This window comes from Camellia sinensis, chromosome 6, assembly GCF_055761805.1.
Source record: "Camellia sinensis isolate YWXY chromosome 6, ASM5576180v1, whole genome shotgun sequence".
NCBI lineage: Eukaryota > Viridiplantae > Streptophyta > Magnoliopsida > Ericales > Theaceae > Camellia > Camellia sinensis.
The window spans coordinates 198,133,242-198,277,420 of NC_138966.1; the positions used below are offsets into that span (position 1 = coordinate 198,133,242).

At 38.0% G+C, this 144,179-nt stretch overlaps 9 protein-coding genes and 1 non-coding gene across 12 annotated transcripts; 8 read left to right on the plus strand and 2 right to left on the minus strand.

Annotated features, from left to right (window-relative positions):
• Window positions 1–6,185: 6,185 nt before the first annotated feature.
• Window positions 6,186–15,216, plus strand: PRL1 (pleiotropic regulatory locus 1). Its single transcript, XM_028236705.2, has 17 exons — window positions 6,186–6,446; window positions 6,590–6,614; window positions 6,889–7,000; window positions 8,195–8,270; window positions 8,665–8,727; window positions 9,387–9,471; window positions 10,393–10,485; window positions 11,331–11,394; window positions 11,509–11,594; window positions 11,690–11,791; window positions 11,932–12,015; window positions 13,277–13,337; window positions 13,432–13,498; window positions 13,623–13,700; window positions 14,126–14,190; window positions 14,513–14,590; window positions 14,683–15,216. The coding sequence occupies exons 1-17, from the start codon at window positions 6,313–6,315 to the stop codon at window positions 14,853–14,855; spliced, it is 1,446 nt and encodes a 481-aa protein (XP_028092506.1). The 5' UTR covers window positions 6,186–6,312; the 3' UTR covers window positions 14,856–15,216.
• A 2,111-nt stretch (window positions 15,217–17,327) lies between these two features.
• On the plus strand, window positions 17,328–23,000 carry LOC145793983 (uncharacterized). The gene is made up of 2 exons (XM_082876900.1): window positions 17,328–20,070; window positions 20,149–23,000. The coding sequence occupies exons 1-2, from the start codon at window positions 17,328–17,330 to the stop codon at window positions 22,998–23,000; spliced, it is 5,595 nt and encodes a 1,864-aa protein (XP_082733026.1).
• Window positions 23,001–23,618: 618 nt separating this feature from the next.
• LOC145792201 (uncharacterized) lies at window positions 23,619–26,162 on the minus strand. The gene is made up of 3 exons (XM_082872939.1): window positions 25,386–26,162; window positions 24,573–25,291; window positions 23,619–24,498 (listed from the first exon to the last, which is right to left on the minus strand). Exons 1-3 carry the CDS (start codon window positions 25,984–25,986, stop codon window positions 23,917–23,919), a joined length of 1,902 nt encoding a protein of 633 aa, XP_082729065.1. The 5' UTR covers window positions 25,987–26,162; the 3' UTR covers window positions 23,619–23,916.
• Window positions 26,163–31,609: 5,447 nt separating this feature from the next.
• Window positions 31,610–41,268, plus strand: LOC114292694 (UDP-glucuronic acid decarboxylase 4). The gene is made up of 8 exons (XM_028236715.2): window positions 31,610–34,252; window positions 35,672–35,970; window positions 38,088–38,235; window positions 38,375–38,454; window positions 39,181–39,264; window positions 39,389–39,463; window positions 40,124–40,216; window positions 40,829–41,268. Exons 1-8 carry the CDS (start codon window positions 33,949–33,951, stop codon window positions 41,051–41,053), a joined length of 1,308 nt encoding a protein of 435 aa, XP_028092516.2. The 5' UTR covers window positions 31,610–33,948; the 3' UTR covers window positions 41,054–41,268.
• An 838-nt stretch (window positions 41,269–42,106) lies between these two features.
• Window positions 42,107–79,436, plus strand: LOC114292699 (UDP-glucuronic acid decarboxylase 4). Of its 3 annotated transcripts, none has more exons than XM_082872944.1 (5): window positions 42,107–42,547; window positions 58,585–58,691; window positions 58,816–58,890; window positions 60,256–60,348; window positions 77,712–79,436. In XM_082872944.1, exons 2-5 carry the CDS (start codon window positions 58,647–58,649, stop codon window positions 77,943–77,945), a joined length of 447 nt encoding a protein of 148 aa, XP_082729070.1. In that variant the 5' UTR covers window positions 42,107–42,547; window positions 58,585–58,646; the 3' UTR covers window positions 77,946–79,436. The 3 variants fall into 3 exon arrangements, with proteins under 3 accessions (XP_082729070.1, XP_082729069.1, XP_082729068.1); XM_082872943.1 differs by having other exon boundaries at window positions 42,113–48,529; window positions 51,151–58,691; XM_082872942.1 differs by having other exon boundaries at window positions 42,113–58,691.
• On the plus strand, window positions 67,204–69,984 carry LOC145792552 (uncharacterized). Its single transcript, XM_082873215.1, has 3 exons — window positions 67,204–68,957; window positions 69,039–69,874; window positions 69,978–69,984. The coding sequence occupies exons 1-3, from the start codon at window positions 68,478–68,480 to the stop codon at window positions 69,982–69,984; spliced, it is 1,323 nt and encodes a 440-aa protein (XP_082729341.1). The 5' UTR covers window positions 67,204–68,477.
• Window positions 79,437–87,540: 8,104 nt separating the features above from the next.
• LOC145792202 (uncharacterized) lies at window positions 87,541–103,420 on the plus strand. Its single transcript, XM_082872941.1, has 3 exons — window positions 87,541–92,524; window positions 92,632–102,648; window positions 102,726–103,420. Exons 2-3 carry the CDS (start codon window positions 102,463–102,465, stop codon window positions 103,212–103,214), a joined length of 675 nt encoding a protein of 224 aa, XP_082729067.1. The 5' UTR covers window positions 87,541–92,524; window positions 92,632–102,462; the 3' UTR covers window positions 103,215–103,420.
• Window positions 103,421–126,624: 23,204 nt separating this feature from the next.
• On the plus strand, window positions 126,625–126,697 carry TRNAK-CUU (transfer RNA lysine (anticodon CUU)). The gene has a single exon. It is a non-coding gene; the product is annotated as a tRNA-Lys (tRNA).
• Window positions 126,634–132,590, plus strand: LOC114292714 (eukaryotic translation initiation factor 2 subunit alpha homolog). Its single transcript, XM_028236740.2, has 7 exons — window positions 126,634–127,308; window positions 130,523–130,579; window positions 130,687–130,773; window positions 130,855–131,001; window positions 131,141–131,245; window positions 131,643–131,741; window positions 132,285–132,590. The coding sequence occupies exons 1-7, from the start codon at window positions 126,919–126,921 to the stop codon at window positions 132,432–132,434; spliced, it is 1,035 nt and encodes a 344-aa protein (XP_028092541.1). The 5' UTR covers window positions 126,634–126,918; the 3' UTR covers window positions 132,435–132,590.
• A 6,162-nt stretch (window positions 132,591–138,752) lies between these two features.
• LOC114292724 (uncharacterized) lies at window positions 138,753–140,550 on the minus strand. Its single transcript, XM_082872945.1, has one exon. The coding sequence runs from the start codon at window positions 140,221–140,223 to the stop codon at window positions 139,036–139,038; it is 1,188 nt and encodes a 395-aa protein (XP_082729071.1). The 5' UTR covers window positions 140,224–140,550; the 3' UTR covers window positions 138,753–139,035.
• Window positions 140,551–144,179: the final 3,629 nt, after the last annotated feature.

Below are 144,179 nucleotides of genomic sequence, written 5' to 3' on the forward strand. Positions count from 1 at the left end.
TAAAAAAGTGCGCCCAAAAAAAAAAAAATGCACATTTAGAATGAACTTTGACAGCACCTTAATTTGTTTATGTAATTTTTTTTTTCTTTTCATGTCTCATTATTGCTTCGAGATTTATGTATATAGAATTACCTGTCTTTTTTTTAATTTTATTTATTTATTTATTTATTTTTTGTGTGTGTGTGTTTGTGTAAATATTAAGAGCACCTTAATGTACCTTAATGTACTATTTTAAGAATTTATATAGTAACATCTCCTCTCTAGTTAAGCCTAAACTAGGTCTCATTAGTCAGTTTAAACCTATTCCTCCCTTTTAATATTTTAATTGAACATTAGTCAGTTTAAACTTTCTGATTCATCTTACTTAGTTTAAACTAATCTCATTAGTCAGTGAACATTAAACTCTGTCCATTTAATATCCTTTTTAGTTTAAACTAATCTCTTAGTTTTTCAAAAAGAGCATGGATTTGAAAAGCATATTTTGAATGATTTTTTATTGGTTATTGGCAGTTTATTTGATAATCTTTTGGCCATGGATCCGCCAAGTGAAGAAACTTTTTTTGTGAGTCCTAATGTTGAGCCCGAATCATCTTCTATTGACCCCTTTACCCAATCTAATGCTCCCCTTCGTAGACCACCCTTGGCCAAAACTAGTAGTAGTGGGAGAACAACATCAAAGGCTTGGGATCATTTTGAAAAGATTAAGGGCATTGATGGGAAAGATAGGGCTATGTACAAGTATTGTAAGAAATAATATATGGCAGGCTCCAAGAGTCATGGAACAAGTAATTTGTTAAGTCATTTGAAAAATTGTACAAAGTGTCCATATAGGGATACTCATGGGCAACAATCATTGGGATTTAAACCTAGAGAAGTTGGTGGGGAGGATGTTGTTGATGTTGTGGCTACATCATTTTTCTGTAGAAGTTGCTAGAAGGCATCTTGCGGAGATGATAGTAATAGATGAATTGCCCTTTAGATTTGTGGATGGGGTTGGTTTTAAGAGGTTTTGTAATGTCATACAACCCAAGTTCAAGATTCCATCTCGATATACCGTTGCTAGGGACATTCTAGACATATACACCAATGAAAGGGAGAGGTTGAAGAAAATTGTGAAGGGGCGTAGAATTTGTTTTACCACGGATACATGGACTTCCATACAAAATTTGTGTTATATGTGTCTAACTGTACATTTCATTGATGATGATTGGAAGTTACAAAAGAGGATTATAAATTTTTGTCAAGTTGAAGACCACAAAGGAGAAACTCGTGGTAAAAAAATTGAGGCACTTTTAAAGGAGTGGGACATTGATGGCCTTTTTACCTTAACTGTGGATAATGCGAGTTCCAATAATCTAACCATTAGATTCTTGAAACGAACAACAAAATTGTGGAAGGGAACTATCTTGGGCCATGAATTTTTACACATGTATTGTTGTGCGCATATTCTAAATCTTATTGTTAGTGATGGATTGAAGGATCTTGAGTCTTGTATAGCGAATGTGAGGCATGCAGTGAGGTATGTGAGGTCTTTTCCAAACCGCCTTGACACTTTTAAAAAGTATGTGGAAATTTTGAAAATTGAGAGTAAGAGTCTCTTGTGCCTAGATGTGCCAACACGGTGGAATTCAACATATCTTATGTTTGAGGCAACAGAAAAATTTGAGAGTGCTTTTCAAAGAATGGGTGAAGAGGACTACAATTACAAACACTACTTTTTGGATAATGAGGGGGGTGAGAAGAGACAGATGCCTACAGCCGAGGATTGGAATAATTGTAGGGTGTTTTTGAAATTTCTTAGAATGTTCTACAATGCCACAAAGAGATTTTCTGGGTCTTTATTTGTTACTTCAAACACATTCTACACTGAAATTTTTGTCATTGAAAATATGATTGGACAATTAATCAAAGACAATGATCCTATTTTGTCTTCAATAGCAAAGAAAATGAAAGAGAAGTTTGACAAGTATTGGAGAAATAGGGATAAAATCAATCTACTTTTGTATGTTGCGGTTGTGTTTGATCCTAGAAGAAAAATGACATACTTGCAATTTTGTTTTGCAACAATTTTTGGTGGAAATATCGTGAAAGTGAAAGAAATGTTAAACAAAGTCAAAAATTGTTTGGGCAAATTTTATGATCATTATGCCACACTTGAGCCAACAAATGTGCATGCCTCCAATGTAAATGAAAGAGTAGATATGGTGATAGATGAAAATGACCAACACTCTATTGTGAACTCCCAATTTAACTCATTTTTGGAGGGGCAATTTTCTAGTAGTGGGAGTATGTCGGAATTGGACAAGTACTTGGGTGATATTGAGAAAGGTGGGAATAATTCTCAATTTGATATCTTGGAGTGGTGGAAGGTTAATGCAACAAAGTATAGAGTATTTTCACTTATAGCACGAGATATGTTGGCGATGCCTATTTCCACTATTGCTTCTGAGTCGGCTTTTAGTACAGGAGGTCGAATACTTGATCCATTTCGTAGTTCACTTGCTCCAAAGATGGTGGAGGTTCTTGTTTGTGCACAAAATTGGCTTTGAAGTAACATTCCAATGTGCCTTAGACAAGCAATGGAGGATGTTGAGCAATTTGAACAACAATATGATTCGAGTAATATATACAATGATTTATTTAATTTTTTATCCATTTCATTCATTTTGTATTATTCAAAATTCATTATCTTTACTTTACATATTTTGTTGTGTTATGTTTTTTGTGTAGTTGTTTCGGAGTCAAGCTAATGTTCAAGCCCAAGTTCGGAGACTAATTTTATTGAAGTTTAATATTATTGGTAAAATATTTCTCCTTGGTTAAATGTTGTTAACATATGTTTACTTGTTTTAAGTTTAAAATTTTTTAGTGTTTTCTTTATAAATAATTTCATTTTTTTGTTGTGCAGGTTTACATGGCTCATGATTTGGTGAAAAGAACTGAATGGTTTTTTTGCTACTTTTTGGATGACTGTAACTTATTTTTTTTGGATGCACAATATTTGTTGGATGACTGCAACTTATTTTTTTTTGATGCATAATGTTTGTTGGACGACTGTAACTTTTTTATTTTTGGAACTCTTGGATGACTGTTACTTGGATGGATGCACAATGTTTTCCTTATATTTTATGTGTAAGATGATTTATACATATTGGATGCACAATGTTTTGGGTGATATTGAATTATGGCCATTGGAACCAATATTGAATTATGCCCATTACAATCCAAGTTGCACTAGCAGCGGGTTTATAGATGTTTTCCAAGTTTCATAGATGTTTTCCATGTTTTCCAGGTTGCACTAGCAGCAACAAGTTTCATAGATGTTGAATTATGCACAATGTTTTCCATGTTTCATAGATGTGAATGAATAAATGATTTTGAATTATGACGTGAATGTTTTCCATGAATAAATGATTTTGAATTTTGAATTATGCCCAGGTTGCATTGCCCATTGTAATGAATAAATAGATGTTGAATTGTGCGCAATGTTTTCCATGTTTCATAGATGTGAATGAATAAATGATTTTGAACAAATGATGTGAATGTTTTCCATGAATAAATGATTTTGAATTTTGAATTATGTCCAGGTTGCATTGCCCATTGTAATGAATAAATAGATGTTGAATTATGCACAAATTTTTTTTTTTTGTATGTTGAAAATTTGTAAAATTTCAAATCGCCAAACCGATTCGCATCCATCCGCCAATCCGCCAAATCCGCATCCGCTGGATTGACGGACGGATGCTGATTGATTTTCTCCAATCCGCCAATTTGGCGGAGGGATGGCGGATTAGAGGTTTCGTGGCCGCAACCGATCCGCGCCTACTCCTACCTGTAAGGCTTTGGTGTTAAAGCAGGTAACGAAACTACGCAGCGACTTCCCCTTTGTCTGACAGATATTGAGGAATTGGGTTGCTGGACGTCGCTGGCGCTGGGCTCTAATGAAATGGTTGATGAAGGAGTCACTGAGGTGCTGGAAAGTGGAGACAGAGTCTGCTGGCAGTTGACTAAACCAAAGTCGAGCCGACCCCTTGAGTGTTACGGGGAAAGCCCGACACATGATTTCGTCGGGGAATGCATGGAGGATCATGAGGGTTCTGTAGGTCTCCAAGTGATCGACTGGGTTCGTTGTACCGTCGAAAGAGTCGATGGTGGGCATTTTGAACTTGGGGGGTAGAGGTTTGTCCCGGATGGAGGCAACGAACGACGAGTTAGCCGTGGTGGATGGTTTATGCTGTATGTTCTGGCGCTTCATGGCTCGGAGTTCTGCATCCCAGAGAGAAATGTTGTCACCACCAGAGGGGAGTGGGGGCTGGACACTACTGGCCTCTCCCTCGGGGGTTGGGACCGGGACCGATGGATGTGGGGCCTGGGGTGGCATGTTTATATCCAGGAGGGGAGCTCACAAGCCTTCCAAGTTGGGTGGGTTAGGCTGCAGGATAGTATGGCTCGGGGCTCGTTCTTGGTTCGGTGGAATATCTGGAGGTGGTAGATGAGGCATAGGAATGTTTCTTTGGAGTAGAGCATTAATCAGGGCTTGGTTTTGCTCAGCCAAGCGGTTAATGCTGTTGGTGAGCTCGGTGAAATACTATGGTGGGTTATTTGGATTGAGAGGGTCGACTTGATGATCGGGAACATTGGGGTGAGAAGCCACGGATCTAGTTATGGCCATCCACCTTCACAGGTGGTAGGAGGGGGTTATCGGGAGAGGGTCTCCAGCGACAATGAGCAACTGGCGCGCGGAACAAAAATCTTTCCCACAGACGGCGCCAACTGATGGAACAACGGGTTCCAGATGGAACGGGTCGGACTGATCCACGCTTCTCAAGCCTATGTCCAAATGACCAAGCCCACCAGAGGATCTGCACAAGAGTTCAACGGGGAACGAGGAGTCCCCTAGCGAACCCTCCGACGAGCAAGTTAGAGAGAGAAGTGGAACGTGTAGATAGATTAGAGATAGAAAAGCTTAACCTTCTTCTTGTCTTCGACGTCTGCTTATATCCTCTGGTAATCATTTCGTTGTCCCTTCCGACCTGTCACCTTGGCCGAAAGTCTATGCTCTAGCTTACCTTGTTCATGGAGAAGGCGTTCTGTCTCGACGGAGAGGGGTTATCGCAATAAATGTTGTAAGGGGTTTCATTAATGGCGATGTGCCGTGGCAATAACTTTGCAGATCTTTATCTGCTTATGTGGCTTACCCTTCTCTTGACGTGTGTCTTGATGTCATTGATTCTTATTGCTACGCGGGGCTTTGGCAGTGCTGGGCCTTAGTATTTGAGTTGTGTATTGGGCCTTAAATGGTGGGCTATAATCTTTATGGGCTTACTTATGCCATAATTAATTAATTTTCTTTTAAACCCTAAATCGATGGAACCGAGTTGATTGATCGAAACAACTAAAATTTTAATTTTCGGTCAATTTTTCATAACATATGATCTATTTCGTTCTAAAAAATTTCATACCAATTCAAACCAAACTGGTCGAATATTATATTTAAATACTTTTATGTTATAATTTCTTAAACATTATATGACCAATCATATGATAAGTAATTAATATAATACACTTTTGTGATAAAAAATTAGGAAGAAAATTATTCATAAAGCAATTTCCACACACTTTTTTCATTTATTTTCAATATAAAATTCTATAATCTATTATAAAATTTTTTAAAACCCATGCGAAATTTTATTTTATATCAAATCAATAAAATTGAGCCGTATCGGATGATTTGTATCGATTTTTCAACTATAGAAATCAAAAGAATGATTCAATACTAAAGCTTGTTTTGAGAAGTTGGCTTTTAGTTACTTTTTTTTGGTTTATAGCAAAAGTTAAAAGTTGATTTTTTTGATTTTTTTTTTATTTGGAAAGTTGGTTTTTAGCCAAGGGTGAAATTATAATTTTACCCCTCATGAGTCAAAATGTGCTATATGGATGAAGTTGTAAACATTTTAAACTAAATAGGAGTAGTTTAGTTATTTTATTATGATTTGATATCATAAATAAATATTAATAAAAAAAGTTAAAAGCAACTTTTTACCCACTTTTTAAATTATTTGTCTAAAAAAATCAAAAGCTTAGACCCAAAAAATTACTTTTACCGTCTTCTCAAAATAGGTCTAAATATGCCTTCAACGATGACCGAACCGAACCTTTTGTCGTTTGCCTGACCCGGCAGACTTGTGGTCTGGGTTTAGTCCGCCAACCTATTAGAAAGGCCATGGGCTTAATCCGCCGACCTGTTAAAACAGTGATAAATAAATCCATTCTCTCTAGGGGTCTCCTCTCTCTCTCACCGAAAAAGAGAAGATGCCAGGACCAACAATGGAGATGGAGCCAGTGGAGCCACAGTCACTGAAGAAGCTCAGTTTCAAATCCCTAAAGCGCGCTCTCGATCTCTTCTCTCCTCTCCATTCTCACTTTCCTCCTCCTGACCCCGAGAGGTGATCTCTCTCTCTCTCTCTCTCGTCTTTTGTAAACCCTAATTTTCAATTCCAACACTTTTAATACTCTCAATTTTATCTACTAACTGATTTTTTTTTTTCCTTTGTGTGTGTGTTTATTTTTTGGTTTTTGTTTGATGCAGTAAGAAGATAAGGACGAGCCATAAGGTTAGTGATTATAATTTAATCTATGAATATAATATTTTGGTTTTTGGGATATGTGTTGGCTTAGTTTGATGAGTTCTTATGCTTTTGGTGGAGTAAATTGTTATGTTTTTTTTGTAAATTAAACTAGCACACTATTTGGGAATGAAGCCATTTGATGTTCATTCTTCAACTTATCAAATTTATGGTGTTCCTATTCCTATTTGATTTGGTCTTTTTTTTTATATGAGAGAATGGACTTATGGGTTCTAATGTTAAGTGCATTTCAATGGTGTAGTTTAATGCTGAGTATGGAGGGCTAAAGAGCCCAAGTAGTCAGCCTCCCAGTCATGGCAAGTCAGATGAATCCCAACAAGCTTCCGGTCCTTCAAATGCTCTAGCCCTTCCAGGTATTTGAGCTTTTCTGGATTCTTTGAGTTTGACACTCAGGTCCTTTGATTTACGAGAGAAAATGTACTGCATGGTTGGTCAGATTTTTTTATGCTTTTTACCCATTTGTCTCCTTTTTACACCTTCTTTTGTCTAGCAAAGAGCCGACTATAGCATAGAAGGCAAAAAGTAATAATGGGATTTGTAAATGAGTTGGTTCAGATGACATAGGGTTTTTGATACGTTGTCATTTTGTTTCTTATTGCTGAAAAAAAAGTACCATGTCTAAGGGAATGTGGTAGAGCAAAGATGGTTGACTTTACGTGTATTTAATTAAAGACGTGTATTTAATTAATCGACACTTTTAGTTCATTGTTTTCTGTAAATTGACCTTGAGAATCTTCAGTCTTGTAATCCATACCAGAGAAGCTGGGTGGAACTAGATTAATTTTGCAGTTGATTATGGTTTAATGTTTGCTTCACTGTCGAAAATCAATTATGAAAGTGCAAACTTCTAGATCTAAATGACTGACACTTTGTGTCGGAGTCACACTGGATTTCATTATCCTATACCAAGATGTTCTTGGTTTTTGGGTTGGTCACAATGCATGCTAGATTCTGGTAAGATCAAGGAGCCAAATTGATCTATAGATTGGTGGTTTATTTATGGGTTAGTTGTTCAGACAGAGTTTCTATGTAATGATGTCAATTGGAAGTATCTATTTTGGTTAGCTGATTATGTTTATTAAGGAACAACAAATCATGGATTGCAAATTGTCAGATCAACTAGTCATTGAGGTGTGATGAGTGTCTTTTTTAAAACACATTTCCCTGTTGTAGTTTAAAAAACATGTAAGGTGGAACTGATAGGAATCTTAACTATTTTTAAGTAATGAACCACTTGGCCAGGTACCTCTGCTGGAGTAGTTCAGATAAACAGTTAAACAAATCCACCAATCAAATTTCTTAGTCCTTTATAGATGCTGGATGTTGGGGAAAGAAGGGTTATTACCATTTCATTGTTCATTGGTTATTCTTTAATGCATGCTTTCTTCTCTACCTAATGACTTGAACTAGATTATGAAAAACTCGTGACAGATTGTCTTAATTGGATGACATCAATATCAATATTACATATTCACACTGTATCCTGCCAAAAAAGTTGTGCTCTTAAGTTTCTTATTTTTTGACTTGGATTTGGCTTTTGTCTGCAGGTCTCGAAAATTCCAAGGATGCACGTAATGGAGGGGCTCAAACTGATTTAATTGTTGGAACAACTGCACAACCAAAGTGCGTAAGCTTTTTATTTTGTGTTGGCTCTAGGTAGTGTCTGCAGGGATAACTGTGGTTGTATCATTTCATATATCCCCTATCAAAATTTTCTGATATAACTCATGTCTTTGTTATCAAATATATTAGCCACCATTTCGGTTACTCTTAGAGGTCAATTCTTTAATTAACCTTTTATATAAACTAGCATTGATATTAAATTACATAACCTAGTGGAAATTTGTGAAATAATCTGCATGACACTAGTTAAATATTGGAACCCAAAGGCAAGGCATATGGAGCCCTTGCCCTTTTTTCAAGTTTTGTATGCCTGGTAGTTAACAGTCGAGCCATAATTGTGTCCGCACTGAACTTTTCTATGGAACTGATTTGGTGCTTATGCATTTTTCAACAGACTTGATGTTGGTTTTTCCGGGAAAAGCACTGCTGTTGTTTCTGCTGGTGGTTCATCTGAAAGGTTCTTGTCTTCCTTCTTTCTGTGCTGTTTCTTCTGCTTTTTAGAGTATTTGAGATGTGGTGATTTTCATGTGTTTAGCTTACTCTTGAGAAAACTACCAGATTGAACATTCATTAACTCTTTTTAATTTGGTCCAGGTGTAGTGGCCATCTAGAAAATTAAAACCGAAGAAAAAAGAGTTTGATTAAACTAAACTTTTAAATCCTATTTTCTTAAATATCCATATTCCTGTTGTTTTGGTTTGTTGAATTTAATCTGCCCTTGGGTCGGTCTCATAATATGAGATGGGTGATGACCTTTTTGACGGGTTGATTTCATATTATTTTTTTGGAAATTTGACATATATGTAACCATTTATGTAGAAAGATTTGAGTTTGGCATTTGTATGCATTATTCAAAGATGCACTTCTCACATGCTAGAGCATAATGGCTGTTGGAAGTGCACTTAACTTGCATTTGTGATAATGACATTCTTTCTAGAGTCTTGTCAATGCGACACCATTAGGAAATTGAAGTTCATCGGAAGTTTTTAAGGCTCTGTGGTTGCACTTAATATGCAGCTTAGATCACCATCAATAGTTATTATGCGGTTGCATTTGAATCTGAATTCCAGGAAATGTGACACACTTGGCAACAACCTTTTTTGTACCGTCTTCCAGGAACCTCTCAACTTCAGCCATTATGGAAAGAATTCCAAGCAGATGGCCACGTCCTGTATGGCATGCACCATGGAAGAACTACAGGGTAACAACATTCTTGTTCTTGGAGTCTTTTCTATTATTGTTCTTGGAAAGGGTGTAAGGGCGTGGCGTGGGGTGGGTTGGGTTGGGTTGGGGTGGGGGGAGCTGGGGAGGAGTTTTGAGTCCCTGTTTTTATTCATCACCTAGTATATGAATTAGTTTATCTTTTTTAATGTCAGAATTGTATTGTACTTGTTGAGAATCAAGGTTACTTTTGACTGATGATCATTTTGAACTCCAGCAGCTAGCAACCACGGAAATTCTGTCATATTTCATTACAAAAAATATGCCAATGTGGTTTAGCTGTGTCATAAACTTCATTTTGAAATTTGCACTCCCGCTATATTGCTATAGGACCATGTGGTTCAGCTGCATCACAAACTTAATCTTCGATGCTGCTGCTAGTAACCAATGTTAGATTTTACCTGCTTGATGCTAATATGTATAGATTAAGTAATACTCTATTTTTCCCCTTATGTTCTGCTGAAGTTTTTGGGTTCAGTATTATTTAGTTAGTACTGAATGTATTTTGTGACACAGTTGAAGTGCATCTTTTCCTCTAGTTTTGCATACAAGACTGGGTTGAGAACTTCCCATTTCATATTTATTTGGATGGTTGTTGTTGCTCTAGTTAATAAGATCATGAATACAACATATGTGCTTCTATCACCTAAATGAATGATATTTCATTGCCATCATTGCAACTATATCATTTTCATGTCCTATCAGTATGTCGATTGAGATGTAGAAAATGGTAATGCATATACATACATAAATACCCAAAAAAAGTTTCTATGAACTTTATTTGCTAGTCATAATTCATATGGTTTCTTATCTTTTGTTTGCTCTTGTCTTAGTTTCTGTATGTAATCTTGCTAATCTATACCATTTGTTCTATGACATTCTAAAATATTAACTTATGTAGGTGATTAGTGGCCATTTGGGTTGGGTGAGATCTATTGCATTTGATCCAAGTAATACATGGTTCTGTACTGGCTCTGCAGATCGCACTATCAAGGTACCTTCTCTTTTGAATTTCCTTTCTGCAGGTGACTACTAGGTTTTTCTCCTTGTGAGTTGAATATATTGAATATATTATCTGTAATGTATGATGTTTAATTTTGTCTGTAACATACAAAGCTGCTATTTTGATAAATAACCACCATGTATATAAGTTATAGCCAAAACACCAAATACAATGTGTACATGCTTTGACTAGAGTTATTTACACCAATATTTATTGGTGCCTTGACTAGCCTAATCTCAAGTTGCTGTATGAGGGAATGAAAATGGAAATCAGATATGGAAATGTACATATTATATGCTGGCTAATGATAGTGAAAAAGTGAGGGAAGCTAATAGTTAGGAAAACAAAATTTAAATGTTTAAAATGTGTTGCCCATGTCATATGAGCTCCACAAGTGTATTTACCCTACCATGAAAAGTAACATCCTTAATGACTTTATTAATACACATTGTGGAATGATAAATATCCTTCAACATTTTTTTATTTAGGAGACTGTCATTACTGTGGCAAAATGGCTGGTCTACAACCCTCTTTCACATATATGGGATTCAACCTATGTTTGAAAAGGAGATGTAAATTACAGGCATTTTGGTTGGGGAAATATTCCCTCCCATTTAAATACTGATGTTGGTAGACGAAAAATCATTTTGAAATTTCTTTATTTAGTGTATATCGACCTCAATCAGTTAATAATAGATTAATGTACATATTGATATTTTCTTTCATTGACCGAATACTTCTCTTAAAACCATTTATCTTTCTCTTCGATGGACTGATATTACCATAGATCAGCTTCTAAGGATTTTTTATTCGCTCACCTTTGTTGTGATGACAAGATATGGGATGTAGGAAGTGGAAGGCTTAAGCTCACACTTACCGGGCACATTGAACAAGTACGAGGTTTGTTCCTTATCTGTGGTGGCATGTACCATTCCGACTGGCTAACTATGCTTTGGATAATAACTATGTAAATCAGGTATTTTGAATGGTATAATTATATCTTTTTCTTTGCAGGGCTTGCCGTCAGCAATAAACACACATATATGTTCTCTGCTGGTGATGACAAACAAGTTAAATGCTGGGACCTTGAGCAGAACAAGGTTGGCAGTGCTGGATTAGAACTTTATATAATGTATACACATATTTATATGTATGTTTGTAATAACAATGCTTAAACTTAAAATTGTTTTTTCAGGTTATCCGTTCTTATCATGGTCATCTAAGTGGAGTTTATTGCTTGGCTGTTCATCCGACTATTGACATTCTGCTCACTGGGGGTCGTGACTCTGTCTGCCGTGTATGATTCATTACCACATATAAGTCACAGCACACAATGTTACTTCTGTAGTATTTCAAGCTCTCCTTGAAGTGCATATAAAATTTGAATTTAATCTAGAAAGATTATTCTCTTACTTGGATGATACATCATGCTTTCAGGTCTGGGATATCCGTAGCAAGATGCAAATTCATGCACTGTCTGGGCATGAGAACACCGTTTGCTCAGTTTTTACTCGACCTACGGTAGGCAAAACCTTTTCTGTGGTGGGAGAGAAATGATGGTTTAAATTAACATAGGCACATTTTCAATTTTTTTTTTTGCTTTGTTTTTTTCCTTGTTTCTTTTGATATTATTTTTGCAGTGTGCAGAGTTATTTTGATTAAATTTAGACCATATAATAGTTTTTAACAGTTTTTACTGGTCTTCTTATCGAAGCTTTCATAAGATATATGTAGGACACTTTCATGGCAATGATTAGTTTGTCAAACACATCAATACCTGTCCGATGTTTACAAAAGGTTTCAGTACTGTTTTCTCGATTGTGATTGTTTACTTTAGGTTTTTTCCAGATGAAAACTTAAAGTTAAACAAAGTTAAATGCATATGGTTGTCATTGCAAATTCATACGTAAGCACACGTTTATTGCTGTCAGCCTGCTACCATTTTGAGACAATATGGACTTGACAAGTATGGTGCCTTGTATCTGTGACATTTTTCTGTCCATGACCACAAATCATATCTTGAAAGTGGGATTCTAGTGATTTGGGCTGAGGATTGTGTATATAGTTATTCTTTATTACGATGATTACAGGGGAAGCATTAATAGTTTGGTAAAATGAAGCTTGCCGCTTATGGTAAATAAACTTTCGGAATGATGGTGGTTGTGAAAAGAGAGTTAACTTGAAGATAATTGCATATGAGCTAAGAAGGTGAAATCATAAAAAATTTAGAAGTATTCTTAGATGCTGTGCCTTGTTGGAATTATGAGGACTCCATTCTATAGGTTGACAACTGTTAGCACGTATGTTGAGCTATTCTAAACATATTAGTTCCTTCTGAAATAAAATTGCATGTGCTGCTTAAAAAGTATTTTGTACCTCTAGACTAAATAAAATTGACAGAACCTTATGGGAGAGAAACTGTATAAAATTTCTGAGTGGCTTCAACATTAGAATATATTTCTTTATCTATTAGATATATTATACTTTTTAGTCATGTCAGAGATGCCAGAAGCGTAGGGTGATTTGATAATTTATGTGAAAGGACACAACACAAAAATATGCATCTTTTGGTGATCAACATGAAAGTGGAGAGAGACTCGGCCCTTTCCTCTAAATCTTGAAAGCATAGAGAGAGAGGCTTGTTCTCCGACAAGGATTTGAGCTCTCTGGTATGACAAAGTAGAAAAAGGTTATGCTGTGTAGTTTGTGCATTATAACATCTATTTATGGCAAGGAAGTCCTTTTCTTGTGAGCAAACCTCATTGTGAAATGTTTGTTCCAGGATCCACAAGTTGTAACTGGTTCTCATGATACAACGATAAAGTTCTGGGATCTTAGATTTGGTAATCAATATTTTGGTTTTTGATTTTGTGCTTTTGTTTGTGTTTCTTTTCTCGTTTAAGTTTCTAATGATAGCAATTGATTTTTGTTTGGCAGGTAAAACGATGACAACCCTTACACACCATAAGAAATCTGTGCGAGCAATGGCTTTACACCCCAAAGAGTATGTATCTATAAATATAATTTGTTCCTTTGTGAGGCCCTCCAGCTATGGTTGATGTAAAATGCTTCAATAATTATGTTTTCTGCTTTGACCTTAAACTTAATTTCTTGCTTTTATGCTCCAGGAATTGTTTTGCATCTGCATCAGCTGACAACATAAAAAAATTCAACCTTCCAAAAGGAGAATTTATGCACAACATGCTGTGAGTATCTTTTATTTTTTTAAAAATATTTATACATATACATCATTTGAATGCTACTGCAAGATGTACAGTTTGTTCTTCCCCATGAATATTTTGGCATTATTATCTTCTTCTTTTTTCCCCCTTCTTTCTTTCTGTCATTTTTATTCTCTTCATTATTATATTTTGGCAATGTTTTGGAAATGGGGAAATTGCTCCAACTCTATGAAGAGATTCAAAAATCTATTCTTCCAGCTAATAAAGCTCCTTGCATTGAATGATCTTTTTGCCACCTATATCAATCATCCCATACACCTCAATTTCAATAGGAGGTTTAAACATTGAGTATTGGTGCTTCTCTCTCTCTCTGAACTTTAATTTATCATATCCATTAATTTCAATACTCAAATATCTGACATTGGTGTTGGTGGCCTTTGTTCATGCAGTTCTCAGCAGAAAACCATCATCAATGCAATGGCAGTCAATGAAGACGGTGTAATGGCTACAGGAGGTGAGAGTCTAATATGTTTCACATAATTTTGATTCAATTCAAGTTAATGATGAGGGGTGCATATATTCTTTACAAAACGTATTATCGAAATCTCTCTTTCTTTCATGGGGGACTTGAAAAAAAAAATGGTTGGCAAAATACTTGTGATTTTAAATGAATATTTTTGTTTAAGTCCTGTGTAACTTAGCAAGTAACACTTGCACCAAAACATAGTAAAGACTCGACTCAAAAAGATTTTCATGAAATTGCAGTTACTTTCTCATTCTTACAGTGATTTGCAAATTGCCCTTCTTTCTGATTAAATTTGTGCTTCTTTTTAAAGGTGACAACGGAAGTTTATGGTTCTGGGACTGGAAGAGTGGTCATAATTTCCAGCAATCCCAAACAATTGTACAGCCTGGTATGTATCTTATGCACCTTAGATTCCATGATGTCCCAGTCATATTTCTTTATCGGAAGGGAAAGGGTGAACATTAATGTGCTTTGTTTCAGGGTCGTTGGATAGCGAAGCTGGTATCTATGCTCTCTCATATGATGTTACTGGTTCAAGGTTAGTCACTTGTGAAGCGGACAAGACCATAAAGATGTGGAAAGAGGATGAAAATGCCACCCCTGAAACTCATCCTCTCCACTTCAAGCCGCCTAAAGATATCCGGAGGTTTTAATAGTCAGTCTCTCCAAACATTCTTTCACTGTATTGTCTTTTTCCTTTTTCAAATAGGCTCCATAAAAAAAAGCTTTAATAACATGTCATAGCAATTGTGTGAGGATTAATTAAAGGTTTGAAAAAGTAGAAATTAAGAACGGATCGGCAAAGATGTAACAGGGAGTGTCTACTAGTAGGCCATATAAGGTGGCATGTGAAATTTAACGTTAAATAGTTTGCTGAAAGTTGTGGTAGCTTTTAGTGCTTTCCTTAGAAACTTAAAACAGAAGTAACTTGTAGTTTTGGATCGAATGTGGGTTGTATTAATGAGGTTATCTATGACCAAACTTCCTCGAATAGGAGTATTTTTTGTGTAGCAAGCGACATGTTTGCCTGCTTATTGGCAGGGTCTTTCATTCCATGGAATTGAAACTTTGGTTAGGGCCGATGGTACATGTGTCAATCGTTTGGACGCACAACACCTTTGCTTCTAAGACAATACATTTTGAGCACTTCCTGTAGTCATTGACCTAATTGCTGTTCTTTTTAGGGAGACATTATTAAAACCAGCCTTGAAGTTTGGTGTGATGTCTGGTTTTTTATGTAAACAAATGGATCATGATGCCAAGTTCTAGTCGAAATCTGAATTAATTATATACTTTGTAATTCTTTTCATGGCAGGTTATGGTGGTTGATATATTCTTCTACTAACTACTATTTTCCCCCCTTTTTGAAGATTCGATTATTATATATTCTTCATCAATGAAAGTTTAGATTTTGAAATGAGGTATATTTTCCGAATATGCTCTTATTTTTCGCCTATAGAGCCTAAGTACTATATGATGAATGGCTGCAATAGTATGTGGAAATTATTATTATTATTTTTTTGGTTCGATTAAAATAGTCTTGTTCAAATTCCCCCCTCACCTGCATACGGCATAGCGAAATTATTGTATGTACTTGGGGCAATGCTTTCACATGACCACATGGGATCCGCCTTAAACGTTCGGTTTCACAATGATCGTTTGCTCCTGAGAATTGTTGAGGCATTGCCTTGGAAGCACGGAAAATCTTCTTATGGAAAAGAGGTTGATAGAAGGTTATAGAAAAATTTGTGAGAATTGTATGCTTGTTTAGCATTATCTTTAATTAGGTTTGTTATAATTTGTGAGGTGAGGAAATATTACAAACTATTTGTGGAAATTAGTTGGTTGTATAGTATTACTATTTTATTAAATATTTTACCTAAATGTACGAACTTGGACCCCAACCCTAGAGTAGAATCTAAAACTATATAATTTTGGAATATTAAATGCATTTGTAGAGCTTTATATGTTAGGTATTTGGGCTACAATTTTGGTTGGGTAGTGCTATTCATATTAATTTGGCTAATCAATGATATATGTTTTCATTGCTAAAATTTAACACACAAATTCCTAGGGTGGGTTCTCAAAAAAAAAAATTCCTAGGGTGAGGCTGCTAATGCCACGAAATTTTTTACCGATTTTTTTATCCTCTTTTACCTTAGGGCATCCACAATGGGATGGCTAAAAAAGTGTATTAAGGTGTGTGTTAGAACATCTCCAACGATTTATCAAAATTTTCATCAAATCTAAGTAAAAAATTAATCAAGTCTTGGTGCTAGGCCCAATGCAATACTCACTCCAAGATGGAGCTAGGTCGGACCTCAGACCTATGGCCAACACTTGCGCCGAAGCAAGACAATCACAGGAGTTCGGCCCAATGTACGAGCATCACTCAAAAGTGGGCCGAGCAACATGGTGGACCTTCTGGATGGACAGAACCACTCCGAAGTGGGTTGAGCAACATGTTGGACCTCCTGGTTGGACAACCGTTCTAGAGTAGACCAACTTAGAGAAGGCCAATTCACTGAAGATCTTTCTTGGGTCCACTAGAGACAAACAACCCTGCTCCTCCCCCTCTGTATGAACAGAACGTGGAGACATGGAGGCGCAGAGGGACAAGGTGCATATATGACAGACCTGCATCTGAATGGCAGGCGGAGTGGTCGTCCTCCTCCAATGAGAGATGTCCGCTAATGAGACAAACAAAACAGACCTGCACCCGAGTGTCAGGCGGAGTGGTCGTCCTCCTCCAATAGGAGACGACCACGAATAAGACACATTGGACAGATGGCGGAGAGAGAAGGACTTGAACGACAAACAACCTTCTCCTATAAAAGGTGAACACTATTCACTCTCAAGGGATCCGAAAAATACACACACTTAACACATATACACCCATTCTCTCTTTTTCCTCTCCCTGAGTCCCTGACTTTACCATCGGAGGGGTTTCCGACCAAACCCCGGTCGGGCAGCCTCACCGTTTGTTACTCTGTGCAGATCTTCAATTCCCAAAGCCTGCTATTCATCCACGAAGTTCAACCCTTCTTCATAGTGCGGAAATCACCCCCGCACAATTGGCGCCGTCTGTGGGAATACCACTGTTTGCTTCGTGACGACCTCCGGCGATGGGAATCGAAGATACACCCCACTCTGGGCTAGCAGAGAGGACTCCAATGACGGAGAGAACCAAAGATAAGGGTCTGGCATTCCCTCCAGCGCACGATGACCTTATGGACCACGATGGTCAGACACCCAATGCGGCGGAGCGACGCCGTGTCATTGCCGCTGAGACGTCTCAACGCCTTTTTGTTGAAAAAGATCACCGTGACCGCATCATTGACTCAATGGGTTTGGAGATCACTGAGCTTCGTACCCAATTGTTGAAGTTCATGGCGACCCCAGCGGAGCCAAGAAAATCCGTTGGTGGACCATCGCAAAGGAGACATACTCCTCCGTCGCTTCACAAGGAGCACTCCAGTCGTGGCCCTGCTCATAGAGGGCGAAGCCGACCGATTTCGGTGCATAGTGAAGGGGCCAGCAGTAGGACGAACAACCTTAAAAATAACCAACGAGGGAATTCTCATAAAAGGCAAAGGACTGTCAGCCGCCTATCTGGAACCTTTCATTGTCGCCATGACGAGCGGCCGCAAGATTTGAGAAGTTGGCTGAACGATAACAGAGGAGAGGCACGACGGCTATGCAGGGAAGGAGAACGTCGAGGAGATAGGGAGGAGGACCGCCGGCTCAGCAGGGAAAGGGACCAGTTAGATCGGTCCATACACCAACAAGAGCGTCGTGCTCTAGACCGGTTGGTGTCCACCCCCTTCTCCCCAGAGGTAGAAGCTGTAGAACCTCCACGGAAGTATAGCCCGCCGAAATTCATTCTCTATGATGGAAAGACGGACCCTCTGACCCACATCAGCCATTACCGTCAGATGATGTCCCTCTGGAACCGTAACGACGCACTCATGTGCAAAGTCTTCCCCTCTAGCCTTGGAGAACTTGGCCTCCGATGGTTTGACAAACTCCCCAATGGCTCGATTTATGACTGGACGCAGCTCTCGGAGGCGTTCTTAGCCCGATTCGTCTCCAACAGCAGAGTCCCAAAGCAGTTAGATACCTTGTTCAATATCCGAAAGGACAGGAAAGAGACCCTACGCCAGTACGCGCGACGGTATTGGGAGGAGTATGGTGACCTGGAGGAAAATGTTTGCAGTGAACAATTGGCCGTGCTATACTTCAAGCAAGGCCTACCTCCTTCGCACAAGCTAAGACAGTCGTTGACAAAACGACCTGCCTCCACCATGAAGGATTTGAGGGCTCGAATAGAGCAACAAGCTCGCGTGGAAGACGACGCTACTTCAGTACATGTTGCGGTTGCTGAAGAAGAAGTCAGACCGCCTCGACCGCCTAAGACTGAGCAGCCAAGGAGGGATGAGCAGCGCAAGAACTATGGCCAAAGGAACCGCTCCACAGTAGAAAATGAGGAGGAAAGGGCCAAGTCTTATGAAGGCATCACCACCGTCTTCAAAGAGCCAATATACAGGCTCGTCGAGAAACTTAAAGGGGAAGCCTTCTTTGTCTGGCCAGCTAAGATGCCTGGAGACCCTGCTCGGCGCAATCAGACACTGCGTTGCACCTATCATCGAGAGAAGGGACACAAGACGCAGAATTGTAGAGCTCTCAAACAACACTTGGAGGACTTAGTTACGGCGGGACACCTCCAACAATGGATAGACGTTGATAAGACGAGGGAAAAGCAGGGACTCGACCAAGCCCCTCCTGAAGAAAACCATGCCCCGAGGTTGGTCATCAACGTTATCCATGGAATGACTGACCCTGAAAGAGAAAACATAATTCGAGGAGAAATCCAACGTGCCACCCACATTCGACAGGTAATGTCGGTAGGACCTCCTCCTAAAAAGTCCAAGACAGAAGCCAGACCTTCCCAGTTTAACGTCGTGTTCACTGAAAAGGACCTAGAGAGAATACAGTACCCCCATACCGATGCCCTCATCGTTACAGTTGGTGTGGCCAACAAGTTCGATGTGAAGCGAGTCTTGATTGACCAAGGAAGTGCCGCAGACATCATGTATTATGAACTTTTCAAGAAGCTCGGCCTCAGTGAGCAACACCTGACACCTGCCACCTCCCCTTTAGTTGGCTTCAACTCGCAAACAGAATGGCCGCTCGGCCGAATAACTCTGCCTGTCATAGCTAAGTCCAAGGTGGTCTCTGTTGACTTCTTGGTGGTAAACACCCCATCTCCCTACAATGCCATCCTCGGCCGACCTTGGATTCACCAGATGGAGGCAGTTCCTTCCACCTATCACCAACTCGTTCGCTTTCCAACCAAGTATGGAGTAGAGGAGATTCGTGGAGACCAAGTGACAGCCAAACACTGCTTCATTGCCGCCATGAAAACCAAACAAGTCTGCGACCAAGTACAGATGGTAGAAGTACCTGACCAGCCGGTTTTGGAAGACGTCGGCGGAGTGCCGACTGAGAAGATGGTGGAGGACCTAGAGACGGTCTTGGTAGAAGAAGGAAACCCAGATAAGTTCTTCCTGCTCGGCACTTCCCTCACTGTTGGAGAGAAAGAGCAATTACTGGCTCTACTCCGTAAAAACATCGAAGTGTTCGCCTGGTCGGCCTATGACACTCCTGGGTTGGACCCCAACTATGCCTGTCATCGACTCAACGTCCAATTAGGAGCGCGGCCAGTTATTCAGAAGAGTAGACGATCATCCGCGCAACACACCGATGCAGTGATCGAAGAGGTGGACAAACTTTTGGCTGCTGGAGTCATTCGAGAAGTGCAATACCCAAAGTGGCTGTCCAACACCGTCGTGGTGAAAAAGAAGAATGGCAAATGGAGAGTCTGCGTTGATTTCACTAGCCTTAACAAAGCTTGCCCCAAAGATAGCTTCCCCCTTCCACGAATAGATCAACTTGTTGACGCAACGGCTGGACATGAGCGCATGAGCTTTCTAGACGCCTATAGTGGCTACCACCAGATCCCTATGTTCGGTCCTGACCAAGAGAAAACGGCTTTCATCAGCCCTAGAGGCATTTACTGTTACAAAGTGATGCCCTTCGGCTTGAAAAACGCTGGTGCGACCTACCAGCGAATGGTCACCAAAATGTTCAAGGACCAGCTTGGTAAAACAATGGAAGCATACATTGATGACATGGTCGTCAAAAGCAAGTTGGCCGCGCACCATCTAAGGGACCTTGAGCAAGTGTTTGGAATTCTGAAGACTCACAAGCTTCGATTGAACGCCTCAAAATGTGCCTTTGGAGTAGGATCAGGGAAGTTTTTGGGGTATATGGTGACTAGGCGGGGCATTGAAGCCAACCCCGACCAAATCAAAGCCCTCCAAGACCTCGAAGCACCTACAAAGGCTAAAGAACTCCAGAAACTCGCTGGTATGGCTGCAGCACTTAACCGTTTCATCAGTCGGTTATCTGATCGGATGAAGCCCTTCTTCCAACTTCTAAGGAAGAAAACCAGTTTTGAGTGGGGAAGTCAGTGCTCCGAAGCGCTAGAAGATTTGAAGAAGTATTTGTCCTCTCCTCCCCTTCTATCAACACCTGTCGCCAACGAAGAGCTTTTCCTTTACTTGGCTGTTTCTGATCATGCTGTCAGTGCAGTGCTAGTCAGAGAGGATGGGAAGGAGCAAAAACCAGTGTATTATGTTAGCAAGACACTCCTTGATGCCGAAACTAGATACTTGCCATTGGAGAAATTGGCATATGCACTATTAATTGCCTCTAGGAAGCTTGTTCATTACTTTCAAGGACATACCATCAACGTCCTCACTGAATTTCCCCTCAAGTCTGTGTTCAGTCGAGCAGATTTCTCAGGCCGAACAGCAAAGTGGGCGGTGGAGCTTGGAGAGTTTGATATCAAGTTCCAACCTCGAACAGCAATCAAAGCTCAAGTCCTGGCAGACTTTGTTGCAGAATTCACCCCGGGACCAGTTGTTCCCTCCGAAGGGAGCTCGGCTTTGGTCACTATGACTGCCCAGCATAAAGGGCAATCCCCAACCGAAGCATGGAAACTTTTTGTTGGAGACGTATGGAAGCTGTTCGTGGACGGTTCTTCTAACCAAAAAGGGTCAGGGGCAGGAGTTGTCCTTATTTCTCCTGAAGGATTCATGTGGGAACAAGCCATTCGATTGGGCTGGAAAGCCTCTAACAATGAAGCAGAGTATGAAGCTCTACTAGCCGGCCTACGAAGTGCCGAACACTTCAATGCGGAGGAGCTACTCGTCTTTAGTGACTCTCAATTAGTGGTCAACCAACTCTCTGGAGTTTACGAGGCTCGCGATGAGCGGATGGCCACTTATGCAGCACAGGCCAAAAATTTGATCAGAAAGTTCCAAGCCATCAAAGTCGAGAAGATTGGCCGAGAGGGAAATGGTCATGCTGACGCTTTAGCTTGCCTGGGTTCCTCGGTCGACTCCAGAGACGGCCGCAAAATATGGGTGGAATATGTACCCCAACCAAGTATTCAACTAGTCGAAATGGTCCTTTGCACTGACTTGGGCCCGAGCTGGATGGACCCACTCTTGGCCTTTTTGAAAAATGGCACCCTTCCTGAGGACAAAAAAGAAGCGCACAAGACAAGGCATAGAGCTTCTCGGTTTTGGCTCTCCCCATCTGGCAAGCTTTACAAGAAGTCCTACATGGGCCCTTATCTACTCTGTGTTCATCCAAGTCTGGTGGAAGATGTGCTTTATGAGATCCATGATGGAATATGTGGGAGTCACACTGGTGGTCGGTCCTTGGCACACCGAGCGCTAACACACGGGTATTGGTGGCCGCGCATGCAAAAGGAGGCCCAACAGTACGTCCGCAAGTGCGACAAGTGCCAAAAGTTTGCTCCTCTCATCCACCAGCCAGCCAAAGCTCTAACCCCTCTCACCAGTCCTTGGCCATTCGCTCAGTGGGGCTTAGACATTGTTGGACCATTAGCTAGGGGAACTGGGAATAAAAGGTTCTTCATTGCTGCAACTGACTACTTCACCAAATGGGTGGAGGTGGAGGCCTTGTGCAAGATCAAAGAAGCAGACACTAAGAGGTTTGTTTGGCGCAATGTTGTGACTCGATTTGGCATTCCCAGAGTCCTTCTCTCTGACAACGGTACACAATTTGATGGCAAGATCTTCAGGAGATTTTGCGCTGACTTGAGGATAGAGTTCCGAAACTCCACTCCGGCCTACCCACAGGGCAATGGCCAAGCTGAAGCGTCCAACAAGACGATTATTGACGGGATAAAAAAGCGTCTTGAAAAAGCCAAGGGCAAATGGGTGGAAGAGATACCGAATGTCCTCTGGGCTTACCGAACTACTCCTCGTCGGTCAACCGGTGAGACACCTTACTCTCTCACCTATGGGATGGAAGCAATCATCCCTTTGGAGGTTGGCCTTCCTACCATCCGTTCTGAGATCTTTGAGCCAACAGACAATGATGAAGCTATTGCCCAAGCTCTGGACATGGCCGAAGAACGTAGGGAAGCTGCCCTCATTCGATTGGCGGCTTACCAGCAGCAACTCACTAAGAGCTTCAACAAGAATGTGCGTCCAAGGCAATTCCTACCAGGTGACCTGGTACTCAGGAAGGTAATGGATCACAAGAAAGTTCCTGGGGAAGGGAAACTCGGTGCAAACTGGGAGGGGCCCTACAAGGTTACCTCAGCACTTGGCAATGGCGCATACTATCTGGCTGACTTATCGGGGAAGGCAATCCCCAGACCATGGAACGTCGCCAACCTAAAGAAGTACTTCCAGTGATATGATTCTTAGGATGAAATACTTACAGTAATGTATTTCTCAGAACATGCCTTGATGTAATCAAAAGTTACGAGTATCAATGAATGAAAATTTGTTTTATAGTTTGTCCTTATTTACTTGCGTTGTACATTTATGCTCGGTGGAGCAAATTGGCCACGGGTCTTAACTCAAGCCAATCCCGGATGCTCAACCCTTTGGTTGGAGCGGGGTGCCAAGTGGTATAACTTGGTGGAATTTGTGCCAAGTATCGTTACTTAAAGCACGGTCCAAATTCACAATTCGCGCTCGAAGACGGGCAGAATTACACTCTACGAAGGGTTAAATCCCGCCAAAACTTGCCCAAGTCAGGTGGCGGCCGACCAACATGATAAAAAACTTTCACAATTTTTTCTCTACGAAGGCATAAAGCATGGTCTGACCGAACAGACAATCTTCCGAGCCACAAAGCTCATGCTCGGCTGGGGGCATCGACAAACTTACTCAATTTTTTCTAAGGCACGAAGCCTGATCAGACCGAACAGACAGCCTGCTAGGCCACAGAGCCTCTGCTCGGCCGGGGGCAAACATGACATATAAGCAAAAATTGAAGATAAGCAGTTCAACACTTGTGAAAATAAAGGAAAATAAAAGAACGAGTGCATTGAAGTGAAACTTCAATTACAAAAAAGAGTTCGGCCTTACAAAAGAAGAGGTCCACCCGACCGAACTCCAAGATAAATAAAAAAGTACAAGTTGCAAATTCAACACTTGGCAAATGTAGAAGGTACTTCATTACAAAAGGGAGCTCGGTTTGTATCATAGCTTATCCAACCGAACGCTAAAGCAAAACTTGAAGATACTTCATTAACTTCCAAGTTTCATTACAAAAGAACTACTAAAGCAGAAGTACAAGCAAAACTCGAGGCAACCTAACAACTTACTCCTCGCGTTGCTCCTCCTCGTAGTGTCCATCCTCGCGGTGCTCCTCTTCTGTAGGATTGACAGTCTGTCTAACCAAGGAAGAGCTCGGCAGAAAAGGAGAAAGGCCAGAAGGATCAACATCCGTAGCTCCACCTTGGCGAGGCCTCCTCATCCTAACCCTTGCAGCAGTCTTCGAAGGGACTGGGATATCGTCAATATCATAAAGAAGAGAATCCTCTTCCACCTTAGCAGCGCGCAGAGCCCCAGTCCAACCCTTAGTAAAGATCTTGTCCCTCAGCTTCAAAATCTCCTCCGAATAGGTCTTTTCGGCCTCGTCATAGCCCCTCTGTTCGGCCTCGTCCACCATCCTTTGATAATTAGCCTTTAAAGACTTCAAAGCAACATCGGCATCTACAGCCCTCTGCTCGGCCATGAACATTAGTGCTTCGGCCTTCTTCTTTGCATCTTCCATCTTCTTTATATCCTCTCCGGCCGCCTTCAAGGACATATCAGCATCAGCCAACATGTTGATCGTCTTAACCTTCTCTTGCTCCTCACGATGCCGCCTTTCATCCATGATGTGCATCCTCTGAATGCACTGCACCAAACCAAAATGTCATATTCTCAACAACCAAATTTAAGTGAATGACAAAGACATAAAAGAAGACTTACTGCGGTTAGCATCTGCACCGAACCCTTGATCAACACGTCGCTTGAAATGTTTTGCTCCGCCATATCCAAAGGTAGCAGCAATGTCTTTGATAAGTCAAAGGCCAAGTCGCTTGAGTAGATTGTGCTGTCCGATGTAGTGATTGCTCGGCCGTTATGCTCCAAGGGAGGCACCCATTCTTCAACTGAGCCCTGCTCATGAGAACCCCCAGCAACTTCTTTACCTTTGGACCTCTTCCTCTTTGAGGCCCTATCAGCGGGAAGAGCAAGAGTAGCAACGGGAGGAGGAGGAACAACAACATCCTTTTTTCCACCCTTAGACCTCTCCATCGGTGGAGAGGAAACTCGTGTGTCGACCGTCGAAACAGCTAGGAGGTCCTCATCATCAGATCCAAAGACTAAGGCATCAAGATTGAGCTTTTGGCGACGAGCCATTTCGCTTGCTAAGTCTGGCGACGGAGAGTAGCCTCTACTGAGTGATCCACTTGATGAACAAACGACAGCGGAAGAGGAAGCTCCAGCAGTTTGGCCAACTTGTTCTTCGGTTTCAATCTCAAGTGAGTCCCTCGAGAAGTTGTTTACTTTGGGTTTCCGTTGGAGGACATGTCTGTAAGTTCGCACATAGTTAAGCAAATGCGAGGCCGACCGATCTTCGTACCTTAGTGCAACTTTGATATCCCTCGGATGCTCTTTCTCTGGCCTCCTTTTTAGCTTCTTTGAACCTGCAAAGTACGAACAATAACACTTTAAAAAAAAAAAAAAAAAAATCACAGGCGATAAGCAAATAGATAAAAGGAAGCTACAATAAAGAATGACCTGGGTGGCCGTTCTCTCGTGGAACCCGCTTCGATCGGCCCACCTCCTCGGCCGCAAACTCCCAATTACCTCCGACTTGAAGGAAGTCAGAGCAATGCTTGTCATTATCAGGAAGTTCAGTAACGAGTTGGAGGTCCAACGACCGAACTTTGACATAATAGTTTTTACCGCCTTTATTACGACACAAGGAGTAGCAATGAAGGATATCCCAAATACCCAAGTCCAAGTCTAAGAGGTCGTTTAAGACCGAGACACCGTTTATCACTCTAAGTGTGTTCATTGATATTTGCATTGGTGTAAGTTCAAAATAAGAAAAGAATCGACGCAACAAAGGGTTCAACGGAAACCTAACACCTCCCTCTACGATGGAGGCAATTGAGAAGGGCATTGTGGTGCTTGTACACGACCGATCCGCGTCAACCGCCGCCAATGTCAATGTGACATCATTGGGAATGTTGTATCTTCGGCGGAACTCATCCATTCCTGCCGGAGTGTCCACTAGGTTCCGAAACTTACCCATTGGAGGTGCGACGTTCCACCAAACAACTACACTAAGGATGAATTGCAAGGTTGGAGGTACAATGGCTGACCAAGCAACCATGTGCTAAACGACTCTCAGCGTTACACTTAACCAAAAAAGTAATGGTGAAGGTGGAAAGGAAATACATGGGTTCTACGACTTACAGTGTCAAAATCAAGGGGAACTTGATGGCGAGCCTCTCCGATGAAGCAGTCCCACTGTGGCAACCAAGAGAAAAATTATGAGTTGCAAAAAAAAAAAAAAAAAAAAAAAAAAAAAAAAAAAAAAAAAAAAAAAAAAAGAAGAAAGATTAAACAAAATATATATATATATATATATATTTATACATGTATTTTTTTTTTTTTTTAAATAAATAAATAATAATAATAATAAAAAACAAAGAGTCAAATGTGGAACCTCATGCAGACAGAAATTATTTCGAATCAGTTTCATACGATAGTGAAGGAGATGGGGAGAGCACTTGATATATTACCTCTGAGCTTGCTTGATCTAACTGCAGACACTAAAGAGCAGATTGAGCTCCTTCATAAGCAAGCGAAAAGAGTCCAATTGTTTGTTGATACAAGGGAGATTCAGAGAAAAGAGGAACTTCTCCAAGTTATGGCTGCAAACCACGAGAGGAACAGCAAAAACAAGGGTCATTGATGCAAGCTCTCAATTTTCTAAGGAGGAGTTTGGAATTTATAGAAAAAGAGCTGGGGGTCAAGTTATCAGATTATTAAATTTCAAAATTGCTTTACAGTTCCAAGAAAAAGAAAGATGTAAGAGCAAAACCAAGGTCAGACTCTTTTTCCGAAAATGGGACCTGTTATTCCTGGAGGCAAAAAGTGAGGCAGCAAGGAAATGGGAAGAATGGGTCTGGAAATCCAAATTTCTAGAGTGAGAAAGTATTAAACAAAGTGGGTTTGCTTGTTTTCATTAACAAATTCTGAAATGGGCTTGCCTTTATGTCATGTTGACAGCCCCCAAACTAGTCAAATGTGGACACGTGATGGCTCGACAGTCGGAGTAAGGACGTTAGTCGGGGCCGAGCTTGAGGTTCGGTGGCAAGGCCAAGATCATGGACGACCGAGCTGCGATGCTCACGGACGGGTCGGCCGAAGTATTTTAGACCGAGCTATAGGGCACTTGAAATAACGATAAGTGCGAAGTTAACCCAGCTCCGAACTTTCCAGGTGAGCCGTGCAAGGAAGTTGAGTGTCCGAAACCTCACTAGGCAACTCTGTCAAACCAGCGAGCAAACAAGTTCAGGAAGTAGTTCCCTAGTACGAAGAAGATAAGCAAACTAAGTCGTAGATGCGCCGACCGATCTGATGACAACGAAGGCAACAGAACAAGAATGAATCGAGCATAAATTGGAGATCACCGAGCAGCGTGAAAGCTGGTGCGAACCAAGCTACGGAGTAACGACAACCGACCGAACTCATTCGTCGATGACAACGAATCAAGCTAGCGACCGAGCTGCGAATTTGGTGGGTTGTTCTTCTAAGGCCGACCAACGGCAAACCCATAGTCGAGCAACAATCCAGCCGGGCTGAAGTGTACGGGACTCATAAATTGGCCCAACGTTTTGATATGAACAATGGGCCAAGCTCGTACCGCGCACGACCTCGGCTGACCGAACAGGCCATGGCAACTTCGAACTACAAACGGAAGTTACACTCTGTGATGATTAAATAACAAAGGCCACGGAAGAAATAATCTGCTGGATATGACAAGGGATGACCACCGAACAAAAAGATAGGATGGAGCATGACCGACCAAGCATTGAGCATCATTTTTTCATTCCTTAAATGGGACCGAGCAGACAAAGAAAACTTCACTTTTTCATTGGAGCATGTTAGACAATTAGTGCAAGAGAGTGATCAGTACGTGGCCTACCAAACATTCCCATAAGCAAACTTGCAAAATTTGATTTGGAGTATCAAGTTTGTAGGGCCCACATCTATCTCACCAAGTGCAAAACAATACCAAGTACCCAGCAAATAATTTTTGCATGTTATTACCATGCATGGCAATGGTATTGTTCGGCCCAGTTGTCCACCTTTAGGAATATATGTATATATATATCCTCAAAAAAAAAAATATATATATAATATATATATATTTATACATGTTTTTTTTTAAAAAAAAAAAAATAATAAAATAAAATAATAATAATAGTAAAAAATAAGAAATAAAAAAAAAAAAATAAATAAATTTCGTGTATACATATATATTTAATAAAAAATAAAAAATAAAAAAAAAATTTGTGGATATATATATGTATATATATTTTTTTTCAAGTCAAGCAGTGACGCTCAGCCGACTGAAGGAGCACCAAGCCAGACAATTACAAGGCTAGTGATGACACATTTGGTTTAGGGGCACAACCGAGCTACAAAACATTGGGCAGACGCATGCGTTAGACCGAACAATAATTTTTAATCCAGCTCATGGAGCTCAAATTAAGTTGTGTTCACCCAAACTTCGAAGTTGGTGACAGAATTGGCTTCCGCTTCGCCAAACGTAAGCGCAAGCCAGGGGGCAAATGAAGTGGGTGAAAATTAATCAAGTCTTGGTGCTAGGCCCAATGCAATACTCACTCCAAGATGGAGCTAGGTCGGACCTCAGACCTATGGCCAACACTTGCGCCGAAGCAAGACAATCACAGGAGTTCGGCCCAATGTACGAGCATCACTCAAAAGTGGGCCGAGCAACATGGTGGACCTTCTGGATGGACAGAACCACTCCGAAGTGGGTTGAGCAACATGTTGGACCTCCTGGTTGGACAACCGTTCTAGAGTAGACCAACTTAGAGAAGGCCAATTCACTGAAGATCTTTCTTGGGTCCACTAGAGACAAACAACCCTGCTCCTCCCCCTCTGTATGAACAGAACGTGGAGACATGGAGGCGCAGAGGGACAAGGTGCATATATGACAGACCTGCATCTGAATGACAGGCGGAGTGGTCGTCCTCCTCCAATGAGAGATGTCCGCTAATGAGACAAACAAAACAGACCTGCACCCGAGTGTCAGGCGGAGTGGTCGTCCTCCTCCAATAGGAGACGACCACGAATAAGACACATTGGACAGATGGCGGAGAGAGAAGGACTTGAACGACAAACAACCTTCTCCTATAAAAGGTGAACACTATTCACTCTCAAGGGATCCGAAAAATACACACACTTAACACATATACACCCATTCTCTCTTTTTCCTCTCCCTGAGTCCCTGACTTTACCATCGGAGGGGTTTCCGACCAAACCCCGGTCGGGCAGCCTCACCGTTTGTTACTCTGTGCAGATCTTCAACTCCCGGAGCACGGTGTTCGTCCACGAAGTTCAACCCTTCTTCATAGTGCGGAAATCACCCCCGCACACTATTCATATTAATTTGGCTAATCAATGATATATGTTTTCATTGCTAAAATTTAACACACAAATTCCTAGGGTGGGTTCTCAAAAAAAAAAATTCCTAGGGTGAGGCTGCTAATGCCACGAAATTTTTTACCGATTTTTTTATCCTCTTTTACCTTAGGGCATCCACAATGGGATGGCTAAAAAAGTGTATTAAGGTGTGTGTTAGAACATCTCCAACGATTTATCAAAATTTTCATCAAATCTAAGTAAAAAAGTAACTTTTTTCTCATTCTGATACGGAGGGCTCCAATGGTTCATCAAATTAAATTTTCATCAAATCTGCGTCGGGACAACCGGTTGGTTGACCGGCCGGTCGATCGGTGAAGGCAATTTTTTTTTTTTGAATTGTTTGAACCTTTTCAGTGAACTGTTTGAATTTTTTTTCGGGACGACCGGTAAGGCAAATTTTTTTTTTTAAATTGTTTGAATTTTTTTTTTTGGAACTGTTTGAACCTTTTAGTGGTCGATCGGCTGGTCGACCGGTTGGTCAATGCCAACGGTCAAGAACAATGATTTGGTGAAATGCTGCACCTGTTTTCATTTTGGTGAAAGGTTTGGTGAATTCTTGATTTGATATCGATTTGGTGAAACCGTTGGAGCTAAAAAAAGTGACTTTTTCACCAAATTTTAAATTTGATGCTAGGTTTGGTGAAGCGTTGAAGATGGTTTACTATGACAAAAAGTAATAAAAGTAGGGCTCAAAAATGTTTGTTAAGATGTGTTAAGAGTTTGTTAATTTTAGAGAATGAGTGGTGGTGCAATGGATGTGTTAAGGGGTGTGTTAAGGTGTGTTTTAAATATATATATATATATATATGTATATAATAAATAAAATAAATAAATAATTTAGTTTAATCAAAAATTTCAAGCCCAAAAGTAAATTTCAAGTCTAAAAAAAAAAATCCCAACGAGTTAAAAAAAAAAAAAAAAAAATTTGCCGTTGACCGGTCAACTGGTAACACAAAAAAAGGCTCCCTTTCCCTAGATAAAACGCTTGCTGCAGATAACAAATAACTTAACAACTGACATTAATACACAGTATTAACACACACGTTAACAGATCTACTGCAGCACCAAACAACAAATGTTGGTAGCTAAAATTTAATAACTGACACTAACATTATCCTTAGCAGCTCCACTGTGGATGCTCTTATCTCCCTCACCTAATCAAAATATTGCAATAACTCAATTTTTTTTTTAAAAAATATTTAATCTAAGGGCAAATTACATATACCCCCTTGAGGTTTGGCTAACTTACAAATACTCTCATGAGGTTTGAGAAATTACAAATTCCTCCCTGAATGCTATATTTGCATAACAAATTAGGGGGTAATTTGTTATGAAATTTAAACCTCAGGGGGTAAATTGTTATAAAAATGCAAACCTTAGGGGGGCGGGATGTAATTTCCGAAACGTCAGGGGGATATCTGTAATTTAGCCAAACCTCAAGGGAGGTATATGTAATTTGCCCTTAATCTAAACATGAAATTAGAAATAAATGGATTAGGAAATATCTAATTAGATGCGTTGTAAACATTATGTCGTTTTACCCAATTTTTCTGAAGGAAAATTCTAGTTATATATATATATATATATATGTATATTCTCATTTTTTATTAAATTTTCTTACTATTTTAGGTATGAGTGAGTCCCACATGCATTTATTAATGTGGGTTTTATTAACTTATGTCTAAGATTGAAAAATTAGAGTAGGAAATGTGATTATTTATAGCGTAAATTTAAGTGGACAGATTTTTGTAGAATGAGAAATGTAAAGAATGGGACGGAAATGTAAGACGGTGTAGGGATTTGCCATTAGTTTCATATCTGCATTCTATTCTATGAAAATTATCTGCGTTCATAACCCAGTTGTTATGTATAGCATTTTCACGTATGGGAGTGGCTATTAGGCTTCGTTTGGGAACCCTTCTTTTTAGTTAAAAAGTCAAAAAATTATAATTAGTTAAAAAGTCAATAATCCATACCAAAAAGTGAAAGATTCTCTTTTTTCTCTATTTTTTGCATATTTTTTCGTAAAAAGTTAAAAAGTCATTCCAAACATACTAATTTTTTTTAGCTCATATTTTAGTCAAATAGTTAAAAAATTATTAAATTAACCTGTTTCCAAACGATAGTTTTACATTTGTATTTTATTTTGTGAAATTTTTTTATGTTAATAACACAACTGTTAATATATATAACATTGCTCTTTGCTAAAACATATTGTTGTTGGGTTACAGGACACACAACATAGCTTAAGGAGGATTTTGGTCCCAAATGAGTTGGCTTCATCTCTGATTCTTATATCTTTATTTTAAATGACGTGTCAACTTCTTAATTAATAGAGCCAAATGCTTATTCCAATCATTGAGTAAAGATGGATGCAGCCAAAGGTTTTATCCAACTATTTGGTCTATCACAGTAAAATAAAAAATGAAAAATCTCCACTCATAATTAATTGTACAAACAGAAAAAAGAAAAAGAAAATGAAAATGATTGTACTAAAATTATTAACTTTGTTTGGTTTTTGTTTTCAGAATTCACTTCTCAAAAAATTTTACTTTTTTGTTTTCACTGAATTTTTAAAAATATTTTAAGTATTTTTTTTTAATTTTTAGACACACCTAATATAAATACACTTAAAAAGTATAATATTTGTGATTTTTTTTTTAAAAAAATTCACTAAATACAAAAAAAAAAATGAAAATTCAATATATTTTTTATATTATACTATTTAGATACATTTAAGTAAAATGCATCTAAAAAAGTAAAAAATTAATTAAAATTTTAAAAATATTTACTAAAATCAAAAAAATATGAAAAAAATAAAAAAATCTAATTTTCAAAATACTAAATTTAGAAAATTGAAATCAAATATACTGATTATTTTTAAGAAATTTCGATTACCCAATGTACTCTACCTTTTCAAATAAGATATTATCTCTTTCTTGTTATAAGGTAAAAACAATGTTCAGATACATGGTAAGAAGAAAGCTATTTTCGTACCTTTGCTCTCTCTCTCTACTATTTGGTCTGATCATTTGACTTGGGAATAGTAATAAAAAATAAACCAGTTTGGAATCTTATTACAAGTAAAGATATGTGCACATATTTTATACTTGAATATACTTACAAAAAACATGTCTTGAATGATTTTGTGTTATTAAGACCTCGTTTGGCAAGAGGCTATTTTAGTCAATTAGCCAAAAAGTTACTAAATTAGTCAAAAAATCAACAACTCATACCAAAAAGTCAAAGATTCTCTTTTCTCTCTACTTTTTGCACATCTTTTTGTAATTAGTCAAAAAATCATCCCAAAGATACAAGTTTTTTTTACCTACCTTTTTAGCCAAATAACCAAAAAGTTACTAAATTAGCCTGTTCCCAAACGAGGCCTAAGATTCAACTCTTAGAAAGCTCACTTCTTGAATAAATCTTTCATATTAAAGTTTCTTGTTTTTTTTTTTAATATTACAAGAAATGCTTGAAATTCATAATTTAAATTTCATAAGTCATTCGGTTGGACTTAATTTCTGAAAATTAAATTTTTGTTTTTTGGAACAAGTGACAAACTAAAAGTTGATGTACAACTTGTTAAATTATTGTAAATAAAATTTTGAAACAAAAATTGTAAGTCTTAATATTTTTCCATAACATTACTAAGAAAAAAATAATTATTCTACAAGCATGAAATTCGAACAATTAAACATAAAAATTTTCACATGATGCGGATTTACACATTTTTTTTATTTAAATTTTTATATTAAAGAATAGGAGACTTAAAATGTTGTACATCTAACACTAAGGTTTCGTTTGGGAAATGGGTTGGCTTTTTGATTTTTTTTTGACTATTTTAGCTTAAGGTTAAAAAGTTTGATTTGGGAAGTGGGTTGACTTTTTTGATTTTTTTTGTGAGAGAAAGAATATAATGATTATAGGTTAGATGTGATGTTTTATCTTATTAAATTAAAAATTTTATTTTATTTTTTGTGACTATGTTAGTCCCAAACCCACCCCAACTATCTTCCCAAACAAAACCTAAGTTGGGATTAAATGTTCACATCATGTGGGGAAATTTGTGTCTTGTGATACGATTATGGGATAAAAGCTATTTTTTTAACTTTTAATTTTTCTATTTTTTTTATACATTTTACTTTCTTCCCATAAACAAAAAGTTCACATTTTGATTTTTTCTTAAATTCTTTTTTAAAACAATATGTAAAAATTGTGAGAAATGATAAAATTTAAAATGAGTTAAAAGTTAAAAAGTGACTATTGATTCATCTCAAAAATCCTATGTCCTATGTGTATTAAAATTATTAAGAAGAAAATGACATGTTTTCGTAATTAAAACCAAACTTTGCTGGTATTCAAGAGAGAGCGAAATGGCTTTAAAACGATGAGGACAACGACGATGATAATAGCATAATAAACAAATCACCAGTCACGCGCCGGAGAGCGATATCGCGGCGAAAATTCATGCAAAAGCCTCTTACTCTGCACCTCCCAACTCTTCCCTTTGAGTCTCTCTCACACCTCTCTCTCTCTCTCTCTCTATTATCTCTCTCTCTCTCTCTATATATATATATATATATATGTGCGTGTATATGTGTGTGTATATATGAATTCTCGAATCGACGAAGGAATGAAAATGGAGACTGAGTTGATCCGTGAAGGCGACGAAGCAAAACGTCGAAATTCGGTCTCCGAAACCAACCGCATTGGCTATATTTTCCGAGACCAGCGGCTCGTCTTCGCTTTGATCGGATTCGCCGCTGCCGCCATCTTCTTCAGCGCCACCGCTTGGCCTGCTTCGCCACCGCATGTGGTGCAGATCGCTGACTCGTTTCGCCAGGACGAGTCCACTCACCTGCCTCGCCGGGTCGCGTACGAAATACACAGCGAGTTGGGACGTGTCAACGCAGGTGACTAAAATTGTGTTTGGTTTGAGTTTTTTATATTAAATTTTTTAAAAATTCAGTTTTTTAATTTTCGTATTTTTTATTTTTAGTGAATATTTTTAAAATTTTAAATATTTTTTTTACTTTTTTAGATGCACCTTATTTAGATGTATCTAAAAAATAAAAAATTTGTGAAAAAATATTTTTAAAAATTAATAAATGCATAAAAATACTAAATTCTCGTTTTTTTTTTTTGTATTTTTGATATTTAGTGAATTTTTAAAAGGTTTCTTTCGCAAATTTTTTACTTTTTAGGTATACTTATGTTACATATGTCTAAAAAGTAAAAAAAATTGATTAAAACATTAAAAAATTCAGTAAAAACAAAAGAACAAAAAAAAAATAAGAAAGTAAAATTTTCTGAAAAGAATTTTTGAAAAACTCTAACCAAACATGTTATTGTCAAATTAATCCCTTAATTTTTTTAAAAATTATTTTAAGTAGAAATTGAAAAGTTAGATTAGTTATATTTTCGTTTGTTAAACAATCGTCATTCATATTGTAAATCCACATTTTGTATATCATACAGAATTTCGATCTAAATTAACCTAAAAGTCGGATTTTGGAAGATATAAAATAATAGATTAGAAATCAGGTCCATCATTTTTTTTACCATAAATGTATACTTTCATTTGAGCTATATTACTTTATTCTTGAAAAATTATACTTCTCCCGTCTCAAAATATTAATCTCTTTCTATTTTTTATTATTCTAAAATATTAGTCACTTTTTTATAATCAATGACTAAAATAACATGAATTTCCTATTTTATCGTTCTTTTAAATTCATTAGCGCTGTATTTAGTTAGAAAATTTGGGAAGAAAAATAAAAAAAAAAGGTAAAATGTGATACTTACATTTCATCTAGGTTCATACACGTTGTTTCTTTTATTTTTTAAATCTCCCAACTAAACACAAGCTAATATTAATATTTTTAAAGTGTGATAATTATACCACAGAAGAGTACTTTTGAAAGGTTAATATTTTTGAAGAGTAATAATAATACTATATAAAAAATTAAATTCTCTAAAAATAACTAATATTTTGAAACAGATAGAGTAATTACTATTTTTTTTGGCAAAACAATTTTTGAAAATTTATTGACATGTATTCCATTGTTACTGATAACTCTATGATAGTAATATGCCTGTCGGTTTGTGTAGAAATTAATTTGTGTTAATAAAATAATTTACGTGATGTATCAATTTAACCGTTATTGAGTTCCATCAATTATGTATTATTATTTTAAAAACAATATAAAAACTATCAATTAATAAATATTATGAATTTTATTTAAATAATTTTTTTTTGGTTCTTGATTATTGTGGGGCATCTTGGAAAAGCAACCATGAACTATTTTGGATATGGAATAATGAATTTTCAGGTGGAAAGATACCATTGGGGTTGAAGAAGAAGAGTTTGAGGATAGTGGTGACGGGTGGGGCCGGGTTTGTGGGAAGCCACCTCGTGGACCGTCTGATGGAGAGGGGGGATAGCGTGATCGTAGTTGATAATTTTTTTACGGGTCGGAAAGAGAACGTGATGCACCACCTAGGGAACCCAAGGTTCGAGCTCATAAGGCACGATGTGGTCGAACCCATCCTGTTGGAGGTGGACCAGATCTACCACCTGGCTTGCCCTGCCTCGCCTGTTCACTACAAGTTCAACCCTGTTAAGACCATTATATCCTTTTTCCTTTCTTCCCTCTCATTTCACTTCTTTCTATTTTTGTTCAACGATATTTGGATTTTAAATAGCTGTTCTTGGGTAGATCAAAATATTTTTTAAAAACATGTTTTTTTGGAATGATGGAAAGATAAGGCCTCTTTTGGAAAAGATATTTTAGTTAACGGTCACTAAAAAAAAATCAATTATTCACTTTATCTTTTTATACCTATTTTCGTAAAAAAATCAATTTTCAAAATAAGTCACTAATAAATTTTTATTTTGGTTCATTCACTTTTTTTAGTTCTAATAATCAACTTTTTACACTTTAAATCACATTGTAATGTCACTCTTTTGTCCATCTAGTGTTAATAAGTTGTAATTGATCATTTCATACATTTTCTCTTCTGATTAGCATGTTTACACATTTATTAAAAGTTATTTTTACCAAAATCTTACTTTGGCCTCTCTTTTAATTTTTGTCAACTTTATTAATGGTTGATTTACAATTTGAGTTCAAAGAACTATTTGAAAGTAAAAGAATAAAATGAGATTTTAAGGTCTCGTTTGTCAACTATACATTTTAGTTAAAGAGTCACTATAAGTTATCGCATCACTCTTTCTACTTTTCTGCACATCTTTTCGTAAAAGTAAAAAAATTACTAAAATAACTTGTTCTCAAACGAGGCCTAAATATAATTAATTCAAAATAAAATGATACTAGTTAATGTTTTTGGACTTTTTATTTTTAATATTAGATGATGCTATTGTTTTGATATTTTATTTGATAATTTTTTGATGAATAAGGGGGAAAAAAAGAAAAAATTAATGAAACATATCTTTCAAACTTTGTGTAATAAGAAAGGTCAAAGATATTTTTTTTATTAGTGGAAGTCTCTTAATGAAATTTTTCTATATTCATATCAGAGAAATTTTAAAATTTCTCTGTGTCGGGACTAAAATTTCTTTGAAACTAAATTTTTTTGAGTTGAATTTTTTCTATGAATATGTTGAGAGATTCTAACTATTATAAAAATATTATATATCTTTTATTTTATAAAATTTTAATATAAAAAATTTAAATAAAAATTCTTTTAAAAAAAAAGAAGAGAAAGTAGTGTCAAGTAATTTCTATTTGTAAGGTTCAAAAACATCTGTCCTTCCACATGGGAATGTCCTGCAAATTAAAAAGTCAATAGGCCCGCCCCCGTACAAATTTAGCAGTGCCTACCCCAGTGAATAATAAAGGTGGTTTTGAGAACGGCCCTGCTGGAGACGCCCAGCAGGAGAGACCCCAGCACCCCTCACCTTCACGTGGGGGGCTGGTAATGGCCGAAAATCAAAAAAAAAAAAAAAAAAAAAAAAAAACAGTTTTTTGGGTCAATAGGAGAAGACCCTCAGCACCCCAGCTGGGGTCTAAGGCATTTTTCTTTTGAGAAATTGGTCAAAGTTAATATTTTAATTTAAAAAAAAATATATATAAAAAAATAGAGAGAGGATGTGAACAAAAATATATTGAAAGTTAAAAAGTTGAATTTTAACCATATTCTCAAAATAGCTCAAAATTTGACATGACCTCTCTTATAATAAGCTTATAAAAGTGTTGAATTTTGGTTAGTGATTAGGCGTTTTTGAGAATTTGTTAAAAAGTTAATTTATTAATTAAAAATAAATTAATAAAAAGTTAATGTTAAATTTTTTTAATTAGTTTATCATATTCATAATTTTTTAGATTTGTTAGAGTATTTCAAACGACTTAATTTTTTTTAACCAAATGAACTTTTTTTAACTATGGTAAATTTACTTATTAATATGCCAAATGAAACCTTAGAATTGTGAAAGTATGAAAATTGAGCTTGGGTATGCATTTTGATTTTTGAAATTCTGTTTCTTGTGTTTCTGCAGAAGTTAAAGTTTAATATTATTACACCAATATTTCCCTATATTCTATGCATACATGTATATAATTGCAAAATTCTAAACTTATTTAATGTAATTTCATGCAAACTAAGAACAAATATAATTAAAAACAAGAAATTTAAAAAAAAAAAAATTTAAATGCAAATAACCATATGATGTTGAGTTGAGACTTTGAGGGTCCTTGATTTTATGAAGTTGGTATTGATGGGGTTTACAAGACAAATGTGGTGGGGACAATGAACATGCTAGGACTAGCAAAGAGGATTGGTGCGCGGTTCTTGCTGACCAGCACCAGCGAGGTGTACGGTGATCCTCTCCAACACCCCCAGGTCGAGACCTACTGGGGCAATGTCAACCCAATCGGTGAGTCAACTCACTCTCCACAACTCGGCGACTGAACTTGTCTGACATCAGGAGGGTATTTTTGGTATTTCAATAATGCGCAGAAAGTAGAATCTGACCCATGTTGTTTTTGTCGGGTTTGGGGTTGGGCTCGGGCCAGGTGTTCGGAGCTGTTATGATGAGGGAAAGCGTACTGCTGAGACTTTGACCATGGACTACCACAGAGGACTTGGCATTGAGGTTTTTGAGTATTGATTTACCTTTTTATTCCTTTCTATAGTTACAAATATGTCCCAAAATGTACCAATTGTAAGATTCTGGCCACATTCTACCATTGAAGTACATTATTAAAAATAAAAAAGACAAGAATTTTATAAAATTCTTGACCAAGGATAAAGTAGCATTGTTATAATTTATATGATTCATTCTAAAGTGATGTAGATCAATATTTAAATTAGGGTCGTTGACAATTGAAAAACGTGATTGCAAATGAGACAAGGGCCACTTCCTTAAAAAAAAGGTGAACTACAATTAGCTTTGGGAGAATGGTTTTAGGGTGGGATCTAAATATTATATTTGTATGTACATTTTACATTAACTACATTATAAAATATTTGCCTTAATTTTATTAGATGAAGAAGGACCCCAAACATGATGTTGTTAGTCCTTTGTAAAACACCAATTCAAATAAATACCCAAATATGATTTTTAGATATAATAATAATAAACAAATATTGAGTACAACAATGATGGGATAGTCTCACTGACTAATAAAACAGTAAATGCAATTCAATAGATATTTTTATCTCCCACTAACCTCATCATGTAGCCTTCTCATTAATTAATAACACCACCACATGTTATATTCAACATTTACTCAATAATAAATTATGCATTGCTTTGACCAAAAGTGTTATCATTACTTTCAATTGATGAAGTTTAGGTATGTTTTGATGGGCTTTGCAGGTGAGGATTGCTAGAATTTTTAACACTTATGGACCACGTATGTGCATCGACGATGGCCGTGTCGTTAGCAATTTCGTCGCCCAGGTGTATTTTTTATATGCCCCTCTTTTACATTTTCCTGATTATTGAACAATACAATGTTTTTAAGATAGTTTCATGTTGTTGTAGTATTTGTGTTCATTGATTTTTAATTGTAATGGACATACAGGCATTAAGAAAGGAGCCATTGACTGTTTATGGGGATGGCAAGCAAACTAGGAGTTTCCAATACGTCTCTGACTTGGTAATTAGTCTTTTTAGGAAATGCTTATGATGTTCTTTTCCCTACCATGTTCTAGTTATTCATGGTCAATATGTTTTGAAAAATGACACTCGCTTTAGTATTTTCTATTTTTTAAAATACTTTCTTAAAAGAGTAGCTATGATGTTTTAAGAAAGGAAAAAACTGTGATTGTTTTGTTGAAATGCTTAATATCATTTCTCCTTTTTGTGGTTGTGGGGTAGGGGGAGGAGGGGAGTGTAAGATGTAGGGGAAGGATGGTGGTTACTTTTTTGTTTTGTTATTGGTAACGAGGGTATCTGAGACTTTGTCGTGATTAATCACTTAGATATATGTAGTTTTTCCGTCTCACACATACTAGTAATTATTGAACACAAGCCTTAGAGTTGAGCATTTCATGAGATTTGAACTTGTGTCCTATATCTTTTGAGGCTTTTATCATGGCTTAATTTCCCAATCGATTAATTCCCAAGGATTGGGTGGTGGTTGGGTTGTGGGGTAACCTTCTAAATATCTTGTCCTCTCATATTATTTTGTCACTAAAATTAATTAGAGGTGTTGGGGTTGTGGGGTAAACTTCTGAATATCCTGTACTAGTATACTCTTCGTTTTATTACTAAAATTAATTAGAGATGTTGTGTCGTGTCTGTACCTGATGAACAGGTGGAGGGCTTGATGCGATTGATGGAAGGGGAACATGTTGGTCCTTTCAATCTTGGCAACCCTGGTGAATTCACCATGCTTGAACTTGCCCAGGTAAATTGGTTCTTGAATTATATATTCACATTCTCATCAATTTCACAAATTTATTCATATATTGTTGGAAGAACAGATATGAAATTTAAATCAGCAGAAAATAATGCAATCTGAACCATGTTGTGGTCACCATGCATTTTTAGGAACTTAATGAAGCATCATTACATTATCATCAAATATTCATAATGAATTGATGTTGTTGAAGCAATCATCACCACCATTCTATTATGGAAAAATCGATTTTTCCAGATTTTTTTACAGATAAAGAATTCATGACCAGAGTGATGGAACAACGAGTGACATTTTCTTAAAATTCAAGCTATTTTGATGACCCTTTTCTGCTGAAGTGATAAAATCAACATTTACCTTTTTTTGTATTGATTTTCTTTACATTTTCTTGGGGGGTATAGCATTACTATTATATTATATATTTGATGAAATTCGATTGGTATTTTCTACATGGATGTTGCCCATATTTTTTGTATTGCATTGAATCAATTTGTAGTACAATGCATGTATGAAGCCTATATCCATTTCCCCATCTATTATTTGATGAACAAATAAAAAAAAGAGGCACAGTGTTTATGAATCATGTTGGACTGGTTGGTGCAGGTGGTACAAGAGACCATTGATTCAAATGCAAAGATAGAGTTCAGGCCGAACACAGAGGATGACCCCCACAAGAGAAAGCCAGACATTTCAAAGGCCAAAGAACTTCTCGGGTGGGAGCCGGTTGTCTCCCTCCGGGACGGCCTTCCTCGCATGGTTTCTGACTTCCGACAACGCATATTTGGTGACGAAAAGGGCAGTGGCGCCACGGGTATGTCCTCAGCATAGATTGACAAAAACCAAAGGGCGCAGTGAGGAAGAAAGTAGAAAGAGGCAAGGGTAGAATATAATAAATGTTTTAAAACAACTATATTTATTGTCTCTCTGTCACTTCCTTTTCACAAATAAATGTCCCAAAACAAAGAGGGAAAAAGAAGAGATGTTTTTGTGGAGTACTATATATATGTTTCTTTCTATAGAGTTGGAGATATTCATTTTTTACATTTGTAGATTGTCTTTCTATTATGTAATTTGTTTTTATCTTTCATTTTCAATATTATAAGATCTGTTATTACTTAACAACGGTGTATTTAATATTATAAGAACTGTTGTTACACAACAACGGTATATTTTAGGATAACAACCGTTGACTGTAAATCATAATTTCATGTTATCTCAAACATTAACATATTTTGATACCACTTTCCATGATTTTTATTGGGGATATATATAGTAGTCTTCCTAGATATGCATCATCTGACTTTTTTTGGATTATTTAGTCTAAAATGACTTGAAGAGACTTCACGCAAGGATTATAGGTTGTTTGGTGCAGTTTATAAATTCTCGTTGTAATTTTTTAAAATGATTTTATTTTATTTTAAGAACTTATGCTAGAATGTTTTATGCAACTTTTACTTGTAATGTATATGATAAAAAATTAGTTAAAAAGAGCTAATTATTTAGAAACTGATGAAAGGGTGAAAATTTTAATTTTTTTCTGATTATATTAATATTAAACATGAGAAAGTTGCATTAAACATACCCAATATACTTTTCCAGTGCTCGCCCTCAATATTTGAATGAATAAAATCAAGTTCAATGGGTAACAAATTTAAATATTAAATTTGGATACTCAAATTTAATCAACAATGTGGCAAAAATAAACACATATCTCCAAATTTCAAAATTTATAATGTCAATGTCATCTTTAAAATTTAATAGTCAAATTTAATCAACAGTATTCCAACACTAAAAACAACCCATCTCCAAATCCAAAAATTATAGAGGGCCGAGCCCATTTCATTTTAACAATCCACAAACTAATGACCCACGGCTACGGCCCACGTAATCACTCTCGACTCGCACGACGTCAGCAGCACTTTATGCATGCGAACCCTAACCCTAAACCTAACCAGGCGGTTGGGTCATTTCAGCGGCGTGTTCTCTCTCTCTCTCTCTCTCTCTCTCTCTCTCTATATATATATATATATTTGGAGTTTCAGTCTGTCACTATCGGCTTGTGGTTGTAGACAAAGCGACCATGAGTCGAGGCGGCGGAGCCGCTGCCGGTGGTGTTGGTGGTGCGAAGGGGAAGAAGAAGAGAGTGATGTTCACTATTGACTGCGCGAAGCCGATGGAAGATAAGATCATGGACGTCGCTTCACTGGAAAAGTTGCTCCAGGAACGCATCAAGGTCGGCGGCAAGGCCTGAGCTCTTCGCGACTCCGTCACCGTCTCTCGTGAAAAGAGCAAGATCACCGTCACCTCCCCCTTCTCTAAGCGGTAAAATTTTCCATTTTTATTATTCTGATTGTCTGCTAAGAAAATGGGGGAAATATTATTGAAAATGTAGGGTTTGGGTTTGGGATCGTTAATGGGGCTGAAGTTTGGCTCTTTGGCTGTTGATATTGTGCCTCTGAGATGAATGCAGCACCCTATATCAATATGGAGAAGGAAAGATAAGAATGGTTGTTCTTGCAAACTAGTTACTTGTTCTTTTTCCTATATTGTCTTAGAAAGTTTCCATCATCACCATAATTATCAGAGAGAGAGAGAGAGAGAGAGGCGAGGTCGAGAGGTGCAGATCTCTAATATTTCACCAGCAGCATCCACCTTTGTGGTCACTTCCACTGCCACTGCAGATTTAAACTCATATCAATCAAGTTAAGGACTAGGTTTCTGATAGCATAAACACAATATAGATGAAACCCCTAACCTGGTATTACAAGGAGGTTGCAGAGGCATCGTTGGATGCATCGCACTGGATGTATTCGATGGGGACGAGGGCTGCGAGCGACGCTGTGGACTTTCCAGGGGCCACTAGAGTGTTGGAGAGAGGGAGGATTGCCGACGATGCCGGTGACGCGCTGATGATCAGGGCTATGCTCTGGTACTTTGAAGGTGCACTGTCGTCCTCAAATTTCAGTGAAGAATGGTTTGGTTTTGGTTTTCTCTGTGATTGAAGTTAGCGTTTCAAGTGTGGGTGAGAGAGAGAGCGGCTGGAGAGAGCGGCCGAAGAGAGAAGATGAGCGAAGAGAGAAAGAGAGAGAGGAAGCGCGACTTGTTTTTTTGTTTTAGGGTTTCAGGATTGTGTAATGATATATATAAAGAAGGGCATGTTAGTCATTTTGTTTGAGCTTGTCTTTTTGGACAAAATATTCTAGCGCTTGAACTTTTGGATAAACAAAAGTACAATTTAGACTTTTGGCCCGAGCACCCATTTTTAATTCTTAAATGTTTATTATTTAATATAAAATTGAATATTTGTTATTTGCCAAGAATTTAAAATTCATGGATTAATGGGTTAGTTGTTGTTAATATGAGATTCTAGGTCTAAAAATGGTTAACCCTACTAGGTTGGTTTGGTTCTCGATTTAGTTTGAGACTAACCCAAACCAACTATATGTATTTTATATATATATATCATATATGATTTCATTCAATAATTATATCCTTAAAGAGTTACAATGGAATTGACCATGACAAATTGGTAATTTCAAAAGATTTTTTCATAACTCTTTTTTTCTTTGAAATTTTGTTTTATAATAAGAATTTATAAAATAAAATAAAAAATAGGTGGAACTACACTTCTAACCTGAGTTTATTTGGGTTAGTTTTCAAACAATGTTTGGTTTGGTTTTGGATCTAAAAATTTGGAATCAATCATTATCACATTGGTTCATTTCTAGGTTTGGCTCTAATCTAAACCAGCTTGACTCACGTCCATCTTTACAATAAACCTTGTCAAATGGGATTTTTTGTGGATCGTGGCCTATTATTACTGATATTTTTTAAGTTGCATTGTTGACATACGTTTACTTTTTGACCAAATTTTTATAACAATAACATGAGATTTCGGAATTATGAGGTAGGAAAACATAATTATTGTTATGTTGTTTATGTCTATTTTGAAATAACATGTTTGGAAGAAATGGATATGAGCTTCTATATTAAAGCAAGAAACATGTTTTCCCCATTCATAATTCCAGAATCCCATATTGTTGTGACCGAGATTTGGCTAATGTAGTCAACAATGTAATCTTACAAAATACTAGTTGTATAATCACGATATATTAATCATAAAAAATAGCTTATTTGTCATTGTTTATTGTCACTAAAACACTAGTTACCAATGATCCATATACTTACACAAATAAAATAAACAATAACTAAAATTATCAATGACAAATAATTGATGAATTTTACATTAGTGGAATAGAAATAATGCAAAATGAAGTTGGTCATTGTATGACCAACTTGATAGAAGTTAAAATTTGTTAATGAGAACGAATAATAATTATAAATTCAAACAAAATGTATAAACAAGGCATTTTAAAAAGTTAAAATGTAGGTACTCAAAAAATATTAAAGAATAAATGCATATATTGATTGTTGTATTTGATTTGGAGAATGATTCTATATATTGAGAGTAAGAATTTCAATGAAAATTTGGAAGAACTAACACTCTACAAGGTATCATAATTTCCTTGTATTCTTTCTTGCCCACTCTCTAATTAAAATTTGGGCACTCAATTCACAAATTCAAATCTCAATTTTGTTTGGCCAAAAGTTTAGGCGCTGAAATACTTTGTCCAAAAGGACAAGTTTAAGTAAAATGACCAAAAAAACCCTTATATATATATATATCATATAACACTGTTTAACTTCAAGTCACACGCTCTCTCTTTCCCTTTTCAAACTCTCTCTCTCTCACTCTCTCTATATATATATCTATCTGTTTGTGTTTTCTCCGTCGTGCTCCTCCGCCCTCCTCTGTTAATGATCTCTTTCCACTCCGACAATTATGAATTTGGCACCACACCTCCCACCTCTATTCCCTCTTTGCCGTCGTTGTGGCACATTGAGTCGGACTGCGAGGGCTTCGTTCTTAAGGTCCTTTCGCTCCAGCTCTGCTCTCCAATCAAGCTTTTGTGATGCACTGATAATCATAGGGCACTCATCGAAGTTGTCTTTGACATTGCTCTCTTACAAAATCCGCCTCTTTTTCTCCTTCTCCCTTCGTCGATCTCATCCACACCGCTGTCATCGTCTTATCATCAACTCAAATCTGCAGCTACGGTAGTGATTTGAGAGAGAGAGAGAGAGGCAAGGTCAAGAGGTGCAGATTTGTAATATTTCACCAGCAACATCCACCTTTGTGGTCACTTCCACTGCCACTGCAGATTTAAACACGTATCAATCAAGTTAAGGACTAGGTTTCTGATAGCGTAAACACAATAGAGATGAAACCCCTAACCTGCTCTTGTTAGCTGAAGTGGGTAAAAATTAATCAAGTCTTGGTGCTAGGCCCAATGCGATCCTCACTTCGAGGTTGAGCTAGGTTGGATCTTGGCCTTATGGCCAACACTTGCTCTGAAGCAAGACAATCATTGGAGCTCGGCCTAATGTACGAATGTCACTCTAAAGTGGGCCGAGCAACATGGTGGACCTCCTGGACGAGCAGCCAACCACTCCGAAGTAGGTTGAGTAACACGTTGAACCTCCTGGATAGACAGACAACCACTCCGAAGTGGGGTGAGCAACATGTTGGACTTCCTGCTTGGACAACCATTCTAGAGTAGGCCAACTCAAAGAAGGCCAATTCACTGAAGATCTTTCTTGGGCCCACAAGAGACAAACAACTCTGCTCCTCTCCTTCTGTATGAACAGAACGTGGAGACATGGAGGTGTAGAGGGACAAGGTGCATAGGTGACAGACCTGCATCTGAATGACAGACGGAGTGGTTGTCCTTTTCCAATGAGAGATGTCCGCTAATGAGACAAACAAAACAGACCTGCACCCGAGTATCAGGCAGAGTGGTCGTCCTCCTCCAATGGGAGACGACCACGAATAAGACACATTGGACATATGGTGGAAAGAGAAGGACTTGAACGACAAACAACCTTCTCCTATAAAAGGTGAACACTATTCACTCTCAAGGGATCCGAAAATCCACACACTTAACATATATACACTCTTTGTATTCTCTCTTTTTGATCTCCCTAAGTCCCTGACTTTACAATCAGAGGGGTTTCCGACCAAATCCTGGTCGGGCAGTCTCACCGTTTGTTACTCTGTGCAGATCTTCAATTCCCAGAGCACGTTGTTCATCCATGAAGTTCAACCCTTTTTCATAGTGCGAAAATCACCCCCGCACAATTGGCGCTGTTTGTGGGAAAACCATTGATTGTTTCGTGACGAACTCCAGCGATGAGAATCGAAGATACACCCCATTCTGGACTAGGAGAGAGGACTCCAATGACGGAGAGAACCAAAGATAACGGTCCAGCATTCTCTAGAAGGCATGAAGACTTTGCAGACCTTAACGAATAGACCACCGATGTAGTAGAGCAACGTCATGTCATCGTCGGCGAGTCACCCCAACATAGCTCCCTTGATAGAGACAACAGCGACCAAAGGGAGAGAGTACCACACTGTTCTATGACAAGCTCTGGTGAGGGGAAAGAAAGAGATACCTTTGTTGCCACTGTGGAGAAGGACTCTGTTGACAGAGAAGACAAAGGATAACAAATTAATACTTTGAAGAGTGCCGGAAAACCAGATATGCACTAATGGATATAGAGAGACCAGATCTGCACTGACAAATGAAGTCCAGACATGGCGTACACCACTATACTATTGTTTAGTCGTTCTAATGCCTCATTTTAGAGGACTCCGATGAAAGAGACGATGATCGATAAAGGACTATATTTTATGAAAGTGTTGGAAGACCAGATCTGCATCGAAGAACAAAGTCCAAATACGATGGAACACCACCGCATCATTGCTACTGACTCGTCTCATCATCTAGATGGAAGGACTCCAATATTGGAGAAGACGAATGATTAAGAACCAATAATCCTAACATTGTCAGAATACTAGATTTGTATCGATGAATGAAGTCTAGATGTGGCAAAGCACCACAGAATCCCTACTATTCAATTGTCCCACCGACTAGACGGAAGAACTCCAATGATGGAGAAGACGAATGACAAAGGATAGATGCTCCTGAGTCTTCTGAAAGATGAGATTTGTATTGCCGAACAAAGTTTAGATGTAGTGAAGCTCCACCATATCCTCGCAATTGAGTTGTTCCACCTATTGGAAGGAAAGACTCCATTGATGGAGAAAACGACAAACAAGGGTATGGTACAACCAAGACATAAGTTTGGGTTAATCCCAACTGACTACATTAGGTCGATCCCAGCTAACCATCTTAGTGTGGGCCTAACAAAGGTCTGGGCTGATCCCAGTCAACCACCTTGACGTGGGCCTAACAAAGGTCTGGATTGATCCCAGTCGACCACCTTAGTGTGGGCCTAACAAAGGTCTGGGCTGATCCCAGTCGACCACCTTGACGTGGGCCTAATAAAGGTTTGGACCGATCCCAGCCGACCACCTTGACGTGGGCCTAACAAAGGTCTAGGTTGATCCTAGTTGACCACTTCGATGTGGGCCGAACAAAGGCCAGTCCGATATAGGCCGAATAGAAGTTAGGTTGAACTTAACTGTCCACCCCGAAGTGCGATGAACAAAGGCCACTCTGAAGTGTGCCAAACAGAAGTTAGATCGAAGCTAGTCCTTCACTACGAGGTGGGTTGAATAGAGGCCACCCAACGTAGGCCAAAAAGAAGATAGGTTCAACCTAGCTGTCTACTTTAAAGTGTGCCGAACAAGAGCTAGGTTAAACCGAGCCCTCTACAATGAAGTCTGAACAGAAGCTAGGTCAAAGCTTGCTCTCCACTCCAAAGTGGGATAAACAGAAGCGTAACCGAGTCAAGTAACGGTCGAACAATGATGATCGATTGGGGGCAAGACAACTAATTCAATTAAGGCCAAACGGGAAATCTTGCAAGGTTTCCCTATTATTGCTCGACTGGAAGAGCAACTCAATTTTTTGAAGGCATAAGGCGAAGTCTAGCCGAACAACGAACAATGTAGGGCTACATCTTTGTTGCTCGGCTGGGGGCAACAACATAAACATTAAGAAATTGAAAGTTCGAGTTACAAGTCCAACACTTGGCAAATTTCGAAGATATTTTATTAACTTAAAGTTTCATTACAAAAGGACCTCAGCCTAATGAAGGTGATACGAAGTGGAAGAGCTACAAAGAGGGATGAACAACAAAGGTTGGTTGGATGCTCAACGTCCACTTCGAAGTGGGCCGAGCAACAAAAGTTAGTCGGACGTCCAATGCTTGGACAGAACAACAGAGGTTGGTTGGATGCCCAATGCCCACTTTGAAGCGTGCCAAGAAATGCAGGTTGGTTGGACTCTGAACGTCCACTTCGAAGTAGGCCAAGCAGCAAATGTTGGTCAAATGCCCAACGTTTGGGCCGAGCAATAGAAGTTGATTGGACGCCCAACACCCATTCCGAAGTGGGCCGAGCAACAGAAGTTGGTTGGACGCCTAATGCTCACTCTGAAGCAGATTGAACAACAAGAGTTGGCTGGACGCCCAATGCTTAGGCTGAGCAACAAATGTTGGTTGGATACCCAACGCCTACTCTGAAGCACGCCCCGAGCAACAGAGGTTGGTTGGACGCTTAACGCCCACTTCGAAGTGGGCCGAGCAATAAAAGTTAGTTGGACATCCAATGCTTGGACAGAACAACAGAGGTTGGTTGGATGTCCAACGCCCACTTTGAAGCGCGCCAAGCAATGGAGGTTGGTTGGACTCTGAACGTCCATTTCGAAGTAGGCTGAGCAGCAAAAGTTGGTCAAACGCCCAACGCTTGGGCCGAGCAATAGAAGTTAGTTAGACGCTTAAAGCTTGGGCCGAGCAACAGAAGTTAATTGGATGCCTAACACTCATTTTGAAATGGGTCGAGCAACGGAAGTTGGTCGGACGCCTAATGCTCATTAAGAAGTAGACCGAGCAACAAAAGTTGGCCGGACGCCCAATGTCTGGGTTGAGCAGTAGAAGTTGGAATGACGTAGACCGAGCAACAAAAGTTGGTCGGACGCCCAATGCCTGGGCCGAGCAATAGAAGTTGGTCAGACGCCCAATGCTTCGACCGAGCAATAGCGGTTGGTTGGATGCCCAATGCCTACTCTTAAGCGCGCCGAGCAATGGATGTTAATTGGACTACCAACACCCATTCCGAAGTGGGTCGAGCAACGAAAGTTGACCGGATACTTAATTCTCACTTTGAAGTGGACCGAGCAACAAAAGTTGGTTGGACGCCCAACGCTTGGGTCGAGCAACAAAAGTTGGTCGGACACCCAACGATTGGGCTGAGCAGCAGAAGTTGGTCAGACAACCAATGCCTAGGCCGAGCAACAAAGGTTGGTTGGACGCCCAACACCCACTCTAAAGCACACTGAGCAATGAAGGTTGATTGGATACCCAATACCCATTCTGATGTAGGCTGAGCAATGAAAGTTGGTCGGACGCTCAATGCTCACTCCGAAGTGGACTAAGCAACAGTGGCTGATTGGACGCCTAACATCCACTCCAAAGTGGACTGAGCAAAGGAAACGGGTCAAAACTAGCTAAGCAAACCAAGTTTCATAGCTCGAGTAAACAACCAAAAGATTGACAACAAACAAAGTTGGAAGTGCAACATTCTACCAAATAAATACACTACAAACAACAAGCAAAGGTTGAAGGAGTGCAGTGCCTGACGAGAGTCAATATTATTGAAGTCGATACCAAGACTATAACGGCTATGTTCTAGACAACTTTCAAGATAAGAGGTACTAAGGTTGATGTAGCTCGGTGGTAGAGAAACCGAATTAAAAATGCAAACTTGCAACGCCAAAGCTGCTAGGGCCAACCAAGCAACTCGTTGTTGAAAAACAAAAACAATGCAAACAAGTTGCTACGGCCGACTAACTAAGTGACGGACAATTCTTAAGTTGAAGGTAAAATGACCGACCAATATATGAAGAAACGAGCTGAACAAATAGACGTGCTAATCATGTCCAAACAAGAAAATGGTGCATGATCCGCATGACCAAGCAATGTTAGCAAGCTATGCTTCGAGATCGGACAGACTGAAGGGGCAGGACTTGGCCAACCAAGCATTGAGACCAACACCAATTTATCTCCTACAAGTAGGACTGAGCAAAAAGATAGCGCATATGTCTTTCAAATTAGAACAAAGCTGTGATAAAGCACACTTGGCCTGCTTTGAAGCGTCGCTGTGTTGCTCGGCCTAGTCGACGAACACTGCAAAAATATATATATATATACTATTTTGCATATATATTTTCAAGTCAAGCAACGACGCTTAGCCGACTGAAAGAGCACCAAGCTAGACAATTACGAGGCTAGTGAAGATACACATTTAGTTTGGGGGCATAACCGAGCTACGAAATATTGGGCAGACGCAAACGTTGGGCCGAACAATAATTTTGAATCCAACTCATGAAGCTCAAATTAAGTTGTGATCAACCAAACTTCGAAGTTTGTGACAGAATTGGCTTTCGCTTCGCCAAACGTAAGTGCAAGCCAGGGGACAAATGAAGTGGGTAAAAATCAATCAAGTCTTGGTGCTAGGCCCAATGCGATGCTCACTCCGAGGTTGAGCTAGGTTGGACCTCGGCCCTATGGCCAAAACTTGCTCCGAAGGAAGACAATCATAGGAGCTTGGCCCAATGTACGAATGTCACTCTAAAGTGGGCCGCGCAACATGGTGGACCTCCTCGACGGGCAACCAATCACTCCGAAGTAGGTTGAGTAACATGTTGAACCTCCTGGATGGACAGACAACCACTCCGAAGTGGGGTGAGCAACATGTTAGACCTCCTGGTTGGACAACCATTCTGGAGTAGGCCAACTCAAAGAAGGCCAATTCACTGAAGATCTTTCTTGGGTCCACAAGAGACAAACAACTCTGCTCCTCTCCTTCTGTATGAACAGAACGTGGAGACATGGAGATGCAGAGGGACAAGGTGCATATGTGACAGATCTGCATCTGAATGACAGGCGGAGTGGTTGTCCTCCTCCAATGAAAGATGTTTGCTAATAATGAGAGAAACAAAACAGACCTGCACCCGAGTGTCAGGCGGAGTGGTCGTCCTCCTCTAATGGAAGACGACCACGAATAAGACACATTGGATAGATGGCGGAGAGAGAAGAACTTGAACGACAAACAACCTTCTCCTATAAAAGGTGAACACTATTCACTCTCAAGGGATCCGAAAATCTACACACTTAACATATATACACTCTTTGTATTCTCTCTTCTTGATCTCCTTGAGTCCCTGACTTTACCATCGGAGGGGTTTCTGACCAAATCCCGGTCGGGCAGCCTCACTGTTTGTTACTCTGTGCAGATCTTCAATTCCTAGAGCACGTTGTTCATCCATGAAGTTCAACCCTTCTTCATAGTGCGGAAATCACCCCCGTACACTAGCCATGTACAAGGAGGTTGCAGAGGCATCGTCAGAGCCCTGGGACTCCCTGTATCACTCAGAATCATGGTGATTCTGAGCCCTCCAAAGGAGGCTTCGGTGGTGCGTCATTGGAGATATCGCACTGGATGTATTCAATGGGGTGGTCGGCGTTACATGGCGGACGAGGGCGGCGAGTGACGTTGTGAACTTTCCAGGGGTCGTTGGGGGTGTCAGAGAGGGGGAGGATGTCGACGAGGTAGTTGCCGACGATGCCGGTGACACCGATGATCAGGGCTATGCTCTGGTACTTTGGAGGTGCATCGTCGTCCCTGAATTGCGGAGAAGAATGGTTTGGTTTTGGTTTTATTTGTGATTGAAGTTAGGGTTTCGAGAGAGAGAGAGAGAGAGAGAGAGAGAGAAAGAGTAGAGGGAAGAGAGAGAGGAAGCGTGACTTGTTTTAGGACCGTGTAATGATATATATAAAGAAGGGTATGGTAGTCATTTTTTTGAGCTTATCTTTTTGGACAAAATATTTCAGCGCCTGGATCTTTGGCCAAATAAAATTACTATTTATACTTTTGGTCGGAGCACCCATTTTTAATTCCTACATGTTTTTATTTAATATAAAATTGCATATTTTTTATTTGCCAAGTATTTAACATACATGGATTAACAGGTTAGTTGTTGTTAACATGAGATTCCAAGTCTAAAAATGGTTTACCATACTAGGTTGGTTTGGTTCTCGAATTAGTTTAAGACTAACCCAAACTAGCCATATATATTATATATATATATATATATCATATACAATTTCATTCAATAATTATATCCTTAGAGAGTTACAGTGGAATTGACCCAGACAAATTGGTAATTTCAAAAGTTTTTTTAATTACTTTTTTTCCTTTAAAATTTTGTTTTATAATAAGTATTTATAAAATAAAATAAAAATAGGTGGAACTACACTTCTAACCTAAGTTTATTTGGGTTAGTTTTCAAACAATGTTTGGTTTGGTTATGGATCTAAAAATTTTGAATCAATCATGATCGCATTGGTTCATTTCTAGGTTAGGCTCTAATCTGAACCAACCTGACTCACGGCCATCTTTACAATAAACCTTCTCAAATGGGTTTATTTTTTTGTGGATCGTGACCCATTATTAGTAATATTTTTAAAGTTGCATTGTTGACATATGTTTACTTTTGACCAAATTTTCATAACAATAACATGAGATTTTGGAATTATGAGCTGGAAAAACATAATTATTGTTATGTAGTTTGTCTATTTTGAAATAATACGAGCTTCTATATTAAAGCAAGAAACATATTTTCCCCATCCATAATTCCAGAATCCCATATTGTTGTGACGGAGATTTGGCTAAATGTAGTCCACAATGTAATCTACAAAATACTAGTTGTATAATCACGATATATTAATCATAAAAAATAGCTTATTTGTCATTGTTTATTGTCACTAAAACACTAGTTACCAATGATACATATACTTAAACAAAATAAACAATAACTAAAATTATCAATGACAAATAATCGATGAATTTTACATTATTGGAATAGAAATAATGCAAAACGAAGTTGGTCATTGTAGGACCAACTTAAACGAAGTTAAAATTTGTTAATGAGAAATAATAATAATTATAAATTCAAACAAAATGTATAAACAAGGCATTTTAAAAGTGAAAATGTAGGAACTCAAAAAATCTTGAAGAATAAATACATGTATTGATTGTTGTATTTGATTTGGAGAATGATTCTATATATTGAGAGTAAGAATTTCAATGAAAATTTGGAAGAACTAACACTGTACAGGGTATCATAATTTCCTTGTATTCGTTCTTGCCTACTCTCCAATTAAAATTTGGGCACTCAATCCATAAAATTGAAATCTCAATTTTGTTTGGCCAAAAGTCTAGGTACTGAAATATTTTGTCCAAAAGGACAAGTTTAAGCAAAATGACCAAAAAAACCCTTATATATATAACACAGTTTAACTTCAAGTCACACACTCTCTCTCTCTCTCTTCAAACTCTCACTCTGTGCGTGCGCGCTTCCTCTATTGCACTCTTCCGCCCTCTTCATTGATGACCTCTTCTCACTCTGACAGATCTAAGTTTGGTGCCGCATCTCCCACTTTTGTTCCCTCTCTATTGCCACTGTGGCACACCGAGTCGGATTGCGAGGGCTTCGTTCTCAAGGTCCTTCCGCTCTAGCTCTGGTCTCCAATCAAGCTCTTGTGATGCACTGATAATCTCAAGGCACTCATCGAAGTTGTCTTTGACATTGTTCTCTCCCACAAACTTCGCCACCTGTACTTAGATCTCTCTCTCTCTCTCTCCCCCTCTCCCTTTGTTGATCTCATCTACACTGTCGCCGCCGTCTCATTATCACCTTAGATCGGCAGCTACAGTGGTGATCCGAGAGATAGATTCCATATATATGTCACCGTCTCTCTTTGTCTCATTTTCACTCTGTTTCATGCTATATTACATTTATATTCGTATATATATATATGTGTGTGTGTGTATATGTGTGTATATCTGTTTGTGAATGGCTTTGAATATGAAACCCTAACCCTATATATATTACATTTTTTTTTTTTTTGTTTTCAATCTGGTTTGGGCCTTTTTTATAGTTTTTAATGGTGTGATTATAGCAGGAGATAGTTAAGATTTGAGTCAAGATTTGTTGTACTTGCAATCTAATGTTGTTTTCATCATTTTAATTTTGGATGGAAGGATAAATCTATGGATTTATTCTTCTGTTGAGCATGTTCATCATGTTCATTGTTGTGTTGAGGGGGGGAGGGGAGGGTGGTTAGTGTTATTGTTATTGTTGTTGATGATGATGATTATGATGATCAAAATCAAACAAATAATTTGAATAGATAAGGCTGAGAGAGATAAAGGGAAAAGAAAGATTTGAATAGATAATAAAATATGTTTAAAATTTAAACAGATAAAAAATTAAATAGATAAAAAAAAATTAAACAGATAAAAAAATTGAACAAATAGTTTTAAACAGATAAGTGAAAAAATTGAATAAATAATCAAATTTGGACAGATATTTGAATAGGTAGGGGAAAATTTTTGAATAGGAAAGGGAAAATTTGAACAGATAGTGAAATTTTTTGAACAGATAGGGAAAATTTTTAAACAAATAGTCAACAAAAGTCAACAGATAAATTAAGAGATAAAATTAGAAATAAAATGTCCTCTAAAATTAATAAAAGGATTTCTTACCAAATTATTTAACAAATGGTATAACTTTTATCAAAAAAAAAATTCATTAGATCTAATGCTTTATACCCTCCATAACTTGGATTTTTTAACAATTATCTCTTAAAATTTCTATCAGTAGTTAGTTCATGCTTGGGGTGGGCGTTATATATACGCAGTTGTTTGTTAAAATTACCAGTCCATCTTTCTCACATTTTTTGACCTCCCATTGAATATTTTTTTTTGGTTCAAAAAATATTAATTTTAGTTGTAATGGTATGCCATGGTTCATATCGAAGTAACCTCTTAGATTGATTTTGCTTTAAATATTTGAAACTGATAGTAAAATAAAAAAGAAGGTTAAGCATGATGAGGTCATACATAGTTGTGGGCTAGTAATCAGAGCCTAAATGTTATATATTTAGCTCTGTTTGTATCTAAAATATTGTAAATAATATATTAATAATATTATTTCGAAACTTGGTGGTGGTTTGCAGCCACCACGCACCGTTTTGTTTGTCCTCCACCGTTTTGTTTTTTTCTTTTTCTTATGGTGCATAGTGAACACCACCGAGCTTTGAGATAATATTATTAATATGTAAGCATATCTATAATATTATAATATACATATATATATATATATATATAAAGGAAATGGGGTATATTTATATATAGAAAGGAAATGGGGTGGGTGGGTTTGTCCCCATTAAGTTTCGAGATAATATTACTAATATATTATTTAGAATATTTTAGATACAAACACTCAAAATATACAAAATTTGGTGGTGAACTTTAGAGCAATATGCAGGAGCCAAACAATCGACCACCGCAATTTTTTTCTTTTTTGATCAGCAACATTTAAATTTGCTTCAGCCTGAGTAATTCTGTGCTTGAGGAGCTTTGTGATGGTTATATTGAGCTGTTACTTTTTAAAAGGTTGCATGAATTCCCTTTAGCTCGCTGACATTATGAAAATATATTTGTTTTAGTGTTAGTGTTGAGCAAAAACAGTTCAATGATGCAAACAAACAGTTTCCTCAACATCATCAACTAGCTCATTGTTCAGACAAACACACGGGATTTTTTTTTTTTGTTTTTCTAAACCTTGGAATTGTAACTTTTTTCTTCATTGACCTGTGCAATAAAATTGGCAATTAAGACATAGGATCTTTTTGTTTTTTTTAATCTTAGAATTGTAACGTATTTCTTCATTTCCCTGTGCTATAAAATTGGCCATTAAGCCTTTCAGCGGATAATACATTGCAGTAGGAATTTTTTCATGGTCAACTTCACCTCTAACAGGCATCGATTTATTGTGTACAGAGCCCACCTGAAAAGACTCAACAAATTTAAGCTTTTGCATTCTGCTTGAGCTCACTCTATGAAATGTGTATTTTTGTTTCTGGATGTTGTTGACTTGATCATATAGAATAAGTTTTATTTTTAATGTTTATGGGAAGTTATTACACTGCTGTTGGCATTTATCCGATGTGGGCATGTACATGTGTGTAATAGTACCTCATTGGATGACCTTCATAGTTCTGTTAAATGAGATCTCATTTGGTAAAGGTTCTATGCCGTAGTTCACTTTAGGCTTGTTGAATTTTGTTTTGCATCCCTGTTGCTTATCTTAAATAGTGGGTTGTATTCAAATATCTGAAGTATCTGACAAAGAAATATCTGAAGAAACACAATGTCTGGGATTGGCTTCGAGTAATTGCATTGAGCAAGGACCGTAACATTTATGAGTTGTGATACTTCAACATTGCTGACAATGAGGGAGAGGATGAAGACTAAATTTCCTGGCAAAGGATTTCCTTTCCATCCCCACATTCCCTTTCTACACTATCTTAGAATTACTTTGTTTAGAGTACTTTTATACTTCAGAACTTGGCATCTTGAGTTTTGTTTTACAGATTACAATAGTTCTGCAATTTGTTAATGCTAGAGTTTGATTTTTTGAATTGCTCTCTTCATTTTGAGCTTCCTATTCTGGTGAACTAGGGTAAGTTTTGGCTAATTTTTTTTTTTTTTTTTGGTTTATATTCTATGTTTTAGTTATTTCACAAGAAATATATGTGACAATATTTATGGAAATGTCACAGGAAATTTAACATTTTACTGTTTTTTTATTTTTATTTTTATTTTTGATAAATATTATATTAATAAAATAACAATAGTATATAAACAAGATCCCAAACAGTCAACCCAACCAAATAACAAAACAAAAAAATAAACAACAAAAAAATAAATCTGCCAAAAAATATTTTATTGATTTTAAAGAGAATTCTATATATATATCTATTAGATACGTTCCTTGCATTTTTTGTCATTTGGTTTTATTCAATCCTAAAAAAATATCAGTTATATCCTCTGGAAAATTATATAAAAATTATAAAATTACTGAAGTTTCTGCATGAATCAATACAAATAGGATTTACTAAAAAATCTATTTATGCGAGATTTGGAAATAGAAAAGGAAAATATATGTGGAATGTGAATAAAATATATCTATATTTTATATAATTTTATATATATATATATATATGTATATGTGTACATATACAGTGTTAACAGACAATCTACCATAAGATTGTGGGGGGCTCACATGTGAGTTCGACTCTCTCTTTTTATGTGATTCCTACTGTGTCTTTTTTTGTGTGATGTGAATGATTTTTATGCAATTTGTGCAATTCAAATGATATAATTAAGGGTTGGTTTGGCATACACTATATAATTCATTTTTTTATCTTTTTATCTTTTTTCCATCACATCACCTCTCTACTTTTCTGCACATCTTTTCGTAAAAAGACAAAAAGTACATTTTTTTAGGACACCCCAAACCAATCTTAAAACTACTTCTGCAAATAATTTTTTGTTTTGTAAAATTTATTAATTTATATAATATTACTCAGACTTTGATGAAGCTAATTTAGGGTTGGTTTGGGATGTTCTAAAAAAGTGCACTTTTTGACTTATTAGCTTATATGGGTCGAGTTTGGGTTGAGTTTGATGTGATGTGTTAGAGAGGTGATATGATTTAAATAAGATGATGTGACTTAAATAGGATAGTGACTTTTTGACTTTTTGTATTATTTAGGTTTTGCCAAACTTGGCCTTAATACCAAATTTTAAGTAGTAGTGTTTTATTCCTTTCTTTAGTTACAAATATGTCCCAAAATTTACCTATTGCAAAGATTCTGGCCACATTCTATCATTGAAGTACATTATTAAAAATAAAAAAGACAACCAAGGATAAAGTAACATTGTTATAATTTATATGGTTCCTTTTAAAGTGATGTAGATCAATGTTTAATTAGGGTCGTTAACAATTAAAAAATGTGTTGGCAAATGAGATGAGGGTGGGATCTAAATATTATATTTGTATTTACATTTTACATAACCTCAACTACATTATAAAATATTTGCCTTAATTTTATTAGATAAAGAAGGACCCCTAACATCATGTTGTTAGTCTTTTGTAAAACACCCATTCAAATAAATACCCAAATATGATTTTTAGATATAATAATAATAAACAAATATTGAGTACAATAATGACGGGATAATCTCACTGGTAAATGCAATTCAATAGATATTTTTATCTCCCACTAACCTCGTCATGTGGCCTTCTCATTAATTAATAACACCACCACATGTTATATTCAACATTTACTCAATAATAAATTATGCATTGCTTTGACCAAAAGTGTTTATCATTACTTTCAAATTCGATGAAGTTTAGGTACGTTTTGATGGGCATTGAAGGTGAGGATTGCTACAATTTTTAACACTTATGGACCACGTATGTGCATCGACGATGGCCTTGTCGTTAGCAATTTCGTCGCCCAGGTGTATTTTTTATATGCCCCTCTTTTACATTTTCCTGATTATTGAACAATACAATGTTTTTAAGATAGTTTCATGTTGTTGTAGTATTTGTGTTCATTGATTTTTAATTGTAATGGACATACAGGCATTAAGAAAGGAGCCATTGACTGTTTATGGGGATGGCAACCAAACTAGGAGTTTCCAATACGTCTCTGACTTGGTAATTAGTCTTTTTAGGAAATGCTTATGATGTTCTTTTCCCTACCATGTTCTAGTTATTCATGGTCAATATGTTTTGAAAATTGACACTTGCTTTAGTATTTTCTATTTTTTAAAATACTTTCTTAAAAGAGCAGCTATGATGTTTTAAAAAAGGAAAAAACTGTGATCGCTAATGACACTTTGAGGAGTTTTGTTGAAATGTTTAATATTAGGGCTGAGCAAGAAATCCGTAAAATCCGTAATCCGATCCAGTCCAGTCCAATCCGATAGGTTTGGATTGGTTTTTCGAATCCGTGGTTCGGTTCCGGATTGAAGAATTAAAAATCCGTAATCTACGGATTGGTTCCGGATTGAACCTCACGGTTCCGGATTGGAACCGATCCGGACCGTATACAAATAGTCTATATTTTTATTATACATCCTCCCCCATAGTATCTTCTCTTATTCTATATAAAATCTAAACTCAAATCTAAATCTCGTATAATATCTTCTTTTATTACTTTTGTTTTTTAGTTTTTAGTTTTAATTTGTAATGGTCTAAATACTTATGATGAAACTAGTTTTTTTATGATTGTTTAAATTCTAGAACATTATGTCGCTATTATAAAAAAACATGTTGCTATTGTAGAACTAATATAGCGCTATGTTTATATTTTTATAAAATTAAAGTATTATATATATATATATATATATATATTTTTGTTATTTAATTATGTGAATCCGTGGTCCTAAACCGATCCAATCCGTGTTGAAATGGATTGGTTCGGATTGGTTCCAAGATTTAAACGGATCAGATTGGTTCCGATTTTTCAGGAACCGTAGATAACGGATTGGTCCTGGTTTTATCCAAATCCGGTCCAATCCGGACCATGCTCACCCCTATTTAATATCATATCTCCTTTTTGTGGCTGTGGGGTAGGAGGAGGAGGGGAGTGCAAGATGTAGGGGAAGGATAGTGGTCGCTTTTTTGTTTTGTTATTGGTAACGAGGGTATCTGAGACTTTGTCCTGATTAATCACTTAGATATATATAGTTTTTCCGTCTCACACATACCAGTAATTATTGAACACAAGCCTTAGAGTTGAGCATTTCATGAGATTTGAACTTGTGTCCTATACCTTTTGAGGCTTTTATCATGGCTTAATTTCCCAATCGACTAATTCCTAAGGACTGGGTGGTGGTTGGGTTGTGGGGTAACCTTCTAAATATCTTGTCCTCTCATATTATTTTGTCACTAAAATTAATTAGAGGTGTTGGGATTGTGGGGTAAACTTTTGAATATCCTGTACTAGTATACTCTTCGTTTTATTACTAAAATTAATTAGAGATGTTGTGTCGTGTCGTGTCTGTACCTGATGAATAGGTGAAGGGCTTGATGCGATTGATGGAAGGGAAACATGTTGGTCCTTTCAATCTTGGCAACCCTGGTGAATTCACCATGCTTGAACTTGCTCAGGTAAATTGGTTCTTGAATTATATATTCACATTCTCATCAATTTCACAAATTTATTCATATATTGTTGGAAGAACAGATATGAAATTTAAATCAGCAGAAAATAATGCAATCTGAACCATGTTGTGCTCACCATGCATTTTTAGGAACTTACTGAAGCATCATTACATTATCATCAAATATTCATAATGAATTGATGTTGTTGAAGCTGTTAATATAATATTGTTAATTTGTTAATTGTATAGCTGTCTAGCTTTCTTGCTAATTGTATAGCTGGCTTCTTTCTGCTTTCGGTGGTAATGGATTGGCATCCAATGTACATTGCTTCTCTCTATAAAGAGAGAGTTCATTTCTCTTGTAATATACAACACATAATACAGAAACACTCTTTGCTCTCTAGCCTCTCTTTCAAATTAATCTTTCATGGTATCAGAGCGCATAAACCTGTTCGAAATTTTCTCCTGAGTCCAACGGCACCAAGCCCGTTCTCAGAAAAGCCAACACGCGCCCACACGCGCCGCCCTTAGCCTCTGCGCGTCAACACGACCGCCACCACTCTCACACGCGCTCGCACGCGCCAACTCCTGTCGCTCACTTCCGCCACGCGCCCACACGCGCCCACACGTCCGCGGCTCCCATACGCCGCGCCTGCTACCGTACGCGTACCGTGCGCCACTTTGCTATTGTGCACCCGCGTGCGCCAAACCAGCTCCCGTGCGCCGCGCCTGCGCTGTCTGCTAACGTGCGCCGTTGCCTTCCTGCTAACGTGCTCCCTCCCTGCACTCTGCTAACGTGCGCCGCTGACATCATTGCTGACATCATCTCTGTCCAGCATACCTTTCCTTGCTATTTTCGACCTTCCGGACTCACTGGTACACTCTGTTTTACCAAATTTTGCTCCTACGGATCTATTTCTATTACTTTAACCCTACTCAACTAGTATTATGGATCGTCATGATGCCTCCCATCCCATTTCCGTCATTTTAAATGGTTCAAACTATGTTCTGTGGGCCCAAGCTATGTCCTCTTTCCTCAAAGGCAAGAAGCTCTGGCGAATTGTCACCGGGGATGTGGCTAAACCAGTAAAAGACAGTGCCACTACTGAAACTCCTGTTCATACTGCTACTTATGAAGACCGACTTGAGGAATGGGACAGTAAGAATTACCAAATCATTACCTGGTTTCGTAATACCTCTATTACCTCTATCAGTCTTCAATTTGGCCGCTTTCAGCTTGACTCTGTAACTACTCCTGCGAAAGACATCTGGGATTTTTTGAAAGAACGATACCAGACTACTGGTCTTGCCCATCAATATCAACTTCAGAACCAACTTCACCGCATGCGCCAAGAATCCACTCAGTCCATTAATGACTTCCTTTCTCAAATATACTCTGTTTGGGATCAGCTTGCTCTTTCCGAACCAGCATGGCATGACCCCGAAGATGCCATTTTATTTACTATCCATCGCAACCAGCAAAGGTTGGTGCAATTTCTCATGGCTCTTACCTCATCTTTTGAGCCCGTACGTGCCTCTCTGCTTCATCGCCATCCATTGCCCACTCTTGAACAAGCAATTTCTGAGTTGCTCTCCGAGGAGACTCGTCTCGGTACTCTTCAAACTCATCATGTGGACTCTGTTCTTGCCACTCCTCCGTCCCGGCCATCCTTTCCCCAGCGGACTACTGCTTGCCTCTACTGTCAGAATCGAGGCCTTCCTTCAACCCATCTCCTGGTCCATTGCCCCGTCAGATCCTGCCGCTACTGCAACAAACTTGGTCCTGGCCATCTGCAACAGGATTGTTTTCGCAATCCCTCTCGCTCATCCTCCAATAGCCACTCCTCTCGCGGTGGCTCTTCCCGGGGAAACTTTCACCGTTCCGGCAATCAGTCTCATCACACTGCTGCTGCTGCTTCCGGGAATCAGTCTCATCAGACTGACACTGCCACCTCTGCCGAGTTCTCTGAGTCACCTACTCCATCTACCCCTCGCTTTTCTCCAACAGATGTAGAGGCCATGCTCAAACAGCTTCTCTCCCCATCTGGTACACCTCCTCCTACTGCTTTGTCTGTCATTCCAGGTAACTCTTCTTGGTATTTTGACTCTGCCTGTTGTAATCATATGACCTCCAGTTCTACTATTTTTTCTTCCTTATCTTCCTCTCCTCATATTCCCTCAATACATACTGCTGATGGTTCTCTCATGTCTGTTCGTCATGTTGGTACTGTTTCCACCTCTTCTTTATCCATACCTCACGTTTATCATATCCCTGCTCTTACCTTAAACCTTATTTCCATTGGTCAATTATGTGAACTTGGTCTAACTGTCACATTTTCTGCTACTGATTGTTTGGTACAGGACCCTCAGACAGGGCAGACTATTGGGATCGGCCGTAAGCATGGACGTCTCTATGAACTCATTCACCTTCATGTTCCTGCCTCTCCTCAAATTGCTGCTCCTACATCTACTTCCTCATTATCTCCCTTTCATCTTTGGCATTGTCGCTTAGGGCATATTTCTGTTAATCGCTTAAGGTCTTTGGTTTCTAGTGGACAGTTGGGTCATGTAATTCCCGATAATTTCGATTGTATACCCTGTCAACTGGCCAAACAACCTGCTTTATCATTTAATAAAAGTACTTCTGTTTCTCTTGCACCTTTTGATCTTATACATTCGGACATTTGGGGACCCTCACCTACTACTACTATGGGGGGATCCCGCTATTTTGTTGTTTTTATTGATGATTTTTCCCGGTTTACTTGGCTTTTTCTCATGAAACATAGGTCTGAATTGAAACACATTTATTATCGTTTTGCACAAATGGTCCACACCCAATTCTCCAAAACCATCAAAATTTTTCGCTCTGACAATGCTATGGAATATCGGGATTCAGATTTCCTTTCCTTTCTTCAGCATCATGGTACATTGCCTCATCGTTCCTGTGCTGGCACATCCCAGCAAAATGGCCGCGCTGAACGGAAACATAGGCATATTCTTGACACTACTCGCGCTCTCCTTCTCTCTTCTTCCTGCCCTGAAAACTTTTGGGGCGAAGCTGCCCTCACTGCTGTTTACACTATCAACTGTTCTCCTACACCTGTCATCCATAATCAAACTCCCTTTGAACGTCTGCATGGCACTCCCCCTCCATACGCCAATCTCCGGGTTTTTGGTTCTACCTGCTTTGTTCTACTTCAATCCCATGAACACACCAAACTTGAACCTCGCTCTCGTCTTTGTTGCTTTCTTGGGTATGGCATTGAACATAAAGGCTTCCGCTGTTGGGATCCTCTCTCTAAACGTCTTCGTATCTCCCGCCATGTCGTTTTCTGGGAACACCAAATGTTTTCCTCGTTATCCTCTTTTCACTTACCCGGACTTTCCACTACTGCACTATTTACTGATCCTTCCATCGATCTTTTCTCTGCTGATTTTGATACAGGTTCTTTCTCCATCGAGACGCCCTTGCTCACCTCTGATCCTGTCCAGCCTGCTCTCCCTGAAGGTCTACCTCTTGCAACCGCACCTCCTTCTCCACCGGCTCTTCCTCCCACCGATCCTCCTCCGGGTCGACCACGCCGGGTAACTCAACCTCCTATCCATCTTCGTGATTATATTGTTGGATCTGCTGCCTTCTCTACTTATGAACCTACCTCCTATCGTGAGGCTTGTACTAATCCTCTTTGGCAGCAAGCTATGACTGATGAACTTCATGCCTTGGATAAAGCTCATACTTGGGATCTTGTTGATCTTCCTCCTGGCAAGACTGCAATTGGCTGCAAATGGGTTTACAAAATCAAAACACATTCTGATGGCTCTATTGAACGCTACAAAGCTCGTCTTGTTGCCAAGGGCTTCAACCAAGAATATGGCATTGATTATGAGGAGACATTCTCTCCTGTTGCTCGGCTTACATCTGTTCGCAGTTTACTTGCTGTTGCTACTGCTCGCCACTGGGGGCTCTTTCAGATGGATGTCAAAAATGCTTTCCTCAATGGTCATCTCCTTGAGGAGGTCTACATGCAACCTCCACCTGGGTCCACTTTTCAACCTCATCAGGTTTGCAAACTACAGCGTGCTCTCTATGGTCTCAAGCAAGCACCTCGTGCTTGGTTTGCTACGTTCAGTTCTACCATTCTTGACTTCGGATTCACCTCTAGTTCCTATGACTCTGCTCTCTTTATACGGACTACTGCTCATGGTACTACTCTTCTTCTTCTGTATGTGGATGATATGATTATCACTGGTAATGATACAGCTGGTATTCTCCACCTCAAACAATTTCTCCACCAACAATTTGAGATGAAGGACCTTGGTACTCTTAACTACTTCTTAGGCCTTGAAGTCTCTCATGATTCTACTGGTTCCTATTTGTCCCAGGCCAAATATGCATCCGATCTTCTGGCTCGTGCTGGTCTTACTGATTGCAAAACTGCCTCTACTCCGATTGATCCTCAGATTCGTCTCACTCCTCTCGATGGCACTCTTCTCTCTGATGCTACTCTTTATCGCCAGCTCGTCGGCAGTCTTGTCTATCTCACAGTCACTCGTCCTGACATTGCCTATGCTGTTCACATTGTCAGTCAGTACATGTCGGCTCCTCGCACTCCCCACTATACTGCTCTACTCCGCATCCTTCGCTACCTCAAAGGCACTCTGTTCCATGGACTTCACTTCTCGGCTTCTTCCTCTCTTGACCTACGTGCCTTTTCCGATGCAGATTGGGCTGGGGATCCTACGGATCGACGCTCCACCACGGGATTCTGCTTCTTCTTAGGGGATTCTCTTCTTGCTTGGCGTAGCAAAAAACAATCTCTCACTGCCCGCTCTAGCACCGAAGCTGAATACCGTGCTCTTGCTGATACTACTCAGGAACTTCTCTGGCTTCGCTGGCTCCTTGCTGATATGGGAGTTTCTTCATCTACTCCTACTCCTCTCTACTGTGACAATCGGAGTGCTATTCAGATTGCTCACAATGATGTTTTTCATGATCGCACCAAACATATTGAGATTGATTGTCATTTCATTCGCCAGCATGTTACTTGTGGAACTGTTCATCTTCTTCCTATTGCTTCAATCGATCAACCCGCTGATATCTTCACTAAGGCTCATCCTCCTGGCCGCTTTACTGATCTTGTTTCCAAACTCAACTTGGTCGATGCTTTCCCTCCTTGAGTTTGCGGGGGGCTGTTAATATAATATTGTTAATTTGTTAATTGTATAGCTGTCTAGCTTTCTTGCTAATTGTATAGCTGGCTTCTTTCTGCTTTCGGTGGTAATGGATTGGCATCCAATGTACATTGCTTCTCTCTATAAAGAGAGAGTTCATTTCTCTTGTAATATACAACACATAATACAGAAACACTCTTTGCTCTCTAGCCTCTCTTTCAAATTAATCTTTGAGAAGCAATCATCACCAACATTCTATTATGGAAAAATCAATTTTTCCAGGTTTTTTTACAAATAAAGAATTCATGACCAGAGTGATGGAACAGTGAGTGACATTTTCTTAAAATTCAAGCCATTTTGATGACTCTTTTCTGCTGAAGTGATAAAATCAACATTTGCCCTGTTTTTGTATTGATTTTCTTTACATTTTTTTTGGGGGTATAGCATTACTATTATATTATATATTTGATGAAATTCGATTGGTATTTTCTACATGGATGTTGCCTGTGTGGGTAAAAATCTGACCACACTGCCCGTTTAGTGATCAGCAGCTAAGCACCGGCAGAATAGATGGCTCCAGCAACCTGTAACAGAAAAGAAAAGCTCCGGCGGTGGTTCTTCCACCCGGGGGCACTCCGACGATCAAGTCAGTATATCTCTCAAAGATAATCAAGTACTAAATTGAATACTCAAAGTATAAATTGCATACCTTAGACCCACGGGGGTGCCTCTCTTTTATAATATACTCAATCCAAGTCCAACTAGAAGTACGACTTCTATGAACTCCAATCTTAGTGCTTACTCTGGACTCTTTAAGAGATAGAGATAAACTCCCTAAGAGCTTTTATCCTTATCTTAACTAAGTCCCCTCTTTGCCTTAGGACTCTTGTCCCTTATCTTCGGACTCCGACATCTTCGGAGATGACCTCGGCTTCTCCAGGATTACCTCGGCTTCTCCGAGATTACCTCGGCTTAACTACCAGGGCACGTGGCACCTCGGCTGACACGTCGGCGTCACCATGCCACGTGTTGGTATTCAAAAAATATGTCCCCACAACTGCCCCCTAGGTTCTATTACCTCGGCATTCTGAGGTGATGGAACCTATTCCGAATTTTTTTTTTTTTTTTTTTTTTTTTTTTTTTTTTACTTCCTTTCTGAATAATGGCTCAAGAAGACTGCTTTGCCAAGATTATCTCTTTTCAGCCGACGTGTTCTCCTCGGAGAACGTGGCTTCGGTCGTACTCCCCTATGCACATGAGCTGTCATTCATGTCTAACTGTTCCTTCCACGTGTTTCGTCTTTATTGGAGCGTGTTAGTGACGCGCCTGGAAGCTGTCTGTTCGTTTCGTCTGCGCCGTCTGACGCGTGCGTTACCCTAGGCGCAATAATTGCCCTATTTTTGCCGCCGTTTCAAATTTTTGACAAAACTTCTTTTGCCTCTATCTTTTCTTCACTTTTTCTTTTCATCTTCTTTACTCTTTCTCTTCCGAAAGCTCGTTCTTCCTCTTCAAATCTGCCATTGCTTCAATTTCTTCTCTGGAACTGTTCTTAGTCCCGTATTTCTTGCAAAGCCTTTCTTGCTGTCGCAACTGGTTTCTGGTTTCAACGAGTATTGCCTTGGCTTCACTTCTCCTGGTAAGACCCCTTCCTTTAATTTCTTTTATTTTCTTTATGCGCTATTGTCAGTCTGTTGCCATTGCTGATCTTACTCGAGGTCTGGGATCTATTTGTATCTTGAATTTTGTGGCTATATTTTGAACCTCTATGCTTTTCCATCATTCTTTTCGCCGCTGTTCTTGATTTTTTCCTGTACCTCTATTGTTTCTGAAAATTATACCTCTGTTCTTGAATCTGAAACCTCGTTTTTGTTTTCTCTTTTTTGCATCTGCCCCAGATCTGTGCCCTCGATCTTTATCTTAATAGTTCGTAGATTTGGGATTTGTCTGTAGAACCCTTAATCTTTAGGGAAACCTGAAAAACGCCCGTCTTCTGAAACATATTCCTCTTAATTTAGGTCGACACAATGGGTATGTGGAGGCACAGGGTAAATACCCCAACAAGTCTTGAATACTTTAGGCAAGAATTCTCTATCCCAGCCGACGTTCATCTTAAGCTGGCTGGGGATAATGACACTATCGTGCCTACAGACCATACAATGCCTTTTCCAGTAGTTGCTTTTATCGAATGTGGACTTCGGCTTCCACTCGATCCCCTTTTTCGTCAAGTTCTCTATTTCTATAAGCTAAACCCCATGCAACTTACTATCAATTCCTATAGGATAATTAATGGTATTATAGCCTTAGCTAGGCAAGAAAACCTCAGAATCACCCTCGCCGACCTTCAATATTGTTATACCATGTGCCCTCTTGATCTGAAGGATAGGGGTTTTGTATATTACCTTAAGCCGAGATCCACTCAGTACAAGATTATAGCCGACCTTCCAGACTCCAACAAGGGGGCTGGAGATGACTATCTTATTGCCTCTGGAAATTGGGAATTTGGCCCAGATGAAGATGTCCACCTTTACCCTCTTCCTCGAACACTTACAGAGGGCAAGAGTAAGAGCCCTGAGTCAACACTTAGTTGTTTTCATTCAACACTTAAATACTTTTGTTGTTTCTGACGTCTGATTCTTTGCAGATCTTCATCAACCACCGAAAAATTTTCGTCAATCCTTCTTCCCAGGACCAGATCTGAGAACACTTCTTGGTCTTCCAATCCTTAAACGAAAAGCCCCAGTATTATTAAACTTTGTCCCCACACACAAATCCATTTTACCCGACGTCCCTCGAAAAAGGAAGAAGAGTCTCTCTCCACCAACAGCCACAACCTTAACTGCTTCTACATCTCGGACAGATCAAGAGTCCACATCTGACCCAGCCGATCTTCCATCAACTTCGGCTCCCTTCTTAATACCAATTCCTGAACGTAAACGCCGACGAAGGCTAGTAAAGACTGCCGAGATGGTTCGTCCGAGGCCTGTCGTCCAAGACCTTCTCGCCGATATTCCAACTGATGCCGAAGCCGCGCCGGCGCAATCAACGCTCCCTCCCAAACAAAAGAGAGTAAAAAAGGCTCAGCCTAAGGCCAAGGCTACAGACGCCGAGGCTGAGGATGCTCTGCCGATTTTGAAGCTAGCTGAAAGCAAAAAATCAACCTCTACTTCAACCAAAAGGTCTGCTGAGGGCCAACCCTCAGGATCTACACAAACAAAGAGGCCAAGGTCATCGTCTGCGACGACCTCGGCTTCAAAGAAGCCCGACGTCCCATGGGCCCCTGATCTTTCTCTGGAGGACAGGCCTATCATGGCTAGTGAAAGTGCTGATGATATCAACGTTGCTGTCGCCCTTAGCACCGCTCTTCTTCTACCGAATGACTTGGAGCGAAATGCCAAGTTCAGTGAGTATGAAAATTACGCTCTGATGCTCCAACACTCTGCTCAAGTAAGTATTTCTATTTGTATTTATGTTTCTTCCTTCTTTTTCTTTCTGAGAAAATTTTCTGATACTTCTGTTTGCATTCAGGCTATCCAACATGCCCACTCATTTTCAATGCAATCCTTTGAGAATCGTCAAAGATTGGTTGATATGAAGAGGGAAGCGACCTCAATGAAGAGAGAATTAAGGGCTCTTGAAGTAAAAATGAAGAAACTAGAGGATCAAGCCGAGGCTGCGACGAAGAACCAAACCTTAGCTCTTGAGAAGGCCGAAGCTGCTGAGGCCGTTAAAAAAGTAGCTGAAGCCGAGAAAAGGGAGGCCGAGGCTCAGAAGGTCCAAGCGCAAAAAGAACTTCAACAAGCTCTGGCCACCAAGGAGGCCGAAGTCAAGGAGGCCGATGAAAAGGCCTATGCTCAAGGCATGGCCGACGTTGCAGAAGAATACAAACTTCAAGTCAGGCAGGCATGCAACAGGGGATTTTCCCTTGGTTGGATGTCTCTGATAAAGAAGCTTGATCTCCCTGCTGACTCGCCATTGCGCCAGGTTGATGCTAATCTTCTACCATTTCTTCCTCCAAGTCAAGCTGAGGATGAATCAGAGACCGAGGTAGAAGCTGAGGGTGAAGACGAAGAGAAAGATGAAGGTGAAGCCTTGGTGAGAAAACCCAAGGGCGCTACTGAGGCCAAGTCCTTTCCAGCTGAGCAAATTTTAGACTTAACTCAAGATGAAGTGGGTGATGAGGCTGAGGAAGTGCCCAGGGAACCTGTTCAGGGGTGTCCATCATCTGACCTTCTTCTGACTGACAGAAGTCTTGACACAACTTTAGCAGAGATAGATGCCGAAATACGAGCGGAGAAGGTGGCCGAGGATATTCCAGCTGAATCATCCGAGGTTCCAGTTTCTGCTGCTGCTGATGTTCAAGAGTCTTGATTTTCCCTTCTTTCTTTTCTGGATTTTGGACTTTGTTCTTTCTTTTAATTCCTGAACAATGTACATTCCTTCTTATGGCCGATGTGCCTTTTTCAGTATGTAATTGCAACTGTTCTTGCAATGGATATTTTTGATCTTGTGATGTTCTGTTGCTTGCTTCTGCATAGTTCTATACTTAGAAATTTTTGCATGCTTTCTTTGTGCAATCTTCTCGGGGCTACATACCCTGGGTATAACTGCAAGGCTTTTACTTCGGCAAGATACTGACCCTTTGCATCGACCCGTTAATTTTCTGTATACCTCAGCGGGTGATCATACGTCGGCTTAACATAACCTTGTAAATGGCTACAACTTTCAACAAGTGTTAAGCATCTTCTCTAGGGTTCAGACAACCCACATATTGCTATGAGAACTTACGCAATAACCTCGGCCTATCTTCGACTTGTAAATTGCTACAAATTTCAACAAGTGAAGGTAGGGAATCAGCTTGATTCCAACTTGTAAATTGCTACAAATTTCAACAAGTGGATCAAGGAATAACATCGGCTTAACTTCAACTTGTAAATTGCTACAAATTTCAACAAGTGAAGATAAGGAATCAGCTTGATTCCAACTTGTAAATTGCTACAAATTTCAACAAGTGGATCAAGGAATTATATCGGCTTAACTTCAACTTGTAAATTGCTACAAATTTCAACAAGTGAAGATAAGGAATCAGCTTGATTCCAACTTGTAAATTGCTACAAATTTCAACAAGTGGATCAAGGAATAATATCGGCTTAACTTCAACTTGTAAATTGCTACAAATTTCAACAAGTGAAGATAAGGAATAATATCGGCTTAACTTCAACTTGTAAATTGCTACAAATTTCAACAAGTGAAGATAAGGAATCAGCTTGATTCCAACTTGTAAATTGCTACAAATTTCAACAAGTGGATCAAGGAATAATATCGGCTTAACTTCAACTTGTAAATTGCTACAAATTTCAACAAGTGAAGATAAGGAATCAGCTTGATTCCAACTTGTAAATTGCTACAAATTTCAACAAGTGGATCAAGGAATAATATCGGCTTAACTTCAACTTGTAAATTGCTACAAATTTCAACAAGTGAAGATAAGGAATCAGCTTGATTCCAACTTGTAAATTGCTACAAATTTCAACAAGTGGATCAAGGAATAATATCGGCTTAACTTCAACTTGTAAATTGCTACAAATTTCAACAAGTGAAGATAAGGAATCAGCTTGATTCCAACTTGTAAATTGCTACAAATTTCAACAAGTGGATCAAGGAATAACATCGGCTTAGTTTGCCTGAGTTTGATATGTCTTCAATAACCATTAATCATACGTGTTGGGAGAATTCTGAAAAGACTTTATTGATAATATCGGCCAAACAATGATGTTTATCTAATGATAGAAGAATTTCAAGTTACAAGTATTCCAAGGTCTGGGTAGTGCTTTGCCCTCATTGTCTTCAAGCCGATATGCTCCATTGCCCAATACTGAAGTAACTCTGTAGGGTCCTTCCCAGTTCGGGCCAAGCTTGCCTTCCCTGGGATCCTTCTTGCTTCCGACGACTTTTCTTAGGACTAAGTCGCCAACTTGAAAATCCCTTGGATTAACCTTCTTGTTGTAAGCTCTGGCAAGCTGTTGCTGGTATACTGCAAGCTGAATTGCAGCCTTCTCTCTTCGTTCTTCCAGTAGATCCAGGTCTCGGGCTAAGAGTATGTCATTGGTGCCATTCTCTACTCCCTGGGTTCTGATCCCTGGGATGCCGATCTCCAATGGGATGACTGCTTCTGTGCCATAGGCCATGGCAAAAGGGGATTCTCCCGTTGATCTTCTCGGCGTGGTCCGATATGCCCAAAGTACGTTGGGCAGCTCGTCCACCCACTTTCCCTTTGCTGCTTGGAGCCTCTTCTTTATCCCATCCAGGATTACTTTGTTGGACGCCTCTGCTTGCCCATTACTTTGAGGAAAACTTGGAGTTGAGAAATAGTTTTTGATCTTGAATTTCGCACAGAAGTTTTTGATAAGTTTGCTGTCGAACTGTGTTCCGTTGTCGGCAACTATTGCTCTTGGGATCCCAAATCTGGTGATTATGTTTCGCCAAATAAAATTCTTGACATCCACATCTCGGATTTTGGCAAGAGGTTCTGCCTCTATCCATTTTGTGAAGTAGTCCGTTGCTACCAGTAAATATTTTCTTTGCCCAGTTGCCTGGGGAAGTTGTCCCACCAGATCCATGCCCCATTGGGCAAACGGCCAGGGGCTGGATACTGGGTTTAGGTCGGCAGCTGGCTGATGTATCAAAGGTGCAAACCTTTGACATTGCTCACATCTCTTTACATAGGCTTCGGCATCCTTTTGCATGTAGGGCCACCAATACCCCTGGGTAATGGCCCTATGGGCTAACGATCTGCCCCCGGCATGGCTTCCACAAATTCCTTCATGGATCTCATAAAGAAAATCTTCAACCTGCAAAGGGTGTACGCACCTTAAAAGTGGTCCAGTGAAGGACCTCCTGTAAAGATGGCCTTCCGCTGTTAGGCTGAATCTGGCGGATTTCAGCCTAATTTTATGTGCTTCTTTGTGGTCTTCTGGCAGCTTCCCCTCTTTTAGGAACGCAATGACTGCATCCATCCAGCTTGGTCCAAGGCCCACGCACATTGTTTCTTGTTCGGTGCTCTGTTTATCTATACTCGGGGCCGACATGTAGTCGATCATAATTGTCCTTGTTTTTCCAGTTTGAATTGAACTGGCCAGGTTGGCTAATGCGTCGGCGTGGGTGTTGTCATCTCGGCTGACTTGGAGTAATCTGCAGTTCTGAAATAGGGCCGCCAGTCGGATGACTTCCTTTGCATATGCCGACATTCTTTCGTCTCTGGCTGCAAATTCTCCTGTTGACTGGTTAACAATTAATTGCGAATCACAAAAAACAATTACCTCGTCTGCCTCTGCTGCTGCTGCTAGCTTTAGTCCTGCAATTAATGCCTCATATTCTGCTTCGTTATTGGAGGCTTTGAACCCCAGTCGGATGGATTGTTCTACAATCTCTCCATCTGGAGATATCAGCAGTACTCCTGCTCCTGCTCCCTGGCGGTTTGAACTTCCATCATATAGTCTGAACGAATCGCCGATGTAGATGCTGCATGGTCTGAGCCTTTCTTTCTCTTGCTGTTTTGTCTTTGACTGGGTTTCTTTTTGTTTGTCGGGGTGATGCTCATCTCGGCTCGACGGAGCCTGAGGTGCGATGGCTTCAGGTGTGAGTTCTGCGACGAAGTCGGCCAAAACTTGGCCCTTTATTGCTGTTCTTGGCCTGAATTCTAGGTCAAACTGTCCCAGTGTTACTGCCCATTTTGCTATCCTTCCTGTTAAGTCTCCTTGATGTAATAAGGACTTCAATGGGTGCTCTGTTAGAACCACAATCTTGTGTGCCTGGAAGTAATGGCTTAGTTTCTTTGAGGCCATTACCAAGGCTAGCATTAATTTTTCCAGTGGTAGGTACCTTGTTTCTGCGTTAGCCAAAGTCTTGCTTACATAATAGACAGCTTTCTGCTCCCCTTTTTCCTCGCGGATTAGCACTGCACTGACTGCGTGTTCAGAGACTGCTAAGTACAAAAATAATTCTTCTCCTGGAACAGGGTTAGAAAGGACCGGGGTTGTGGTCAGGTACTTTTTCAGATCGGCTAAGGCTGCTTCACATTCTTCGGTCCACAGGAAGTCTGTGGCTTTTTTTACCAGGTTAAAGAAGGGTCTGCACTTGTCCGAGCTTCTGCTGATGAATCGGTTCAGGGCTGCGGCCCTTCCAGTGAGCATTTGGACTTGCTTTGCCGATGTTGGGCTCTGTAGCTCCAGGATGGCTTTGATTTGGTCTGGGCTGGCCTCTATGCCCTTTCTTGTTACCAGATAGCCTAGGAATTTACCTGACCCAACTCCGAAGGCACACTTTGCGGCGTTGAGTCGGAGCCGATATCTTTTGAGTATGTCAAAGACCTCTTTTAGGTCGGCAAGATGACCTTTTGACTCCTTGGTCTTTACGACCATGTCATCAATGTAAACTTCTACTGTTTTGCCGATCAGATGTTTAAACATCTTTGTTACTAACCTCTGATAGGTTGCTCCTGCGTTTTTCAGCCCAAAAGGCATTACCTTATAACAGTACAGGCCTTTCGGGGTGATGAACGCGGTCTTCTCCTCATCTGGAGGGTACATAGCAATCTGGTGGTACCCTCTGTATGCGTCTAAAAAACTCATCCTTTCGTGTCCCGAAGTGGCGTCAACCAGTTGGTCGATTTTGGGCAGAGGGAAACTGTCCTTGGGGCAAGCTTTGTTGAGGCTGGTAAAATCCACACAAACCCTCCACTTGCCATTTTTCTTTTTTACTACTACTGTGTTGGACAGCCACGTTGGGTACTGGACTTCTCGGATTGCCCTGGCTTCAAGGAGTTTGTCTACCTCTTCCTCCACTGCTTCGACGTGTAATAACGTCGGCCTTCTGGCTCGTTGAATCACTGGTTTTGCCGATCTGTCGACATTCAAACTGTGGCAAGTGACCTCGGGGTCAATGCCAGGCATTTCATAGGGTGTCCAGGCAAATGCCTCTATGTTTGCCCTTAAAAAATCTTCTAGTTCTTTTTCTTCTTCTTTGGCTAGGCCGGAGCCGAGAAGAAAAAATCGTTCTTCGTCGCCCTCCTGGACGAAGATTTTCTTTAGTGCTTCTTCGCTTTTCTCGGTCGGTTCTTTCCCGACGTCTTCCAGGACTTCCATGTCTCCATCTTCAACTTCTGCTTTCTTTGGCTCCTGTATACTACAGGTGGACTTTATTGCTGCCATGGAGCAATTTTTGGCTTGTAGTTGATCCCCTCTGACTTCTTCAATCCCATGCTCCGTTGGGAACCGGAGTAGTTGATGCAACGTCGAGGGAACTGCCCCCATTGCATGCAACCACGGTCTTCCAAGGATGATGTTGTATGGTGAGGGTGTGTCAATGACCAGGAATTCTGTCCTGATCTTCTTAGTGCCGGCTTGTACCTCTAAGCTTGTTGCACCCAGTGGCCATGTTGGCGTTCCATTAAAGCCGACCATCGGGCCGCTGGATTGCTCTAGGTCATCGGGGTGAAGGCCTAGCTCTCTGTAACATCTGACGTACATGATGTCACAGGAGCTGCCTTGGTCTATTAGGATGCGTTTTACTTGGCATTCCCCAACCTGGAGGGATACTACCAAGGCATCATTATGCGGATGTTGGACCAGTTCTAGGTCGGCTTCGGTAAAGGCTATCATTGGCCCTTGGCATTCTTCTGGCCGATGTCTCTTGTCCCCAACTTGGTGGATATGCTGTAAATGTGTTACCCTCTGGGTTTCTCCTCTGACCTCGTTTTCGTTGACCCTTGAGTGGATCACATTGACCACCCTTGGTTCTCCTGCCTGTGGTCGCTGTGCTGGGGGAGGGGGTGCTGCTGGTGCTTGAGGCAACCTTGCCTGTTCTTCCCTTGTTCTGGCCTCATCGACCAGGTCCCTCAGAAGGCCTTGCCTTACTAGGTCCTCCAAGTGTGCTTTTAAGGCCCTGCAACCTTGAGTTGGATGCCCTCCTTCATTGTGGTAGGCACAACGTCTGCCGACGTTTTTTCCCATGAATTCCCCTGGTGCTCTTTCTGGAGCCCTGAAATATGGTTGATTCCGAATCCGATCCAAGATTTTATGGATGGGGATCCGGAATACCGTGGTTACCGCCTATTTATTTCTTAATTCTATTTCTTGTCTGGTGGGTCCATTGTTGACTCGGCCTCGCTTTGGCGAGCCGTTTCCCTTTTCTTGCTTCACCTCTTTGTTTCCCGACGTATCTTCCTCGGCCCTGGCGTATTTCTCAATTCGTGCCATGAGTTCTTCCATGCTCTTTGGCAGTGTTTTTGCCAAAGACTTCCGTAGTGGGCAGTCATCTTTCAGGCCGTTCTTGAAAGATACGACTGCTACTTCCTGGTTGCATTCAGGTATTCGGTTGAACACCTCGTAGTATCTCTTCGCATAGGCCCTAAGGCCTTCTTCCTTGGTTATTCTTAGAGCCATCAAAGCATCAACCCTCAGGGGTTGCAGCTTGTTGGTCACGAACCTGGCCACAAACATCTCGGCCAGGCCTTCCCATGTCTTTATACTTCCTTTCGGTAACTTGTGGAACCAATCAGATGCAATTTCCCCAAAGGATGAGGGGAATACCTTGCAGAGCAATGGTTCGTTCCCGCTATATAGTGCCATTGAATTTAGGTATAGCCCAACATGAAAGTTTGGATCTGACTTACCATCATAGATTTGGAACCTCGGCATACTGAACCTCTTGGGTGGTTCGAATTTGTCCAGTTCTACCGAGAAGGCTGTCTTCGGTTTTACTGGGGAGTTTACCTCGGCCTCTGCATTTTGCTGCCTCCTCTTGAGGTAGTCCCTTAAGTCTTCTTTGCTCCTCCCTGGAGCTCGGCTGTCTTTTGATTTTAGTCTTTTTGGTATACTGCTCTCGGCCTCGAGGTGGGTCCGTTTGGTTCTCTCTTCATGGGTTGTGTCAAAGTGGAGTACTTGCCCCTGAACATGTCGATGTTCTTTGGGGTCTGGATTCTTCATGTGTTGCGTCCTTCGGGACTCTTCTTGCCTCGGCCTTTCTCGTCCGACTTCCCTGGAAGGCCGGTGAGAATGCCTTCCGCTCCTGGTATGTTGAGGGACCTCGGGGATTGTTTTTCCTCCACCCTTCTGGGTGTTGGTTGCTGGCATTGGCGTATCTTGCAGCGGGTATGGTGGTTGCATAACATTGTTCTGCATCATGAAGTTGACGACCGACTGGAGGTCCGCCAACTTGTTTGCTAATTCCTTTACTTCCTCGTCTCTGCGTAGGCACCTGTCCCTCCATACCTGGAGGTTGTCTTCATTGTAGTATTTTCCTTGGTTTGATCTTTTTGTTGTGTCACCTTCCTGGATATCGTCGTTCTCCCTGTGACCCTGGTCACGGGCTTCTGTATTGCGATTGTCTCCTTCGGTGTCAAGGTTAATCGGTCTGCTGCTTCCAGAGGGAGCATCGTCCCCCGCGTTTCCTTGTTGTCCGTTACTGGCCATCTATTCTTCCTTCGTTCCCACAGACGGCGCCAAATTGTGTGGGTAAAAATCTGACCACACTGCCCGTTTAGTGATCAGCAGCTAAGCACCGGCAGAATAGATGGCTCCAGCAACCTGTAACAGAAAAGAAAAGCTCCGGCGGTGGTTCTTCCACCCGGGGGCACTCCGACGATCAAGTCAGTATATCTCTCAAAGATAATCAAGTACTAAATTGAATACTCAAAGTATAAATTGCATACCTTAGACCCACGGGGGTGCCTCTCTTTTATAATATACTCAATCCAAGTCCAACTAGAAGTACGACTTCTATGAACTCCAATCTTAGTGCTTACTCTGGACTCTTTAAGAGATAGAGATAAACTCCCTAAGAGCTTTTATCCTTATCTTAACTAAGTCCCCTCTTTGCCTTAGGACTCTTGTCCCTTATCTTCGGACTCCGACATCTTCGGAGATGACCTCGGCTTCTCCAGGATTACCTCGGCTTCTCCGAGATTACCTCGGCTTAACTACCAGGGCACGTGGCACCTCGGCTGACACGTCGGCGTCACCATGCCACGTGTTGGTATTCAAAAAATATGTCCCCACATTGCCCATATTTTTTGTATTGCATTGAATCAATTTGTAGTACAATGCATGTATGAATCCTATATCCATTTCCCCATCTATTATTTGATGAACAAATAAAAAAAAGAGGCAGTGTTTATGAATCATGTTGGACTTGTTGGTGCAGGTGGTACAAGAGACCATTGATTCAAATGCAAAGATAGAGTTCAGGCCAAACACAGAGGATGACCCCCACAGGAGAAAGCCAGACATTTCAAAGGCCAAAGAACTTCTCGGGTGGGAGCCGGTTGTCTCCCTCCGGGACGCCTTCCTTGCACGGTTTTTGACTTCCGACAACGCATATTTGACGACTAAAAGGGCAGTGGCGCCACGGGTATGTCCTCAGCATAGATTGACATAAACCAAAGGGCGCAGTGAGGAAGAAAGTAGAAAGAGGCAAGAGTAGAACATGATAAATGTTTTAAAACAACTATATTTATTGTCTCTCTGTCACTTCCTTTTCACACATTTCCCAAAACAAAGAGGGAAAAAGAAGAGATGTTTTGTGGAGTACATATATATGTATCTTTCTTTAGAGTTGGAGATATCCATTTTTTGCATTTGTAGATTGTCTTCTTCTTCCTTCTATTATGTAATTTGTTTTTGTCTTTCATTTTCAATATTATAAGATCTGTTGTTACTCAACAACGATGTATTTAATATTATAAGATCTGTTATTACTTAATAACGGTATATTTTCAATTTGTTCGGTGCAGTTTATAAATTCTCTTTGTAATTATTTAAAATGATTTATTTATTTATTTTTATTTTAAGAACTTATGCTAGAATGTGTTATGCAACTTTTACTTGTAATTTATAAGATGAAAAATTAGTTTAAAATAGCTAATTATTTAGAAACTGATGAAAGGGTGAAGATTTTAATTTTTTTTCCGATTATGTTAATATTAAACATGAGAAAGCTGCATTAAATATGCCCAATATACTTTTCAAGTGCTAGTTGATTGGTTGGGGAGGGGGGCTCAACATCCCTCGATATTTGAATGAATAAAATCAAGTGCAATGGGTAACAAATTTAAGTACTAAATTTGGGTAGTCAAATTTAATCAACAATGTTGCAAAAATAAACACATATCTCCAAATTCCAAAATTCATAATGTTAATATCATCTTCAAAATTTAATAATCAAATTTAATCAACAATATTCCCACACTAAAAACAACACATCTCCAAATCCAAAAATTGTAGAGGGCCGAGCCCATTACATTTTAACAATCCACAAACTAATGACCCACGGGCTACGGCCCACAAAATCACTCTCGACTCGCATGACGTCAGCAGCACCTTACGCATGTGAAACCTAACCCTAACCGTAATCAGGCGGTTGGGTCATTTCAGGGGCGTGTTCTCTCTCTATATATTTCGAGTTTCAGTCTATCACTATCGGCTTGTGGTTGTAGACGAAGCGACGATGAGTTGAGACGGCGGAGCCGCTGCCGGTGGTGGTGGTGGTGCGAAGGGGAAGAAGAAGGGAGTGATGCAGCTGATGGAAGATAAGATCATGGACGTCGCTTCACTGGAAAAGTTCCTCCAGGAACCGCTCAAGGTCGGCGGCAAGGCCGGAGCTCTTCGCGACTCCGTCACCGTCTCTCGTGAAAAGAGCAAGATCACCGTCACCTCCCCCTTCTCTAAGCGGTAAAATTTTCCATTTTTATTATTCTGATTGTTTGCTAAGAAAATGGGGGAAATATTATTGAAAATGTAGGGTTTGGGTTTGGGATCGTTAATGGGGCTGAAGTTTGGCTCTTTGGCTGTTGATATTGTGCCTCTGAGATGAATGCAGCACCCTATATCAATATGGAGAAGGAAAGATAAGATTGGTTGTTCTTTCAAACTAGTTACTTGTTCTTTTTCCTATATTGTCTTAGAAAGTTTCCATCATCATCATAATCATCACACAGAGAGAGACAGAGAGAGAGAGAGAGAGAGGCGAGGTCGAGAGGTGCAGATCTGTAATATTTCGCCAGCAGCATCCACCTTTGTGGTCACTTCCACTGCCACTGCAGATTTAGGCTTGGTTTGGGGTACACTATTTAAGTCACATATCTTATTTAAGTTATATCATCTCTCTACCACATCACTTCAAACTTAACCCATATTCAGCCCATATTTCATAAAAAGTTAAAAAATGCATTTATTTAGATCATTCCAAATCACCCCTTAAACTCATATCAATCAAGCTAAGGACTAGGTTTCTGATAGCATAAACACAATATAGATGAAACCCCTAACCTGTTATTGCCGACCGTCTTCAAGGAGGTTGTAGAGGCATCGTTGAAGCCCTAGGACTCCCTTCCTCACTCAGAATCATGGTGATTCTGAACCCTCCGAAGGAGGCTTCGGTGGTGCGTCATTGGATATATCGCACTGGATGTATTCGATGGGGACGAGGGCTGCGAGCGACGTGGTAGACTTTCCAGGGGCCGTCGGGGTGTCGGAGAGAGAGGATCTCGACGAGGCTGTTGCCACTGATGCCGGTGACGCGCCGATGATCAGGGCTACGCTCTGGTACTTTTGAGGTGCACTGTCGTCCTCAAATTTCGGAGAAGAATGGTTTGGTTTTGGTTTTCTCTGTGATTGAAGTTAGGGTTTCAAGTGTGGGTGAGAGAGAGACAGAGAGAGCAGCTGAAGAGAGAAGAGGAGTGGAGAGAGAGTGAGAGAGAGTAGAGGGAAAAGAGAGAGGAAGCGTGACTTGTTTTTTGTTTTAGGGTTTTAGGATCGTGTAATGATATATATAAAGAAGGGTATGTTAGTCATTTTGTTTGAGCTTATTTTTTTGGACAAAATATTTTAGCGTCTGGACTTTTAGACAAATAAAAATACATTTTATATTTTTTTGGCCCGAGCATCCATTTTTAATTCTTACATGTTTATTATTTAATATAAAATTGAATATTTGTTATTTGCCAAGAATTTAAAAATTCATGGATTAATGGGTTAGTTGTTGTTAATATGAGATTCTAGGTCTAAAAATGATTAACCCTATTAGGTTGGTTTGGCTCTTGAATTAGCTTGAGACTAACCCAAACAAACTATATGTATTTTATATATATATATATATCATATATGATTTCATTCAATAATTATATCCTTAAAGAGTGGCAGTGGAATTGACCAAGACAAATTGGTAATTTCAGAAGATTTTTTAATAACTATTTTTTTCTTTGAAATTTTGTTTTATAATAAGCATTTATAAAATAAAATAAAAAATAGGTGGAACTACACTTCTAACCTGAGTTTATTTGGGTTAGTTTTCAAACAATGTTTGGTTTGGTTTTGGATCTAAAAATTTGGAATCAATCATGATCACATTGGTTCATTTCTAGGTTTGGCTCTAATCTGAACCAACCTTACTCACGTCCATCTTTACAATAAACCTTGTCAGATGGGATTTTTTGTGGATTGTGACCCATTATTACTAATATTTTTTAAGTTGCATTGTTGACATATGTTTACTTTTTGACCAAATTTTCCAAACAATAACATGAAATTTTGAAATTATAAGTTGGGAAAACATAATTATTGTTATGTAGTTTGTATATTTTGAAACAATGTGTGTGGAAGAAATGGATATGAGCTTCTATATTAAAGCAAGAAACATGCTTTCTCCATTCATAATTCCAGAATCTCATATTGTTGTGACAGAGATTTGGCTAATGTAGTCAACAATGTAATCTGCAAAATACTAGTTGTATAATCACGTATATTAATCATAAAAAATAGCTTATTTGTCACTATTTATTGTCACTAAAACACTAGTTAACAATGATACATATACTTATACAAACAAAATAAAAAAAACTAAAATTATCAGTGACAAATAATTGATGAATTTTACATTATTGGAATAGAAATAATGCAAAACGAATATGACCAACTTGAAAGAAGTTAAAATTTATAAATAAGAAATAATAATAATTATAAATTCAAACAAAATGTAAAACAAGCCATTTTAAAAAGTTAAAATGTAGGGACTCAAAAAATATTGAAGAATAAATACATATATTGATTATTGTATTTGACGTGGAGAATGATTCTATATATTGAGAGTAAGGCCAGTTTTGGCAAGTCTAAAATAATTTAGAAGTCAAAAAGTTATACAAAAAGCAAAAAAGTCATTACTATTCACAAATAAAAAATATTAAAAAAATATTTTATATATTTTTATAATATAAAAGTTTGATGCATGCTGTAAGCCGTGCTTGTGAAGAAGGAATGCCATTACACACTTTTTGGAGAAAAAAAAAAATACATATGTAAAGTCACAAAGTTTGATGGTAATATATGCCTGTAAAAAATCACGTTGATCGGATATTGTTAACTATACGATCAAATCAGTTTTGTATAAACAAAACGGATGATGTGATAGTTAACTGTTGAAAAAAACTAATCCGATCATATAGCTATCGATATCCGATCAACGTGATTTTTTACAGGTATATAATACACGACGAGTTGTACATATTGAACGATTCAGATTATTAAAATGGGACCCATGGTGGCCCCCACGGATCGACCATCATTTTCCAAACACTTTGTCTCGAAGAAGGCAATTTTTTTCTGTGTAAGACATGCTAGGACAGCAGGGTAGCCATACAACCACTCAACTTTCTTCTACTTTACACTTTATTTATATAATTTTTTATTACATATTTTTTCGTAAAAAGACAAAACGTTAACCCAAACATCTATATTTTTTTTTTTCAATTTTTTAGTTCAAAAAAACAAAAAGTGTATTTATGTAATTTTTTTTTGCCCCAAAAAGTGTATAATGGCCTTTCTGCTTTATAAATACGGCTGACAGCATTCATCAAATTTTTGTATTATAAAAATATATAAAATATTTTTTTAATATTTTTTATTTGTGAATAATAATGATTTTTTTGCTTTTTGTGTAACTTTTTGGATTATTTTTGATTTGCCAAACCTGGCCTAAGAATTTCAATGAAAATTTGGAAGAGCTAACACTCTACAAGGTATCATAATTTCCTTGTATTCTTTCTTGGCCACTCCCCAATTAAAATTTGGGCACTCAATTCACAAATTCAAATCTCAATTTTGTTTGTCCAAAAGTCTAGGCGCTGAAATAATTTATCTAAAAGGACAAGTTTAAGCAAAATGACCAAAAAAACCCTTATATATATAAATCATATAACTCGGTTCAACTTCAAGTAGCACGCTCTCTCTTTCTTTTTTCAAGCTCTCTCTATCTCTTTGTCTGTGTTTTCTCCGTCGTACTCCTCAAAAAGAGAGAGAGAGGGAGAGAGAAGTGAGGTCGAGAGGTGCAGATCTGTAATATTTCACCAGCAGCATCCACCTTTGTGGTCACTTCCACTGCCACTGCAGATTTAAACTCATATCAATAAAGCTGAGGACTAGGTTTCTGATAGCATAAACACAATATAGTTGAAACCCTTAACTTGGTCTTGCTGGCCGTCTACAAGGAGTTCGTCAGAGCCCTGATACTCCCTTCCTTACTCAAAATCATGGTGATTCTGAACCCTTCGAAGTAGGCTTCGGTGGTGCATCGTTGGAGATATTGCACTGGATGTATTCGATGGGGTGGTCGACGTTACATGGCAGACGAGGATGGTGAGTGACATTGTGAACTTTCCAGGGGGCGGCTGGGGTGTTGGGGAGAGGGAGGATGTCGGCGAGGTAGTTGCTGACGATGTCGGTGACGCCGATGATCAGGGCTATGCTCTGGTACTTTGGAGGTGCATCATCGTCCTCGAATTTCAGAGAAGAATGGTTCGGTTTTGGTTTTTCCTGTGATTGAAGTTAGGGTTTCGAGAGGAGATGAGAGAAGAGAGAGAGAGAGAGAGAGAGAGAGAGAGAGAGAGAGAGAGAAAGCGTGACTTGTTTTAGGGTTTTAGGATCGTGTAATGACATATATAAATGAGGGTATGTTAGTCATTTTGCTTGTGCTTGTCCTTTTGGACAAAATATTTTAGCGCTTGGACCTTTGACCAAATAAAATTACAATTTATACCTTTGGCTCGAGCACCCATTTTTAATTCCTACATGTTTTTATTTAATATAAAATTGCATATTTGTTATTTGCCAAGAATTTAAAATTCATAGATTAATGGGTTAGTTGTCGTTAACATGAGATTCTAGGTCTAAAAATGGTTTACCCTACTAGGTTGGTTTGGTTTTCGAATTAGTTTGAGATTAACCCAAACCAACTATATATATATATATCATATACGATTTCATTCAATAATTATATCCTTAGAGAGTTATAGTGGAATTGACCAAGACATTGGTAATTTCATAAGTTTTTTTAATAACTCTTTTTTTTCTCTAAAATTTTGTTTTTTAATAAGCATTTATAAAATAAAATAAAAAATAGGTGGAACTGCACCTCTAACTTAAGTTTATTTGGGTTAGTTTTCAAACAATGTTTGGTTTGGTTTTGGATCTAAAAATTTCGAATCAATCATGATCACATTGGTTCATTTCTAGGTTTTGCTCTAATCTGAACCAACCTGACTCACGGCCATATTTACAATAAACCTTCTCAAATGGATTTTTTTGTGGATTGTGACCCATTATTACTAATATTTTTTAAGTTGCATTATTGACATATGTTTACTTTTGACCAAATTTTCATTACAATAACATGAGATTTTAGAATTATGAGCTGAGAAAACATAATTTTTATTATGTAGTTTGTCTATTTTGAAATAATATGAGCTTCTATATATTAAAGCAAGAAACATGTTTTTCCCATTCATAATTTCAGAATTTTATTTGGCTAATGTAGTCAACAACGCAATCTACAAAATACTAGTTATATAATCATGATTTATTAATCATAAAAAATAGCTTATTTGCCATTGTTTATTGTCACTAAAACACTAGTTACCAATGATACATAAACAATAACTAAAATTATCAGTGACAAATAATCGATGAATTTTACATTATTGGAATAGAAATAATGAAAAACAAAGTTGGTCATTGAAGGACCAACTTAAACGAAGTTAAAATTTGTTAATGAGAAATGATAATAATTACAAATTCAAACAAAATGTATAAACAAGGCATTTTAAAAAGTGAAAATGTAGGAACTCAAAAAATATTGAAAAATAAATACATATTTTGATTGTTGTATTTGATTTGGAGAATGATTCTATATATTGAGAGTAAGAATTTCAACGAAAATTTGGAAAACTAACACTCTACAAGGTATCATAATTTCCTTGTATTTGTTCTTGCTTACTCTCCAATTAAAATTTGGGCACTCAATCTATAAATTGAAATCTCAATTTTGTTTGGCCAAAAGTCTAGGTGCTGGAATATTTTGTCTAAAAGGACAAGTTTAAGCAAAATGACCAAAAAAATCCTTATATATATATATATATATCATATAGCACAATTCAACTTCAAGTCACACTCTCTCTCTCTCTTCAAACTCTCTCTCTCTCTTTCTCTGTGTGTGTTTGTGTGCGCGCGCTTCCTCTGCCCTCTTCCGTTGATGACCTCTTCCCTCTCTGACAGATCTAAGTTTGGTGCAACACTTCACACCTCTAGTCCCTCTCTACTGTCACCGTGGCACACCGAGTCGGACTGTGAAGGCTTCGTTCTCAAGGTCCTTCCGCTCTAGCTCCGCTCTCCAATCAAGCTCTTGTGATGCACTGATAATCACAGGGAACTCATCGAAGTTGTCTTCGACATTGCTCTCTCCCACAAACTCCGCCACCCATACTCAGATCTCTTGTAGCGACCCCGATTTGTAAATAACTACTAATTCGTAATTAAGAATGCTAACAAGTGTTTAGAATAGAATTATGTGTTATTATTAATTGTAATATGTGCTTTGTAGTAATTTGTGCATATCTATCTGATTTGAAAATTATTTGTCATGATTTCTACTTTGAATCTGAAATTGTTAGCCAAAATGCTTTCAAAAACCGAATTTGAGTTCAGGGATTGACTAACTAGAATATTTGGAACCATATGAGAAGTTTTGTTAAAAAATTGATTCAGTTTAGTAAAATCGCATGTGATTAAATTGAGCCTTAATTGGAACTATTGTGGATTAATTGAGTTATGTGCTAACCTTGATTAATTAAGGTTACTTATGTTTAATTAAGACGATACATGATTTATGCCTAATCTGCTTCTATTCATGATTTAAGATGTGATTAAGCGTATTATGTGCTGAGGCATTTTGTAATGTTGGGCGTAGAGGATTAAAATCCTTTAGTGGGTGTGTGCTGAGAAATTTGTGTGAGTGTATTAAAAAATTTGAGTTGGGCATTTTGTGTTGACTGTAGGGGATTAAAACCCTTGTGTGTGTCTGTGTGTGTTAGAGTTTTGCATGTGTGTGCACGTGTATTATGCTCAAGAAGTGAGTGTGTGTTGTGTATATTTAGCTGAGTGAGGGAGTGTTTGTATCATTCCTTTGCTTATTTGGTTCTTTGTGTTGAGAGAGTTCGAGCTTAAGAGAAAGAGAGAGAGAGTTTGGCTTTAGTGAAAGAGGTCAAAAGTTTGAAGAAGAAGAAGAAAACTAGGAAAATTCATCTCACATTTCTGAAATTAAAGCCTTGGGTAAGGATTTTATGTCAAATTTCTGTAGCTATTCCTCCATGCGTCATGATTTCATCAAGTTTTAAGCTATTTTCATGAGAGTGCAAGAAATGGGTCTTTGAACATGTAGATTACTTTCATGTGTATTCATGGTAGATCATCTTTGATTTTATCATTTTAAGTTTGAGTTTTAAAGTCCTTGTATGCATGTGAATTTAAATCATGTCCATTGTTTCATAAATTTATGGGTTTGTTGATCACCATTTACATGTTATGAAAAACCATGAAAAGAATTGAAAAATCTTGCATGAAGGAGTTTTGATTCAAATCTTTCAAGAATTGATGAGTTTTTGAATAAAAGATGTTTTAAGGGTCTTGTATTGAAGTTTTCTAAAGCTATTTTATGTGTTTGATCAAATCATGCAAGACCCTAAGTTTTGAAAGTTGTTTGGAAGCCATTTTTGTTAAGCTTGGTGCCCAGAAATTCACAATTGGTTCGAGCGAAGAAGTGGTGGCTTGAGCCAACATTACGAGCTCCCAGTATTTTGAACTTTGCAAAAGCTGGCTCAAGCGAAGGAGTGGTGGCTCGAGCGAGCTCAATTTTTGCCTTCAGCTGGCTCTAGCCACCAATTTATTTTTAGTATGTTTTCAAAAGATGTTTTAAGTACATATCTTCACTCCCATCTCTTTTCGGGCATTCTTAGGCATGATTTATGAGCCATTAAGGATTAATGAGCTAAGAAACAACATACGTAAATGAATTAGAAATTATGTGTCGAATCTGAGTATGTGGTTCTATATGAACAAGCTATGTGACATGGAATGAATATGAAGTTAAAGAAAGAAAGCTAAACCATGTATGACCACATGAATGAGTAATAATGAGACATGTTTTGTGCTATGTACATTTATGTTTGTAGGTCAAGACTCGAAGACTGACCAACCGTTTTTGAAAGCTCACGTTGAGTAACATTTCTGTAAAGATATGTTCATATGAATTATGTTCCAAATGTGATTTGATAAGTTATGATTTCTAAAGTGATGATTATTTACGTGAACGAATGTCCTATGTTTGAAATCTATTATGGCATCCGTAGATAGTCCTAAGTCATGGGGGACGGCATGTAAATGCGGGTCCATGGCATACATGTGATTACGAGATCTCGTTAGCCACTTCATTGCGGTGATATGTGTTTAATCGGTATCCGTAATCGATTACTCTAGTTGGAAGACGATATGTGATGTGTTCTATGGAATGTACCATTATTATGTTTAGATACGAGAATGATTATGCAATGATCTGTTTTATGCTTATGACATGTTCGGATTTCGTTCACTAACCTCTTTACCTTAATGTTATTCACTGGGTTTTAGCTCACTGTGTGTATATATATGTATAAGTGGGCATTCTGGAGATCGAGCCTGAAGGCTTTTGTCAATCTGTGTTTTGTTGTCAGCCAACCATTGTGCCTCACGTGGAGGTTCTTGAAATGTTGTGTGTTATAAGTTCTGGTTGTTTCTATATATAGGACTGTTTTGTTTTTTGTTGGCTGTACTTAAGATGTTATAGTTAAGTGTGTGGGCATAACGTGAAAATGATTTTTGGTTATGTATTTAAAGTTTTAAATATTCTGTTTCATGTAAGTCTACACAGCTCATTGGACAACTATATTTATGTATTTGCTTCCGCTAGTCCCTTAATTTTGTTAATCTGTTCAGAGGCTTTCGTTAATCTAAGGATTACTGGCCGGTTACGATACTAAACCTATAGGGGGGTTTGGGTTGTGACATCTCTCTCTCTCCCTCTCCCTTCGCTGATCTTATGCATATTTACTATCGCTTTCGTCTTATCATCACCTCAGATCGGTAGCTACAATGGTGATCCGAGAGATAGATTCAAGGTTTTAAAAAGCGATTGCAACCGTTACGTAATGTCGTTGCGTAATAGTTGTGGTGGTTACTGCCACCCGTTACGGTTGCTTTTGCGGTGTGATTGAGATTCACAAGTGTATCGGCTGTAACGGCCTGTTACGCACCATTACGTAACGGTTTTGAATTGCTTCTTTGGGAAAAAAAAAAAAAAATGGGGGAAGAAGGATAGAGAGAGAAGAGGGAAAATGGAGAAGTAACAGATAGAGAGAGAAGAGGGAAGATGAAAAACATGTTATTGATTTGTTGAAGCTGTTGGACCTATGTTATTCTATTCAGCTACTATTACTCAACTATTTTGTTTGTGTGTGTCCATCTATATATTGTTTGAAAATAATAATAATAATAATAAGTGTAGTCATTATCTATTTGGCTTGATTAAAAATATATATATATATATATATATATTTAGGCTCTTATGTATTCTTTTACTTTTGTCATTATTTATCTTATATATAATAGTTTGTGATTGATTTTTTTTTTTTTGTAAAATGTCTAGAAAACATATCACCTATAATTATATATTAATACATATTTTATACAAGTTAATTTTTTTTTGATTAGTTAATTTTATTTTTATTTACAGGTTATCCAAAAAAAGAATGAATATTCAAGTGATCCAAACAAAAAAAAAGCAAAATTCTTTATAATTTATTTTTTAAAACTATTCAAGTTAAAATTTGCATATACTTCCACAAGTAAAATAATTAAAAAATAATTTTATACATCTAAGTCTAATAAATATTTTTTTTGCCACAAGCGTAATATGGATTATGACATATAAAGTCATTAATTATTAAATAAAATGTAAAAAACTTAGTTTATAGTGATTTAAAAATATGAAATATATTGGATCATACTTAAAAATTTATAAAAATTGATCAATATTTATTCTAAAACCCAATAAATATGATTATGAAAAAAAAAATTGCGTATTGGTAAGTTTTATATTTTTTTTTCAAATTGTGCGAAAAATAAAAAAATTTACGGTTCTGATTTTCGTAACCGTTACGCTACGGTCTTTACACCCTGCAACTGCGCCACAGCCACCGTTAACGCCACCGCAACTGTTTTTTAGAACCTTGGATAGATTCCAAAAATCTGTTGCTCTCTCTCTCTCTCTCTCTCTCATCTTCACTCTGTTTCATGCTATATTACATTTATATATATATATATGTGTGTGTGTGTGTGTGTGTGTATGTGTGTATATCTGTTTGTGAATGGCTTTGAATATGAAACCCTAACCCTATATATATTACATTTTTTTTTGTTGTTTTTAATCTGGTTTGGGCCTTTTTTTGTAGTTTTTAATGGTGATTATAGCATGAGATAGTTAAGATTTGAGTCAAGATTTGTTGTACTGGCAATCTAATGTTGTTTTCATCATTTTAATTTTGGATGGAAGGATAAATCTATGGATTTATTGTTCTGTTGAACATGTTCATCATCATGTTCATTGTTGTGGTTGTGGGGGTGTTATTGTTATTGTTATTGTTGTTGATGATGATGATTATGATGATCAAAATCAATCATACAATTTTTTGATTTTATTTTTGTGTTGAATAGATAGGGATGAGAGAGATAAATGGAGAAGAAAGATTTGAATAGATAATAAAATATGTTTAAAATTTAAATAGATAAAAAAAAAACTTAAATAGATTAAAAAAAAAATTGAACAAATAGTTTTAAACAGATAAGTGAAAAAATTGAATAGATAATCAAATTTGGATAGATATTTGAATAGATAAGGGAAAATTTTGAACAGATAGTGAAAAATTTTGAACAGAGAGGGAAAATTTTTGAATAGATAGTCAACAAAAGTCAACAGATAAATTAAACGATAAAATTAGAAATAAAATGTCCTCTAAAATTAATAAAAGGATTTCTTACCAAATTATTTAACAAATGGTATAACTTTTACCCCAAAAAATACAACAATGTTAGGTGTGTTAGATAATGTCTCAATGGGACCACATATTTAAATGTGGTGTTATCATTTATAAGAAGCCTGCAATTTAAGTGATTCAATTTAGTTAATAGGCTTAAGAGCATATGTGTCATGGACCTAATGTGTAGATACTAGTTGAGTAATTTCTATTTCTATGAGGGGCAGAAATAGAAATTAAAACATATTGATTAAGTTGGTTTTCATAAAAAATTGCCACATGGTTGTGTTGTTGAAAAACCTATTTCAACCTTATATTATTATCGTCCCTAATCCTGCCAATGGTGAGGAACTGCCATTCTTCTTCTATTTCCTCTCAAGGAGAATTGATAAGGCACTGGTAAAGGAAAGGATTAGAAGACAATAACAAAATCAATAACAAAGGGTTTATTGATAATCACGCTTTCGTTTAACCGTTCATCGATGGATTCGGGTAAGTTTTTGTCTTGATTTCTTGATGATTCACATGGTAGATGTTCCAAAGCATAAATTTTCATGTTCTGAAAATAATGTTTACAAGTGATATCAGAGCGGTTATATCATGTGTATTATTAGAAATTGATATGCTTTATTCATCCAATTTGGTTTCTTGTTTTTCGGATTCTGTTTTTTTTTTTTTTTTTTTTTTCCTGTTGCAAATTCTGTTTGGTTTCTGGAAATGTAAAATTCTGTTTGGTTTTCGGTTCTTTGTTTGATTTGGGTAATTCTGTTTGCTTTAGTTCATCAATAATTGAGGGTTTATTTATATCATGTATATATATATTTATTCTCATGCGGTTTGATTTGTTTGATTGTGAACATTGGTTTAAAAAAAAAAAAAAAAACACACCCACTTCCGTCTGCCTACTTTAAGCGTTTGAAAACAGAGCAGTTTTATTATCATTAGTGACTGTTTCAAACGATTTGTTCATTTTTCTTTTGGGCAGTGTTCTTAATCTCTTAATGCATGTGTTGTGGCTTGGTCTTTGGTTTTTTATTAATCTATCCATGCATGTGTAGTTTTCTATAAGAGGTTTGGCTTTGGAATTTAATAATCAATTCTTGCATGTATCTTAATCTATTCATGTATGTGTTGGTTGGCCTTTTGTCATCAATTCTTGTATACGGTTTAGTTTTTTTTTTTTTTTTGGAACCATCAATTATATATATATATATATGTATATAATTGGGATTGCTGCAAAGTATATTATATATACGGGGTAACAAATTAAGAAATCTTTAACTTTAATGTAATTTCATACAACGTCTACAGAAATTTAATTTTCTAACGTTCTAAATATAAGTCAATTCAAACAAGATGTCACAAAAGTGATCTCTCTTGTCTAGATTGTTTTATATGGAATGTTTTGATGTTCATGTATGTGTATTTCATGCGGGTATTTATCGGTCCAAAGACATGATTAATACTTGGCAGAATTACACACACATTTTGTGGTGATAAACATGTGCCAATTGTCAAGGAAACCTAATGTGAATAATAAATCCATCAAAAGATAGATTTGTTATTTGGCATAACTTATTGTCAATGTTTGATCATTACAATAAGAATACCACTTACAATTAATATCACTACCCAAAGGCTTGGTATTAATGTGGTGCTAGGTATCTTGAGATGTTGTCATTAAATTAATTTATTTAGAGATTATCTGTTTAGTTACTTAATGTGAGCATAATTGTTTATTCCTTTTATTTTATTTTCTATTCAGCTTTAATGTCAACTACTTCAATCTCTGCCAACATGAACAATGTTCCAATGTTAAATGAAACAAACTTTAAGGACTGGAAAGAGAACATATTGATTGTTCTCGACTGCATGGACATAGACTTGGCATTAAGAATGCCAAAACCGAATGATCTCACTGAACAAAGTACTCCTGACGAAATTGTGTACTTTGAAAAGTGGGATCGTTCTAACAGGCTAAGTCTTATGATCATGAAGCGTGGGATTCCAGAAGTTTTTCGGGGTGCCATAACAGAGGATGTTACCGTTGCCGGTGAATTTCTCTCAGAAATTCAAAAGCGTTTTGCTAAAAATCATAAGGCTGAAACAAGCACGCTTTTAGCAAGCTTGATTTCAATAAAGTATAAAAGCAAGGGTAATGTTCGCGAGTACATCACGGAAATGTCTCATCTTGCTTCAAAACTTAAGGCACTAAAGCTCGACCTATCTGATGATTTGCTCTTGCATTTAGTTCTCATCTCTCTTCCTGCACAATTTAACTAATTTAAGGTCAGTTATAACTGCCAGAAGGAGAAATGGACTCTCAATGAGCTCATTTCCTTTTGTGTGCAAGAGGAAGAGAGATTGAAGCAAGAAAGGACTGAAAGTGCTCATCTGGCAAGCACCTCCAAGCATACGGGCAAAAGAAAGCATAAGGGAAAGGAAGTTGCTGCTCCTAAGGGTCCGGAACCAAAGAAACAGAAAGTGCAGGATGGTTGTTTCTTTTGTGGCAAACCCGGACACCGAAAGAAGGATTGTGCCAAATACGTCGCCTGGCGTGTAAAGAAAGGTACATTTTATGTTTTGGTCTGTTCTGAAATAAATTTAGCTTCAGTACCAAGAAACACTTGGTGGGTAGATTCTGGTGCTACTACTCACATATGTGTTTCTATGCAGGGTTGCCTGAACTACCGAAAGCCAACTGATGCTGAAAGATACATCTTTGTGGGTGATGGCAAGTCCATAGAAGTGCAGGCAATAGGGCACTTTAGATTATTGCTGAAAACTGGTTATTATTTGGATTTATTAGACACTTTTGTTGTAACGTCCTTTAGACGGAATTTAATTTCTGTTTCTGTATTGGACAAATTGGGATATTGTTGTTCTTTTGGAAATATGAAGTTTAGTATGTCTATTAATTCAAATGTTGTTGGTACTGGTTTACTTAATGCGTTTGATAATCTATATTTGCTCGAAACTGTTGCATCTTATAATGAAACCTTGCACGTGGAATCACGAGGTACAAAGCGTAAATTAACTAAGGAAAATTCAGCCTCATTATGGCACAAACGCCTAGGTCACATCTCTAAATCTAGAGTTGAGCGCCTTGTGTCTGATGGCATTTTGGACTCTCTTGATTTTTCAGATTTTGATGTCTGTGTTGAGTGTATCAAGGGAAAACAGACCAAAATGAAGAATATGGTGCCCATAGGACTACAGATGTCTTACAATTAATTCATACGGACATTTGTGGACCATTCCCTATGGCGTCTTGGAATGGTCAACAATATTTTATCACATTCATAGACGACTATTCCAGATATGGGTATCTATTTCTTATCCATGAGAAATCACAGTCTTTGGACGTATTCAAAAAATTTAAGGCCGAAGTTGAGTTACAACTCAACAAACGGATAAAAAGTGTCAGGTCTGACTGTGGTGGTGAATACTATGGCAGATATGATGGATCAAGTGAACAACGTCCAGGACCTTTTGCAAAATACCTAGAGGAATGTGGAATCGTCCCACAATACACCATGCCAGGATCACCTAACATGAATGGTGTATCTAAGAGACGAAACCGGACTCTTAAGGATATGGTAAGAAGTATGATCAGTCATTCTACTTTACCAGAGTCCCTCTGGGGTGAGGCTCTAAAGAGAGCAACTTATATCTTAAATCGGGTGCCAACTAAAGCAGCTGCAAAAACATCTTACGAGCTTTGGGTTGGGCGAAAGCCTAGTCTAAAACACTTGCATGTGTGGAGGTGTCCTACTGAGGCGAGGCCTTATAAATCTCATGAAAGAAAATTGGACTCCAAAACCATCAGCAGCTACTTTATTGGCTATGCCGAACGATCACGGGGTTACAAGTTTTATGATCCCACAAATAGGTCAATATTTGAGACGGGAATTGCAACATTTTTTGAGGATGTTGAGTTTGGGGGGAGAAATCCAGTTAGAGACATTGTCTTTGAGGAGGAAGCAGGAGTAATCCCACTTCCTACTACTACTTTTGACCAATTACCTACTACTACTGTTGACCAATTACAGGTTCCTATACCTGTCATTGCTTGAGAAGTAACTTCGGATCCTCAACCAGACAATGTTGTTCAAGATAATATAGTTCAATCCCTCATTCAAGATGAGGTAATTGTTCCTGAGGAATAAACTCTACAACCTCAACCTCAAGAACCTGTGCCATTAAGGTGATCCACAAGAGAAATGAGATTTGCAATTTTGGATGATTATATTGTATATCTCCAAGAACATGAGGTAGAAAATGGAATGTCGAAAAATGATCCAATCAACTTTCGTCGAGCCATGGAAAGTTCCAACTCTCATAAATGGATAGAAGCCATGAATGAAGAATATAAGTCTATGCAAGACAATGAAGTTTGGGAACTTGTCTCATTACCAGTTGATGCGAAGCCCGTAGGTTGTAAATGGATATTTAAAACCAAAAGGGATTCAAATGGTAATGTGGAGAGGTATAAGGCACGTCTTGTAGCCAAAGGCTTTACTCAAAAGGAAGGAATTGACTTTAAAGAAACTTTCTCTCCAGTTTCTTCGAAAGATTATTTTAGGACAATTATGGCGCTTGTTGCATATTTTGATCTTGAGTTGCATCAGATGGATGTCAAAACAGCTTTTCTTAATGGTGACATTAAAGAAACAATTTATATGGTGCAGCCAGAAAACTGTGTCAGGAGACCCAAAAAATATGGTTTGCAAATTGACTAAATCCATCTATGGACTCAAACAAGCTTCTCGTCAGTGGTACTTCAAATTTCATCAAGTTCTCACTTCATATGGTTTTGAAACTAATGTTGTTGATTAATGTGTGTATCACAAGTTCAGTGGGAGTAAACACATATTTTTGGTTTTATATGTTGATGATATATTGTTTGCCACAAACGATATAAACTTATTTCATGACACCAAGAGATTTCTATCTAAGAATTTTGAAATGAAAGATCTCGGTGATGCTTCCTTTGTATTAGGAATCGAAATACACTGAGATCGTTCTCGGGGTATTCTGGGATTATCACAAAGGAGCTATATCGAAAAAGTACTCAATAGATTTGGCATGCAAAATTGTAAATCAGGTGAAAACCCGGTTGCTAAGGGAGACAAGTTTAGTCTCAGCCAATGCCCGAAGAACAGTCTTGAAATTCAAAAAATGCAAAAGATTCCTTATGCCTTGGCTGTAGGGAGTCTAATGTATGCTCAAGTATGTACGCGTCCGGATATTGCGTTCATAGTTGGCATGTTAGGCAGATATTTAAGTAATTCTGGCATGGATCATTGGAAAGCAGTCAAGCGTGTTATGCGATATTTACAGAGAACAAAGGAATATATGCTCACATATAGGAGATCGGATAAGTTAGAGGTCATTGGATATTCTGACTTCGATTTTGCTGGATGCCAAGACAGTAGGAAATCAACATCAGGCTATATTTATCTGTTAGCTGGCGGAGCAATTTCTTGGAGGTCTGCAAAACAGACGCTCATAGCTTCATCCACCATGGCCGCAGAGTTTGTAGCATGTTATGAGGCATCAAACCAAGGGATATGGCTGCGGAATTTTGTCACTGGGTTGCGTATTTTGGAAGGCATTGAAAGGCCACTTAAGTTATATTGTGACAATAAGTCTGCAGTTTTATATTCCAATAACAACAGGAGCTCGACAAAATCAAAGCATATTGATATCAAGTTCCTAGTTGTAAAAGAAAGAGTGCAAAGTTGACAGATTTCCATAGAGCACATTGGGACAAACTCCATGATAGCGGATCCACTTACGAAGGGACTTCCACCCAAGGTCTTTCATGAGCACACTGCTCATATGGGTGTTGCTCTATTTGAGAATATTTTGGTTTAGTGGGAGTTTGTATTTATATTACTGCTTTATGTCAGCCTTGAGTTTTATCTATGTAATTAGATTAATTTCTGCAGAAATGAAGTACTCAGTTTATTACACTCTGTTACGTATTGTGAAGTATTGATCTCAATAAAGTTAAGTAGGACCAGTTGGAAATAGGCATGTATGGATCATATTACATGTAATTTCCATGCTACGCATTCATGATTGATCTATATTATTTAGCTGTATTGGTATACGTGACCATTGGTGGGTCGAGTTACGATTAATGTAACGAAGACTGCTTTGATCCTATATCAATATAGTTAATGGACAAGATTGTTTGGATACCCTCAGGTCATGATAACAAATTTCAGAGCTCACTAAAGTTAAGCACATTTTTCAAGTTACATATGTGGTCCAGTGGGAGATTGTTAGATAATGTCTCAATGGGACTATATATTTAAATGTGGTGTTATCATTTATAAGAAGCCTGCAATTTAACTGATTCAATTTAGTTAATAGGCTTAAGAGCATATGTGTCATGGACCTAATGTGTAGATACTAGTTGAGTAATTTCTATTTCTATGAGGGGCAGAAATAGAAATTAAAACATATTGGTTAAGTTGGTTTTCATAAAAAACTGCCACACGGTTGTGTTGTTGAAAAACCTATTTCAACCTTATATTGTTATGGTCCCTAATCCTGCCAATGGTGAGGAACTGCCATTCTTCTTCTATTTCCTCTCAAGGAGAATTGATAAGGCACTAGTAAAGGAAAGGATTAGAAGACAATAACAAAATCAATAACAAAGGGTTTATTGATAATCACGCTTCCGTTTAACCGTTCATCGATGGATTCGGGTAAGTTTTTGTCTTGATTTCTTGATGATTCACATGGTAGATGATCCAAAGCATAAATTTTCATGTTCTGAAAATAATGTTTACAAGTGGTATTAGAGCGGTTATATCATGTGTATTATTAGAAATTGATATGCTTTATTCATCCAATTTGGTTTCCTATTTTTCAGATTCTATTTTTTTTTTTTTTCCTGCTGCAAATTCTGTTTGGTTTCTGGAAATGTAAAATTCTGTTTGGTTTTTGGTTCTTTGTTTGATTTGGGTAATTCTGTTTGCTTTAGTTCATCAATAATTGAGGGTTTATTTATATCATGTATATATATATATATATATATATATTTATTCTCATGCGGTTTGATTGGTTTTATTGTGAACATTGGTTTAAAAAAAAAAAAAAAAAACACACCCACTTCCGTCTGCCTACTTTAAGCGTTTGAAAACAGAGCAGTTTTATTATCATTAGTGACTGTTTCAAACGGTTTGTTCATTTTTCTTTTGGGCAGTGTTCTTAATCTCTTAATGCATGTGTTGTGGCTTGGTCTTTGGTTTTTTATTAATCTATCCATGCATGTGTAGTTTTCTATAAGAGGTTTGGCTTTAGAATTTAATAATCAATTCTTGCATGTATCTTAATCTATTCATGTATGTGTTGGTTGGCCTTTTGTCATCAATTCTTGTATACGGTTTAGTTTTTTTTTTTTTTTTGGAACCATCAATTATATATATATATATATATGTATATAATTGGGATTGCTGCAAAGTATATTATATATACGGGGTAACAAATTAAGAAATCTTTAACTTTAATGTAATTTCATACAACGTCTACAGAAATTTAATTTTCTAACGTTCTAAATATAAGTCAATTCAAACAAGATGTCACAAAAGTGATCTCTCTTGTCTAGATTGTTTTATATGGAATGTTTTGATGTTCATGTATATGTATTTCATGCGGGTATTTATCGGTCCAAAGACATGATTAATACTTGGCAGAATTACACACACATTTTGTGGTGATAAACATGTGTCAATTGTCAAGGAAACCTAATGTGAATAATAAATCCATCAAAAGATAGATTTGTTATTTGACATAACTTATTGTCAATGTTTGATCATTACAACAAGAATACCACTTACAGTTAATATCACTACCCAAAGGCTTGGTATTAATGTGGTGCTAGGTATCTTGAGATGTTGTCATTAAATTAATTTATTTAGAGATTATCTGTTTGGTTACTTAATGTGAGCATAATTGTTTATTCCTTTTATTTTATTTTCTATTTAGCTTTAATGTCAATTACTTCAATCTCTGCCAACATGAACAATGTTCCAATGTTAAATGGAACAAACTTTAAGGACTGGAAAGAGAACATATTGATTGTTCTCGGCTGCATGGACATAGACTTGGCATTAAGAATGCCAAAACCGAAAAATCATTGCTCGAATTGTTCAAAACGATGTCGTTTTGAGTGTAAAACGATATAGTTTTGATTGTAAAACGATATTGTTTTGACACATTCGAGCCACAAAAATTCGGACCACCAAACATTTTTTTAAAAAATATTCATTAAATCTAATGTTTTATATTCTCTTTAATTTGAATTTTTCAACAATTATCTCTTAAAATTTCCGTCAGTAGTTAGTTCATGCTTGGGGTGGGCGTTATATATACTCAGTTGTTTGTTAAAATTACCAGCCCATCCTTCTCACAGTTTTTGATCTCCCATTGAATATTTTTTTTGGTTAGAGTTTTTCAAAAACAGTTTTCAAAAAATTTTACTTTCTTATTTTGCGTGTTTTTTTGTTTTTACTGAATTTTTTTTAATATGTTAAGTAATTTTTTTTAATATTTAGACATACCTAACATAAATATACCTAAAAAGTAAAAAAATCGTAAAAAAGACCTTTTAAAAATTCACTAAATATCAAAAATAAAAATAAAAAATATGAGAATTTAGTGTATTTTTTGTATTTTTATGTATTTATTAATTTTTTAAAATATTTTTTTATAAATTTTTTACTTTTTAAATACATCTAAGTAAGGTGCATCTAAAAAAAAATATATTTAAAATTTTAAAAATATTTATTAAAAATAAAAAAACATGAAAATTAAAAAATTTAATTTTTAAAAAACTTAATTAAAAAGACTCAAACCAAACACACGGTGATTAATTTTAGTTGTAATGGTATGTTATGGTTTATATCGAAGTAACTGCTTAGATTGATTTTGCTTCAAATATTTGAAACTGATATTTTCCGAACTTATTAGCCCATTTGTGAAACAATAAATATTCGAACTTCGGAACAGTGTGATAAAAAGTAAAATTAAAAGGAAGGTTAAGCATGATGAGGTCATACATAGTTGTGGGCTAGTAATCGGAGCTTAAATGTTATATATTTAGCACCGTTTGTATCTAAAATACTGTAAATAATATATTAATAATAATATGTCGAAACTTGGTGGTGGTTGTTGCACCCACCACGCAACGTTTTGTTTGTCCTCTACTGTTTTGTTTTTGTTTTTTTCTTTTTCTTATGGTGCATGGTGAACACCACCGAATTTTGAGATAGTATTATTAATATGTAAGCATATCTATAATATCTTTATATATATATATAGAGAGAGAGAGGGGGAGAGAAAAGAGATGGGGTATATATATAGAAAGGAAATGGTGTGGGTGGGGTTTGTCTCCACTAAAGCCTCATTTAAAAACAGACTAATTTAGTAATTTTTTAACTATTTAGTTAAAATATAAACTAAAAAAAACTACTATGTTTGGGATGACTTTTTGATTTTTTACGAAAAGATGTGTAAAAAGTAGAGAGAAAATAAAATCTTTGATTTTTTTGTATGAGGTGTTGACTTTTTAAACTTTTTTAATAATTTTTTAACTAAATATGCTGGTTCTCAAATGAGGCCTAAGTTTCGAGATTATTTAGAATATTTTAGATACAAACACTCAAAATATACAAATTTTGGTGGTGAACTTTAGAGCAATATGCAGGAGCCAAACAATCGACCACCGCAATCCTTTTTTTCCTTTTTGATCAGCAACATTTAAATTTGCTTCAGCCTAGGTAATTTGTCTGTGCTTGAGGAGCTTTGTGATGGTTATATTGAGCTGTTACTTTTTAAAAGGTTGCATGAATTCCCTTTAGCTCGCTGACATTATGAAAATATTTTGGTTTCAGTGTTAGTGTTGAGCAAAAACATGCAAACAAACAGTTTCCTCAACATCATCAACTAGCTCATTGTTCAGACAAACACACAGGATTTTTTTTTTTTTTTTTTTTTTAATAAATCTTGGAATAACTTATTTCTACATTGACCTGTGCAATAAAATTGGCAATTAAGACGCAGGATCTTTTCTTTTTTCTTTTTTTTTTTTTAAATCTCAGAATTGTAACGTATTTCTTCATTTCCCTGTGCTATAAAATTGGCCATTAAGCCTGTCAGCAGATAATACATTGCAGTAGGAATTTTTTCATGGTCAACTTCACCTCTAACAGGCATCGATTTATTGCGTACAGAACCCACCCGAAAAAGACACAACAAATTTGTGCTTTTGCATTCTACTCGAGCGCACTCTATGAAATGTGTATTTTTGTTTCTGGATGTTGTTGACTTGATCATATAGAATAAGTTTTATTTTCAATGTTTATGGGAAGTTATTACACTGCTGTTGGTATTTATCCGATGCGGGCATATACATGTGTGTAATAGTACCCTGTTGGATGACCTTCATAGTTCTGTTAAATGAGATCTCATTTGGTTAAGGTTCTATGCCCTAGTTCACTTTAGGCTTGTTGAATTTTGTTTTGCATGCCTGTTGCTTATCTTAAATAGTTGGTGGTATTCAAATATCTGAAGTATCTGACAAAGAAATATCTGAAGAAACACAATGTCCGGGATTGGCTTCGAGTACTTGCATCGAACAAGGACAGTATCATTTATGAGTTGCGATGCTTCAACATTGCTGAGAATGAGGGCGAGGATGATGACTAAATTCCTGGCAAAGGATTTCCTTTCCATCCCCACATTCCCTTCTACACTATCTTAGAATTACTTTGTTTAGAGTACTTTTTTATACTTCAGAATTTGGAATCCTGAGTTTTGTTTTACAGATTACTATAGTTCTGCAATTTGTTAACGCTAGAGTTTGATTTTTTGAATTGCTCTCTTCATTTTGAGCTTCCTATTGTGGTGAACTTGGGAATGTTTTGGCTAATTTTTTTTTTTTTTTTGGTTCATGCTCTGTGGTTTAGTTATTTCACAAGAAATATATGTGACAATATTTATGCAAACGTTTTAACATTTTACTATCTTTTTTTTTGTGAGAACATGAGAAATATTATATTAATAAAATAATAACAGTACATAAGAGCATCTCCAACCCACTAGGCATATGATGTTTGTTAGTCAAAATGCCTAATGTGACTCACTTTTTTTAACTCCAATGCACTAGGCATATGATTAGGCATTTTGGCTCATCTCAAATTCACTAGCTACATGTAGCTAGCCTTCAAGACTAGGCAAAATGTATTTAATCATTAAGATTATTTCCCTCCATCTTTGTTGTTGACGTGGCATTCTATGAAATTAATAATATTTGGATGAATAGCTAAAATAAAGAGCATGGTTGGAGTAGAACAATGAAAAAATTAACAACCAAAATAAAATGTATACTTTATAGTAATATTTAGATAGGTAAAATGCCTACTACCGTTGGAGATGCTCTTAAACAAGACTCTAATGAGCCATTCTAACCAAACAACAACAACAAAAACAAAAAAATAAAAAAATAATAAAAAAAAACACAAACAACAAAAAACAAATTCGTTAAAAAACATTTTACTGGTTTGAAAGAGAATTTCTGTATATATCTATTGGATATGTGCCCTGCAATTTTTTTCATTTGGTTTTATTCAGTCTTAAAAAAATATCAGTCATATCCTCTGTGGAAAATTATATAAAAACTATAAAATTACTAAAATTTCTCATATATGTAGCATGAATCAATACAAACAGGATTTACTAAAATAGTATCTGTAAATCTATTTATGTTGTGTTTCATTGGGGGATCGGGACATAGAAAAGGATTTATATTGTGCTTTATTGGGGGATTTGGAAATAGAAAATGAAAAGGGAGGTGAAATGTAAATAAAATATATTTTACATTTCACATAGTTTTACATATATTTTCCTTTTACTTTTTTAAATTATTTTTTAAATCTTCTAACTAAACATAGCATTAACAGGCAATCTACCACAAGATTGTGGGGCTCACATGGGAGTTCTATCCTCTCTTTTATGTGAGTCCTACTATGTCTTTTTTGTGTGATGTGAACGATTTCTATGCAATTTGTGCAATTCAAATGATATAACTAAAACAACTTCTGCAAATAATTTTTTGTTTTGTAAAACTTATTAATTTATATAATATTACTCAGAGCAAGGTAACAGATTTTCTCCGAGCTCCTTTCCCTCCACCTAACCCAACTCTGCCAAGCGTCCTACTAATACAATTGACCGAGGAAGAAGTGATGGCAAAGAGGAGTCGGATCAATAATCTAATCACCGCCACTTCAATCGAGCTACCGAGCGTTCCTCTAGTTCCATCCATCGGTCAGAGTTCGGGGATCGTGATTTGCCCTAGTCTCCATGGCTGTCCCCCCAGCTTGAGTTTCGCTGCGCCGGCAAGCACGCCCGTTCAGCCGATCCCTCGGTCGAGCTTGTGGCCGAGCTAAGCACTGAGCAGACAGTGCAGGAAGTCGAGCCCACTCCACCATGGAAGTCGGAGTTCAAACATCGGGGCAAAGAGATCCCGGCCACCGTGTCCGTCAAGAGAGACAGAGATCCCACTCCACCGTGTCCGAGTTATCGAAGGCGTTGCTGCTGCCGAGCGATGTGACCGGGAGTGATCATGTTCTTGACACCCAGCTCGTGAAATCAGCGGTCAAGTCCATGACTAAGGTACGATTCAGAATTTCATTAAGTCCCTGCTCGGTTAATCTTTTTGCTTGGGCTAACCTCCTTCCTACTTCTTGCAGACCATCCAAAAACAACATCTGGTCATGGACCGTATTGTCAATCTGCGCCACAAAGTCACCGAGCTGAACAACGTCGGTAAATACATCTCGGCTGAGCTTGGCCGAGCTAAGGCCTCTCTCGAGATCGCCAATGCTGACAATGCCAGACTTCTTGGGCAGCTCGGTAGGGCCAAGCAAGAGAAGAACGCTCTGAAGGCCGAGCTAGAAGCTAAAAAGCAGACAAGGCAGAATGTCGTGGATGAGGCCAACAGCCTCGGTTTTAAGGAGGCCGAAGACAACTATATCAAACAAGTTGAAGCTGCCAAGGACATCTACTTCAAGTCCGATTGGAAGGTTGCTTGTGAAAAATTTGGCAATGGATCTGAGACCGAGGTGTTTACCTTTCCTCGCCCCGTCTTCCTATCGGTCTATTTGATACCCTATGCCAATGAAGTCTTCAACTCTTTGCAAGAGGAGGCCGAAGAAGAGGCTGATGATGAGGCCCACTAGAAGGAGCCCAGCGACAAAGAAAAAGCAGCCGTGGTTGACCTGGAAGCCGCGACGGAGGAGGTCGGAGATGAGTTTGCCGACCTCTCCCCCGTAGCGTAGCCATTAATGCTCCATCTTTTTGCTCTGAATTTTTGTAACTGGGCTACAAGTCCCACCTCATGTACTTAAATGTTCAATTAATGAAAGTTTTTAGCAACTTATCCTGAGTATTTTTGTAATGTATTTTACGTGTCTCCCTACAACCGTGCAATACGTATCGGACAAAGTACCCACTGATCGAACCGCGAAAATCATCTCGGTAAAAAATGGAACATAACCAGTGCCCAGTGAAAATGACTTTTTGACTTGTGACCGAGTAGAAGCATTTCGGCTAAAACCATTTGAACGGAGTTGAACAATTCATCAACTTAATTGACCGAACTAAATGATCTCGGTTACAAGAGCGGAATTGAACACTTTATCAACTCCGATGGTCGAGCAAAAATCATCTCAGCTAAAATTATAGATTTGAACAATTCATCAACACGATTGGCCGAGCAAAATCATTTCGGCTAAAACCTTAGAGTTGAACAATTCATTAACTCGATTGACCGAGCAAAATCATCTCTGTTATAAGAACAGAGTTGAACACTTCATCAATTCTATTGGTCGAGTTAAATCATTTTGTCTAAAATATTAAAGGTGATCAATTCATCAACTCAATTGACCGAGCAAAATCATCTCGATTATAAGCATAGAGTTGAACACTTCATCAACTTTATGGGCCGAGCTAAATCATTTCGGCTAACATCTTGGAGTTGAACAATTCACCAACTCAATTGACCGAGCAAAATCATCTCGGCTACAAGAATAGAGTTAAACACTTCATCAACTCTATTGGCCGAGCTAAATCATTTCGGCTAAAATCTTGGAGTTGAACAATTCACCTACTTAATTGACCGAGCAAAATCATCTTGGCTAGGGCAATTGCCCCTAGTTCATTGCACAATCCATTAATCACAACAAATTGGCTATGTACGATAACTCTTTGCTATTGCGTTCATGAATTTATAAGGCGACGAAAAGAATTATATTTGTAAATCGAGGGGAATGCTTACCCTTTACAAAAAATTACATTGAAAGATGGAAACTAAAAATAAAACAACTTTAGATTGGCTGCGTTCCATGGCCGTGGTATAGTTTTGCCATCCAAGTCTTCCAGATGGTATGTCCCTTTGCCCGCTAGACCGGTGATCTTTTAAGGCCTTTCCTAGTTTGCCTCTAGTTTTCCTTCACCCGGCACTAGGGTGTTGCCCATCACCTTCCTTAGGACCCAATTCCTAACTTTGAACGGTCTGGGGTGAACCATTTTGTTATACTTCCGGGATAGTTCTTGTTGATATGTTGTGACATGGATCAAGGCCTTTTCTCGACGCTTTTCTACTAGGTCAAATTCTAAGGTAATGGCTTCGGCATTCAAGTCGGGCTCAAAATTTTCGTTGCGGATGGTGGGCATACCGATCTCCAATGGAATGACTGCCTCCATACCATATGCCAAGGCGAATGATGTCTCCTCAGTTGAACGTCTTGGTGTTGTTTAGTAAGCCCAGAGAACATTTGGGAGTTTCTCGGCCCACTTTTCTTTGGCTTTCTCTAATATTTTCTTCAATCCATCTAGAATGGTCTTGTTTGATGCTTCGGCTTGGCCGTTGGATTGAGGGTAGGCCGGAGTAGAATTATAAAATTCTATTTTTAGTTCGTCACAAAATCCTCTGAATAGCCATCCATCAAATTGAGTGTCATTGTAGAAGATTAAAGCCTTGGGGATTCCAAACCGTGTTATCACATTCTGCCAAACAAATTTCTTCACATCATTTTCTTTAATTGTCACCAAGGGCTCGGCTTCAACCCACTTGGTGAAGTAGTCCGTCGCCGCTATAAAGAACTTGCAATTGCCCCGCGCGGTTGGGAGTGGTTCCACTATGTCAAGTCCCTGCATTGTGAAAGGCCAAGGACTTGTGAGAGGAAGGAGCTCTCTAGCCGGCTAATGAATTTGGTGGGTGAACTTCTAGCACTTCTCACATTTTCTCACATATTTCTGTGCATTTGCCTACATGTACAGCCACCAGTAGCCTTGCGAAATAGCGCGGTAAGCTAAAGATCTCCCGCCGATGTGGCTCCTACATATTCCTTTGTGGATCTAATAAAGAAAAGTATCGACTCTGTTTTGGTGAACGCATTTGAGGTATGGACCGGTGAATGACTTCTTATACAAAGCACCGAATGGAGAGAGCCAAAACCGCTCAGACTTCACCAGGATTTTATGTGCCTTTTTTTTGTCGGTCGGCAGGATCATTTCCTTTAGGAAAATGATGACAAGGTCCATCCAAGAAGGACCTAGCTTGGCACATAGAACTTCCGTCTGCTGTGAGTCTTCAATGCTCGGTCTTGGAAGGAACTCAATCAAGAGAGAGCCAGGGGTTGATTTGTCAGACATGGAAGCTAAACCGGCTAACTCATCTGCCCGACCGTTATTTTCTCGGCCAATTTGTTAAACTCTTATGGCTTGAAACTTTTTGATCTGCTTTCTCACCAGAGTTTGATATTTGGTCATTCTTTCATCTTTGGCTTCATATTCTCCAGATACTTGGTTTACAACGAGTTGGGAGTCGCTGTAGACCATTAGCTCGGATGCTCGCAATTGGAGCGCGGTTTTTAGTCCAGCTAATAGTGTTTCATACTCGGCCTTGTTATTTGATGCTGGAAACCTGAGCGTGATAAAATGTTCGATGGTTAGTCCGTCTGGCGAGATCAGAACTACGCCTAGCCCAGCTCCATGCCGGTTTTTTGCACCATCCACAAAAAGTTTTCATATTTCGCCAATGAAAAGTTTCCAACATTTTGAAGGATCCTGGGATGTTTGAAGGTTTAGGCGATCATGGTTGCTCGGCTACTTGGCTATTTCTACTACAAGCGTGCCGTTGATGATTGCAACAAACGGGCCTTCATCTTTCCTTGGTGATGCGGCGTTGGATCCAACAGGTTGACCTGTTATTCCCAAATCCAACGTCGCATTGCCAAGCTAAACTAGACCTTCAAGTGATGGGTTTGTAGACAGGCGCGCAACTTTCGCGTCACCATTAATTTTTGTTGTGCTTATCCGCTTCAGCCCAGTTGCCTCGGTAAGATCCACCGGACAAACTGGGTGAATTCCGAGCGAGAATTCCGCAACAAAGTCGGCCAATGCTTGGGCTTTGATGGCGGTTCGGGATTAAAACTTGACGTTGAATTGCCCAACTTGAATGCCCATTTCAGAATTCAGCTGGAGAAGTCTGCCCGCTCAAATAAGGCTTTCAAAGGGAACTTAGTTAGCACTATGATCGTGTGAGCGTGGAAGTAGTGCGCCAATTTCTGAGAGGCCATCATTAATGCCAAAGCAAGTTTTTCCAGCGGCAAGTATCTCGACTCCATCGGGAGCAAGTTTTTGCTTACATAGAAGATTGGTAGATGTTGGGTGCCTTCTGCCCGGACGAGAACCGCACTAACAGCATATTGAGAAACAACTAGGTAAAGGTAGAGTTCTTCGCAGTGCTTCGGCGTGACCAAGAGTGGGGCGGAAGATAAATATGTCTTTAGCTCGGCCAAGGCTCTGTCACATTCTTCGTCCCATGAAAACTTGGACTTCAATGCTCAGAAAAAAGAATGGCAATGATCTGATGACCGGCTTATAAATTAGTTAAGCGCGGTTTCCATATCGGTAAGATGTTGCACGTTCTTTACCGAGTTGGGTTGCTTCAATTCCTGCATGGTTTTGATTTGGGAGGGGTCTACCTTGATGCCTCAGTTGGTGACCAGAAAGCCCAGGAATTTCCTTGACCCCACGCCGAAGGCACACTTAGACGCATTCAAACGCAGCTTGTGTTGTTTAAGAATGGCGAACATCTCTGCCAGGTCGGCCAAGTGGTCGGCCTCACGTTTGCTTTTGACCACCTTGTCATCGATGTAAGACTCCATCGTGTGGCCGAGCAGTGGGGCGAACATCTTGGTCACCATTCTCTGAAAGGTCGCCCTGGCATTTTTCAAGCCAAAAGGCATGACTCTGTAGCAAAACAATCCCCTCGGTGTTGTGAAAGAGGTAATCTCCCAGTCAGGCTCATGCATGGCGATTTGGTGATAATCGCGGTATGCGTCCAAGAAACTGAGTCGATTGTGTCCGGCTATAAGGTCCACTAGCTAGTCGATCCTGGGCAAAGGAAAACTGTCTTTGGAGCAAGTTCGGTTGACTGCCTTGTAGTCGACGCAGACTCGCCATTTCCCATTTTTCTTTGGTACCACGACTGTGTTAGAAACCTACCAAGGGTAGTACACTTCCTGGATTGCCCTTATTTCGAGCAAGTTTTTGACCTCCTTCACTACTACCTCGGCATGATGAAGGGCCGATCTCTGCGTTCTTTGAATGACTGGCCGGTCATCCGAAAAGACATCGAGTTAGTGTTAAATAAAGTTTGGATCGACACCAGGCATGTCGTAAGGCATCCATGTAAACACTTCGATATTCGCCACCAAGAACTTCACCATCTCCAGCCGTTCTTGGGCGGTCAGGCTGGATCCCAACAAAAAGAACTTGTTAGGATTATCTTCGCTGATCCGCACCTCCACCAAATCTTCAATAGCCTTTTCTTCGGCCCTAGTGCCCACATCATCTAGGACACTTTGATCTTCCGAACCTTCGATCATTTGCATGAAGCCTTTGGCTGCTCGACTCTCATTCACGGCCACAAAACACTATTTGGCCATGACCTGATCATCCAAAATCGCTTTAATCACCCCTGTAGCGGAGGGGAACCTCATAACTTTGTGGTAGGTCGACGCCACCGCCTGCATGACGTGAAGCCATCCCCTGCATAGGATCAGATTGTATGTGGAGAGCATCTTCGACACTCAAAACTCCACTTGCTTTGACCAATAGGATTATCTTTCCTATGGGCCACTCCGGTTGCGAGTTGAAACCAACCAGTGGCGGAGTTGCCGGAGCCAAATCTGTATATCTTAGTTTGAGCTGCTTGAAGGCATCGTAGTACATGATTTCGACCGAGCTACCTTGGTCAATCAATATGCGCTTAACGTCAAAGTCCATGACACGAAGGGTGACCCCAGCGCGTCATTATGTAGTGTTTGAATTCACTCAAGATCCCAGTTTGAGAAGCTGAGCACATTTTTCTCCTCGGTTCTACCCCTTTTGACTGCGGGCTAGATAGACAGGACTTCTCTCATATGTTTTGCTTTTTTGATCATCCCTCGGAGCTCGCATACCCGCGCTGGCTCAATGATACCATATATCACATTGACCACGCCTTGGGGGGTGCTTCTAGGGCGGTCAAACCATTCGGCTCAATCGGAGCATAATGCGTGACCTTGATGTCCCCGTCGATGTAACGGTCCAAGTGACCAGCGACGACCAACTCCTCCAAGTGTTGTTTCAAAGGCAAACAGTCCTCCGTACGGTTTCCTCACTTACCATGAAAGGTGTAGCGATATCGCGAATTTAAGCCCTTTTGCGCATCGCCCAACTTAGCCGGAAACCAGATGTACACCTTGTCGCAGATTTCGTTAAGGATGCGGTAAATTGGGATCTTGAAAATCGTGGTGATACTTATTCGGGCATTCAACTTTCTATTCGCATCTGCCACGGTGTCGCGGGGGTAATCAGCTCGGTCATTGCGGTGACTTTAACCTCATTGTTGTAATCTACATCACGGTCTGACTCTCTTGCACGGTCACTCGGACGGTTTGCCTCCTGTCCGATCGCATGAAGTTTTCCAGCCACCATTTTGTCCAGTGTCACCGGATTTGCCTTCACGGTGGCCGCGGTTGCATCATCCTCTACGCGGATGTGCTGCATCAATAGCTCCATGGTAGTCGGTTGGTTTATGGTAAGCGAGTCCTTCAGTCTATACCCGACCAGGAGACCGCACTTGTATTGGGTGATTGCTAGGTTGGTTGGGCAATCAAGGATCTCGTTGAAGTTTTCCTAATATTTGGTGTTATATGCTTTGAGAGAGTTGCTCGGTTTTATTTTGACGCTTAGAAGGTGGTCAACCTCCTTTGGCGTTTTGGTGTTAATTTTGAATCGGGTCACGAATGCTTTCGTTAACTACTACCACCTTTCGATACATTCCTCTGGTAGCCTCTCAAACCACTTCAGGCCCAACTCGCCCAAACTTGACGGGAAAATAAGGCACATGAAAGCGTCATTATGCCTGTATTCAGCCATAACCTGCCGGAAGTGGCTTATGTGCATGTACGGATCGATTTTATTGTCATAAAGCGTAAACTTGGGCTGGTGGAAGCTCGCAGGGATCAGTGTGGTCTCTATCTCAAAGGAAAAGTGTAATATCCTTGTTCTGTAGTATGCTAATTGGTCCTTAACATGAATATGATTATGTGTTTGATATGATTTTGTGTGCCATTATGTGAAATATGTGGTTTTGAATTTCTATCTGTTCACCGTAGGAATAGTAGGAATATCTGTTTGATTGTCTGCTTTGGAATTAAATTGAAGGCCTTATCGGCTACAGAAATCGAAATTGACTACGTCATTGCGATTGGAATAATTTTTAGAGCCTACAGTGAAATTTAATTGGAAATTGATTCAGATCAGAACTAATTGATTTAATTGATGAATTAGTGCCCAATTATTTATTATTATTAAATTAGAATTAGTGGGGTTTGTTGTAATAAGGCACTACACCCTCAATTCTCTCTTTATAGCTTCATTTGGCTGATTCGAACTCAAATAAGAGAGAGGGCCGGCTATAGAGAGAGAGAGGGAGAGAATTATGTAATCTTGGCTCAAGGTTAGGGAAATTTGAAGATTAAACTCAAGAATTGCTATAGTTTGGAAGATTGAGCTCCTAGGTAAGGGAATTCATGAGCTTAATGTTGTAAATTGTGGATTCAAGTTTGATTAATGGTCAAGAACATGAATTAGTTTGATTATAAGGAAATTGAGTTGTATTTGTTGAATTTAAAGTCAATAGATGCATGCATGTAGGAAATTACTATGAATTTCCATGTTTGAGCATAAAGTATGTAATCCATGTTGAATTTTGATTAATGACCATGTATTTGATCATCTCTTCACCAATTAAGTTGAGGATATTGTGTATATTTCACATGCAAGTGCAAATCATGGGAGTTTGAGTCTTGCATGTTTGAATCTAGTGTGTTAGCGATGAGTTTGAGTTAATTTGAGACATGTATGGGATTAAATTGTGAAATTGAGCTTCATTGTGTTGTAATTTGGTGTTTATACCATGTTAGAATATGTATATGTGAAGTTTGAGCCAAAATCATGCATTTGGAACCTTTGAACATCAAATTGAAGCTCAAGAACATGTTCTGGATTTTTCAGAATTTTGATGTCCGCTCGAGCGAGGAAACCGTCGCTCAAGCATGAAATTCGTGTTCCTAGTATTTTCAGCAGACATGGTGTCCTCTTGAGCGGGGAAGTTCACGCTCGAGCGGGGAGCCATGTAGAGAGGCCTTCCGCTCGAGTGCCAGAGTTCACGATCGAGCGTAAATTTGACATATCCAGTACTTTTGCAGGCCTCGTGGGTCCGCTCGAGCGGGGAAGTCCACGCTCGAGTGGGGACCCTGTTTTCTGAAATTTTGAAAATGTATTTTGTGTTCCGTTTTCCATTCTCTTTCGCTTGTAAGCACTCTTAGGCATACATTGAGCATTATAAATGAGTTAAAGAGATAAGAATGAAGCCTAAAGAGGAATATGTGGATTTAAGAAGGGATTGAATTGTTTGTGACCCTTTTGTGTTCATAGAATGTGTAGGGTCGAGCTCAAGGGCAAACCAACCAACCGATCACTGTGAGTGATATCGATATTTTGAAACTTGTTATTTGTCCAATTGCTTATTTCTTTATAAGCCTTATAAGTGCCAGTTTGACATAAATGAATGGGCCAGAGGCCATTTCGACATGAATGAATGGGCCAGAGACCAGTTTGACATGAATGGATGGGCCAGAGGCCATTTTGACATGAATGAATGGGCCAGAGGCTAGTTTGACATAAATGAATGAGCTAGAGGCCATTTCGACATGAATGAATGGGCCAGAGGCCAGTTTGACATGAATGGATGGGCCAGAGGCCATTTTGACATGAATGAATGGGCCATAGGCCATTTTAACATGAATGAATGGGCCAGAGGCCAGTTTGACACGAAAGTTTGAATGGGCTACAGGCCAGTCTGACAAATGAAAGATAAATGGACCAAAGACCAGTATGTTTGGAACCACAATCACTTGACCTAAATTATGTTTATATATGTTAAATAGAAATATGAATTGGGCCCAAGGCCGTTTGAAGCATGTTGTTCTACATATCGTTTGTATAACTTCTGTATTTGATATTATTCACTGGGCTATCGCTCACGCTCATTCATGTGTTTGTAGGTGAGCCCAGAGAAGTCCAAACCCAACCCAGTGAAGTCTGTGTGGAACAACAAAGGTTTTGAAGAGTCGGCCCTCGCGTCTCACGCACGAGACTCGCCTTCGCCGTTTTGCCCTTTTGTTTTGTTTTGTCATATTGGCGAAGAACTTGTATCTATTGCACATAGTTTTGATGGGTTGACTTAGACTATCATGATCTTGTATGTACAGAACCTTATGTGGTACATATTTTGTTGTGATTTATCAATGTGCATATGTATGGTTGTTACGATGTGCCATGTAAGCACAGCTCTATAGACAAAGTTTTAAATTGCTTCCGTTTGGCCCCCATTAACTCTGTTAAAATACGTTTGGTTTCGTTTAAGGCCGTAGGTAATCTCATGATTACTGGCCGGTTATGTCCTTAACCCACGGGGGGGGTTCGGATCATGACAAAAAGGGGGTGCGCTCAACCTCGCCAAGTCCCTGTCCAAAGGGCAAATACAGCTAGTTGTGGTGGCAGCATTGCAACTTCCTCACTGGCACGACCTCCATAGGATAATCGCTGCAGCGCCGACACCTTTTGTGCCTCCTGTCGGTGTGCTCGTTCTTCTAGGATGTTCCTCAAGTCCTCCGAACAGGCGGAGTAGGAATACTTCGACGTCGTCGACGGACATGAAGGACGGTAACTGCTATCCTGCGCGCTAGACTTCTCTATTGGTGGATCGGAGTCTCCAACCCAATAGCTTCTGGTAATGGAGAGTGAGGGCATCCACCGCTGGTTTTGGCTGCTTGACCAACGGGGTTGGGTGAGCTCATTGTGGTCACCCATTTTAGCAACACCCTTCCCTTTAACCTGTTGATTTAGTGCCTCCATCTCCGTGGCCATCCTTCGAACGATGGCGTCTTGATCTCTCAGCTTATGCTCTAGGCGCTAAGCGTGCGATTCTCTTTGCCGCCGGTGCCCGTCGAGGCTTTGCGAGTGATTAGTACTCCTTGCGCGCTTGTCTCACACATCTCGGGGGAGTCTTCTAGGAGAGGTCTCCAAACCAGCCATGACAAGGATGACAGGAAGATTATCTCTTCTTCGGATGGACTTAAGGGTGATACCGTCGATGGCGGACAACAGTACGTTGTCGTTGTTTGCCATGAAAGATGATCGGAAGAGCCTGGAGGACAAGGTTTTGTTTGCCAAAAAGATTTCCCATAGACGATGCCAATTGTATGGGAGGTAAATATCCGACATTACCCGTACTTCTTATGTCCAAGTTGCGCTCCGCTTTGATCGGCCTGAGAATACAATAGGGGTGAGCTACCCAGCGGTGTATTGCCAAAAAACCCCTCCAATGATCACGTTAGTACACTTAGAAAGAGAGTGAGAGAGAGAGAGAGAGAGAGAGAGAGAGTTCTAGACCTGAGCTTGGGGGCACAACTTCGTTTATATAACTTCTGCATGTGCTTCTGCGTCCATTCACCTTTGGACGTGTGGACTTGCTTTCTTCTCCCATTTCCCCACGTGTCAGCGCAAATACTGCTAAACACTACCTAACAAAACCGCCAATTGGCTTCAACACGCACGAACAATGCAATTCTCTTCCTTCATTCTCGTGGCGTCGTGTAACACTCTCGACTGAGATACGTTCAATACTATGCCATGCCATCATGCAACAACTGAGCTATTCGTCTGGTTTCTTTGATAACTCCGTACCATGGCTCAACCAAGCTCCTTGGTTACAATCAAGCAGAAGCTCGGTTCGCCACACCGGAAAGGCTAATCCAGTCCAACTCTAAATAATGTATAACTCCCCAGACCGGTCATCCACCGTTATTCTTGCCCAATCAGAATAAGACCTCGGTTTAACACACACTTAAGACAGGCCGAGCAGAAACTCCTGATTCCGGCCCAACCAACTCGGCCCAACGTTTCGGTGACAAACCTCCCTCTCAGATATGTTCCCTGTATTTTTTTTATTGGTTTTATTCAGTCTTAAAAAAAATATCAGTTATATCCTCAGTGGAAAATTACATAAAAACTATAAAATTACCAAAACTTCCTATATATGTAGCTGGAATCAATACAAGCAGGATTTACTAAAATAATATCTGTAAATTTATTTGTGTTGCATTTGGTTAGGGAATATGTCGAGTTTGGTTAGGGAATTTAAAAAGAAATTTGGAAATAGAAAATGAAAAGGTAGGTGAAATATGAATAAAATATATTTACATTTTCACATAGTTTCACATATTTTTTTCCTTTTTTTTTTTAAAATTCCTTCCCAAATCTTTCAACCAAATACAACATTAATAGACAACCTGCCACAAGTTTGTGGGGCTCACATGTGAGTTCTACTCTCTCTTTTTATGTGAGTTCTTTTTTTGTGTGATTTGAACGATTTCTATGCAATTTGTGCAATTCTGATGATATAATTAAAACAACTTCTGCAAATAATTTTTTTGTTTTTGTTTTTTTTTGTAAACTTTATTAATTTATATAATATTACTCAGACTTTGATAAAGCTAATTTAATAACAAATTTTAAGTAGTAGTGTTTTTAAACCTATCTTAGAGGCCTCCACAACATCCTCCCATTTTAATGTCAGAAAGCTTTCTCCTCCTCCATGTGAAGACGTCATGATGATATACATGGTGGAAGTAAGCCATGATTTCTTAAACACATGAACCCCTTCTTTTTATGTATGGGTCTCCTTTCCTTCTCAATAGAGGACAACTGTGGAGTATAGTAGAAGCAAAGATACAATACTTTCAGAAACCTTTTATCATTATGGGGGATCTTAACCAGGTACGAGGTTGGGCGGAAAAATTAAGTTCACATAGACGAACTATTCCTGGAGCCTCAGCTTTTAATAAGTTAATCTTTTGCAACCGGTTGGTTGATCTTCCATCTCAAGGGGTGTGGTATACTTGGTGTACTAATCGAAAAGATTCAGATGTGGTTTATGAGCGGCTAAACAAGGTGTTAGCCTCATCCAGTTGGGTTGCAACCTTTAGTCAATTTTCTTTAGCCACTTTGCCTATTCAGAGGTTGGACCATAACCCTTTACTCCTCGACACTAGTTGAGTGAACCTCCAAGGTAAGATATGGGGTAGATTTGAAACGGTTTGGTTGATTGATCCATCAACACAGGATATTATTCACAAAGTTTGGAAATTGACTCTTCAAGGCTCCGCATCATTTTTGCTGGTTCAACGCCAAGCCATAATCCTCAAACATTTGAAGAACTGGAATGCTTTGTCATACAAGAGCATGCAAGGTCAAATTGATGACATTAATAACTGATTACAACAGGCTCAGGGTTCGCTTCAGGCTATAGGACCACATTTCTATAAGCAGGATTTAAGATTTCAGCTTGATATTTTGTTACAAAAACAAGAGTTATATTGGGCCTAGAGATCTAAACAACATTGGATGCATTTGGGGGATCGGAATACAAAATATTTTCACCGAATGGCGTCCTGGAGACGAAGTCGAAATCGCATCTCTTTCATTTAGGATAAGGATGGGAATGTTATCACTCACCCGCAAGAAATTCAGAGGGCTTTGTGGAGCACTTTCAACATCTTTTCTCACCTTCTGTGGAGTCTTACAACAAGCCTCCGAAAACAGGTTCCTTTCCTTCTCATTTTAATTTGCTTAGTGTAATTGATTGTCAGTTGACCTCAAATCATTACAATCTATTGGAACAACCATTTTCCACTAAGGAAATACAAAAAGCTATGTTTCAAATGGGGAAGTTTAAGGCACCGGGACCGGATGGGTTTATAGCCGGTTTTTACCAAAAATATTGGTCAATAGTAGGACAATCGATTTCTGAGGCTGTTTTGGGATTTCTTAATTCCGAGCATGTACTTAAACAGATCAACAATACCTTTATATGTCTGATTCCAAAGATGAAAAGTCCCTTTACAGTGAATGATTATCGGCCCATTAGTTTGTGTAATTTGCTTTATAAAATAGGTGCTAAGGTACTAGCTAATCGACTTAGTCTAGTATTGCCAGATTTAGTAGCCGATAACCAATGCACTTTTTTGAAGGGTAATAACATTTTGTTGGCCCATGAGATTATAGAATATATAAAGAAAAAGAAACAGGGGTGTTTATCCTGTTTTGGCTTGAAATTGGATATAAACAAAGCTTATGATAGAGTCAGTTGGGTTTTTCTTGAAGCGATAATGGCTAAAATGGGGTTTTTCTCTAAATGAATTCAATTGATCTCTCAATGTGTTTCTACTGTACAATTTGTTATCCTGATTAATGGAATCTCATCTGAATATTTTGTACCACATGCGGGACTTAGGCAAGGGGACCTTCTTTCGCCTTATTTATTTTTGTTGGTCATGCAAGCATTGTCGGAGGGATTTACTTATTTGGCGTCCCTTAACGTATGTCGAGGCATAGCTATTAGTCGACACTCTCCCTCTATTTCACACTTGATTTTTGCCGATGATTGTTTTATTTTCCTAAACTATAAGCCGGATGAAATTTGGTGTCTCCACTGGTTCTTAAATTCATTCTGCTATTACACAGGGTTGCACATCAAGTTGCATAAATCTGAGCTTGTTCTAAGCCCTAACTTTCTACATTCAGCTAGTGTAACAACCGTCGTCACTGTTTACCGAATAACCACTGATTACCGTTAAACTGAAACTGATTATGACTGATAAGTGAACTGAATAAACTACTGAACTGACTGACTGAAATTGAAACTGAATTGACTGAGTATACCTGTTTAATTGTAATTCTATCTGTTTGGTTATTTGATTATCTGTTCGTGTTTTTACGTTTAAATTGCGAATTGAAGGCCTTATCGGCGGCCGAATCCGAAATTAATTGATGATTTGTGATCCTTAGAATTAATGTGATTTTATGGAATATTTATCTGAAAACTGATTTGGTATAATTAAATTAGGTTAATTATTGAGAAATTACATAGTTTGACTTAACTACAACTTTGCCATTTGAGTGGGCCACTACACCAAACCCTGTTTAAGGCTTAGTCTTGCATTACAAACATTTGCTCAGCCATTATTCCTGAGTGTTTAGCCGACTAGAGAGGGAGAATAGGGAGTTAGAGTGAATTCATCTTGAATTGCTTGGAATCTTGAAGAAATTCTGAGAGATTTGCCTTCTTGAGCCTCCATACCTCTAATTCAAGACTTAGGTAAGGAATTTCAACCTCTTCTTGTTGTATTTAAGCTTGTTCATGCGTGGTTCTTGAGCCTCTAGTGATTTAAGTCAAGTTTTGGTCTCATGATGTTGAATTGGAGCCTAGTTCATGCATGCATGCCTTTACTTTGAAGTTTTGAAGTTGTCCTTCATGAAATTGTACATGCATGCTCATATTTTTACAATAGACCATGTTTTCACCTTGTCTTTGAAAGAATTGGCTCCTTAGAGCATCAAATTGAAGCTTTGAAATGGTTTTAATTCATGCATGTTTGCACGTTCTTCATATTCATGGAAATTGGTTTGAATTGGATTTATTTGAAACACCCTTGGGCTTTGATTTTACAAATTGAGCTTTGAATCATGTTAAAGTATGAGTTTTGATGTGTTTTATGGAAAATTGGCCCAAGAGGATCGAAATTTATGGTTTAAAACTTGGTTTTGAGCTTGAGGTTCAAATCTGGAATTTCCAGAATTTGGACTCACGCTCGAGCGGGGTGACTGGCGCTCGAGCGTGGAAATCGTGCTCCCAGCATTTTGTTCTGTTTTGAAGTCCGCTCGAGCGAAATAATTGACGCTCGAGCAGGACATTGTGTCTCATGCTCGAGCGGGTGTCGAGCACCCAATCGAGCGTGATTTTCACCATCCAGCACTTTTGACTGTTTTGCAGAACGCTCGAGCGGGTAAGTCTACGCTCGAGCGGAAACCTTGTCTGCATGTCCGCTCGAGCGGAGCGACCTATGCTCGAGCGTGACCCCTGTTTTCTGAAAAGTCTGAAAATACTTTTAAAGTGCATCTTTGCATCCTCATCCCATCCTAGGCATTCTTAGGCCTAGTTTAAGACATCTTATTGAGGATATAGATGTAGAACAACACCGAGGCAAATTAGGGATTAAGTTACTATCTTTCCCAACTGTGTAGCTTAGTGTGTGTTCAATCTGTAAACTGTGTAGGGTTGGCTTTCCGAGGAGACGCTCTAGCTTACTGTAGCCCAGAACTCTGTGAGTAACAACTGTGTAAAGATATGTTCAAAATGATTATCTTCTGAACAATTGAACCGTACTGCTTTCTGAACTGATACTGTTAATTGAATAAATGTATGTCCTATATTCTAAACTGTATTGTGGCATCCTTAGCACCTACTGTTTATTGATACTGTTACAGAGATCTCTGTCGATTCCCTTGTTGGAACCACTACTGTTTATTGATTGATGACCATCATTTATTGCTCGGTCTTTTAAGACCTACTGTTTACTGTACTGTTATGCTAATGGATGTACCACATATGACTGTACTGACTGAACGACTGAAATACTGATTTAATGAACTGTTTTCATTACTGTAAGGACATTCATTCTTAATCCCTTTACGCATTGTGTTATTCACTGGGCTTTAGCTCACTGTTCATATATATATATATATATATATATGTAGGTGTACAAGCACCAGACCGCAGCTAGAAGCGTCGGGGTAACTCCAGTTTTGTCAAACCAACCTATGTGCCTCAATGCGAGGTTCTAAGCCTGACAAGTTATGGCTTAGGGGTGTTTTAGTTCCCCCCCTTCTGTCTCTGTAACTGTTTTGTTACTATACTGTACTGTTTAATAGGGATTAGGTCCCTGACTGAATGATTGTATATATGTGCATACTGTGTTGTCTGACTGTATATATATTTGAATGAAAAGTCTTTTTGCATACAGATTATCACAGCTCATTGGACATTGTTTATTTACTGTATTGGCTTCCGCCAGCCCCTGTACTCTGTATTACTGTATTACTGTTAAGCAGGCCTTCGGTAATCTCGGATTACTGGCCGGTTACGGTGTTAAACCCATAGGGGCGGGTTTGGGTCGTGACAGAGTGGTATCAAAGCGATACTTACCACGAGTTATACCGCACACACGTGTCCAAATGAGCTATAGGGTGTCCTAGAAAAGTAAATAGGACATCACATGAGCATGATAAGTGTGTGGCTATGACATGACTGAATATATGCTAATGTGCTAATCTGTTTAAATCAATGACTGCCTATGTTATATAAATGACTGCCTATGTTGATAACTGTTATAACTGCCTATAGTGAAATGGATAATGCGAGAACTGCAAATGAATCTGAAACCTCATCCTCTGAGGCAAGAATGGCAAGACTGAAAAGAATGATAGAATTAATAACTGAAAGACTGGACCAACAGCGGAATCAACAGCCCCCACCTCCTCCTTCGGTACAGCCGGAACAGAATATGAATGTTAATGATGGGGATATAATTGCTCTCACCCAAAAGTTTAGCAAAATGAAACCAACCGCCATCCTTTCAAGGAGGCCTTGAACCGCTAAAAGCTGAAGCATGGGTTCTCGAGACAGAAAAATTGTTTGAGGTTTTTCCGTGCTCCGAAACACATAAAGTACTGTTGGTAACCTTTACTCTGTAAGAAGAAGCTAGAAGGTGGTGGATGTTAGTCCATGATGACAATACTGTTATGACTTGGGCTCAATTCAAAGGAGCCTTCTTTGAAAAGTATTTCCCTCAGTGTGTCAGGGATAGAAAAGTAACTGAATTTGAACAGCTGAGACAGGGCATAATGTCTATTGCTGAATATAAGACAAAATTTACTGAACTTGCCCGTTATGCACCACACATGGTGGACACTGACTATAAGAAGGCCAGAAAGTTCGAAGGCGGCCTTAATGTTGCAATACTCGACAGAATTAATGTTTTGAAGCTACTAAACTATGTAAATGTTCTTGACCGAGCCTTGATGGTTGAATCGAACATCGAAGCACTGAAAACTGAAACACCAGCGTCTGAATGACGTGGTAAAAGGCAGGGCTTTAAATTCAAGAAAGGTAAGTATAACCCATTGAACAAGAAACAGAATACGGGGTCAACAACTAGCCCCAGTCAAGGAAGTGGTTTCATACCACCCTGTTCTGAGTGTGGCAAGAAGCACAAAGGGGTCTGTTATAAAATATCTGGAGCCTGCTACAGGTGTGGCAAGGTGGGCCACATGGTTAAAGACTGCCCCTCTGCTCCACAAACCAGTAGTAAAGCTGCACCAAGCGTAGCAGCATCAACTGTTGCACCAAGACCGACCCCAAAGCTACTGGGAAAGAGCCTATGAGGCAGGACCGAGTGTTCGCCCTAGTATCGGGAGACGTGCAGAATACCGAGACCGTTGTGTCAGGTATTCTCTCTATTTGTACTCAAAATGCTTATGTACTGATTGATTCGGGGTCTACGCATTCGTATGTGTCGCATGCTTTTTCACGAAAATTGAATAGACCATTAGAACCCATGAATTATCTGTTAGCTGTATCATCACCCATTGGGGAATCTATGACCTGTGCATATATGTACCCTGCTTGTGAAATTATTGTTGGAGATGCACATTTGTTTATTGACTTACTACCCCTGAACATTGATCATTTTGATGTAATATTGGGAATGGACTGGTTAACAAAATACCATGCTACCATAGACTGTGTAACGAAACAAGTAGTTTTCCGTCCACCGGGTTTACTCGAATTTGTGTTTGATGGGGTTGGAGTAGTACCTCCTCCGTATTTGATTTCATCTGTTAAAGCCGTTAAATTGATTAGAAAGGGGTGTAAGGGATATCTGTGTTCTGTATTGACTGTATCTACTGATGATAGTGCTAATGTGAACAATATTCCTCTAGTTAGAGAATTCCCAGATGTATTTCCAGATAATCTGCTAGGGGATTTGACTGACAGAGAGATTGAATTTACCGTTGATGTGATTTCGGGAACGCAGCCAGTATCTAAAGCTCCTTACCGAATGGCTCCAACTAAACTGAAAGAATTAAATGTGCAACTGCAAGAACTGCTGGATAAGAAGTTCATCAGGCCTAGCACTTCGCCATGGGGCGCTCCTGTTTTATTTGTAAAGAAGAAAGACGGCTCACTGAGACTGTGTATTGACTACCGTGAACTGAACAAGGTAACTGTGAAAAATAAATACCCATTGCCACATATTGATGACTTATTTGATCAGTTACAGGGTGCTCAAGTGTTCTCTAAAATCGACCTCAGATCAGGATACCATAAGTTGAAAGTTAAATCAGAGGACATTGACAAAACTGCTTTTCGAACGAGGTATGGACATTACGAATTTTTAGTTATGCCTTTCGGAGTTACCAATGCACCTGCTGCATTTATGGACCTCATGAACAGAATCTTTAAACCATACCTTGATGACTTTATTGTAGTATTCATTGATGACATACTGATTTACTCCAAAAGCATAGAAGAACATGAACATCATCTGAGACTTGCCCTACAGACCTTAAGAGAACAGAAACTTTATGCTAAACTGTCTAAATGCGAATTTTGGCTTGATCATGTTATGTTTTGGGGGCATGTTGTTAGCAAAGATGGAATTTTCGTTGATCCACAGAAAATTGAAGCTGTAGTAGACTGGCCTAGACCAACAAATGTGACAGAAGTTCGAATCTTTTTGGGACTAGTCGGGTATTACAGAAGATTTGTCAAAGATTTCTCCAAAATTGCCTTACCATTAACTCAATTGACACAGAAGGGGATGTCATTTGACTGGACTGACCAAAGGGAATCAGCTTTCCAAGAGTTGAAGACTCGACTTGTAACTGCACCGGTTCTTACCCTACCTTCAGGCACGAACGGTTATACTGTATTTAGTGATGCTTCTCATAAGGGTTTGGGATGTGTTTTAATGCAGAATAGAAGAGTAATTGCTTATGCTTCCCGACAATTGAGACCGCATGAAAAGAACTATCCGACCCATGATCTGGAACTTGCTGCAGTAGTATTTGCACTGAAAATCAAGAGTTTAAAATATTTCTTCACACAGAAAGAACTGAACATGAGATAGCGGGGATGGCTAGAACTGATTAAGGACTATGACCTACAGATTTTGTACCATCTGGGAAAAGCCAACCCCGTTGCCGACGCATTGAGTCGGAAATCAATTGGGAATTTAGCTTGTTTGCTCACCGGACAGAAAGAGTTGCTTTGTGACCTTGAAAAGTCTAAAATTGAAGTTGTTTTGCGAGAACAAGGTGGAACAATAGCTGCTATTTCTGCTCAACTGGCATTGATTGAGGAAATTAAAGAGAAACAGCAACAGGATGACTTCTTGAAAAAGATCATCGAAGAAAGGGAATCTCAACCAAGACTGGGTTTCAAATTTGAAAGTAATGTACTGAAATTTCAAGAAAGACTGTGTGTACCAAATGATACTGAACTGAAAAGAAGAGTTCTGCAAGAGGGCCACAATTCAAAATTGTCTATCCATCCAGGGAATACGAAAATGTATCAAGATTTGAAACTGAATTTCTGGTGGCCGGGAATGAAGAAAGAAATTGCTGACTTTGTATCGAAATGTCTTCATTGCTAACAAGTTAAAGCCGAACATCAACGACCCGCAGGCTTATTGCAGCCCTTACTCATACCGGAGTGGAAATGAGAACATATCACCATGGATTTTATTGTAGGATTGCCTCGCTCCAGTAAAGGTATGGACTTAATTTGGGTTATCATTGATAGACTGACTAAATCTGCTCACTTCTTACCTGTTAAGACAATTCATAATGCTGACAAATTGGCTATACTCTATATCAACGAAATTGTTAGACTGCATGGAGTGCTTGTGTCCATTGTTTCTGACAGGGATTCGAAGTTTACATCGAGATTTTGGCAAAGCTTACAGACTGCATTGGGTACTGAATTGAGACTGAGTAGTGCTTATCATCCTCAGACCGATGGCCAGTCAGAAAGGACCATCCAGACTCTAGAGGATTTACTAAGAATGTGTGTCCTTGATTTTCAGGGAAACTGGGAAAGTCATTTGCCATTAGCTGAATTCGCCTACAATAACAGCTATCATTCAAGTATTGGTATGGCGCCTTTCGAGGCATTGTATGGCAGAAAATGTAGATCTCCGATTTGCTGGGCAGAAGTTGGAGATGGGCCTTTGCTTGGGCCCGAGATTGTATATGAAACAACTGAGAAAGTGAAACTGATACAACAGAGACTGAAAACCGCACAGAGCAGACAGAAAAGTTATGCTGATGTCAGAAGACGAGATAGAGAATATGAAGTGGGTGATCACGTGTTTGTGAAAGTGACACCGATGAAAGGCCAGACTCGTTTTGGAGTCAAAGGCAGGTTAGTGCCAAGATACGTCGGACCATATGAGATTATTGAGAAAATCAATCTGGTGACGTATCAAGTTGCACTTCCTCCTGAAATGGAGCATATGCACAACGTCTTCCACATTTCAATGTTGAGGGACTACCTCCGGGATCCTTTCCATGTAATAGAGCCTACTCATGTAGTGCTGAGTGATAACTACACTTACGAGGAACGGCCTATACAGATTGTAAACACACGGATCAAGAAGTAGATCCCGTTAGTGAAAGTTGACTGGCAAAACCATGGTGGCGTGTATGCCACTTGGAAGAGGGAAAATGACATGGCTAGAAGATATCCTGAACTGTTTCCACTGAGCCCTATTTTCTTCCAGAATGAAGGTAATTCGAGTTTAGAGGACTAAACTCTTTTTAAGCAGGGGAGACTGTAACAACCCTCGTCACTGTTTACCGAATAACCACTGATTACCGTTAAACTGAAACTGATTATGACTGATAAGTAAACTGAATAAACTACTGAACTGACTGACTGAAATTGAAACTGAATTGACTGAGTATACCTGTTTAATTGTAATTCTATCTGTTTGGTTATTTGATTATCTGTTCGTGTTTTTACGTTTAAATTGCGAATTGAAGGCCTTATCGGCGACCGAATCTGAAATTAATTGATGATTTGTGATCCTTAGAATTGATGTGATTTTATGGAATATTTATCTGAAAACTGATTTGGTATGATTAAATTAGGTTAATTATTGAGAAATTACATAGTTTGACTTAACTACAACTTTGCCATTTGAGTGGGCCACTATACCAAACCTTGTCTAAGGCTTAGTCTTGCATTACAAACATTTTCTCAGCCATTATTCTTGAGTGTTTAGCCGACTAGAGAGGGAGAATAGGGAGTTAGAGTGAATCCATCTTGAATTGCTTGGAATCTTGAAGAAATTGTGAGAGATTTGCCTTCTTGAGCCTCCATACCTCTGATTCAAGACTTAGGTAAGGAATTTCAACCTCTCCTTGTTGTATTTAAGCTTGTTCATGCGTGGTTCTTGAGCCTCTAGTGATTTAAGTCAAGTTTTGGTCTCATGATGTTGAATTGGAGCCTAGTTCATGCATGCATGCCTTTACTTTGAAGTTTTGAAGTTGTCCTTCATGAAATTGTACATGCATGCTCATATTTTTACAATAAACCATGTTTTCACCTTGTCTTTGAAAGAATTGGCTCCTTAGAGCATCAAATTGAAGCTTTGAAATGGTTTTAATTCATGCATGTTTGCACGTTCTTCATATTCATGGAAATTGGTTTGAATTGGATTTATTTGAAACACCCTTGGGCTTTGATTTTACAAATTGAGCTTTGAATCATGTTAAAGTATGAGTTTTGATGTGTTTTATGGAAAATTGGCCCAAGAGGATCGAAATTTATGGTTTAAAACTTGGTTTTGAGCTTGAGGTTCAAATTTGGAATTTCCAGAATTTGGACTCACGCTCGAGCGGGGTGGTGACTGGCGCTCGAGCGTAGAAATCGTGCTCCCTGTATTTTGTTCTGTTTTGAAGTTCGCTCGAGTGGAATAATTGACGCTCGAGTAGGACATTGTGTCTCATGCTCGAGCGGGTGTCGAGCGCCCAATCGAGCGTGATTTTCACCCATTCAGCACTTTTGACTATTTTGCAGAACGCTCGAGCGGGTAAGTCTACGCTCGAGCGGAAACCTTGTCTGCATGTCCGCTTGAGCGGAGCGACCTACGCTCGAGCGTGACCCCTGTTTTCTGAAAAGTCTGAAAATGCTTTTAAAGTGCATCTTTGCATCCTCATCCCATCCTAGGCATTCTTAGGCCTAGTTTAAGACATCTTATTGAGGATATAGATGTAGAACCACACCGAGGCAAATTAGGGATTAAGTTACTATCTTTCCCAACTGTGTAGCTTAGTGTGTGTTCAATCTGTAAACTGTATAGGGTTAGCTTTCCGAGGAGACGCTCTAGCTTACTGTAGCCCAGAACTCTGTGAGTAACAACTGTGTAAAGATATGTTCAAAATGATTATCTTCTGAACAATTGAATCGTACTGCTTTCTGAACTGATACTGTTAATTGAATGAATGTATGTCCTTTATTCTGAACTGTATTGTGGCATTATTAGCACCTACTGTTTACTGATACTATTACAGAGATCTCTGTCGGTTCCCTTGTTGGAACCATTACTGTTTACTGATTGATGACCATCATTTACTGCTCGGTCTTTTAAGACCTGCTGTTTACTGTACTGTTATGCTAATGGATGTACCACATATGACTGTACTGACTGAACGACTGAAATACTGATTTAATGAACTGTTTTCATTACTGTAAGGACATTCATTCTTAACCCCTTTACGCATTGTGTTATTCACTGGGCTTTAGCTCACTGTTCATATATATATGTAGGTGTACAGGCACCAGACCGCAGCTAGAAGCATCGAGGTAACTCCAGTTTTGTCGAGCCAACCTATGTGCCTCAATGCGAGGTTCCGAGCCTGACAAGTTATGGCTTAGGGGTGTTTTAGTTCCCTCCCTTCTGTCTCTGTAACTGTTTTGTTACTATACTGTACTGTTTAATAGGGATTAGGTCCCTGACTGAATGATTGTATATATGTGCATACTGTGTTGTCTGACTGTATATATATTTGAATGAAAAGTCTTTTTGCATACAGATTATCAGAGCTCATTGGACATTGTTTATTTACTGTATTGGCTTCCGCCAGCCCCTGTACTCTGTATTATGTACTATAGTAGAGGTTTTGACTATGTTGTTTTAGAAAAGGTAGGAAGAGAGGTAGTTCAACCTGCTCACTACCTTGCAATTGATGTAAGGAAACATTTTGTAGATTAATTGATATCAAATGCAGATTCATTCTCAAAAAAGAAAAAAAGAAAAAGAAAAATCATTGTCATCATGTGGTGGAAACTTAGCAAGTTCATTAGATATGTGTAACCATAAACAATATAGACACATTCCCGTAACAATTAAAACAAGGTGTCCCAACACTGAACACTCACCCACCCACTAAACCAAGGGCTTGTTTGGGAAGATGGATTGGGGCTAATACAGCCATATAAGACAAAATAGGTTATTTTAGCCTAATAAGATAAAATATCACATCCAACTCATAATTATAATATTATTTTTCTCACAAAAAAGTCAAAAAAACCCAAAAAAACTCTTCCCAAACGAGACTTTTTAGCTCCAAGATAAAAAAGTCAAAAAATCAACTCATTTCTCAAACGAACCCCAATTAACCCAACTAAAAAACACACAAAAACACGAAAGGATTGGCTCAACGATAAAATTGTTCGTTAACATTTTGTTGGCGTGAATTTCAATAATGAAAGTAAATTATTCAAAAATGAGGATATAATTATATACACCTTGCTCTCTTTTGAACGTCTCATTTTAACTTAATTTTTGTGAATTGTCGCTTATTTTTTACATAAATAGTACCAGAGAGAGAACAGGATTTACAAGCATTAAATGATTACAAGAAACTACGCATTTTCTTAATGATATTAAACCCTAGTTTTATTTTCAAGAACATTATCCAAAGGGCCATCGGAATAAAAGCAAAGTACATAATTGTATTAATTTTAATTAGCTTTAAAAATCTATCCCTTCAAGTAAAGCCCGTCTAGCTCAGTTGGTAGAGCGCAAGGCTCTTAACCTTGTGGTCGTGGGTTCGAGCCCCACGGTGGGCGTTGTTACCTTTTTGAACAAATCAAGTTTTTCAAGCTTTAAAATCCCCATTTTACTCCTAGACCCTTCACAAAACCCTATTAAAAGAGGCGGTGCAGTTGCGTGTTTTGCATTCCTCAAGGTCCTCTCATCAGAGACACTTTTCCAAACACGCTCTGCTCACCCACAACAGAAACCCTAGATACAGAGAGAGAGAGAGTCACGATCAGAAGAAGCGAAAACAATGGGGGTTGTAAACGCGCCGCCCAATTTGGAGTGCAGAATGTACGAAGCCAAGTACCCGGAGGTAGACACGGCGGTGATGGTGCAGGTGAAGAGCATCGGTGACCTCTGCGCCTACGTCTATCTTCTGGAATACAACAACATCGAAGGGATGATCCTCCTCTCAGAGCTCTCTCGCCGCCGTATACGGAGCATCAACAGCCTCATCAAGGTCGGCCGCACCGAGCCCGTCATGGTCCTCAGCGTCGACCCTGACAAAGACTACGTCAATCTCAGCAAGCGCAGAGTCGCCGAGGAGGACATTCTCGCCTGTGAGGATCGCTATAATAAGAGCAAGCTCGTTCACTCCCTCATGCGCCACGTTGCCGAAACTATGGCCGTCGATTTAGAGGTAGTTTCGTGGTTTGTTTTTCTTCTTCCCTTTTGACGCTGTTTGTTTTCATGGAAAATAGTTTCTCGGTAAAATTGATGGGTATATATATATATATATATACATCAAATCCAAAATTAAACAATTAGTGTGCAGACAAATTTATATGCCATTCTACCTAAAGCATGGTTAGGAATCATGTTTTTGTTAAAAAACTAATAAATTTATTTGTGTACTGAATCCAAGTTACAAAACAATCCTTGTTGCAAGTGACATGGTGTGGTAATGTGTCATGTTGATGCTCGTGCAATTGGTGGTGGTACTAGTGTTTGGTTGGTGACATTGACAATTTGTAGAGGTGTTATGTTGAAATGCTTTGGGGTACCCTTTTTTTTTTCTTTTTTTAAAATTTTTTATCAGCAACAAACAAAGATATATTAAGGCTCAAGGGCAAGAAGAAAGAGGATAAGACATCCTCTTAGAAGAGAAATGAAAAAAAAAATCAAAAAGAGAGAAGAAAATACAAAAATTTCAAACTCAAAACTACTCCACAGAACAAACTGACACCCAATCGGTAGCCTATGTTACACGGACTTAGATATGGGTATCGGGTACGGGTGCGTATTTAAGAGTCGGACACTTCAAAATTAAAAATTAAGGATATATGGATATGTATCCAAATTTGGATACGGTTTAGTCGTCTAGTCTATTCAACTGTTCGATCAACTGATGGAGCTTCAATTTTCGACTGGATCGACCGGATAGAGCTTCGACTGGATCAACTAGATAGAGCTTCGACCAAGTTCTCTCTTGCTCTCTCCTCTTTCATTTCTTTTGCTGTCTGTAAAGAGCTGTGTCCGAGAGAGAACAAGCGAATTTGACACAAATCCCACACTCGCACCCGTGTCGTGTCGTGTCGTGTCGTGTCGACACGAGTACTTCACCCTAAAGTGCCGAGTCCATGTAACACAGTCGGTAGCAAGCAAAAAAAGCAGAATCCTTCTAAATACTGAGCTCGCCAAGGCCCAAAAAGACGCCAAGTATCTCACCCTATCCCATAATTAGTCTATATCCAGGCAACTCCTTCGAAAACATGAGCATTTCTTTCCAACCAAACAATCCATAAAATTGCAAAGACAACACCACTCCAAAGCACTTTAGCCCTCTTAGACCTTCTAAAAACTTGATAATCAAATAATAGCATTTGAGCACATCCTTTTGGGGCCACCCACATCACATTACCCAATCCAAACACCCTATGCCATAAACACCTAGCCACCGAGCAATGCAAAAAGAGATGATCAAGAGATTCTCCACTTTTACAACACATGATGTACCATTGAGGATTAAGATACCGCGAAGGTCTCCTTTTTTGCAATGAATCATTTGTCAGAGTGCCCCCATGAACCAAGATCCACATGAACATTTTCATCTTAAGAGGAGCACACGCCTTCCAAATCTTGTTATGAAACAGAAACTGAGGTACATGAGAAGTATCAATGATTTTATCAAGAAAGGATTTACAAGTAAAAGAATCTGATGAATGAATATTCCAAACCAACCTATCCTTAAAAATTGGAGACAGAGAAACATTTTCGAGTTTAATTTAATTGGTTCTTTCATCAATTTGATTTTCTGTAAATATTGAAAGGTGGATTCAAGTGGTGTCATTGGTCATTTAGGTGGTTGTGGTGGTAGTTTCCATTTGACTTCATCTAGGGGCGTGTGACCACTTGTGATTATGTGTCAATTGTTCATAAAGAACTAAGTATTACTTTGCAAAGAGCAGTATTATTAAAATGAGTCATACGTAAAGCTGGGGGAACAGTGCTAAAGCTCGATCTTTAAGAATCCAGTTTTCCTATTCAATTGGGTTTCCACTTGTACATTTTGAGTGGGGACCAACATGATGCATTGAATCACCCATATGGTAAGGCCGTGAACCTGATATATTCATTTTGTGGTAAAGAGTGCTTTATATGTAGCACGGATGCATGTCTGTCCTATGATTTCAGCCTGGTATTTTGACCTTGATGATAGTGGCTCAAGTTCCCTTTTTTCGTTACCACTATCTGCCTCCCCACTACCCGCCCCTACACACACACAGAGTCGGTGTATATACAATGAATTACAGTGATTGCAGCAATAATTAATGGATTTATATTTTATATTTTTAAATGTTGTGTTTGTTTGAGTGCATCTGATGGAACACTCTGGTATAATAGTGGCGTGGAGGTTATTTATCAAAAAAAAAATAAAAAATAGTGGCATGGAGGTAGCCCTTAGATGCTTGAAAGGTAGAGGTTGGTGGTTCAACTGCCTCAGGAGCTAATCCAACAACTAATAATTGACTTTCGCCAGTCAAAAAACAAAATAAAAAAGAGCAAAAAAAATTAAAAAATTAAAAAAAAAAAAAAGAACCTACAAGAAATGCGCTACTCTTAATTCATAACACGTACATGTTGCATATGCCTAGCATCTGCCAACAAGCATGTTACTCTATGGTTTGACATGGGTTCTTCAAACATTATGAACAACAACAGTATATAGAAATGTCTCCTCTTTTCTGAAATACATTATATTTGTACGTATGGGTTTCATGTAATGTATACTTCACATGTGCTAGGCCTTGCTCTATACACTTGGATTTGGCTGGTTTTGGTGTTGATTTTGTAATTTGAATAAATATAGCAGATTAGCAATTGGCTGAGCCTACATGGTTATAAGATTTGGATGATACTTTTCTTCTGATTTGTCTGTCTGATATAAAATGTTTTTGACCCAGTCTTTTGATTTATTTATTTTTTTCCGTTCTCTTTTTTCCTGCTTGCCTTTCTAGCATTGAGTTGAAATTCCATGGCGTTTGAGAAAGTCAGGTGGTTTGGAAAGTTCCTAAAGCTCTTAATCCATTTTTTAGCTCAATGAGCTACAATTTGTAATTCCAATGGTTATAACTTATAACTTATCTCTCCCTCCATGCCACCCCACTGTACTTTTTATGCTCATAAGGAGGTCCTCATCTATCTCCTTTCTTCTTCAATGAATTTATTTAGCATTGTAGCCACTAAATAAGTCCATCTTTCTTATGTCTTGTGAACTTTCTTGTGCTGTGTTTTTGTTTTAAAGAACATATTGCTTGTAATGTTGTGTGCTTATGTCAAATTAATTTTAAAGTGTCCGATTTGTCAACATGTTTTCCACATGGCTACTTCTGAATGCAAGTTATCAATTGCAGGATCTGTATATCCATGTTGGCTGGCCTTTATACCGAAAATATGGCCATGCTATTGAGGTGAGATTATGTAGAGCTTCTTAAAACTATTACTTTTTCCACAACTAGCAATTGCTGATTAGAGTACTTTTTTCTTTTCTGCTTTCTTTACCTTTTTTGGGCTGCAGGCATTCAAGTTGATTGTTAATGATCCTGATTCTGTTCTTAATTCTCTCAACCGTGAAGTCAAAGAAATTGGTCCAGATGGACAGGAGGTAATCCTTGTTCAAGTAAGGCCTTTGGGCACCTTCTTCCTACTGGTTATGATGCCTACTGTTGATCTTTCCATCTGATAGGTCACTAAGGTGGTTCCTGCTATGTCAGAGGAAGTCAAAGATGCTTTTGTGAAAAACATCAGGAGAAGAATGACTGCACAGCCATTGAAGATTCGGGCTGACCTTGAGTTGATATGTTTCCAGTTTGATGGTGTTCTTCACATTAAGGTCTTAATGTTGCCCACACTTTTCATCTCTCTATATATATATTTTTTGGTGATAGTTTATCTCTAAACATTAGTGAGATTGTGGTGGGTATTGCTAATGCTTACCTGATTTGTACTTTGTTTCACATCTGACATTGCAGGAAGCCATGCGCAAAGGTGAAGCTGCTGGCAATGAGGATTGCCCTGTGAAAATTACAGTTGTTGCTCCTCCATTGTATGTTCTTAACACTCAGACTCTTGACAAGGTAATCGCAGATCATCAGATGAAATGTTATTTGATAAACTGAGACTGTGTTGCTTGTATTAGAATGGTGGCCCCCACCGACATACATAAGCATGAATGTGTTTGTGTCCTTGTGCATGTGTGCTCAAGCTTGTTATTTGTTGATTTAATGTTAACCTTGAATTTAATGTCTTGAAGATTGAATGAGCTAATCAGCCTAAGCTTGTTGTAGAGTAACCCAAGAAATTATATCATTTCATTTTAAGATTTATTTATTAACAAAGATTGTTTTTCTAGTGCTGTGTGATTTTTTTTTTGTCAGCTCTATTAATCTTCTCAGTCATTGATCTCGTAAGTTTGTAAAAACCTAAGTTTGCAATTTTCTCATGAAATTTTATCCTTTGATTTGATTGGGGCAGGAACGGGGGATATCAATTCTTAATAAAGCAATTGCAGCTTGCACTGAAGAAATAGACCGCCACAATGGGAAACTTACTGTGAAAGTAGCACCTAGAACGGTGAGTGTTGAATTTATGTCCCTTAATTCTGTCATTGTTCTCTTGTGGATGTCGAGCACAATAGGCCTACTAATAATTTATAATCTCAGGAGGAAAAAAAAAAAAATTGTAAATACTAAGTTTCTGTATTCTATCAATATGAAAAAGTTTCTTCACAGTTTTATGATTCAGTATAAAAATAGAACTTGCATGCATTATTTGTTAAGGCAACACATTTCTCCTACAAAACAATATATGTATCATATTAAATCTTTTGTCTATGAAGGCTCTTAATCCCCTTGTTTATTACTTATGGTTAGTTTTATTTTGTACTCTAATAATAAAAGAACATTTTAAAATTAATTACTAAGTAATAAATTATTGATTATACATATAGAACGAAGTTGATTTCTTAAAAATTTATGAAGTTGATCAAAATTATTGAGTTCTACGATATCAATTATAAGAGGGCCGACTGGTATGTCTTTCTTTGCTTTTGCTTGAACACTCGGGAGATTCACTCTCTCTGTATGTGTCTATATTCAATATGTTGCATTAATTTAGGTGAGTGAACGGGAGGATAAATTGGCTGCTGAACACATGGCTCAGCTTGGTGAGAATGAAGCTAGTGGAGATGAAGACAGTGAAGAAGAGGAAGATACAGGAATGGGAGACATTGATTTCGAGAACTTGAGTTCTCAGATAACACAGTGAAATATGTAGGTTGTCAATAACTTTGAAATTACAGGTCTCTCTCTCTCTCTCTCTCATTTTTTTTTTCCACAACTTGGAAATGGCTTGTTGCTAAGCTAACTTAGCAAATATTGAACAGCTTTCAATTAAATGTGAAACATTTTTGCAGCTTTTAACGTCATCATTGACACTAACCGATAATGAAATTACACATGGGATAGTTAACCTCGTTATTGAGATGTAATTTTATGTTCTAAGTTAATTTTGTAATTGCCACATATATATAGTGGAGTTTATTATGTTCGCATGATAATTTGTTATTAGATAGTGATACTATGTGTTGGTGATAATGTGGTATCACCATAGTATTGTTTTTTTTTTTTTTTTTTAAATAGAGTAAAATTTCTCACAAACTTAAGATTCAAACACAACGCTAACACTTTAGTTGAGATTTTAATCACAAGACAACAAAACAGATTAAAAATCTCTCCTGTCCTCTGATCTAGATTCTCACTTTGCACAACAAAGCACCTTACATTTTTCATGCCTAAGATCATAATGTGGTTCTCTGATAATGAGAAAGAAACAAAGTTGATTGAGGTCCTCGCATGGAGGAAGTTACATAACAAGAAAAAACACAGTATAAAGCTTGACTGTAATTTGATATAGCATAGGATTATTATATATTCACATCCAGACAAAGGCTAAACCTCCACCACTGCCACTCATTCCTTAACGCTGTGTTTGGTTGGGAGATTTGAGAAGGGATTTGGAAAGGGAAAGGGAAAAGTAAGGTGAAATGTGAATAAAATATACCTACATTTCACATAGTTTCACACACCTTTTTCATTTCTCTTTCCAAATCCTTCCCAAATCTCCTAACCAAACACAGCATAACTGATCCAATTTTCAAATTGAAGTGGGCCAAATTTTTATTACACAGCTTTATAGCCTCTTGCTACTTGTCCTCCACCAATGGCTGATTCACAGGGGTATGAATGAATACATAGAAAAAGGATAATGAATCGACTGCACAATGGCTTGAGGACCCATCCACTAATCAAATAATGCTATTGAGGCATTGAATCTGGGCATCTGCTTTGAGTATGTAGGGTTGAATCTAATATTTCATCTTTCTCTCTCTCTATATATATAATGTTAGGTGTCTTTCATGATGTTTTGAGATATTAGAAAAGTGATTTAACATGGAATCAATGTTTTGATTCGAGATTTTAAGTTTGAGTTTTGTCGTTCTATTATCTCTATATCATTGTGCACTTTATTTAATTTGTATAATTGTACTTTGCCTAAGTTAGTATATGTTTGTCTCTCCACATGCATGGTTGTAAATCATGGAAGAGTTAGCTTGATAAGTAATATTGTTATTTCTGCACGTGTGAGATGCGAGATAGAATTGCGCATTGTGGGAGAAGAGTTTGCATGCGAGAGTGTTAGTTTATTAATTTTTTTAATTTTTGATTTTTGATTAATATATATTGTTAGGTCATTTCCTAATATCTCTATATCATTGTGCACTTTGCTTTGCTTGTTTTCATGCTCTATGTCCGAGTCAATGTGTTTGTTTCTCCACATTTAAGACATGATTATTGTACATAAGGTGAGTGTTAGCTTGATAAACACTGTTGTCTTTTCATGTGTGAGATACAATACTAGGTTGTAGATGGAAGAAAGTATTAGCTTAATGGTTGTTTAGTGGAAATTATACGAGTTATTTATAACCGTTTTTTTAATATTTATTGTGAGAGTTCATGTCATATTATTTGGTACAATTTCTCTTTACAGCTTATTAGACAAAATAACAAAGTAACTTGAATAAGGGTTTAAAAAAAGAAGTGATTATGTAGATAATCTGTTAAAATTTGGGCCAAATTTGATACAAAGATATCAATGTCCAAATTTGACAACTCCGTTTCAGCACCCAGCTGATATTATAGTTGTTATGACAAATGAAATAACAATTCCATTGGAGCAACTATTACATAATTATCAAATTGCCCTCACATTGCTTGTATTATTCTTCCAAACCATGAAGACAACTTAGAAGTATAGTACATGGGCCCTCAAGCCCACCACTTCTCTGACGCTAAAGGCCGAAGTAGATACCAATGTGAGAGATTAATGGTGACAGTGAAAGGCCATAACCAAACTTTACTTTCTGTACAACTTAATTTACTCCTATTATGAGAGAACCTCATCGAAGAGCTGCTTTTTTTTCGTTTTTTCTTTTTCACCGTATCTGAAAAAGTTTCTCCACCTCCACAAGGCCCTTTCTCCTCCCAGTCCTTTTTATATAGTTCGAGGCCATCATGTCAATTTTGATCTTAGCTTGATGTTCATCTTTTGGCCTCATGTTTTTTTAATTTGATCAGTCATTATTAATCAATATCAAAATTGACATGATGATTCTGAATCAGACTAATTTCCCCTCCCCCTCCCCCTCCCTCAAATGATGTAATAAAAGTGTAGACTGTAGTGGTTGTCCATACATTTGCCTCGTGGGGTTCTAAAGTACAAGACCTTTGAGCCCCATTCATCATGTTCTGAGCCACTAACAGTCTTTCAAAACAGCCTTTTTTTTGTCCATGTCTTTTTGCTACTCTGCCCCTCATGTCATCATGTGTATATATGTACCAGCATTGATTATTTATTTTCCTTAATGCTGTGTTTGGTTGAGAGATTTGGAAAGGGATTTGAAATGCTATGTTTGGTTGGGAGATTTAGGAAGGAAATTGGAAAGGGAAAGGGAAAACGTCTGTGAAATTATGTGAAATATAAGCATGTTTTATTCACATTTTACTTATCTTTTTTATTTTTCTTTCCAAATTTTCCAACCAAACACAGCATAAATTTCCTAATGAATTTTGGACTTTCATTTTCAAAATTTTTATATCCTCACCTAAAACAAGACGAGAAATCCGAAAGAGAAAATAAGGCATCTTCTACTTCAGTTTTAAAGTGTCCAACAAATGAACTGTGAATTTTATATCATCACATTAGTAGAAATGAAATTAAATGAATTTTAGATCATGTATATTTTAATTCCATGTCTTTTCAGAATGCTTGAAAAATCTAATTATTCACTCTCAGGGCTAAACTGGCCAGGTGCTATGAACTTGATCTTTCAATCTTACTACTAGAAAGTTTCACTTAATTGGTATTGTTGTCATTTTCATTTTCTTTGTTTTTAGAAACAAAAGCAATATAAAGTTGAAAACATTCATCATTTTTATTTCTATGCAAAAATAGTTTTATAAAGAAGTTGGTTTGTCTCCAGTCATATGGAGAACGAAACAGTCCCAAAATTTCTTTTTGATCCGATCAAATAGAAAGTAAAGGAAAAAGTTAAAAATTTGTGTTGCTGAACTAGATAGTTTTGGGTTCATGGGCCCATCAGGAGCTTAATTGTGATTATTCAAAATATTTATTTTCTAGGTCTATAGACTATCGTTGAAAAAAAATCATTCCTCTAAAAAAAAATAAATGTTCACGTCACTAAATTACTAATCGTTCAAAAAATATTTATAAAGATAAAAATGTCTATAAAATATTTCAAATATAAGAATTATGATTTGTTAGATCAAATGTTCAAATAATAAAACTTATTAGAATATCTTATAAACTAATTGGGATGCAAACTATTGAAAAAAAAATTGCTAATAAATTTTCTTTTATATAATGTAAGAAAGATGTCGCTATAAAAGTCTTTACAATTTATGATTGAAAATAAAAGTAAAAATAAAAATTTTTATGTTATTTGTATATATAATATATATTTAATATGATTTAATAATTTAAATTACTTTAATATCATGTAATGACTAATAATTTATATGTATATTTAATATTTTTATACATTTAATCCAAATTTCAGGTAGTTCAAATTATTTGACATCTTTATCTAAACCTGTCCAAATTTAATTTAAATTTCTAAAATTTTGTCCAATCTTATTCAAATCGTAAAAAAAATTCAACTGAATTCGGATTCCTCAATTTGAACCCATTCAAATTGCACCCTAGATACCCTTCCCGCACCCCCCCCCCCCAAAAAAAAAAGGAAAAAATCAGAAAAATCGAACTCTTCTCCAATCAAGAGGAGTTGCGTACCCACAACACTTTTGGGCCCACAACTTTCCTCGCAAATGAAATTCAATTGACTAATGTGCTTTTCAAAACTTGAAAACACAAAAACAAAAAACAAAAATGACACACAGAAATTGTTCGAGAAGCAGGTAGAGAAGTATTTAACTTCTGACTCTGATTATTTGCTTTTAATTTATTAAAAATATTATATATATATATATATATAATTGCACCTTACGGCCAAAAGGAGAGACATCTTGTTCTTCACCCAGCCTGGCTTTAAGTACTGTTTGGGAGGGTACCCCCCCATGAATTAGATCTGTGAGTTTTGACATGGTCCCACCAAACATGTGCACCTTCCTTTGACTGAAACTTGAGAGTGATTCTTCAATCTCTCATCCTCAAAATTTCTGTTCTTTTTCTTTAAGACAATGATTAGTTGTTACCAATGAGTCATGCACATGCTAGTGACTTGGGATGCTTGGCAAAGTCATTGTTATTTTTTATAATTTTAGGCCAGCTAGAAAAAGTAGAGCATCATACATGCATACAAAGAGACACTAGAAAGACTCCTGGATTGAGACATTGAGGGAGGGAGGATCTACGTAAGCCCACAATTCACCACTTTGTGGCACAAAAAGTCACTACCAAGTTCACAATCTTGTTGTGCATAAAAGTTAGACCATTATATCATGAATCAAAAGATAGGGACCATACATAGATACATGCCTACATACAAATCTTCAATCATGAACCCCTTTATGTACACGCAAGTTCACAAATATAATCTCTTATTATATATAAAGGTTTTTTTTTTAATTTTTTATTAAGAGACTTAAATATTACACATTCTTTGTTATACTTAGGCCAAGTTTGGCATTCTTAAAAAAATTTAAAAAGTCAAAAAATCACTATCCTATTTGAGTCATATCATTTTATTTAAGTCACATCACCTCTCTATCACATTACTTCAAACCCAACCCATATCCAACCCATATTTCATAAAAAGTCAAAAAGTGCACTTATTTAGGACACCCCAAACAACCCTTTACTTTCAAGCAAGATATATAATCTTTTTCCGCATTTTAACATGTGTTTTAAAAATATATATTAATAAAAATCTTATATAAAATACACAATTCACTTGCTATGAACAAATTGGTCACAATTTTATTCTCAAAAACCCACAATACTATTTTTTTTCTCTAAATACTTACATTGCCTAGCAATTACTACAAGGACTAAAAAGTAAAATTATTAAGCCAATATCCCAAACAATTCTCTTTTCTCTATACCACAATTTCCTACACATATTAGGTTCGTACCCTTCTAGTATGTAATAGATCTCCTTTTGCCTACGGATAGTTCAATAGTTATTATAAATACGGACACCTTAGGTTCGGCTCAATCCCTAGTGAGACAGTACGAGTCTAATTGATGCACATAATTTGTGAGTGATTAGATGTACTGCAAGTAGGGGAGGGGAGACGGACACCAACCATTACAAAAGAAAAAGAACGAAAAAGTTGCAACTAAAAGATTGAGACATTAAAAGATCTACAAGGCCACAATTTACAACTACGTACATAAAAGTCACTACAAAGTTCACAATATTTTGTGTATAAAAGTTAGGCCATCATATCATTAATCAAGAGATAGGGACCATGTATATATATGGAGTCAAATACAAAGCATCAAGCAAGAATCACTGTGTGTAACATGCAAAGTTGTAACTTGTTCACAACATATAATATATTAACAGAATCTCTTTTTGCATTAACATGAAAGTTACAACTAACAAAAGAAACAGTGCAAAAATTACAAATTCATTGCATCACACAATTCCTATAAGCTGATCACAAAGACTAATTAATTACTTAAAAGACTAATATGATCAAGATTTGTTTCCAATCAAGCAAGGACAAACAAAAGGTTTAGACACACTTGGACCAACCCACAAGATTTTATGCAACAAAGATCAAAGACAATTGGTGGCACAATTTAGATCAATTCATCCAGTATGGAGGATCATCTGTCATTCTATTCTGTTTCAATTTTTCTCTCAATCACAGGAGACTGAAGGCCAAGAATATGTTCCCAAATCTTTTTGTCTCCATGTCCCGAAAGACTTCTAACCTGAATCATTGAAAATCTTGAAGTGCAATAATCTCAAAACAATATTTTGAACAAGAGAGACCAAAAGACTTAAGGGCAGTGATCCATGCTGAGACTCAATTGTGTAATAAACAGGGAATTTGAAAACCCATTTGCACCCAATTGTTTAATTGCATCAACCTCATAAACCCATCTTAGAATTGGAATCCAGGATTGAGCCAAACCAAAAAGACACCAAATTGATAAAAGAACAACTTAGAAAGTGTACCAAACACAGGCTAAGGAGACAGACACAAAACACAGACAAATACAAAAGAGAGATATAGAGAGAAATACACAGGTAAAACAAGGTTGTAATGTTTACTTTAAAGGTTTAAGCTAATGAGCAAACTCAAAAAGCATATCTTTAGCCTCCCACAGCCAACAGAGAAGGAATGGCATTGAGGTTGGGGGTGGTGTTGGTGGTGTTCTTATTAGAACCCTCTCTCTTCCCAGTTGAAGAAGGCTTACTCAAAGCTCTAATTGGACTCGCAAATGCCCATCCCCAACTCTTACTCCTCCCATGAGAAAGATGCCTCGCTGGTGCAGCCGCCTTGCCACTCATATGATTGTTATCTTCAGCTGAAGATGAAACCCAGTAAGAAGATGAAGAAGATGAGGAGGAAGAAGAAGTGATCATGAACCCACTAAAAATCCCACCGCACTTGACTCTCTCTTTCATACAATCCTGTCCTCCGCCGCGGTGGAGAGGGGTGACCTTAGGCTTGCCTTCCCTCTGAGACTCGACTCGCCGGAGAGTACAGTCCCCAAACCCAGTTGAGATTCGCTCGAAAAAGTCCCCGGAAAAGCTCCTACTTCCACACCCAACCGATCTAGATCTGGAAACTTTCCGATCAAACGCTGCTTGATCAGGGCTCTCATTCTCCTCCACCACCACAACCTCCTCTCTCTTCTTCGCCGATCTCTGCGAGAAAGACCCATTTGAAGAAGCCCCCATTGTTGAAGACGATGCGTAGCAAATCTCTTTACAATGATTATCGATTCTACGATTACGAGAGTGCTTCGATTGATACAGAAACGACCAGAACCCTCTTCTCCGAGGGCTGTCCTCGTCCGCTTCCATGAAACGAACCCCTCGCCGTGGAGTGGTGGTGGACTTGCTTCGCTTGAAAACAATGCTAGATTGGTCTGTAGACGAATCACCACCAGCGAGAGTGAGGTCTTTCTTCTTCTTAGTCTTCTTGTGGGTGAGAAGAAAGGGTATTCGAGATCGCCTCGAGTAATACTGATGGTAGTGACAGTCATTGTTGTTGATGGTGTTGTTGGTTGATGAGGAAGATGACGATGATGGGTGGTTGGGTCGAACAGAGAGGGTCGATGTGGATCCACCACCGAAGTCAGATCTGAAGGAAGGAGATGAAGATGAGGAAGAAGAAGGGAAGACGGCTATGGGGAAAGAGGAGGAGACTAGTTTTCCAAGCTTTTCTTGTAGGCAAAAAGCACAGATCCCACCTGGTGAGTTGTTTTTGTAAGGGTGGTTTCTACATTGCATGTTTCCATCACCCATATCTTCTTGGAGACCTTCCATCACCATTGTTGCACCCCTCAAAAGCTCTCTACAATCAATCACCAAAGTGGGTTTCTTGTTCTTCTTGTTGCTCTTGACGGTGTTTGTGGTTTCATACCGTTGAACACGACCTCCAAGTGTTTGTTGAAATGGCTCAAAAACAGAAACAGAAAAGGATTAGAACACAGAGAGAGAGAGAGAGAGAGAGAGAGCAAAGCGTCAAACGATTGCGAATGAATATCTAGATAGATTAGGCATTGAATTGTGATGGTAGTGATGGTGGGGGCTATGGGGAGAGTCCCCGTGCGTGCACGTGGATAGATTAATAATAATACTGATTTTTTTTTAAGAAAATAAAATTATATAAATTAATAAATTTTATAAGAAAAATTTGTAAATAAATTATATTTATGAAAGAAATTATAATTATAATTATTAAAATTAATAAATTATTCCACCTATTTGTATTTTTTTTTTTAAAACTTACACAAAAAGTTAATTTCTCCATTCTATAAATGTAGGTTACGGAATTGGTGTCCAAGCTTTAATAATGCCCTGAGTTTTGCAGGTGTTTTTTTACGATGCAGGCTAAACTCGATCAAGACTTTGGCAAGTTATTTTGCGGGTAAAATAGTCATTAAAAAAATAAAATAAATTATTTTAATCACAATAAATAAAATATTACATTTAATTTATAATTATTATATTTTTCTTTTAAAAAAAACCTAAAACAGTAAAAAAATTAAAAAATTCTTTCTAAACCAAACTTTTTAGTCCAAGCTAAAATAATTAAAAATTTAAAAAAACTAAAAAGCCAATCCACTTTTCAAACGGATGCTAAAGATCTTAGGACAAAACCTTACCTAACAAGATGGGCTTAAACGGGCTTAATCCACGAACTAAATCAGACAAACCAAGGGATTGTTTGGGGTGTCTGTGCACTTTTTATATTTTTTAATTAAAAAGTTGAGGAAAAAAATATAAATATTTGGATTAATATTTTGTTTTTTTACAAAAAAATATGTAATAAAAAATTGTATAAATAAAATGTATAGGAGAAGAAAATTGAGTAGGTTATACGATTGTCCTGCTGAGTAGCATGTGTTACATAGCAAATTATTGTCTCATTCGGGACAAAGTGTTTGGATAGTGATCGTTGGTCAGTGGGAGCCACCACGGGTCTTATTTTAATAATCTAAACTGTTCAATATGTACAACTCATCGAGTATTATATGCTTGTAAAAAATCACGTTGATCGGATATCGATGGCTATATGATCGGATTAGTTTTTGTTCAACAGTTAACTATTACACCATCCGTTTTGTTTATACAAAACTGATTTGATCATACAGTTAACGATATCCGATCAACATGATTTTTCACAGGCATATAGTACTTAACGAGTTCTACATACGGTTCGGATTATCAAAACGGAACCCTTAGTGGATTTCCAAGGACCCAACATTACCATCAAACTTTGTAACTTTACATATGTAATTTTTTTTTTTTTTTTGCCCAAAATGTGTTTGACCTGCCTTCCTGCTGGGGCAGTGCGACTGACAGTGTAATTCAAACTTTTGTATTACAAAAATGTATTAAAAAAAAATTAATATATTTTTTGTATGAATAGTCATGACTTTTTTTACTTTTTGTGTAATTTTTTGGCTTTTTAAATTTTGTGAGACTTGCCAAACCTGGCGACTGATTTGGCAACCTTAGAAAAAGCTAAAAAGTCAAAAAGTTATCACTATTCACCAAAAAAAATATTAAAAAATCAATATACAATTATTAATACAAATCATTTTTTTTGGCCCAATCTAGGTATTGACACGATGAACTAGTTAGTGAAAGGGGAAAAAAAAAATCATGTGTATATTTACTAAATTTGATGGTAAAGTTGGGCCCGTGAGGGCTCACCATGGGTCCCGTTTTGATAATCTGAATCGTTTAATATGTAGAACTTGTTTAGTATTATATGCTTGTAAAAAATCGCATCTATCGAATATCGCTAACTACGTGATCAAATCAGTTTGTATAAAAATTGATGGTGTTATAGTTAACAATTAACAAAAAAACTAGCACGATTAGATAACTATTGATATCCAATCAACGTGATTTTTTAAAAGCATATAGTACTCGACGAGTTCTACAAATTGAATGGTTCCGATTACAAAAAAAGGGACCCATGGAGGGCTGCCACGGGCCAAACAACACCATTCAATCAAAGCCCGAGAAGGAGACAATATTTTCTCATCTATTCAACCAGTCGACTCCACTGCGAATCTGTACTGCCTCCTACCATATCTTCTCCTACACACTTATTTATACAATTTTTTAATACACATTTTTTCATAAAAAGTTAAAAAGTTAACCCAAATATCTATATTTTTTTCTCAACTTTTTAATTTAAAAAGACAAAAAATCACTTATTTAGGACATCCCAACAACCCTTAAGAGGTATTTTAACGACTTTAAATACTGTGTGGTCCACAGTGTCTGTGATGATGCCACGTACATAGAGTTGCACATGCAAATATATAATCAGTATTAGAGAATAATAGTTTTATCCATCCCATATGTTTGCATGTTCGTGCATTAATTTCAAATAATTTCAAATAGTTTCAAATATAAATATTATTATATTGATAAAAGTAAATGGGTATCATGCATGCCTCCTAACTTCACCCACAGTAGCATAAAACTTTTAACAAATAATTATGATTGCAACAATGGTCCCGTTTGGTACAGTTGTGAGGAAGCGATTATAAATTATAATTTATAGGTCTGGTAACCTGTTTGGTACAGCTGTGAGATTATAGATTTAAGCAGCAGAGTAGTGTTTGATAAATAAATTATAAAATAATTTATTCCTGTATAATTGTCATTTTTACCCTTATAGGATATAAAATTTGTGATTTCATTTATAATACATTTTTTTCTTTTTCTTTTTCATTTTATTTCTTTTATTTTCTTTTTTACCTTATTTTCTTTCTTTTTTAATTTCTTTCTTCTTCTCTTAATTCTTTGTTAATTTTTTTTAATATATTAATTCATTAAAATTAATATTCATGTTCTAATTTATATTAATGTTGTGATTTCATTACATATTATTTTCATATATTCATCAAATTTTCATCAATTTATCAATTTATATTAATGTATCAATTTTTCCAATTTATTATTATTATTATTATTATTATTATTATTATTATTATTATTATTATTCATTTTAATTATTTTTAGTAATATTTCATTTTTTCTTTATATTAATGTACCATTATTAATTTATATTAATGTATCATTATTATTCTTTATATTAATGTATCAATTTATATTAATTTATCAATTTACATATAGTCATCAATTTATATTAATGTATCATTTTAATTATTTTTAGTAATATTTCAATTTACATATATTCATCAATTTATATTAATGTATCAATTTTTCCAATATTATTATTATTATTATTATTCATTTTAATTATTTTTAGTAATATTTTATTTTTTCTTTATATTAATGTATCATTATTAACGTATCATTATTATTGTTTATATTAATGTATTATTATTAATTTATATTAATGTATCATTATTATTCTTTATATATATTTATCAATTTATATTAATGTATCATTTTAATTATTTTTAGTAATATTTCAATTTACATATATTCATCAATTTATATTAATGTATCAATTTTTCCATCAATTAATATAAATTACATATATTCATCAATATTATTTTTTTTCATCAATTATTACATAAATTACATATATTAATATTATCAATTATTATTAATTTTTCCATCAATTACGTATAAATTTTTTTCATTTTTTCATTTTAAATTAATTAGTCTCAATTAATTAGCATCAATCATTATTTTTTATTCATTAATTATTTTACTTTTTTTATTAAAAAAACACTGAAAAACCTCAAAAAATAATAATAATAATAATGAAAACCCTAGCTCCACGCAGGAGG

Coding starts and splice junctions, on each gene's coding strand:
- LOC114292724 (XM_082872945.1), bottom strand. CDS start 140,223: ATGGTGATGGAAGGTCTCCAAGAAGATATGGGTGATGGAAACATGCAA.
- LOC114292714 (XM_028236740.2), top strand. CDS start 126,919: ATGGGGGTTGTAAACGCGCCGCCCAATTTGGAGTGCAGAATGTACGAA. Junction 130,580..130,686: donor AATATGGCCATGCTATTGAG/GTGAGATTATGT, acceptor TTTGGGCTGCAG/GCATTCAAGTTGATTGTTAA. Junction 131,246..131,642: donor ACACTCAGACTCTTGACAAG/GTAATCGCAGAT, acceptor TGATTGGGGCAG/GAACGGGGGATATCAATTCT.
- PRL1 (XM_028236705.2), top strand. CDS start 6,313: ATGCCAGGACCAACAATGGAGATGGAGCCAGTGGAGCCACAGTCACTG. Junction 7,001..8,194: donor AAATGCTCTAGCCCTTCCAG/GTATTTGAGCTT, acceptor TTTTGTCTGCAG/GTCTCGAAAATTCCAAGGAT. Junction 11,792..11,931: donor GTCGTGACTCTGTCTGCCGT/GTATGATTCATT, acceptor TCATGCTTTCAG/GTCTGGGATATCCGTAGCAA.
- LOC145793983 (XM_082876900.1), top strand. CDS start 17,328: ATGGGAATCGAAGATACACCCCACTCTGGGCTAGCAGAGAGGACTCCA. Junction 20,071..20,148: donor CGTGGTGAAAAAGAAGAATG/GCAAATGGAGAG, acceptor TTCCACGAATAG/ATCAACTTGTTGACGCAACG.
- LOC145792202 (XM_082872941.1), top strand. CDS start 102,463: ATGGAAGTCGGAGTTCAAACATCGGGGCAAAGAGATCCCGGCCACCGT. Junction 102,649..102,725: donor CGGTCAAGTCCATGACTAAG/GTACGATTCAGA, acceptor TACTTCTTGCAG/ACCATCCAAAAACAACATCT.
- LOC114292699 (XM_082872944.1), top strand. CDS start 58,647: ATGTGCATCGACGATGGCCTTGTCGTTAGCAATTTCGTCGCCCAG. Junction 58,891..60,255: donor TCCAATACGTCTCTGACTTG/GTAATTAGTCTT, acceptor CCTGATGAATAG/GTGAAGGGCTTGATGCGATT. Junction 60,349..77,711: donor CCATGCTTGAACTTGCTCAG/GTAAATTGGTTC, acceptor TTGTTGGTGCAG/GTGGTACAAGAGACCATTGA.
- LOC114292694 (XM_028236715.2), top strand. CDS start 33,949: ATGAATTCTCGAATCGACGAAGGAATGAAAATGGAGACTGAGTTGATC. Junction 39,464..40,123: donor TCCAATACGTCTCTGACTTG/GTAATTAGTCTT, acceptor CCTGATGAACAG/GTGGAGGGCTTGATGCGATT. Junction 40,217..40,828: donor CCATGCTTGAACTTGCCCAG/GTAAATTGGTTC, acceptor TGGTTGGTGCAG/GTGGTACAAGAGACCATTGA.
- LOC145792552 (XM_082873215.1), top strand. CDS start 68,478: ATGGTTCGTCCGAGGCCTGTCGTCCAAGACCTTCTCGCCGATATTCCA. Junction 68,958..69,038: donor TGCTCCAACACTCTGCTCAA/GTAAGTATTTCT, acceptor GTTTGCATTCAG/GCTATCCAACATGCCCACTC.
- LOC145792201 (XM_082872939.1), bottom strand. CDS start 25,986: ATGGTTGCTTGGTCAGCCATTGTACCTCCAACCTTGCAATTCATCCTT. Junction 25,292..25,385: donor ACGAGAGAACGGCCACCCAG/GTCATTCTTTAT, acceptor CGTACTTTGCAG/GTTCAAAGAAGCTAAAAAGG. Junction 24,499..24,572: donor CGGTGCAGATGCTAACCGCA/GTAAGTCTTCTT, acceptor GGTTTGGTGCAG/TGCATTCAGAGGATGCACAT.